Here is a 107,895-nt window from a genome sequence, read left to right on the forward strand (position 1 = left end):
AGGTCATTTTTGTTGCAGCATGTACGCCATAGAAAAAAGACCCCACCAAAGAATTTGCGCGGAATTGCGTTTTTTTTTCATTTTACTCCACTCAGAATTTTTAAAAAGTTTTTCAGTACATTATATGGCACATTAAAAAACACAATTAAAAAATACAACTCGTCCCATAAAAAACAAGCGGCGGCGATTGAAAAATAAAAGTTACGATTTTTTGAAAGTGGGGAGGAAAAACCGAAAAAAAAAAAATATTATATATATATACTACCACGTCATTAAGGGGTTAATGAGGCATGTGTGTCTTCGGGGGTCTCCAGGAGATTAGGGTCTCTGGCTTCGCTGATACGATATTTCCATAATAATAGGGTAGATAAACCGTAGCGCTGCTTAGTAGAGGAGGCCCGGGCGGACTGCACACAGGGGACCTACAGAAGCTGCGCTGGCTGCACTTTCTTCCTCCCGCGTCTCATGTGGTTTCGCTTCCAGCGAATGGATTGAAGTGTTCTCCGGTAAGTAGGGCAGCGAGACGGTAATCATCCCGATACACAACTTACTAAGGATCCATCTGATTAGGATGCAGAACATTGTGATCCCTCTCCATGGTGTGAACCTCCGAACAAAGCTCCCCCGCCAGACAGAATCAAAGCCCCTCGTCGCGGGGGAGACGCTCGTCGCCGCACATCTCACGAGACGCACGCTTCAGCTACAGAAAGCGTACAGTAGACAGTCCTAACATGCCGCACGCGGTACGGGCCTTAAACAAAACGGCAGACATTTTATACCGCGGTCCGGTCGGCTCCAGAGCGCGTTCGTTATATATTCGGATACCTCATTAAAACGCGCATTTCTCTCAAAAAAGGGTTAATCCATGTATATACATTGGCGTATTCGGCGCGGAAATTGAAGTTTTAAGCCAGCGTCACAGGGACGTATTTGCGTGCACAAGATGCAGAGTATAGGATGTGTTCATTTCAATGGATTCGTTTACATGTGCGGATTTCTCCTGCGCAATTTGGCCACGCAAAAAAAATTTAAATATGCAGTACGCTCTATTTTCTTGCACATTTGCGCACCAAAAGTCATTGTAGGATACGCAAACGCGTGCAAAATACACTGGGAGATGTGTGATACGCGGCATAATTGCGCAGGAAAAAACACGTCTGAAACCCATTAGACTAATTAACCATTTCAATCGGTGCCTATTTTTTCGCAGCGCACAAATACCATGAGCGGGGAAAACGAACAAGCGACATGCCACTGCGGTTTTTTCGCAATGCAGATTTTTAAATATGTGTCGGGGGAAAACACGTTGTCACGGGGACGCGGTTTCCCATTATAAATCAATGGGACACATATCGTAAGCGAATTTTGGCGTAGAATGCTATACTTGCATTACAACTGGCTGTGTAATGCAGGGATCCTCAGGGGAGGGGCAACACAATATTCCCTCTTCAGCTCCACCCACTTGGTGCCCAATTGGCCTACAGCCCTGATCACTGTCCCAACAAATATGGCCTCTCAACTTCTGCAGACCCACTTTTGAACACAGTCTTCTATCTGACCCACTCAGCTGCACCATTCGCTCGAGGGGAAGTTGCTGGTACCAAGGGCATATGCCCAACAATGGTGCGGACACCAGCGAACTCACCCTGGGTACAACTGCATGACTCTACTGTTGCTGCTTGCACGCCGTATTCGTGAACTGCACAACTCTTGGCAACAGAAACCTTAAAGGGGTATTCCCATCTTAGTAGGTTCGGGGAATAACCTGCTGATCGGTGGTGGTCCAACCAAACCAGAGAAATCAGCCCGAAATTTTGGCAGTAGTGGTCGTGCATGTGTACAACCGCACTATTGACTTCAAAGGGACCATGGGAGGAAGACGGGTTCAACAGCTCCAATATCTCCACCAGTTCCACCGAAGTAAATGAAGAGCCGGAAGTTGCCTAGCGCTTGAACTCTACTATCTTCGGCAGTTCCCCTTACAGGGGAAATTTCTCTGGATCAGTGGGGGTCCCAGCAGTTGGACCCCATTGATCAGCAAGTTATTCCCTATCACAAGCTCATAGGGCAGGGGGTGCTAGATTCGGGGTGTGACTTTCATATGCATTACCTCCCCGTTATCTCACTGTCCACCTGCAAATGCTTGGTCCAATGAGCAGACCCCTTCCCTTCGTTGCATTCATGTGTACATGCTGTCTTCTCATTATGGACCATGTGTGCACTCGGATGCAGTGAAGAGTCTGCTCAGTGGACCGAGCATTGGCTTTGCAGGTGGACAGTGACATAACGTGGAGCCCGCAACCTTTGGAGGTACTATTTCTCCTTATGGAGAATACCAGTTGGAGTAGGGAGTCCCATAGGCCATACAATGCAAATTGGAGATGGAAATATGTCTTCAGAGCGCCACCTATTGAAAGTCAGCCACTCCATGAGTCAATTTCCAACCTTTAACTGGCTTTGCAACACAACTAGTAATATAAGCCAAACCAGATTGATCTCCATAAGGAAAAGATTCATCTACAGACTCCCTGAAAGTTATCCCCATCAACTTCCAACTCAATGCCACCACCATATATACACAGGCTTAAAATGCACCTTAGTTTCCAACAGGTTGTCTAAAATACAAGTTCCCTTTACCTTCTCATTTTCTACTATTTGCATCCTGTTTCAAGTCTGTAGGTTTTGATTTCCAGTTGGCCCTCCCCATCTTTATGCTGTTCTGCTCTGTGCAATCTACTTTGATGCAGGGGGCATGTAGCAAGCCTAACATTCTGCCAGTAGTTCACTGTCCTGACTTCCTTGCCCTGACTTCCCATGCTGCATTGCACTGTCTCTGGTCCAATCAGCAGGAAGGCAGTATCTGAATGCCCACCCCTGTGCAGAGAAGGAGACCCTAGTGGCAGCAACTTGAAACCTGATTTACAGGGGCAAAGCAACATAATTTTTAATGCAAGTATATTACAAAAATAGTGAGACTAACATGAGCTAGTAGACGAGCAGAAGTTGTCTTAAAAGTTAGTGCCCCTTTAAAGTGCCCCACATAAGAACATATACGGAAATACAACCCTACAGCCAGCATCAGCCGTTACCCATTAACCGTCTCCATTTATTAATCTGCTTAGGCCCCAGCGAGCGAGATCTCTTCACTAGTATCTGCACAACACGGTGATGCAGAATGTGATGCATCCTCCCCCGTCATTTGTCATATGCCGAATCTGTCTGGGTTCACCCCCTCCCCCACATCTTCTTCTGTTCATTTATTAGAAAAAAAAAAAAAAAAAGCAAGTTACCCTGACCTAGCTGACTGCCAGACAAAAGATAAAACCCGTACGCTGCGAATGGAGAATACACGAAGGACGCGGCGAATTATTACTTAAAAGTGCTGCATTACAGGCAAGGACTCTACAAAACGCTCCGAGTCATTCTAGGATTCAACAAATCCGCAAAGCACCTCAGAAATCTGCAGTACACGGCTGAAAACCACCACCCTGCTCCAGCTCCTTCTACTCCGCACCGCAGCTCTCTCCTCTGCAGGATCCAATACCACGGGTTATTGCGGTGTCATATAAATAACTCTTAAAGGGGGTTTTCCAGGAGCCTTAAAAAAAATCTAACGGGCAGAGAATGGTGTCAAATTAATAATCAGCCCTACTTACCTCCTTCCGTGGCCCCCCAGTGCAGGAGCTCCTGTGCCCACTGCTCTGCTCCCGGAAGAAGCTGCAGCAGTCACATGACCTTCATGGCAGTATCAATGCTGAAGTCAGTGATTGGTTGAGTGAATGGCACATGACCGCTACAACTTCTTCCAGGATTGGAGCAGGGATAGTTCCTGCGCTAGAACGGGGGGCCATTTAAAGGGGTATTCCCAAGACTAACTGATCGGTGGGGGTCTAACTGTTGCGATCTCCACCGGTCACCAGAATGGGAGTTCCCTGTCCCCTGAAAGACTGACAGAATGAATGCATGCTCAACCACCGCTCTAATCATTTTCCTGGGGGTGCCGGAAATAGCCAAGTATAAGCACTCAACAATCTCCAGGTTCTCGGGGGACTTGGGACACCCGTTCTGGTGATTGGCGAGGGTCTCAGCAATTGGACAATTCAGTAACTTATTCCATGTACTGTAGATAGGGGATAACTTAATGTCACCAGATTATCCCTTTAAATGGCCCTTAAGTTCAGCGTAGGAGTTCCGATCCTGCGAGAAGTTATCCCCTATCCTGTGGGAAAAAGCGCTACACTTCCGGCCTTGACCTCTGATGTGGACATCTGGTCCTACTGTACTGACAGGAGGCTGGAGGATCAACTGGGATCCCAAGAGATCGACCCCGCCAATAAACTATTGAGGACCTGAGTATGGGTCATCAGTAGTAAATGCCCAGAAGACCCCTTTAATACTTCTCAGCTAAGGGTGTAATCTAGGTTGTCGCGAGTCGAATATTCTGGAGTCCAGGCTGATACAATGTATCAAGGAAGGTGAGGAGCAACAAACCTTCAGGACAGGAGAGAAACCTGTGGATACAACTGAGGACTGGGACAGCGCTACTATCTGCGTACCGCTCTACGGCATATGACAGCACCATACAGCCAGCAGGAAACATCTCCATCCTCTCTTGCTGCATTGTTACCATTCAGGAGTCTGGGAAGTCTGGATGTCAAGCAAAGTGGGAGCAGTAATGGCGAATATAGGCATTGTCATTCATCTTTCCTGTAGCCGGCCTTAGCTGTTTGCAACCCATGCGGTCACACAGGGTGCTGATGAAAAGCTTGTAGAGGAGTGCCAGGCAGATGTAGATGGGGGCGATCAACCCCCTCAGGTCTACACGGCCAGATGATCTTCTTCTTTCTGTGTGGTAATGTCTTGTGGAGCTACATGAATCATCCTTCTCCTGGCTCTGTTGTCTCCTCCGCTTCGATGTTCCATGACGCTGCTATCAGCCCAGTAGTGCCTCCGCAACAGAATTATTTAGTTCTGGTACTGTATTTATGTTACGAGCTTGGTTCTGGTATTCTATATAGGTACTGAGTTTGGTTTGTGCTTGATTTATGCTATTAGCTTGATTCTGGTGCTGTATGTATGTACTGAGGTTTGTGCTGTATTTATATTATGACCTTCGTTCTGGTGCTTTTTATGTTATGAGCTAGGTACTGGTACAGTATTTATGTTATAAACTTGATTCTGGTGCTGTATTTATGTACTGAGCTTGGTTCTGGTACTGTATTTATGTATTGAGCTTACTTTTGGTTCTGCATGTATGTACTGACCTTAGTTTTGCTACTGTATTTATGTACTGAGCTTGGTTCTGGTGCTGTGTTTATGAACTGAGCTTGGTTTTAGTGTGATATGTATGTACTGAGATTGGTTCTTATGCTGTATGTATGTGCTGAACTTGGTTCTGGTACTGTATATATGTCATGAGCTTGGTTCTGTTGTTGTATTTATGTTATCAACTTGGTTCTGCTGCTGTATCTATGTACTAAGCTTGGTTCTGCTGCTGTATTTATGTGTTGAGCTTGATTCTGGTGCTGTATTTATGTGTTGAGCTTGGTTCTGGTACTGTATCTATGTATTGAGATTTGTTTTAGTGCTGTATTTATGTTAGAAGCTTGGTTCTGGTACTGTATATATTCACTGAGCTATTCTCGTGTGTATGTTGCTGCAAAGCATTTGGGCAGACTGTCTATCAGTGCAATATATTTTTTTGAAGGAGACCATAAACATTCCACCCAGGATGCCATCTAACCCAAGGCTGGCACTGATCTTTCCTAGTGACAGGGGAATAGGGAATATGTGACTATATAATCAAGCAGATTTTCAACCACCGCTTTATTGGTTATCACCTAAATATCAAGTATCTGATACAATGTTACTTCCTGGTGATCGGGGGGCGCAGAGGTAGCAGCTGCCATATATGTGGCACTAGCATCATAAATGGCGCATGGTAAATGGGCGCTGTGTCAGATATTACATTGGGGCCCATGGTCTTCAAGTTGTGTTCATGCTGTGGATTTTTTTGGGGTAGGGGTGGGGCATTTTTTTAAAGACTAATCTCTGGGAGTTTTGAGACCATGAAGAAGGGTATTGCGGAATAGCATGGCGGTGTCTTTGTTAGCACACAACGCTGCCATTGTGACCACAGCTGTCATAGGAAATGCTTTTAGAATGGAAGCCTCTCTGATGACGGCGGGACCCTGGGGAAGGCAGTAGGAACCCTTGACACGGCCTCCGGGAGTTCAGACTTTTCAGAGTGTCTGCAGCAGCCAGACTCAGACAGTCCTGGGGGGCCAATCCAAGCTGTGCAGCCCTTAACCCTCCAAATGCTGGACCCCTTGACATCCTGCTCTTGGCTTTACTACTAGAGCAGTAGTTACCGATCTCCATAGTGTAAGGAGAAAATCATACAAGTTCTTTACGCACAGAACTCTGTATTAACCCCTTGTTCCCAATAGGTTAGGCTGGATTCACACAGGAGAGCTTTGCGTGTTGCGAGATGCACAAAACTTGCACAGAAATAGAACCCAATGGGTTAATTTACATGTACATCATTCTTCTAAATGCAATGCGATTTTACATTTTTCCCTATTGAAATAACATGTGAAAAACGCTCATGAAAATTGCATGTACCGTGATGGGAATTTCTCTCAAAAACTCATCGCACTCACATAGAAATCACAAATTCGATACTGCTTAGGGTTTCTCGGACTTATTCGCACTTGTCTGTTTAAATATGGCCTACATGTTATAGAAAACCTTCCTAGAAGCTGCAATGAAGAAGATGAGCAGACATGTAGAGCGTTCACAAGTCTTCCTGAATGAAGTGAATGGAGTGTAATACCAAGTCTGGCCACTGCAGAGGGAACAGAGCTGTCTGCTTCCTGCTGAAATCAACTCAGTGTACAAAAGCACCAGCCCAGCGAAGAGCTGACCAGTGGTGATCCTGGCAGAATGCTGCTATATACTATCTATTGCCTATCCAATGGATAGAGCCTGATTAGTTTACAAGTAGACATCCCCTTTAAGGTTGATGTCAAAATTTAGTGCAAGTCAGATAGCACTGCCTCTCCCTATGGCTTCTCAACTAGTTAGCTGCACTTCCAAAAACTTCTACAACGTGGAAAGTTCTTTAAAATGGTGCATAGGTGTCAGATGAGCCCACCCAACACCAGTTTGTCCTAGTGACTTTATATGGGTTGTCTAGCTTCATTTATGCATTAAGGAATTGATAATGGGGACAAAACCCTAATTCGCTATGGGGAGCCCCTACACCGCTTTAAGCCAAGAGCTATTTCTCACAGCTCCTCCAGACGTGGGAACACTCGCTTCGGCCAAGCGGTCATATGTGTTACATAAGGAAGGAGCAACCAAGACATCTCTGGCAGCGGCTTATCTCCAGGAGAGACAAAAGGATCGGGAGTTGAAATTCAATGCACCCGATCCCTCTTTTCCCCGAAAGTTTGGAGGCCTTTATACACCTGCAAGAGTTGTCCAGTCTCGCCAAAGCCAACGGCTTCGGATGACTTGTCGCAGGAGATTCACAGATAAGCTTATCTCTGAAGACTGGAATATGGAAACGGGGTGTCCAAAGAGAGCGCCATCTTCAAGTATGAACAGGCTTACAAACATCAGAATGGTTACTGGATATGAGTAGGTAGAATAGGTTTCCGAAACTGCAATTTTGGCCAAAATTGTGCGTCTGGAATTCAATAAATAGCAATTTAATCCTTTAATATACAGTGTGATTGTGCAGCCACCGACCTCGTCCAGTCAGATGTTTGAAGGCTCTCCCAAGTATTACCCATTACCAATCAATGAGGTGAATGTTAGGGTAACGGGCTAGGAATCGGTGGTGGCCATCAGTAATCCCCTAACCACCACTGTCTTTCCCAACTGTCTGATGAAGAGGCATAACACCTCGAAACGCGTTACTATGCTGATTGGCTTTGTTAACCACCATTGTCTCAACTGGCACCATTTCATCATGCAGGAAGGTGACACCAACTCTTCTACCCTTATGTCCATTTGACGCTAATGCAACTATTGGTTGATCACTCTACCTATGCTGGCCGCATCTATATCTTCCCATAAGAGGCGCTCTTTTCTCCTTGAACCATTCCCAGTTAGCCCCTTAAGACAACCATCACCTTTCCAAAAAAGAACATGCAAAAGAATGTAGCAAAAGTGTTGTAAATGTCTGAAAAATGACTGTATCCATTTGATAGGACACGGCGCGGCTTCTCTTGCCTCAGGGGGTAATGAGAAGTTTTTGGAAAAAAAAGACATCAAACAGTATCACCGCTGGAGATGGGCCAGCCCCGAGACACTTCCATCCCTCAGAAAGTAGCAGAAAATGTTATCTAACGAGTGCTTCTTCTATCTGAGCGCACGTCTGGTGCTCACGGCTGGCAAGAGCGTAAGTGACAGCGCTCCGTGTGTCTCGAATATACTCAGGAATCGGAGAATGGCAATCCTCGTTCCTTCGCGATGTGGGAAATGGCGCAGATATATTATATATGACAGGGATAGACATAACCCTGTAGACCAATAACGGAGCCCTTTTGAATATTTTAGTAGCCCATAATAGGAACTTTTTTAGACACACGCAAAAGGCAACCCAAAAAGTTAACCAGCTAGTTGTTTTCTGGGATTGGTCCAGCCGTGATTTACAAACACACCATAAACTGGCACAAGTCAAGGGAAAATCTGCCATAACGAAATCTCAGAAGATCACCGCTGTGGAGTCATCAAAACAAGAGATCACTAATAGTGCCCCTTACTGCTATTTTCAGTTCATGTAAGCCGCCTGTGAGGCCTGTTACATACCTTCCAATCTGTCAACAATTCTTGCAAATAGTGCACAGCTGTAATTTTTTTAGTGTTAAGCCATGACCCTTTTATACTAAGTCATGCCTTTTGCGTTCCCTTATAGTAATAGTGCCCATTAGTGCCCCCCTCACAGTAAAAGCAACCCAACTCAGTAGTACTGCCCCTGCATGCCACCACTCACTTCCAGGTGACACGATCACATGATCACTATGGCCAATCTCCAGCCTCAGTGTTGGTACGGCTTGAGCCAGTGATTGGCCACAGTGATCACATGCTAGATGATTGTGCTACCTGGAAATGAGTGGGAAAACCTGGGTAATCTGAGCGGCGGGGGAAAGGAAAGAGGTGAGTACAGCTTGTTTTTTATTTTAGTCCATTCCCACTGCAGAGGCAGTATGTATGCCACCCGCGGAACATATCTCCTGCTTCCAGGGATAGCTACCAAGGACTTTCAGCCATTCAGTGGAGGGAGAGGGAAAACCACTGGGGAACACTGACATGGAGAACGACTTGGGGATTTTAGTTAACTGTAAGCTTAACTGGAGCAACCAGTGTCAGGCAGCTGCTACCAAGGCAAATAGGATTATGGAGGCATCAGAAGAGGTCTAGGGGCGCATGACGGGAACATTGTTCTTCCTATTTACAAGGCACTGGTCAGACCACACATGGAATATTGGGGACAGTATGGGGCATCGGTTCTCAAGAAGGACATATCAGAGCTTGAGCAGGTACAAAGGTGGGCAACTAAATTAATAAACGGAATGGGCGGACTACAATACCCAGAGAGGTTATCAAAATTGGGGTTATGTCGTTTAGAAAAAAGTCAGCTGAGGGGCGACCTAATAAGTATATACAGATTTATCAGGGGACAATAGAGAGATCTCTCCCATCATTTATTTTAACTAGGACTTTAACAAGGGGGCACTCTAATAACTATGTATAGATATATCAGGGGTCAGTACAGAGATCTCTCCCATCATCTATTATACCAGGACTGTAAGAAGGGGGCGCTCTAATAGCTATGTATAATATATCAGGAGTCCGTACAGAGATCTCTCCTATCATTTATTATACCCAGAACTGTAACAAGGGGGTGCTCCTAACTATATATAATACAGATACTCCCCGACTTGCGAACGGGTTCCGTTCCGGGAGCCCGTTCGCAAGTCCGTTTTGTTCACAAGTCGAACAAGTAGTAGTATGGAGCGGGATCGCGGGTGGATCCCGCTCCATACAACGTCGGGTGCAGGCTGTTCTTACAGCGGGCACCCGGCGGCAGCAGTTCCGACGAGCCGCGCCGCTTGTCGGAACTGTTAACACTTTAAATACCGCTCTGACAGCGGTATTTAAAGTGTTAACAGTTCTGGCGAGCGGCGCGGCTCGTCAGAACTGCTGCCGCCGGGTGCCCGCTGTAAGAACAGCCTGCACCCGACGTTCAGGGGGCCCGTACAGCGTCCTATGATGAGATCGCGGGACGCTGTGTGGTTGCTAGGCAGCCGGGGACCTCCTGAAAGGCCCCAGGGCTGTCTATGCAGAGTGCCCATCAAGCGCACGGCTTGCTAGGCGCTCTGCATAGACAGCCCTAGGGCCTTTCAGAAGGCCCCCGGCTGCCCAGCAACCGCGATGTGACCGGACAGGCTGCTATCAGGCTTGATAGAAGCCTGTCCGGTCCCTGCACAGTATGATGTAATGCCATAGCATTAGGGGGCGGCAGCCATAGCGTGACATCATACTGTGCAGGACAGTTCGTATCTAGCGAAATTCGCAAGTCGAATGTTCGCAAGTCGGGGACTATCTGTATATCAGGGGTCAGTACAGAGATCCCTCCCATCATCTATTATACCCAGGACTGTAACAAGGGGGCGCTCTAATAACTATGTATAGATATATCAGGGGTCAGTACAGAGATCTCTCCCATCATCTATTATACCCAGGACTGTAAGAAGGGGGCGCTCTAATAACTATGTATAATATATCAGGGGTCAGTACAGAGATCTCTCCCATCATCTATTTATACCCAGGACTGTAACAAGGGGGCGCTCTAATAACTATGTATAATATATCAGAGGTCAGTACAGAGATCTCTCCCATCATCTATTTATACCCAGGACTGTAACAAGGGGGCGCTCTAATAACTATGTATAATATATCAGGGGTCAGTACAGAGATCTCTCCCATCATCTATTTATACCCAGGACTGTAACAAGGGGGCACTCTAATAACTATGTATAGATATTTCAGGGGTCAGTACAGAGATCTCTCCTATCATCTATTATACCCAGAACTGTAACAAGGGGGCACTCTAATAACTATGTATACATATACCATGGGCTGGTACAGAGATCTCTCCCATCATCTATTATACCAGGACTGTAACAAGGGGGCGCTCTAATAACTATGTATAGATATATCAGGGGTCAGTACAGAGATCTCTCCCATCATCTATTATACCCAGGACTATAAGAAGGGGGCACTCTAATAACTATGTATAGATATATCAGGGGCCAGTACAGAGATCTCTTCCATCATCTATTTATACCCAGGACTGTAACAAGGGAGCGCTCTAATAACTATGTATAATATATCAGGGGTCAGGACAGAGATCTCTCCCATCATCTATTATACCCAGGACTGTAACAAGGGGGGGCTCTAATAACTATGTATAGATATATCAGGGGTCAGTACAGAGATCTCTCCCATCATCTATTATACCCAGGACTGTAACAAGGGGGCGCTATAATAACTATGTATAATATATCAGGGTACAGTACAGAGATCTCCCCCATCATCTATTTATACCCAGGACTGTAACAAGGGGGGGCTCTAATAACTATGTATAGATATATCAGGGGTCAGTACAGAGATCCCTCCCATCATCTATTATACCCAAGGCTGTAACAAGGGGGCGCTCTAATAACTATGTATAATATATCAGGGGTCAGTACAGAGATCTTTCCCATCATCTATTATACCAAGGACTGTAACAAGGGGGTGCGCTCTAATAACTATGTATAGATATATCAGGGGTCAGTACAGAGATCTCTCCCATCATCTATTATACCCAGGACTGTAACAAGGGGGCGCTCTAATAACTATGTATAGATATATCAGGGGTCAGTGTAGAGATCTCTCCCATCATCTATTTATACCCAGGACTGTAACAAGGGGGCGCTCTAATAACTATGTATAGATATATCAGTGGGCAATACAGAGATCTCTCCCTTCATCTAGTTATACCCAGGACTGTGGCAACGGGGCGCCATCTACATCTAGAGGTAAGTAGGTTTCTACACTACATAGAAGGGGGTTCATAAGTGTAAGAGCAGTGAGACCATGGAACTCTCTGAGGACATGGTGATGGTAAACTCACTAAAAGAGTACAAGAGGGCCTTGACGTCTATCTTGAGTGATACGATATTATATGTTATAATCACTAATAACTTCAGAAGGGTCAGTGATCCGGGGATTATTTTGTTTGCTAGATTGGAGCCGAGGAGGGTTTTTGTCCTATAAAATGAGAGAAATTGGCTTCTACCTCATTGGGGGGGGGGGGGGGGGGGGGTGTCTTCCCTGGATCATCATTGGGGGGTAATAGGCTGAAATGGATGGACAGAGGTTGTTTTTCGACCTACCATACTATGTTAATATGTGTCACAAGACAGATTTACCCATAGCAGTGAATCTTGTTTCTAAGGATTTGTCAAAGGGGTGGGGCCTGAAATACATTCGCACCAGAAGGGCTCTAATGGCCCCTTGTAATATGCATGGTTGATGACTACATCATGCGTACACATAGCCTTGAAGTTTTGCGGCCTCCTTTGTATAAGAATGAGTGTAAGCCGTGCCTGGGTAAGAGCACTGAACCGCTCGTATTAGTCACCATCAGGGGGCTGGGAAGTTTATACAACAGTCAGTGTGAAGGGAGAATATATTTTCATCACGGAACCCACTCAACTGATCTCGCCATCCAGCGCGGCGGGGAGCAAAGCTGCAGAACGGGAAGGAGAGGAGACTTAAAAGCAAGGTTTCATTTCAAATTACTCCAGCAAATCTCAGGGTATTGTACACTGAGACTAGAAGATAGCCATCAACATGAAGAGTGGGGGCAATTATACGTGCGTGGAAGGGTGCGCACCAAAGGAGGCGCCCTCTATAGCAATATCACCATTGGTTCTCTCTCTCGACTGGACACTGGCCGGAGCCCTCGGACGACATCTACCCAATTAGTTGTTGGATCAGCATTACGGAATTCTGGCTCCCCATGGATCTCGAAAAAGAGGGAGGAGGAGGGATGGCGGCATTGGAACGGTTAGGGCTCTTTCATGCAGAATGATCATCCTTCAAAAAATGGTTGGATCGTACGAATTTGAAAGATAATTTGCGCATACAAATACGTCCATGTGAATCTATCCTTAAACTTACAGAATCGAAAAGCAGAGCATGCGCGAGTTGAGAAAGTTGGGTACAACTCTCTGTCACCTATGTGAATCCGCAGGTTCTGGGTCCCATTTTTGACTGTTGATGATGGCCGATGCAATCTTCAGACCACCTAATCCCAACAGTGAGTTGGTAGTGTTAGACTACCCAAGCACTATACCTACTCTCTGATTAGCCAGAGCTGCTCACATGATCAGTACTGGCCAATCAGAGAGCAGTGCACATTGCAGACATCTTGGATGGCCAAGAATCCAGACCCGGTACTGATGGATAAGAGTCAGGGCAGAGGAGAACAACTGCAGGTAGTACGCTCCCCTTCTGTCCTGGAAAAGAATTTTGTCCCAATATAGGAGGGTCACTTTGAGTTCCTTGAAAAAGGGAAGTTTCTTAAGTTCTTCATGTAAATGTAAAGCACTGATGTATATATTAAGGTCTAAGCTATACGTCATGGACAGAGCTGTATTAGAACCCATGAAAATCTATGTCCCCATATTGGAGCTCTGTGTATCACTGATTTTATACAAAAGCATGCAAATGTTCTCTTTCTAACCAATTCCTACAGAATCTGAAGTGCCAGGTATTGCTGTGTAGGAGGCTGAGTAGCAAAGTCACATGACTATTACACAGCTATTTATTGGAAGGAGGAGCAGTGAGAGGAGGATGACTAAAAGTACATTACTAAGTTACTCAGAATTACATCTGTTCATCTGTATCGGAAGATCCGCTCAGGACAAGATAGCGCGGCATGCTGAAGGGGCCAAACCCTTTGAAGGAGTTTTTCAAGTCCTAAAGAAAAGATATAAGAGCTTAAAATGAAGAAAAATTGAAAACCCATCTCTGCTGGTGGCTCCCTGTCCAGCGTTGCAGCCCTGGTGTCAGCCGCACGGAACCCAGAAGAAGCGTCAGGCGTCACGTGCCGCACATGGTGCATGTGACCACTCAGTCACGCAGACTTCACTGGTGATCCCTCCATGGAGGCTGAAGCCTGTGCGTGGCTGACGCTTGTTCCAGGCAGTACTGGGGATGCAGCGTTGGACAGGGAGCCGCGGGGATTTGAGAACTCTATTTTTCTTTGTTTTAAGTCTTTTTAACTTTTTTTTTTTTATGCCCCAGAAAACAACTTTAATATAACGGTATGTTTACACAAAGTTTTTTCCTGCATCATCTGAGGTGTTTTCTGTGCAGCCAGAAGAACATTCAGTGAGCTGAACAATATTTTATCTGTTTCCATTGCTTTCCGTTATAAATATTTACATATACATGCATACTGATACGGGCGGGCATGGATGCTCTAGTACCCTGTTGTACCACCTCTAGCTTGGATACAAGATGTGATACGGGCGGGCGTGGAGGATCTAGTACTCTGGTGGCCTGTAGGGGGCGTCCTGAGCCTGGTCACCTTGTGTCCCCTCACACATCCACTGGTCCCAACATCTCCTAACAGTCTGGTCAGACGCTCCTCTCTACTGCTGGTCTGTAGGGAGCATCCTGAGCCCGGTCCCCTTGTGTGCCCTCACACATCCACTTGTCCCAACACCTCCTAACAGTCTGATGAGACGCTCCTCTCTACTGGTGGTCTGTAGGGGGCGTCCAGAGCCCAGTCACCTTGTATGCCCTCACACATCCACTGGTCCCAACACCTCCTAACACTCTGGTCAGACGCTCCTCTCTACTGGTGGTCTGTAGGGGGCGTCCTGAGCCCGGTCACCTTGTGTGCCCTCACACATCCACTGGTCCCAACACCTCCTAACACTCTGGTCAGACGCTCCTCTCTACTGGTGGTCTGTAGGGGGCGTCCTGAGCCCGGTCACCTTGTGTGCCCTCACACATCCACTGGTCCCAACACCTCCTAACAGTCTGGTCAGACGCTCCTCTCTACTGGTGGTTTCTTGGGGGTCCTGAGCCCAATCACCTTGTGTGCTATCACATATCCACTGGTCCCCACACCCCCTAACAGTCTGGTCAGATGCTCCTCTCTACTGGTGGTCTGTAGGGGGGGGGTCCTGAGCCCAGTCACCTTGTGTGCCCTTACACATCCACTGGTCCCAACACCCCCTAACAGTCTGGTCAGAACGGCCGGTGGGGGACAATTCATCGATACGACCATCCAACCTCTCACATCTCAATAATGCGCCCCCCTCTGGTGAAATCTCTTCTCTGCGTCGTAGAGGCGTCTAGTGGCCAACAAGCTCTACAAGCGGAAGAAGAGGTCACTACACACAAGGGGCCTCCGAGAGCCTCTTATAGGCCAAGGGGGGAACCACTTTTAGGGCCTCAGGTGACAAGACCGTCCATCTAATCACCACAACTCCCATCATCTACAGATCTGCCTGAGATGGAACTGCAGGAGGCGTTTAGCAGAAAAACAACAACCTCATCTGGGGGCGCGATGGTTACAAATAGTGTACTTTTCCAATTACTGTAATTATGTTTTACAAGAAGAGATAAACACAGAAAATAATACAATAATGCAGTAAGAAATAAAATTACTCGGTCATTACATAGAGCTGAAGATTCGGACATGATTCCCGGAATGTGTTATTAGATTTCTCATTTTTATGGCCCTGTGGCTTTTGCGCTACGTGCGCACCCCTCATATCTGGTGTTTGCCGTCGCTCTCACATCAGACCAGACATCCATTAGTAACTAGGTCAGATGAAAGAGTCCCCGAGTGCAGTAACTATGTATAGCTGAGTGACAGATGATGTCACCGTGCTGCAAAGAAGCTTTCACATATGGATTAACTGAGATACACGTGGGAACATTCAAGCCCGAAGCCTTCTACTCGGAGATCAGCGGCCGCCGCTGGATTTGTAAACGTGCAGGAAGCCACATTCATAGGGCAGGATATTCCGGGCTCGGCCCCTCCATGTCAGCGCGTCCATACAGAAATAATGCGCCATATTTACTGAGACTGTAACTGCTGCGGAATTGAATGCCACTGAATGTTCTCAGCAATTCCGCCAGCGGAAATCCCGTAATGACCTGTGAAGGCGGCGTAATACATCCGTCGCCACTGGCCGCACCTCCCTGCGCCAGACTGAAACCCATGCCAGCTAGCGTAGGTTTCAGCTATTATTTGCACCAGTTTCTGGCGTAAATGACGAAAAACCACGAGCGGCCATGCTTTCTAATGACAGGTTTTTGACACTTTCACCAAAGCCGGCTAAGACTTGTTTTTTTTGCACAATGAAAAAGTTTTGGGAAAATTTTTTTATTTTTTTTTTGCATCACTGTGATCATTTTTCCATGGGCGGAGCTGTGCGAGGGCTTTTTTTTTTAGTAGTTTTTATTGGTACCATTTTAGGGTACTTATCACTTTTTTGATCACTTTTATTGCGTTTTTGGGAAGCAAAATGAATTTTTTTTAAAAAGTTTCCGGTAGTGTTTGCTATGAGGGGTAAAAAGTGTCTTCAATTTTTTTGTACGGTCGTTTTGTTTTGTTTTTTATACTTAAAAGTGTGCAAAAAAGTTTTTTTTTTTTACTTAGATATTTTTGGATTAATTTTATTTTACCTTTTTTTTGTTTCACTGTACAAGACACAAACATGTGATCCTATGATCACTCAGATAATATACTGCAGTACTTTTGTACTGCAGTGTATTATCGCTTTTCTTGGCTATCACAATCCATGGCAGACCTGGAAGCAATTGTCTGGCATCTGGTTGCCATAGCAACCCATCAGCCCTCTGCAACTACATGGCATTGAGAACTCTCTCCCTCTGTTAACCTCACTTTGACCAATATCAGTTCACCGTGTATGTAAGGTGTTAATGGCAGGGGCCTGAGATCTCTGTGATCAACGCCGTTACATTGGGACCACGGCCAGCTACAGCCGGATTCCGCTGAGGATTGCTTCTGAGCCCCCACCATCTGCATGCTGTACAACATTTCACATGAACCCCCTTCCTTCCCATTATGTACATGTATGTCATGGGAAGGAAGGAGCTGACACCTTTTATGGAAGAATTCTGGCAGCGAAATGTCCCGACCTAACTTTGCTCTATTTTTGACTATTTTTATTTTACTTTTTCGGTTTCCCTGTAGAGTAGCTGAACGTGTGATCCTATGATCACTCAGATAATATACTGCAGTACTGTACTGCAGTGTATAATCTCTGGCAGACCTAGCTTTGCACCTCTTAATACCATTATCTCTCTTCTGTCGCTATGTAATTTAGTTCAACTGGTGTATGAAATTTCGGTCTAAAAAAATATACCCTGGTGTCTTTACATGGAGCGCAAAGGGATTGTCCGGTTGCAAACTATTGATGGTCTATTCTTAGGACAGGCCATCATTAGTAGATTGATAGGGATCCATTGACCAGGAACCTCTACTGAAGAGCTATTTGCTGGTCTCTCTCTGCAGTGGCCAAACTTGGTATTACAAGCAAAATTCCCACTGAAGTGAATAGCCTGCAATACCAAGCCTGGCCACTGCTGTGAGAACGGAGCTGTCTGCTTCATGCAAAAATCAGCGCTGTGCATATGCACACTGGCCCAGCAAACAGTTAGTCTACTATTGATGGTCTATCCTAAGGAGAGGCCATCAATAGCTTGCAATTGGACAACCCCTTTAAGTCGAAAATAGATTATGGGTAACATCTTGAAATTCCATATCGGATCGTTCACATGCCTCGCCATCGATTTTAATACACGATATCAAAACAGAAGGAGATACCAGCGAAAATATTAATGTGATTCCTATGATTTACTAAAGACGAAAAAAAGGATCGTGTAAGCCGCTAATTTACACAAATCCCCAGATGAAAAGAAATCTCACATGTACGCTTGGGAATTCTTCTAGCTTTGAGTGAGGTTTCTGATTTCCCATAATTCTCTTTGATTTAGGCTGTAATTCCCCACCCAATATAGTCCTCAATTTGCATCCTGGAGCATTTTGAGAATTTATAGAAACACTGAGCCTTGCCGCCTGCGGACACTAAACCAGAGACTAAGATGTGAAGAGGAGCGCACAGCCGCGGTTTTACTGCGCATGTACTTATAGTTCATCCGGTTTTCACGCATACAGTAAAAAAAAAAAGACCCAACTGATGTCACATTGGTTTTTTTTATGCCCTTAAGGACGGCCCAGCTTTTTTTTCTCCTTTTTGTGTTTTCCTCCCTACTTTCAAAAAAATCATTAACTCCTATTTATCCACCCAACTATACCCCTCCTCTCGTGAGATCTCTGGACCATTCCTCCAAAACATCACCGACTGTCTGTCCGCTGTCTCTAACACTATGTCCTCCCTTTTTCTCAAACTAAACCTCTCTAAAACTGACCTCCTTGTCTTTCCACCTTCTAACTGACCTCCCCTCAACATCTCCATTCCAGTGTCTGGCACCATCATAACCCCCCGACGGCATGCCCGCTGCCTTGGGGTCACACTGGACTCTGACCTCTCCTTTGCCCCCCATATCCAATCTCTGGCCCAAACATGCCACATGCACCTCAGAAATATTGCTAAAATACGTCCGTTCCTCACCACGGACACGCTAAAGACGCTCGTGGTCGCCCTCATCCACTCCCGGCTTGACTACTGCAACTCGCTACTCATTGGCCTCCCCCGCACTAGACTCGCTCCACTCCAATCCATACTAAATGCAGCAGCTAGGCTCATTTTTCTATCCAGTCGTTACTCAGACGCCTCTGCATTATGCCAGTCACTGCATTGGCTGCCCATCCACTGCAGAACTAAATGTAAACTCCTCTACCTCACCCACAAAGCTCTGCATGGCGCTGCGCCACCATACATCACCTCCCTCCTGTCAGTACACCACCATACATCGCCTCCCTACTGTCAGTACACCACCATACATCGCCTCCCTACTGTCAGTACACCACCATACATCGCCTCCCTACTGTCAGTACACCACCATACATCGCCTCCCTACTGTCAGTACACCACCATACATCGCCTCCCTCCTGTCAGTACACCACCATACATCGCCTCCCTCCTGTCAGTACACCACCATACATCACCTCCCTCCTGTCAGTACACCACCATACATTGCCTCCCTACTGGCAGTATACCACCATACATCGCCTCCCTACTGTCAGTACACCACCATACATCGCCTCCCTCCTGTCAGTACACCACCATACATCGCCTCCCTCCTGTCAGTACACCACCATACATCGCCTCCCTACTGTCAGTACACCACCATACATTGCCTCCCTCCTGTCAGTACACCAGCATACATCACCTCCCTACTGTCAGTACACCACCATACATCGCCTCCCTCCTGTCAGTACACCACCATACATCGCCTCCCTCCTGTCAGTACACCACCATACATCGCCTCCCTTCTGTCAGTACACCACCATACATCGCCTCCCTACTGTCAGTACACCACCATACATCGCCTCCCTACTGTCAGTACACCACCATACATCGCCTCCCTACTGTCCGTACACCACCATACATCGCCTCCCTACTGTCAGTATACCACCATACATCGCCTCCCTACTGTCAGTACACCACCATACATCGCCTCCCTCCTGTCAGTACACCACCATACATCGCCTCCCTCCTGTCAGTACACCACCATACATCGCCTCCCTTCTGTCAGTACACCACCATACATCGCCTCCCTCCTGTCAGTACACCACCATACATCGCCTCCCTCCTGTCAGTACACCACCATACATCGCCTCCCTACTGTCAGTACACCACCATACATCGCCTCCCTACTGTCAGTATACCACCATACATCGCCTCCCTACTGTCAGTACACCACCATACATCGCCTCCCTCCTGTCAGTACACCACCATACATCGCCTCCCTACTGTCAGTACACCACCATACATCGCCTCCCTACTGTCAGTACACCACCGTACATCGCCTCCCTACTGTCAGTACACCACCATACATCGCCTCCCTACTGTCAGTACACCACCATACATCACCTCCCTACTGTCAGTACACCACCATACATCGCCTCCCTCCTGTCAGTACACCACCATACAGCGCCTCCCTCCTGTCAGTACACCACCATACATCGCCTCCCTCCTGTCAGTACACCACCATACATCACCTCCCTACTGTCAGTACACCACCATACATCGCCTCCCTCCTGTCAGTACACCACCATACAGCGCCTCCCTCCTGTCAGTACACCACCATACATCGCCTCCCTCCTGTCAGTATACCACCATACATCGCCTCCCTACTGTCAGTACACCACCATACATCACCTCCCTACTGTCAGTACACCACCATACATCGCCTCCCTACTGTCAGTACACCACCCAGCCCGCTCACTCCGATCGGCTAACACCCTCAGACTAAACACCCCTGTAATACGAACCTCTCATGCTCGCCTACAGGACTTCACCAGAGCTGCACCCATCCTCTGGAACGCTCTACCCCAAGGCATCCCGACAATTCCCGATGTACGAAAGTTCAGACGTGCCTTAAAAACGCACCTCTTCAGGGAAGCATACCAAATCTCCTGACCTAGTCCCTCGCCCCTCCCTATGGTGCCCCACCCTGTTTGCCTTCTGATAAATGATCTGTACATGATATCCCCTATTACTCGTGTCCCCCATGCCTCGCTCCTCCCCCCCCCACCCTTTGCACCTCCTGTACCACCCCCCAACCCATTTGTGTCTAACCCAACGTACCTCACATTGTAATTGTTGTATTGTTTTGCATTTATCCATGCCTGAAAGCGCTGCGGAATAAGTTGGCGCCATACAAATAAAGATGATTATTATCCCCCGACCTGGCTGTATGACGGGTGTTTTTTGCGGGCCGAGTTGTATTTTCCAGCGGTGTTATTTAATGTACTGGAAAACTTTTACAACTTTTGAAATGGAAAAAACGCAATTCCGCCATCTTTGGGGCGGTCTTGTTTCTACGGCGTACACACTACAGCAAAAACGACCGGATAACCTTATTCTGCACCCACTTATCCGTGCGGGATAAATAATGCGCTACTTTGATATGTTGGACTTTTAAAGACACCCGGATACCAAATATATATTTTTTATTACATTTTTTTTTAATTTAAAATATGGGAAACAAGTTATTTTAAACTTTTATTACACTTTATTTTTCTAATAATTAATAATAAACCCTTTTTGTTATTATTTTCAGATTTGTTTAGAACTCGTTGGGGACTTGAACTGGCAATCGTTTGATAGCTTATACAGTATAATGCAATAACCACAGTATCATATTACACCGCATTCTCACAAGCAATCTATCAAGCCCCACCACAGGCACGACTTAATAGGGAATCAGTCATGGAAGCCCTGGGGGCACTCAGTGGTTGCTAGGCAGGGTATCTCTGGCAACCAGGCTATAAGACATGGCAGAGCTGGCATGGTGCCGTACTGGCAGCAGGCACATGATGACCCCCCCCCATCTCAGACTGCAGTCCAGGACTGACTTTTATCACTACAGGATAAGGATTGATGGGGGTCTCCACTGCTTTCGACCCCCACTGCTCCCGATAATGGGGGTCCCGTGCCCCACCCTCCCCCACGCTTTGAGAAGTAGCTTGAATAAAATAGCGACTGAGCACGTGCAATACTGCTTCATTCATTTTTCAATGGGTCTAACGGTAAAGGTCAATCGTTTTCCTCTGGCAATCCCTGGCAGTCCCATTGAAATGAATGAAGCGGCACTGCACATGCTCAGCTACCATTCCATTCAAGCTCCTCCTCAATGCAGGGGGTGCAGTAAACAAAAAAGGTTGTTCAAATTCTAGCTGTTTTGCTACAGGAAGCAGACAGCTCCATATGTTGATCAGTGGCCTGGGTTGGTACTGCAGGCTGAGTCACATTCACTTCAAAAGGACAAAGCCTGCAGTACCAACCCAGGCCACTGAACAACATATGGAGCTGTCTGCTTCCTGTAGAAGTGGGACAACCATTTTAACCCCTTAATGCCACAGTACATAAGTTTATGTCCTGGCTGGGTGGTACTTAACATAATAGGATGTAAACTTACATGCTGTGGATGGCACAGCCTCAGAAGTGAGCCTGCGCCAACCCATATCAGAAGCCAGTTGTGACTGACAGCTAAACTCCTGCTGTTAACTACTTACATGCCATAATCAATGCACCTTGGAAAAGTGGAGATAAAAATCACCCAAAAATCATTGTGTCCTTATAGCCAAAATAGTCGGTGTCCTATTTAAGGAGGGGAGGTGAACACAGGACCCCCCTTCCCGTGGATCGATGATAAAGGTTAATTCCGATCTTGTCCATTGAGATGGATCCCGCCGGATCTGCCAGCTTAGTGCACAGAGCAGGGCAGAGCTCGTCATTACCAACCATAATGCACCGGGCCGGTACGTGGCATCTGCACACACAGGTATATACACACACCTGCACATACTCTGGACGGTCGCCAAGGACCTGCTATAAAGGACGGCTCACCGTGCCAGGCTCAATGCCAAGAGAAAGGGAACATTACATTCAACCTAAGAGAAAGAGAGCGCTTCAGGAGCCAATGATGTGGGCGTTCCTACAAATACCGGAATGGGTACAGGGACAGAATGTAGAAGGACCGAAAGCACAGGTGTGCCATTACCTGCAGTTAGTGATGAGCGAGCATACTCGCTAAGGGCAATTGCTGCCCGCGCGAGAGAAAAGGTTCGGCTGCCGGTGGCGGGCAGGGAGCGGCAGGGAGGAACGGAGGGGAGATCTCTCTCTGCCTATCCCCCCCTCCTGCTCACTGCCGCAACTCACCTGTCACCCGCCACCAGCCGAACCTTTTCTCTCGAGCGGGCAGGTACTCGCTAAGGGCAATGCTCGCTTATCTCTACCTGCAGTCCATCTGGGCAGGACAGTAATACAGTCTACTTCATTCCCAACCAGGGCAACCCCAGACAATGATGTCTATATTCAATGATGCATCACTCCTAGGGCACATGCTAACACCAACACTATACAAATAGTGCCAGGGTCACTTTTAGCCAGGTGTGAACCACGCTTAAAGGGGTTGTCCATTTGTAAATTATTGATGATCTATTCTGTGGATAGCCCATCAATAATCGATCAGCAGTGGTCTGCCACCCAGGATCCCTGTTGATTAGCTATTCGCTACCCCCAGTGTGCTGGTGCACTCAGCTGATTTCTGCAAGAAGCAGGTAGCTCCATTTTTACTACAGTGGCCAAGCTCAGTATTGTAGACCAAGTTTACCTTTCCATGCCTGTAATACCAAGTCTGGCCATGGTTATAAGAACAGAGCTGTCTGAAACCTGCAGTAATCAGCTCAGTGCATAACGGCATCAGCCCGGCGAACAGGGACTCCTGATGATCTACTATTGATGACCTGTCCTGAGGGTAGACCATCAATAGTTTACAACTGGACAACCCCTTTAACTGGTATTTTCAGGACTACACTATTGATGACCTATCCTCAGGAAAGGTTATCAATAGCTGATCATCAAGGGTTAACAAGAGTTGATTATCAGCTGATTGAAGAGGCCGTGGCGCTCATGTGAGCAATGCGGCCTTTTCTCGGGCATGTGACATGACGCTCATCGGTCACCAGCTCAATCCCTTTAAAGTGAATGTAACACCAGGCACAGCCACTAAACAATGTACGGCGCTGTGCCTGGTATGGATTGAAGTGACAGTGGTGCTCACCTAAGCCCGCCACTTCGATCAGCGGATCAGCAAGGATCCCGAGCAGTGGACCCCACTGATCACCTATTGATGACCGATTCTGGGGATTGACAATAGTGTAACTATCGGCTGAACACTCATTTGTCCGCCAGCTATTTCTCCAGGCAACCCCATATACATGAATGCTTGGTTCGGCCAAGCATCCATAGGTTTTACATGGGGACAGTGGAGAAAGCTGCAGCCACACACCTCTCGTGGTGGCATATCTCTGGGGGCTCAAAAGGATTCAGCCTTTATATTCAACATGCCCAATCCAATGTCAGAAAGCCCCCATACACAGTGAGAGTCATTTGGACCTGACAAAGTCAACAGGTTTGGGCAAAACTCTAATCTATATGGGGCCCTTTACTCATATGGCATGTCCTCCTACAGAAGATGAATGTATGGTGACCCCAATGCCATCCAATCAACTATTTTTAGCAAGATAACCATAATTGAAATTATTAGCCTTGGCACAATTATTAGGCATCCATCCATGGTCCTGGAGATTCTCGGGAACGAGAGCTATACTGTGTTGACTAGAGAAATCTTGCCCAAGAGTAGACATAATGTAGAAACCAAGTAGATCAAGTAGAATCTTCGACAACTAAACTACCAATGTACTTGACCATCATTAAAGTCTACCTAGGTGGACAATAACCAGCTCCATATAAGAGTACCACCGAATAGTGTTGGCCGACATCGACCTTGATCTCCCATCAACATGTCCTCATATTCATTTCCCACCTTCTCCTGTCCTTGTCTGGAAGGTCGGACAAGTGATTCCAGTCCCTGTGGGCAACGTTTTATACTATCTATGGCTGTGACATGTCTGAAAAAATTTTGACAATTTCTCGAACCTTGAACCAAGCCCTAGATAAGTCCATCAAGTCCAAATCTGTCATGTAATTGTAACAGCAGTCTTGAAGGCTCATCCATGGGATGGTCATCTATTCCCTGGCAAGGTACCGGAGATATCATTGAGGCTTCCAGTTCCTATTGTATTGACCACAAACGGGAAGAATCTCTTTCAATCCAGAAGTAAAGGTCCACCTGATATTCTGTCTTGGTGATGGACCTCGTTGGGTATCCTTTTAAAAGAAACCAGCTTCCAGATACAACTGGGGCCATAAGTAAAGCGCCTCTCCCCGAAGACTGGCCAAGAGGTAGGAGGTGCAGGACTGTATACACAAAGTGCAATAGGGTGGATGCTGAAGACTTTGCACTATGTTGGTTGCGCTCAATTCTGGATTCTTTTTGGCACGGCCATCAAACAGAATTGCTGTTTAACCCCTTAGTACCCAGCTTATTTTGTGCCTTAAGGACCAAGCAATTTTCAAGGTCGCTTTGCAAGAGCCATAACCCGTTGACCTAACGTAAGAGGCTTGTTTTTTGTAGGACAAGTCCTACTTTTGATGGCAACGATCAGGTATTTTGCCATCAATAAGGGGATAAAATCCTTCTTTCATGTCTGGTACAACGCGTTTCGGAGCAGACTGGGTCTTTCCTCAGTTAATAATACAGCGTTCTGAGTGCACGTAAAGGAAGCGCCACATAATCTGCTCACATAGAATGAACCGTATCTATTTTTACCGCGTGCGGTCAGCATACTTCCCCCCGTCTATCACCCGGTAACCTAATCTCATTGTACTTTCTAGAAGCAGCAGCAGAATGACAATTAGTATTGATCCCGTTAAGGATATATAAATCCAGGTCAGCGAGTTACATCACATCACAGACGACAAGCTCGTGGCGCCATTTTTTATTTCCAGCAGTTGGAAACAGATAACGCGTTCAAATCCATAAAATATATACTACAGAAGCATATATACAACCTAAATGCATACAGAGGAGCGGTACAGAACGCACTCGCCCGAAGAGCTTACAATCTATAGGACCCACGTCAGCACAACAAGTAAATGTACCGGTCACATAAAATAATCCAAACCCGGCATCTGCCCACCTGTGCTTGGGCAGGCACACCCTGGCATTCATTACCATGGCACACAGACAATGCTCTCATTCCTGCAGAGGATATAAAGTCTGTACCTCCTTCTCCGACATGTACAGCTGGTCTCCCCGGATCACCACATATCGGTTCTTCCAGATCTCCCTGAAGATGCCTTTTCCGCAGTATTTCCGAATCCAGCCCACTTTTTCCGGCTGGCTGGGGGCCTGATTCCCGTCCAGAGGGCCCTACACCCGGGAGAGAGAAATAGGTGACATAATGAGGATGGGGTATAGGAGGGGACGCTGTCTGCTCAGTCTAATGCAGACTGGGGGCAAATGAGGGAGGACCCGGCGACAACAGCATCACCTGATACAGAATAACACTACATAGTATATATGCTGATAGATAGATAGATAGATAGATAGATAGATAGATAGATAGATAGATAGATAGATAGATAGAAGATAGATAGATAGAGATATGAGATAGATAGATAGATAGATAGATAGATATGAGATAGATAGGAGATAGATATGAGATAGAAAGATAGGACATAGATAGATAGATAGATAGATAGATAGATAGATAGATAGATAGATAGATAGATAGATAGATAGGAGATAGATATGAGATAGAAAGATAGGACATAGATAGATAGATAGATAGATAGATAGATAGATAGATAGATAGGAGATAGATAGATAGATGATAGATAGATAGATAGATAGATAGATAGATAGGAGATAGATAGATAGATAGATAGATAGATAGATAGATAGATAGATAGGAGATAGATAGATATAGATAGATAGATAGATAGATGATAGATAGATAGATAGATAGATAGATATAGATAGATAGATAGATAGATAGATAGATAGGAGATAGATAGATAGATAGATAGATAGATAGATAGATAGATAGGAGATAGATAGATATAGATAGATAGATAGATAGATAGATAGATAGATAGATAGATAAATAGGAGATAGATGATAGATAGATAGATAGATAGATAGATAGATAGATAGATAGATAGATAGATAGATAGATATGAGATAGATAGGAGATGGATAGATAGATAGATATGAGATAGATAGATAGATAGATATGAGATATATAGATAGATATAAGATAGATAGATGGATAGATAGATATGAGATATATAGATAGATATAAGATAGATAGATGGATAGATAGATAGATAGATAGATAGATATGAGATAGATAGATAGATAGATAGATAGATAGATAGATAGATAGGAGATAGATAGATAGATAGATAGATAGATAGATAGATAGATAGATAGATAGATATGAGATAGATAGATAGATAGATAGATAGATAGATAGATAGATAGGAGATAGATAGATAGATAGATAGATAGATAGATAGATAGATAGATAGATAGATAGATATGATAGATAGATAGATAGATAGATAGATAGATAGATAGATATGAGATAGATAGATAGATAGATAGATATGATAGATAGATAGATAGATAGATAGATAGATAGATAGATGTGAGATAGATAGGAGATAGATAGATAGATAGATAGATAGATATGAGATAGATAGATAGATAGATAGGAGATAGATAGATAGATAGATAGATAGATAGATAGATAGATAGATAGATAGATAGATAGATAGGAGATAGATCTCTATTCTATATACATTTTCGCACACATAATACAGAACACGTTGCTAGGCCAGAACCCCATATATACTGTATTTGAAGATATATACATTGAGTTGCTCATCCCTATACAATCACAAAGCCCCCCAGTAATAGTAGCACTGGCCCCCTTAATATACACATATATACACACATATGCTTTCCTACAATACAAGATGCAAGGCCAGAGACACGGAGCCCCTATAAGTATATGTAACCTATAATCCCACATCCCCCCATAAAACCCCAGTATTTGTAACCTATAATCCCACAGCCCCACATAAAACCCATTATATGTAACCTATAATCCCACGGCCCCCCATAAAACCCCAATATATGTAACGTATAACCCCACAGCCCCCCCGTAAAACCCCAGTATATGTAACCTATAATCCCACAGCCCCCCATAAAACCCATTATATGTAACCTATAATCCCACAGCCCCCCATAAAACCCCAGTATATGTAACCTATAATCCCACAGCCCCCCATAAAACCTATTATATGTAACCTATAATCCCACAGCCCCCATAAAACCCCAGTATATGTAACCTATAATCCCACGGCCCCCCATAAAACCCATTATATGTAACCTATAATCCCACGGGCCCCCAGAAGACTCCAGTATATGTAACCTATAATCCCATGGCCCCCCAGAAGACCCCAGTATATGTAACCTATAATCCTACAGACCCCCATAAAACCCATTATATGTAACCTATAATCCCACGGCCCCCCAGAAGACCCCATTATATGTAACCTATAATCCCACAGCCCCCCATAAGACCCCAGTATATGTAATCTATAATCCCACGGCCCCCCAGAAGACTCCAGTATATGTAACCTATAATCCCACGGCCCCCCAGAAGACCCCAGTATATGTAACCTATAATCCTACAGACCCCCATAAAACCCATTATATGTAACCTATAATCCCCCAGGCTCCTCGGTGCAGCTGCTGGCATTGATGTGGAGCACACAGCTCACACTAATAGTTTCTCTCCATCTGCTGCTACATGGAATACAACATCCATCCGCACACAGGCTGCAGGCATTGAGCCCTTAGTGCCTATTCCTTGCCATGGAGCCCCCTCTGGAATATAAGGCACCCCCTCCTCAGTGGTGCCCATGCATATATATGTGCAGGCGGTCTATGTGCATGCATGCGCCCAGACCCAGAGCCCCCAGTGTGCCCACCATACCCTCTTTGTAGAGATGTTCTTCTTCATGCTGCTGCTCTCAGTGCCAGGCTGCGGGCAGGGTGTGAGGAGCGCCTGCAGAGTGGGTGTAATGCAGCCTGGCTCCTGGTATTGTGCAGACAGAGGATCTGGTTTCAGTGAGTGCAGCCAAGCCTCTCCAGCATCCAGAGCTGTCCCCAGCTCCGCTCACAGCCCCCTCTCTGCTCCATCTATGGAGAGCAGCTCTGATGTCACATCACATTACATGACAACACGTGAGAGCGAGGAGGCTTCCTCCTTTGTTTCTCCTCTTACACCCCCTATACACTGGAGGAGGAGATGGGGGGATTGTGTAATCCTGAGGCCCCCTCATGCCTGTAGACTCTCAGTCATCCCCACTAGAAGCCCCCTCCCCGTCCTACAGCGCCATGTAACCCTTCAGCATCCACAAATGCCACTGATCACCAGGGCACAAATGATGGAGAATTTGACGCTTTCCTGTACATGTAAAGATGGACATTGAGGGGGATTTAAACCCCCGGTCAGACAAATGACCTTCTGCCAATTTACAGCCGTACGCAAGCAAATAGCGGCATAGCCCATGTTACACTATGTTGACAGAAGTATTGGGACACACATGGAAGGTGATGAAATTCCATCTTCTTTCCATCCGGAGTTGGCCGCCTTCGGCCTCAGTGACTGCAGTAACCCTCCGCGGCTGCTTTCCACCAAATTCCCATAGATGTGTGAAAGGATTGGCCTCCATTCCTTGAGGAGCTTCAGATAATGATGAGAGGGATGATGGGCACAGATACGACGTTCCTAATTCATCACAAAGAGGCTTGATAGGATTGAGATCAGGACTTTGGACCAGCTAATGAAGTTTGTAGAAGTTCTTCTCAAACCAAGCCTCAACGTATGACATGGCCCTTGGTCATGTTGTAGAGACATGGAGCTGTACAGAGTATTGTTACAGGGTAGATGATGCCACATTGTCTGGAATGTCTCTCTACGCATCGGCGTTGAGAATTGGCTTCATTATAATTAACAGCCCTTGAAACCCACCCACAACATAACAGACCTCCTCCAAACCTCACTGTTGGGATGATGCAGTCATGTAAAAACTGCTCTCCAAGCATCCACCACACCAAAGTGTGACCATCCGATGGAAGATGGCGCCCTGTGATTCCTCTGTCCACAATACTTGCTGCCACTCATTTACAGTCCGACACTCCAAGCGCCATCGCAGGCACCACTGTGCATTTACTGCTGTGATGTTGTGTGCAGCCACTCGTCCATGGTAACCCTTCACATACAGTTCCCTATGGATGGTTCTGGTAATAGTGGATGTTCCAATGGCCTGTAAAACTCCATGAGTGAGAGCAGATGATTTGTGTGATGTCTTCACAGCTCCTATAAGGCTTCGTTGTCCACATTCTGTCAGTTTACAAGGTCACCCTGAACATGGTGGCACCACACACATCTGATAATCTTCATCTCCTATAACATGACCAACAGTGGACTCTGGAAGGTCCAGAAGCTGTGATGTCCCTTACTGATTGGTTGCTGACATCCCTCCTACCAGACCCCATTTTCAACTCTACACCTGGTGACATCCCACCACCAGACCCCATTGTCAGCTTGACATCTGGTGACATCCCACCACCAGACCTCGTTGTCAGCTCTACACCTGGTGACATCCCCTCTCCAGACCCCATTGTCAGCTCTACACCTGGTGACATTCTCCCTCCAGACTCTGTATTCAGCTATACAACTGGTGACATCACCCTACAAAGGCCCAGGGTGTCAGCTCTACACCTGGTGACATCGTACCACCGCCAGACTCCGTTGTCAGCTCTATACCTCGTGACATTCCCCTACCAGACCCCATTGTCAGCTCTACATCTGGTGACATCCCACCACCAGACCCCATTGTCAGCTCTACACCTAGTGACCTGCCCCCACCAGACCCTGATGTCAGCTCTACATCTGGTGACATCCCACCACCAGACCTCGTTGTCAGCTCTACACCTAGTGACATCCCCGCTCCAGACGCCATTGTCAGATCTACACCTGGTAAACATCCCCCCTCCAGACTCTGTGTTCAGCTCTACACCTGGTGACACCCCCTTACAAAGACCCTGGTGTCAGCTCTACACCTGGTGACATCATACCACCAGACCCCGTTGTCAGCTCTACACCTGGTGACATCTCCCTTACAGACCCCATTGTCAGCTCTACACCTGTGACATCCCCCCACCAGACCCCATTGTCAGCTCTACATCTGGTGACATCCCACCACCAGAACCCATTGTCAGCTCTACACCTGGTGATATCCCACCACCAGACCCCATTGTCAGCTCTACACCTGGTGACATCACCCCTCCTGACCCAGTTGTCAGCTCTACATCTGGTGACATCCCAGCTCCTGACCCCGTTGTCAGCTCTACACCTGGTGACATCCTACCACCAGACCCCATTGTCAGCTCTACACCTGGTGACATCCCCCCACCAGACCCCATTGTCAGCTCTACACCTTGTGACATCACCCCGCCTGACCCTGTTGTCAGCTCCACACCTGGTGACATCCCACTACCAGACCCCATTGTCAGCTCTATGCCTGGTGACATCCCCCACCACCAGACCCCATTGTCAGCTCTACACCTGGTGACATTCCCCCTCGAGACTCTGTGTTCAGCTCTACACCCGGTGACACCCCCCTACAAAGACTCTTGCTTCAGCTCTATACCTGGTGACATCGTACCACCAGACCCCGTTGTCAGCTCCAAACCTAGTGACATCCCCCCACCAAACCCCATTGTCAGCTCTACACCTGGTGACATCCCACTACCAGACCCCATTGTCAGCTCTACACCTGGTGACATCCCCCCTCCAGACACTGTGCTCAGCTCTACACCTGGTGACTTCCCTCTACAAAGACCCTGGTGTCAGCTCTAGACCTGGTGACATCCCCCCACCAGACCCCATTGTCAGCTCTGCATCTGGTAACATCCCCCCACCAGACCCCGTTGTCAGCTCTACACCTGGTGACATGCCCCCACCAGACCCCATTGTCAGCTCTACATCTGGTGACATCCCACCACCAGACCCCATTGTCAGCTCTACACCTGGTGACAACCCCCCACCAGACCCCATTGTCAGCTCTACACCTGGTGACATCCCACCACCAGACCCCATTGTCTGCTCTACACCTGGTGACATCCCCCCACCAGACCCCATTGTGAGTTCTACATCTGGTGACATCAAACCACCAGACCCCATTGTCAGCTCTACACCTGGTGACATCCTACCACCAGACCTCATTGTCAGCTCTACATCTGGTGACATCGAACCACCAGACCCTGTTGTCAGCTCTACACCTGGTGACATCCCACCACCAGACCCCATTGTCAGCTCTACACCTGGTGACATTCCCCCTCGAGACTCTGTGTTCAGCTCTACACCCGGTGACACCCCCCTACAAAGACCCTTGTTTCAGCTCTACATCTGGTGATATCCCACCTCCAGACCCCATTGTCAGCTCTACACCTGGTGACATCCCCCCTCCTGACCCAGTTGTCAGCTCCACATCTGGTGACATCCCACCTCCTGACCCCGTTGTCAGCTCTACACCTGGTGACATCCTACCACCAGACCCCATTGTCAGCTCTACACCTGGTGACATCCCCCCACCAGGCCCCATTGTCAGCTCTACACCTTGTGACATCACCCCGCCTGACCCCGTTGTCAGCTCCACACCTGGTGACATCCCACCACCAGACCCCATTGTCAGCTCTATGCCTGGTGACATCTTCCACCACCAGATCCCATTGTCAGCTCTACACCTGGTGACATTCCCCCTCGAGACTCTGTGTTCAGCTCTACACCCGGTGACAACCCCCTAACAAAGACTCTCGTTTCAGCTCTATACCTGGTGACATCGTACCACCAGACCCCGTTGTCAGCTCCAAACCTAGTGACATCCCCCCACCAAACCCCATTGTCAGCTCTACACCTGGTGACATTCCCCCGCTAGACCCCGTTGTCAGCTCTACACCTGGTGACATCTCCCCACCAGACCCCATTGTCAGCTCTACACCTGGTGACATCACCCCGCCAGACCCCGTTGTCAGCTCCACACCTGGTAACATCCCCCCACCAGGCCCTGTTGTCAGCTCTACACCTAGTGACATTCCCCCACCAGACCCCGTTGTCAGCTCTACACCTGGTGACATATCCCCTCCAGACCCCATTGTCAGCTCTACACCTAGTGACATTCCCCCCCCAGACCCCATTGTCAGCTCTACACCTGGTGACATCCCCCCACCAGACCCCATTGTCAGCTCTACATCTGGTGACATCCCACCACCAGACCCCATTGTCAGATCTACACCTGGTGACATCCCCCCACCAGACCCCATTGTCAGCTCTACACCTGGTGACATCCCACCACCAGACCACATTGTCTGCTCTACACCTGGTGACATCCCCCCACCAGACCCCATTGTCAGTTCTACATCTGGTGACATCGAACCACCAGACCCCATTGCCAGCTCTACACCTGGTGACATCCCCCCTCCTGACCCAGTTGTCAGCTCCACATCTGGTGACATCCCACCTCCTGACCCCGTTGTCAGCTCTACACCTGGTGACATCCTACCACCAGACCCCATTGTCAGCTCTACACCTGGTGACATCCCCCCACCAGGCCCCATTGTCAGCTCTACACCTTGTGACATCACCCCGCCTGACCCCGTTGTCAGCTCCACACCTGGTGACATCCCACCACCAGACCCCATTGTCAGCTCTATGCCTGGTGACATCTTCCACCACCAGATCCCATTGTCAGCTCTACACCTGGTGACATTCCCCCTCGAGACTCTGTGTTCAGCTCTACACCCGGTGACAACCCCCTAACAAAGACTCTCGTTTCAGCTCTATACCTGGTGACATCGTACCACCAGACCCCGTTGTCAGCTCCAAACCTAGTGACATCCCCCCACCAAACCCCATTGTCAGCTCTACACCTGGTGACATTCCCCCGCTAGACCCCGTTGTCAGCTCTACACCTGGTGACATCTCCCCACCAGACCCCATTGTCAGCTCTACACCTTGTGACATCACCCCGCCAGACCCCGTTGTCAGCTCCACACCTGGTAACATCCCCCCACCAGGCCCTGTTGTCAGCTCTACACCTAGTGACATTCCCCCCCCAGACCCCATTGTCAGCTCTACACCTGGTGACATCCCCCCACCAGACCCCATTGTCAGCTCTACATCTGGTGACATCCCACCACCAGACCCCATTGTCAGATCTACACCTGGTGACATCCCCCCACCAGACCCCATTGTCAGCTCTACACCTGGTGACATCCCACCACCAGACCCCATTGTCTGCTCTACACCTGGTGACATCCCCCCACCAGACCCCATTGTCAGTTCTACATCTGGTGACATCGAACCACCAGACCCCATTGTCAGCTCTACACCTGGTGACATCCCACCACCAGACCCCATTGTCAGCTCTACACCTGGTGACATTCCCCCTTGAGACTCTGTGTTCAGCTCTACACCCGGTAACACCCCCCTACAAAGACCCTTGTTTCAGCTCTACACCTGGTGACATCGTACTACCAGACCCTGTTGTCAGCTTTACACCTGGTGACATCTCCCTACCAGACCCCGTTGTCAGCTCTACACCTCGTGACTACCCCCCACCAGACCCTTTTGTCAGCTCTACATGTGGTGACATCCCACCACCAGACCCCGTTGTCAGTTCCACACCTGGTGACATCCCCCCACCAGACCCCGTTGTCAGCTCTACACCTGTTGACATCCCACCGCCAGACTCCATTGTCAGCTGTATACCTGGTGACAACCCCCCACCAGATTCCCTTGTCAGCTCTACATCTGGTGACATCCCCCCTCCAGACCTCGTTGTCATCTCTACACCTGGTGACATCCCACCACCAGACCCCATTGTCAGCTCTACATCTGGTGACATCCCACCAGCAGACGTCATTGTCAGCTCTACACCTGATGACATCCCACCGCCAGACCCCATTGTCAGCTCTTCACCTGGTGACATCCCCCCACCAGATCCCATTGTCAGCTCTACATCTGGTGACATCCCACCAGCAGACCTCATTGTCAGCTCTACACCTAGTGACATCCACCCTCCAGAGTCTGCGTTCAGCTCTACACCTGGTGACATCCCCCCACCAGACCCCACTGTCAGCTCTACATCTGGTGACATCCCACCACCAGACCTCGTTGTCAGCTCTTCACCTGGTGACATCCCCTCTCCAGACCCAATTGTCAGCTCTACACCTGGTGACATCCCACTACCAGACCCCATTGTCAGCTCTACACCTGGTGACATCCCCCCTCCAGACTCTGTGCTCAGCTCTACACCTGGTGACTTCCCTCTACAAAGACCCTGGTGTCAGCTCTACACCTGGTGACATCCCCCCACCAGACCCCGTTGTCAGCTCTACACCTGGTGACATCCCACCACCAGACCCCGTTGTCAGCTCTACACCTGGTGACATCCCACCACCAGACCCCGCTGTCAGCTCCACACCTGGTGACATCCCACCGCCAGACCCCGTTGTCAGCTCTACACCTGGTGACATCCCCCCTCCAGACTCTGTGCTCAGCTCTACACCTGGTGACTTCCCTCTACAAAGACCCTGGTGTCAGCTCTACACCTGGTGACATCCCCCCACCAGACCCCGTTGTCAGCTCTACACCTGGTGACATCCCCCCACCAGACCCCGTTGTCAGCTCTACACCTGGTGACATCCCACCACCAGACCCCGTTGTCAGCTCCACACCTGGTGACATCCCACCGCCAGACCCCGTTGTCAGCTCTACACCTAGTGACATCCCCCCTCAAGATCCTGTTGTCAGCTCTACACCTGGTGACATCCCCCCACCAGACCCCGTTGTCAGCTCTACACCTGGTGACATCCCCCCACCAGACCCCATTGTCAGCTCTACACCTGGTGACATCCCACCACCAGACCCCATTGTCAGCTCTAGACCTGGTGACATTCCCCCACCAGACCCCGTAGTTAGCTCTACACCTGCTAACATCCCACCACCAGACCCCATTGTCAGCTCTGCACCTGGTGACATCCCACCACCAGACTCCGTTGTCAGCTCTAGACCTGGTGACATTCCCCCACCAGACCCCGTTGTCAGCTTTTTGTACTGGGATATGATGTTTGATCCTCTCCTTTATACCTGATGCTCAACCATCACTGGACCGCATAGGATTGGTGGGGGGCCAATATCCACAGTATGTTGAAATGGAAGGAAACTTGACAAGATTTTAACAAATCTCATTTGCATGCTGCGTAAATTTAAAAATCTGTGCGGATTCTAAATTCTGTATCCCATGTTTTATTATGTTGTGGCTTTCACCATGAAAGCTTTCAGTCGCTGCCCATCTGCGGCAGGTCTGCATGTGGATTTTATTGCTTATTTGCAACAGAAAAATCCGCCCTGTGTGAATATACCTTAAAGGAGACCAAATACAACCAGTTATAAATTGGCCGAACCCATCAATTTTGTCTCAGCTGGCCAAATATCCACTTTCTATAGTGATGTACTGACCTTCCTCTAATGATAGATGGTGGCGAAAAGAAGGATTGGGCATGTCGGTGAGGGAGTGGATATTTACAATAACCCCAGTGAAAACACATTAGGTACCCTTGTCCAAGCCTGGTGTGCTTACTGGGAAGCAGGGAGGACTAGCTGTCCGGTGGCAGCTGTATACACTGTACTGCCATACACATTAAATAGAAGGGGCTTCATGGTTGACCAACTGCTGAAGGAACAATTGTCTGGTGAACAATCATCTCACAGGTGTAGACATATTATCTTTATCTATCTATCTATCTATCTCATATCTATAGTTACACGTGGGTGTAACAATTAAGGAGTGTACTTCTACGCTGGGATCCTGGCTCTGGACGGCCGTGTAGGAAAGCTTGAAGAAGTATTTAGTACCTCTGCACTGGCCTTGTCAGGGAAAGTGATTACTTACGATTGCTCTGTCTCTTATCCATTGACATCCAGAATTCAATCATCACGGGATATCTCTCCTCCGCTTCCATCTTCACCACAAGGAAGCTGAAGGTGCCTCCATGTTGCTCTGTGTTTGGTGGCACTCTTGCAACTTCAGAAGATGGAACTCTTCTCCTGCTCTCAATCACTCCTATTTATACCCTCTCACATACCACATGACATGACAGACTGATACATTTACAGGCAGGTAATGATTTTATTAAAGTTAACCTCTCAAGCGCCGCAGCTGTGCAACACACACTGGAAATGATAAGACAGGCTTTGCACAGTGCATCTACATAGGACAAACATGTATGAAATCAATGGGGGGACCAGGATGGTGTACTGGGACACTACAGATTTATCTATCTATCTCCTATCTATCTGTCTATCTAATATATTTCATATCTATCTATCTTTCTATCTATCTATCTATCTCCTATCTATCTATCTCCTATCTATCTATCTATCTATCTATCTATCTATCTATCTATCTATCTATCTATCTATCTATCTATCTATCTATCTCCTATCTATCTATCTATCTATCTATCTATCTATCTATCTCTATCTCCTATCTATCTATCTATCTATCTATCTATCTATCTATCTATCTATCTATCTATCTCACATCTATCTATCTATCTATCTATCTATCTATCTATCTATCTATCTATCTATCTATCTATCTATCTATCTATCTCCTATCTATCTATCTCCTATCTATCTATCTATCTATCTATCTATCTATCTATCTATCTATCTATCTATCTATCTATCTATCTATCTATCTCCTATCTATCTATCTCCTATCTATCTATCTATCTATCTATCTATCTATCTATCTATCTATCTATCTATCTATCTATCTATCTATCTATCTATCTATCTATCTATCTATCTATCTATCTATCTATCTATCTATCTACCTATCTCCTATCTATCTATCTATCTCTCATATCTATCTATCTATCTCATATCTATCTCATATCTATCTATCTATCTATCTATCTATCTATCTATCTATCTAGCTCCTATCTATCTGTCTATCTAATATATTTCATATCTATCTCATGTCTGCCTTTTATATAGGCACCTTCAGTAAGAACATTATCCTAAAGCGCATGTATCCGTCACCCGGTGTTTGTCTGTCTGTCTCTATAAACTATCTTTCTCTATTAATTCCACTTCCTGGAGAAGACATTTCCCCCGTCGGTTACAGGAATAAGATGCTCTTCCCATAATCCAGCGGTCACAATGGTGGGAGAGCCATAACCGGAAAGCTCTGTCCTATAGCGATTCCTGTGTGACCAATTATACCGGAGGGCTGAGAGGTCAGTATGAGCACTATATGTCCCTGCTGGTCTGTAGGGGCACGACCGCCCCCTATACATCCGCACGGAGCCTCTACTACATACAATGTCACCCGTCTACCTGTAGCTACATATATGTATTACAGGAGCAGCGGAGACGTTCTATACCTCACGGTGCCATCATCTGATCCATTACTACTATTATATTGGCACTGGTGGTAATTAGATGCTCACATCTGTTTTATAGCACATTGTAATCAACCTGAAATGAAATCCCATATTTTCACATAGAGGTACCAAGTATACCAAACACAGAGTGGCCCCTTTATTAGAGACCTGGCTATTTCACGATTGGCGCCCCCTGTATGGTAATTCTCCCCGTGACTCCGGCGTGCAGCATAAAATCACGTGACAAGTTTTCCGTGGATCAGTTTCAGTGTGAATCCACATTAGATGAGAAAGTCCAGTGATCTGAGCGACTTCCAACGAGGCCGGGTCATCGGTGCTGGACTAGCCGGGGTCTCACTGCCAACTACGGGGGGTTCTCATAGAACAGTGTGAAGAGTATACAAAGAATGGACCGATCAAGGAAAACATCCAGCGAAAGGGGATCCTGTGTATCGAAATGACTCGTCACTGAAAGGGGTCAGAGGAGGATGTCAGGAATCAGTCTGACCAACAGACACTGCACAGTCAGCCATATACAATGCAGGAGCTCCAACTAACGTGTCCGAATGCACAACTCCTGACCAGCGATTCCGCACCTGACCAGCAGTGCCGCACCTGACCTGGCCGCTGGGAACCGGAAGCCAGGGAGCGCTGGCAGTGGGAAGCCAACGGAGGAGGTGAGGCGGAGCGCCGCATGGTATGACAGCTGCGGGTACGTAACTGATTTCCAGTCAAAATCTGCACCAATGGTCCAGATTTTGACAGCTTTTTGGATGCCACGTGTAAACATACCCTAAGTCAGCCTGAGGTATGCTGCCATATACAGAGCAGCCCGGTAGTAATAGTGACCCCCACAGTAGCCCCAGTAGTAATAGTGGCCCTCGGTAGTAATGGTGACCCCCTCTCAGTGACCCCAGTAGTAATAATGAGCTCTACAGTGGCCCCAGTAGTAATAGTGACCTCCACAGTGGCCCCAGTAGTAATAGTGACCTCCACAGTGGCCCCAGTAGTAATAGTGACCTCCACAGTGGCCACAGTAGTAATAGTGACCCCCACAGTGGCCCCAGTAGTAATAGTGACCCCCACAGTGGCCACAGTAGTAATAGTGGCCCTCGGTAGTAATGGTGACCCCCTCTCAGTGACCCCAGTAGTAATTGTGACCCCTACAGTGGCCCTCAGTAGTAATAGTGACCCTCATAGTAGCCTCAGTAGTAATAGTATCCCCCATCGTGGCCTCAGTACTAATACGAGACGTCCCGAAAGCAGGCCGAAAGGCTGTCCCGCTGGGGTCCCGGGGGAAAGAGAGACACAGGGTCCCAATCAGGACTGTCCCGCGTCTGGTCACCTTAGGTTATAGCGCAAAACACATTCACCTTGTTGGAGTCGTACATACGCTCCAAGTAGACTGGCCTCCCCCCCATATCCTAGAATCTGACATTACTCTTCTTGCCCGAAAGGTGGAAGGCGGCTTCATCATTAAAGACTCCATCGCTTTCCAATACAGCCTGCAGACCATCGCAGCAAGAACGTCGCTGCGCTTTGTCGTCTGGTTTCAGGGTCGGTAACAATTGCGATCAGTAGGGAGGTGTGGTGGACGGCGTATAACAGCGTGCGCCAGATACGTCATCATGCGCAGTACAATTTCGCAACTATACGCGGCTCACCGCTGGCTGCACCGTGGGTCACGCAGGGTTTTCCGCTTGCGGCCGCGTGAGTCCGGCATAAAGGTGAGTTATGAGTGTCTCACATCGGGGAGATCATCTGCGATAGCCCTATACTTTATATATATACTACCGTGTTTCCCTGAAAATAAGACAGTGTCTTATATTAATTTTTGTTCAAAAAGGTTTACCTTTTTTACATGTATAGCTGCCTGGACACTATTTAAATTGACTTACTTAATTAACTGTGAGCAGGGCTTAATTTTGGAGTAGGGCTTATATTTCAAGCATCCTCAAAAAGCCTGAAAAATCATTTTACATCCTCAAAAATTCTGGAAAATCCTGCTATGTCTTATTTTCAGGGTATGTCTTATTTTCAGGGAAACAGGGTAGCACAGGCCGCAGGTAGATCAGTCATCTGTACCTGCAGCCCTCTGGGACTGAATAATGCGGTCTCTGTCCCTTTAACTCATTATAGGGTAGGAGGGGAACGGCGCGGTCGCCGCCCCCCTCCACCGATCTCCGACACAATAGACCCTGGGAACCTGGAGTAAGTTTTCTTAGGACACAATGAGTAGAACGGGTTGTGTTGCTTCGCTGTCTGCGGACACGTCATCCAGAAGCCGCTCACTCACATGGCAAACTGGAAAGTGGCCACCGATGCCACACCAATAACCGTTAACCCCGTAGTGACGGATCCTATTTAGGTCATAAGGAGGCAACGATTTTTGGGAGGTTTTCATCTCCACTTTTTTAAAAGCCAGGACATTTTTTTTTACTTTTCTCTCATTAGAACCGTACGAGGGCTTGTTTTTTGCGTGGCAAATGGGTTTTCTATTAGTACTATTTTTGGGTGCATATAATGTAATTGTATAACTTTTCTTAATTTTTTTTTTACGTTTTTTTTTTCACAAGTAGCATAAATGACAAGATCCTTTTTTTACGTGGGTTGGCGCAATTACGAAAATACTGAAACTCTATATATATAGATTGTTTTTTTAAATATTTTTGGGGGCATCGCTGCATTTAGAGTCCCATAATTTTTTTTTTCCCACCAACAAAGCTCTGTAAGGGCTTTTTTGTTTTTGTGACGAGCTATAGTTTTTATGGGTACCATTTTGGTGTACATTTGGCTTTTTTGATCACTTAATTGCATTTATTGGGGAGGCAAAAAAAAAAAAGCATTTTGGCTCCACTCTTTTTTGCCTTTTTTCTAATAGCATTCGCCATCCAGGATAGAAAGCGTGTTCTCTAGTTATTCTTCGGCTTGTTACAGATGCGACGATACCAAACACGTGGGTTTTTAAATATTTTTAAACAAACAGGGAAAAGTGTGCGAAAAAAACCCCATAAGGTCAGGCTACACTGGTTACCTCTGCAGTGTAAATATGTGGTTATTACATGGTGCCCATTCAGATCCCTAACCAATTCTGGACAACTTGGGCTTGATAGCACGGTGCACCATCCTGCTGGAATATCCCATCGTTGTCCATGAAGGGCTGAAATGTATCGGGCACCGGTCAATGATGTGTTTAGGTAAACCAGTGCATCCAACCCATGACATCATGCCCCACTAGTGCACCATACCCATGACATCATGCCCCACCAGTGCACCCAACCCATGACATCATGCCCCACTAGTGCACCATACCCATGACATCACGTTACACACTAGTCTGCACAGTGTTGGCAACTGGAGTCCATGGTTTCATGGGGGGCCTGCGCCCCAAATGAACCCTACCATCAGCCCGAAACAATTCTTACCGCAACTCATCGGACCACGCCACATGTTGCCAGTCATTAACCTTACAAGCCCAGGTAAGGTGCTGTGTCCAGTGTTGACAAAGGCCTCTGGTGGCTCTTCAGCTCTCCTAATCCATGGAAGCTACATAGCGCTACACTGACCTGCAGGATAAGTGTGTGTGGTCTCCTGTACTGACCTGTGGGGTATGTGTGGGGTCTCCTGCACTGACCTGTGGGGTGTGTGTGGGGTCTCCTGCACTGACAGGGTGTGTCTGGGGTCTCCTGTACTGACCTGCAGAATATGTGTGTGGGGTCTCCTGCACTGACCTGCGGGATATGTGTGTGGGGTCTCCTGTACTGTCCTGTGGGGTATGTGTGTGGGGTATGTGTGTGGGGTCTCCTGCACTGACCTGTGGGGTGTGTGTGGGGTCTCCTGCACTGACCTGTGGGGTGTGTGTGGGGTCTCCTGCACTGACAGGGTGTGTCTGGGGTCTCCTGTACTGACCTGCAGAATATGTGTGTGGGGTCTCCTGCACTGACCTGCGGGATATTTGTGTGGGGTCTGCTGTACTGACCTGTGAGGTATGTGTGTGGGGTCTCCTGTACTGTCCTGTGGGGTATGTGTGTGGGGTATGTGTGTGGGGTCTCCTGCACTGACCTGTGGGGTGTGTGTGGGGTCTCCTGCACTGACCTGTGGGGTGTGTGTGGGGTCTCCTGCACTGACAGGGTGTGTCTGGGGTCTCCTGTACTGACCTGCAGAATATGTGTGTGGGGTCTCCTGCACTGACCTGCGGGATATTTGTGTGGGGTCTCCTGTGCTGACCTGCGGGATATGTGTGTGGGGTCTCCTGTGCTGACCTGCGGGATATGTGTGTGGGGTCTCCTGCGCTGACCTGAGGGATATGTGTGTGGGGTCTCCTGTGCTGACCTGCGGGACATGTGTGTGGGGTCTCCTGCGCTGACCTGCGGGACATGTGTGTGGGGTCTCCTGCGCTGACCTGCGGGATGTGTGTGTGGGGTCTCCTGCGCTGACCTGTGGGATATGTGTGTGGGGTCTCCTGCGCTGCCCTGCGGGATATGTGTGTGGGGTCTCCTGCGCTGCCCTGCGGGATATGTGTGTGGGATCTCCTGCGCTGCCCTGCGGGATATGTGTGTGGGGTCTCCTGCGCTGCCCTGCGGGATATGTGTGTGGGATCTCCTGCACTGACCTGCGGGATATGTATGTGGGGTTCCCTGTGCTGACCTGCGGGATATGTATGTGGCGTTCCCTGTGCTGACCTGCGGGATATGTGTGGGGTCTCCTGCACTGACCTGCGGGATGTATGTGTGGGGTCTCCTGCACTGACCTGCGAGATGTATGTGTGGGGTCTCCTGCACTGACCTGCGGGATGTATGTGTGGGGTCTCCTGCACTGACCTGCGGAATATGTGTGTGGGGTCTCCTGTACTGACCTGTGGGATATGTGTGGGGTCTCCTGTACTGACCTGCGAGACATGTGTGGGGTCTCCTGCACTGACCTCCAGGAAATGTGTGGGGTCTCCTGTACTGATCTCCAGGATATGTGTGGGGTCTCTTGCACTGACCTGCAGGATAAGTGTGTGGGGTCTACTGCACTTGCAGGAGATGTGTGTGGGGTTTCCTGTACTGACCTGTGGAATATGTGTGTGGGGTCTTCTGTACTGACCTGCGGGATATGTGTGTGGGGTCTCCTGCGCTGACCTGCGGTGTATGTGTGTGATCATAACTGAAAAATGGTGCCTGGGTATACAAAGGAAGGAAGAACCAGCAACCATTGTTTTTGGTTTCAATAACCTTTCAGAACGTCACATGGTGTTTTAATGTATTTTTATCAAGAACATGCAGAACACAAATGAGTAGCAGAGTTCAATGTGATCTCAAGCCCAACAGACAGGGCAAAAGCCTACAGGTTAGGCCAGACATCGGACGGGACAGGAGCATTTTGAATTTACTAGAGCCGGCTATTGACTTAACTGACCAATCACTTAGCCATCTTACTAGTGTAAATCTTACAAAAAGTACATTTGCCTATACAGCAGACGGGTATAAATAAGAAGCTCCTCCAGGAAACTTCGACATCGAACATTGGATTCCAGTCCGGTGGCCCCTCTCGCTGGTAGATGTTGGTGGATCATGTTGATATTAGCAGGATCTTCCACTTTGTCTATTGTCGTTGCCCAAACTCCTACCTCGCCAGAATCACCACTTACATCACCATCATCATCAGTGTCACAATAGAACCTTCAGAAGAGGTCAATTCACAAAGAAGGGGAAGTGAAGAAAGATCTTGGAGAAGTTGACCAAAATATTCTAAGTATAGACGTGTAGTCATCTGACAAAAATATGGGAACACAGTAAGAGAATTGGTCGCCCTATAGCCCTTGATCATACTACAGACTATTCATGTGATCCTTTGAGAGGTGAAGCATAATAGATGTCTATGGTAAGGCAAAGTCAACGAGACCCAAAGAAAAAGGTCATATTCCCGTCGGAGATCCAAGCCAGCCTTCAGATAAAGATGCACGTTTACAACATGAGGCTAACTTTCCTAGTTAGTTTAGGAATGTTTTTAAGCAAAATTGGAATGGCTTTCTTGCCCGTTACATGGCTGTACGAGGCAGGTGTGGTAGATACCAACTCATGGCCACCACCTTATTGTCTTGTCCATGAGAACCATCAGTCATCATTTGTCTCACCACTCACTTTAGAAGATTCGGTGTCACGTAATCTTGACTGGAACATCGATGGATCCACAACTCATCGGCTATTGTGAAAGTCGTCTTGTTTCATATGACGGTGAGGAACATCTGGTTTTTATTACGACATCTTTGTAACCTCTTAACCGACAACCGCAACTCTCATAGTCAGCTGACCCGAAGCAGATCATGCGCCAACACCAAGGGGAAGTTACCAGACAGAGGAGTACAAATATAGATTGGGTCTACTGTAGAATCACATAGATCTGCAATTTATAGTAGTGACAGCTGGAAGTGATGAAGCAGGAACCCAATATGGAAGGCAGAATGAATCTGATCAGGGAAGATAGACGAGTGAACAGCTACACCACATGTCAAGCTCAAGGCCTGCGGGCCAAATCCAGGCCACCATCAGATTTTACGTGGCCCTCAAAGAGGTCTGGACGCAAAAGGACCAGCTCTCCACTTTCCCAGAGGACCAAGGCAGCACGTGGCAGAGGGCACAGGCTCCGCCCAAGGAGCTGGTGCCATCTTGTATTCTGAGCTCCAGCGCCTGTGCCCTGCTCTGTTCAGCTCTGACACGCCTACCCGGCACCCAAACCACCCTACAATGTAGGAAGCTCGAGATGGAAGGGGAGATATGACACCATAGTTCTTAGAGCACCATAGCCATCGATATATTTAGGGCTCATTCAGACGGGTGGATGTAGTTTCAGGTCATACCATATGCAGCATTTTCACAGACCGAAACTACATATTTGGACCTTCTTGCGGTTTTTTTTTTTGCGCACATAGTCACTGCGTTTGCGCAATAACTATACAAGAAGGTCTCATGGATTTCTTCCACCTACATGCATAAAGATGCAGTGAATACATATGTATTCTGCATGTTCACTACCTATTTACGTGTTGCAATTGATTTTAATGGCAATTTCAGTCCATAATACGGACGAAAACAGGACATGCCCATGTGACTGCGCCCCTATTAATGGGCCATTTGCAGGCAGCCATAATGCTGATGTGGTCCTCTGTGAGAATGAGTCTGACACCCCTTCTCTATACCATTGGTTGGGACACTGGTCATGCTTTAAAGTGGTTTTCCAGTACTAAACTATTGATTACCTATCCTCAGGATAAGTCTTCAATAGTTGATAGGTGGAAGTCCACCACTTAGGAGGCCCACTGATCCCCTAATCGAAGAGGTCAGTGCTGTCACGTGGCCTGAGAGCAGCTTCGTTCCATTTAAGTGAATGGTTTGGAGCGGTAATACCAGACACAGCCACTATACAATGTACAGTGCTGTGCCTGGTTTGAACTGAAGTGACAGCGGCGCTCACCCAAGCACTGCAGTCACTTCAATCAGCTGATCGGCAGGGATTCCAATCAGCTGACCCCCAGTAATCAACCATCAATGACAGATCTTGAGTTTTGGGCCGGAAACACACTTTAATTTACTAGTGGTAACCACCATGATTAAAATGGGTTGTAGTGAAACAAGTTGGGTGAGGGTGTGTAGTGGGCCAGTCGTAGATTTGCCCCAGATAAGCAGGTCAGTCTTTTTGGAGTACGGCTATCGTATGTAATACAACAAGAGCTTATATCTGTCTACAAGACCGACTGACTTAAAAGGTATAGTCCAGTTGTAAACCACTGAGGACTTATAGTAAGGATAGGCCAATAGCTCATTAGCAGGGGTCTGCTACCTGCAGATTAGTCTACTGTACTTGTGCAGCTCCGTTCCCACTGCAGTGGCCTACAGTAGTATTACAGGCCAATTTTCCAGTGAAGTGAATGGCCTGTAATAACAAGCCTGGCCACTGCAGTGGGAACAGAGCTGTTTGCTAGGTCAGTCCGTTGCGCATGCAGGCGATTTCTGCAAGAAGCAAACCACTGATAAGCAGGGTGCCGGGTAACATATTCCCACCAATCTACTGGTGATGGCCTAAGCTGAGGATAGGTCAGGGAGTAAATATGAAAGTCTCAGAATAAAGTGGAATGGGCATGGTACGGCTATGGGTTCTGAACGAACAGATGCCATTCTATGCTTAAAGCCCAGCCCAGAAGAGCCAAGATAGCTGTACTGGATCACTGCGAGCCTGATCAACACTGTGCAATGGCACTGGCAATGCATTGGCCAGCGCTGCTCATGTGTCTTAGACTACTGCTGCACCTCCAACACAGAGTATACAACAGGCAGTCAGAAGCAACACCAGCCTCTTGGTATTTACGGGACCGGAGGAGGTCGCTGCAGGAAACAGACAGCTCCATACGTTGCACAGTGGCCCGGGTTGGTACTGCAGCCTGAGCCCAACTGAAGTGAATGGGACTTTGCCTGCAGTACCAACCCTGACCACTGCACAATATATGGAGCTGTCGGTTTCCTGCACTACTAAGAATATGTGCTTCTTTAATGAAGTTCTTAGGATTAGGCTTTTTGAATTATGGTATCCAGCTGACTGGTCAAAAATGATTACGCGGCGATATCGGCTAGAGGAAATGGGTCAAGGATGACAGTACAACTTATACTAAGAGGCTTCATTCCATTTATTGTGGTTTAGTCTAGTGGATGGCCCAACAGGTTTTTGACTATGACCTATGGAGTTTGTGGAGCAATAGGAGTTTTCCAGCACTACACTATTGCTAGCTGATTGGCGGAGATCCTAAGTGGCACCCGCCATGCTGAGGGATTGGCAGAGATCCTAAGTGGCACCCGCCATGCTGAGGATAGGCTGAGTGGAGCGCCAGCGGTGCTCAGGTGATCTCCACGGCGGCTTCAGTCCACACCAGGGACAATGGTGCTCATTGTATAACGGGTGTGCCTGGTACTGTATGGACGGAGCTGCTCTCCCACCACGTGACCTCATAGGCTTGAGAAGAGGCCGCACCGCTTACTTGAGTACTGCGGTCTCTTCGGTGGGATCTGCAGCTCCGTTCTCTGCCAATCAGCTACTGAGGACTTATGCAGAGGATGGGTCATTAATAGGTGCAGTTCTGGAAAACCCCTTTAAGAAAATTTAGGTCAAAACACACAACACTTCCCGGATCCCAACAACACGGAATCCACCCATGCCAGTACAGATGAGACCCAAGGAAAACCGTGAAGCTCCTCAGCCCTTATGTGACCATTGGGCAATGCCCCCTGCACACCTAATCCACCAGGTTATCGCCCACATCCCATCCCCATATTAAATAAGTCACCCTTTTTTTAATAACCAGGTTGCCCCCTGAATCGTCCTTCCGGCCGGGCACAATGATTACGTCTCGTCCTTGAGATCCAGGCCTACAAAGTCCATCTATTCCCAGATGTCTGTTCACAAAGATGGACGCAATGCCCTAAACAGACCCATGGGGACAGAGGTTTAATGGGGTACCCCTTATTAAGCAAATGTGCTCCAACCGGCATCTTCTAAAGTGGTTGTCCAAAGGTCCGTAAGAAGGGCCGGAGTCTGTAGCTGTTCACAAAGAGCTCTGAGAAGCTTCACAGAATGTAGCATGCTGAGACGAGACAGCCAATGTATGATAGAGGAGTCTTCAGGAGACAGAACAGCACAGCATGACACAAGGACCCCCGGCGAGGGCAGGACTGGACCAGACTAGATAGGCGTGCCATCTTCTTGGCCTCATCGCCGGACTGATGACCGCGTTGGCCCCTGGTATGTTTCTGTAGGGCGGCCGTGGAAACCAGCGGCTTGGACTTCTTCCAGGAAGCTGAAAGTAGAGACAAGTCATTAAAACATACAGAGAAGATACAAGCAGGGTGAAGACTATTCTAACTAATGCATTAAAGGGGTTTCCCAGGGAAATACTATGGATGACCTCTCAATAGTTGATCAGCTGGGGTGCACCACTTGGGACCTTGGCCGATCAGGTGTCCGCCATCAGGGCAACACAACAAATAAGGGTTTGAAGCAGAACATGCTGCTCCGGTCTCTGTGTAGTGGCCAGAGCTTGTAACTGCGGCTCCCAATGATTTTAATGAGACCCCACAGCCGGTCTTCTACACAAGGGTCACAGGGGCAGTTTCCGCTCCATACCGCAGCCGATCAACTAGTGATGACCAATCCTGCAGACAAGAAAACCTCTTCAGTAACATACACTAAATGACCCCTTTATTAGAGACCCCCGGTCCTTGCGCAATTGACGCTTCTTGTATGGAAATTCTCCCCGTGACCCCGGAGTGCGGCATAAAATCACGTGACACGTTTTCTGTGGATCAGTTTCAGTGTGAATCCACATTAGATGGGAAAATCCAGCGATCCGAATGTTTCTTCCAACGAGGTCTGGTCATTGGTGGTAGACTAGCCAGGCCAGGATGTCACTGCCAACCACGGGGGGGGGGGTGTTCTCATGTAACGGTGTGGAGAGTATACCAAGAATGGCGTGATTGAGGAAAACATCAGCGAAAGGGGATCCTGTGGATGGAAATAGGTCATCGATGAAAGGGGTCAGAGGAGGATGTCAGGAATTGTTCTGACCAACAGGCGCTGCACAGTCTAGAGCAGCCGTACACAAGACTGGTGCTCCAACCAACGTGTCCAAATGCTATAACAGCAGATGACCCATTCCAGCGCCATTATGTCTAAGAAACAGAAAGACGAGACTCCAACGGGCAAAAGAGCGCAAAACTTGTATCACGGAGCAGTGAAAAAACATCTCCTGGTCTGATGGGTCCTGATGGGAGGTCAGAATTTGGTACAAGCCCCATGAATCGCTGACCCCTTCCTGTCAGCCGGTGCAGGGAAGGTATTCTTGGCACATCCTGGCTCCTCCGATACCCGTGGATGGGCGCCATGACGAAATGCTGCAGTTTTCATGGCTAAAGGAGGTCCACAAGTGCTACCAGATGGGGGGCTCTCATAAAGTAGCCGTCCAGGGTCATGGGAGGTTATTCGTGATTCATTCCCAATCATCAGTCTGCATCGAAATAAACACTAATATGCATATAAAGCATCCCAACATGGCACCGCGGATCTGACGCCGCAGCACAGAGTATGTCAGGAGGACGGGCGCTGCTCTGGATATAGTTATGTGATGATAGGACAGCAGGTGAGGAGGGAGGGGGGTTACAAATAGTGAAAGGACAGAGGGTCTCAGCAGATTAGTGGGCTTATCCTGTGGGAGACAGTCACCTGCCCACTGCTGGGCATATGGGGGGCAGCGGCACCAGCAGAGTAGTGAGGAACCATCCTGTATGCAAACCGCCCGGTCATGCTCTATATCTACAACACGGGATGCCGCAAGAGGCGGAGACTCACCTTACTAGACGTGGCCCCATATTGATATGCACAGTGCCCGCCATATATACATATACAGATATAGATATATAGCACAGGAGCAAAAAAAAGTGCATCGGCGTGGACCTGCCCCCACAGGTCATCACAGGTACCGCGCCGCCCCTGGCAGATGAATGGCAGGGGATACGTGTGCATCAGAGATGGATGGTGTAAGCCGGTCTGGAAATAACAATTAGGCCAACGGATTAGATGACTCTTACGAGAGCAGCTCGAGGCATTAAGAGCCGAAATCCCCTTGTTTTTCATGGAATCCCGTCATTAATCCCAAAGCAAGAAAAACCCGCTGCACTGAGGCTATACAGCAGGCAGAAGGGAGGGGAAGGGGTACAGGGAATTCCTTCGCCATCGCCAAAATAAACATTGCACTCATTTTACTGTACAGCCCGTCCTGGGGCTCCATCCGTAAATGATGGGGGTTGTGGTGATTAGATGGACGGTCACCGGAGGCCCTAGAAGTGGTTCCCCCCTTGGCCTATAAGAGGCTCTCGGAGGCCCCTTGTGTGTACTGACCTCTTCTTCCGCTTGTAGAGCTTGTTGACCACTAGGCGCCTCTACGACGCAGAGAAGAGATTTCACCCCGTTACCAGAGGGGGGCGCATTATTGGGATGTGAGAAGCTGGATGTTGTATCGATGAATTGTCCCCCACCGGCCGTTCTGACCAGACTGTTAAGAGGTGTTGGGACCAGTGGATGTGTGAGGGCACACAAGGTGACCGGGCTCAGGACGCCCCCTACAGACCACCAGTAGAGAGGAGCATCTGACCAGACTGTTAGGAGGTGCTGGGACCAGTGGATGTGTGAGGGCACACAAGGTGACCGGGCTCAGGACGCCCCCTACAGACCTCTAGTAGAGCGGAGCGTCTGATTGTCTGACAAGCATGAGCAGCTGTAATAGTTTTATTGTCCACCATACAGAGATGAGGGGGCCATCGTTACACCCTTGTGTCTGTTGGACCACTTCCAGCTGCTTGGCCGAAGGCTATTTAGTCCCACGGCATACATTACAGGTTCTGCCTGTGACCCCCTGCCGTCGCCCCCCCCCATTACATGTTCTGCCTCTGATCCCCGCCGTCAGCCCCCTCCCGCCCACCCCCATTACATCTACAGCTTCTGACCCCCGCCGTCGCCCCCATTACATGTTCTGCCTCTGACCCCCGCCGTCGCCCCCATTACATGTTCTGCCTCTGACCCCCGCCGTCGCCCCCATTACATGTTCTGCCTCTGACCCCCGCCGTCGCCCCCATTACATGGTCTGCCTCTGACCCCCGCCGTCGCCCCCATTACAGGTACGGCCTCTGACCCCCGCCGTCGCCCCCATTACAGGTACGGCCTCTGACCCCCGCCGTCGCCCCCATTACAGATACGGCCTCTGACCCCCGCCGTCAGCCCCCTCCCGCCCACCCCTATTACATCTACAGCTTCTGACCCCCGCCGTCGCCCCCATTACATGTTCTGCCTCTGACCCCCGCCATCGCCCCCATTACAGGTACGGCCTCTGACCCCCACCGTCGCCCCCATTACATGTACGGCCTCTGACCCTCACCGTCGCCCCCATTACATGTATGGCCTCTGACCCCCACCGTCGCCCCCATTACATGTACGGCCTCTGACCCCCACCGTCGCCCCCATTACATGTACGGCCTCTGACCCCCGCCGTCGCCCCCATTACAGGTACGGCCTCTGATCCCCGCCGTCGCCCCCATTACAGGTACGGCCTCTGACCCCCGCCGTCGCCCCCATTACAGGTACGGCCTCCGACCCCCGCCGTCAGCCCCCTCCCGCCCACCCCCATTACATCTACAGCTTCTGACCCCCGCCGTCGCCCCCATTACATGTTCTGCCTCTGACCCCCGCCATCGCCCCCATTACAGGTACGGCCTCTGACCCCCACCGTCGCCCCCATTACATGTACGGCCTCTGACCCCCACCGTCGCCCCCATTACATGTACGGCCTCTGACCCCCACCGTCGCCCCCATTACATGTACGGCCTCTGACCCCCACCGTCGCCCCCATTACATGTACGGCCTCTGACCCCCACCGTCGCCCCCATTACATGTACGGCCTCTGACCCCCACCGTCGCCCCCATTACATGTACGGCCTCTGACCCCCACCGTCGCCCCCATTACATGTACGGCCTCTGACCCCCACCGTCGCCGCCATTACATGTACGGCCTCTGACCCCCGCCGTCGCCTCCGTTACATGTACGGCCTCTGACCCCCACCGTCGCCCCCAATACATGTACGGCCTCTGACCCCCACCGTCGCCCCCATTACATGTACGGCCTCTGACCCCCACCGTCGCCCCCATTACATGTACGGCCTCTGACCCCCACCGTCGCCCCCATTACATGTACGGCCTCTGACCCCCACCGTCGCCCCCATTACATGTACGGCCTCTGACCCCCACCGTCGCCCCCATTACATGTACGGCCTCTGACCCCCACCGTCGCCCCCATTACATGTACGGCCTCTGACCCCCGCCGTCGCCCCCATTACATGTACGGCCTCTGACCCCCGCCGTCGCCCCCATTACATGTACGGCCTCTGACCCCCGCCGTCGCCCCCATTACATGTACGGCCTCTGACCCCCGCCGTCGCCCCCATTACAGGTACGGCCTCTGACCCCCGCCGTCGCCCCCATTACAGGTACGGCCTCTGACCCCCGCCGTCGCCCCCATTACAGGTACGGCCTCTGACCCCCGCCGTCAGCCCCCTCCCGCCCACCCCCATTACATCTACAGCTTCTGACCCCCGCCGTCGCCCCCATTACATGTTCTGCCTCTGACCCCCGCCATCGCCCCCATTACAGGTACGGCCTCTGACCCCCACCGTCGCCCCCATTACATGTACGGCCTCTGACCCCCACCGTCGCCCCCATTACATGTACGGCCTCTGACCCCCGCCGTCGCCCCCATTACATGTACGGCCTCTGACCCCCACCGTCGCCCCCATTACATGTACGGCCTCTGACCCCCACCGTCGCCCCCATTACATGCACGGCCTCTGACCCCCACCGTCGCCCCCATTACATGTACGGCCTCTGACCCCCACCGTCGCCCCCATTACATGTACGGACTCTGACCCCCACCGTCGCCCCCATTACATGTACGGCCTCTGACCCCCACCGTCGCCCCCATTACATGTACGGCCTCTGACCCCCACCGTCGCCCCCATTACATGTACGGCCTCTGACCCCCACCGTCGCCCCCATTACATGTACGGCCTCTGACCCCCACCGTCGCCCCCATTACATGTACGGCCTCTGACCCCCACCGTCGCCCCCATTACATGTACGGCCTCTGACCCCCGCCGTCGCCCCCATTACATGTACGGCCTCTGACCCCCACCGTCGCCCCCATTACATGTACGGCCTCTGACCCCCACCGTCGCCCCCATTACATGTACGGCCTCTGACCCCCGCCGTCGCCTCCGTTACATGTACGGCCTCTGACCCCCACCGTCGCCCCCAATACATGTACGGACTCTGACCCCCACCGTCGCCCCCATTACATGTACGGCCTCTGACCCCCACTGTCGCCCCCATTACATGTACGGCCTCTGACCCCCACTGTCGCCCCCATTACATGTACGGCCTCTGACCCCCACCGTCGCCCCCATTACATGTACGGCCTCTGACCCCCACCGTCGCCCCCATTACATGTACGGCCTCTGACCCCCACCGTCGCCCCCATTACATGTACGGCCTCTGACCCCCACCGTCGCCCCCATTACATGTACGGCCTCTGACCCCCGCCGTCGCCTCCGTTACATGTACGGCCTCTGACCCCCACCGTCGCCCCCATTACATGTACGGCCTCTGACCCCCACCGTCGCCCCCATTACATGTATGGCCTCTGACCCCCACCGTCGCCCCCATTACATGTACGGCCTCTGACCCCCGCCGTCGCCCCCATTACATGTTCTGCCTCTGACCCCCACCGTCGCCCCCATTACATGTACGGCCTCTGACCCCCACCGTCGCCCCCATTACATGTACGGCCTCTGACCCCCACCGTCGCCCCCATTACATGTATGGCCTCTGACCCCCACCGTCGCCCCCATTACATGTACGGCCTCTGACCCCCGCCGTCGCCTCCGTTTGCAGTGATGTCGTAAATGATGTAACTGGACACTACGAAGTGGAACCGGGTTGTCTTCACTGATGAATCCAGGTTTAGTTTGGGCACTAATGATGGCCGTGTGCATGTCTGGAGACATCGGGGTGACGCCTCAATCCAGCCTTAGCTGTGGAGCGGCACACTGCCCCCTGCTGGTGGGATGGTCTGGGGGGTCATCACATAGGACAGTCGGTCACCCCTAGTGGTGGTACGAGGGACAATGATAGCTCAGCGATATGTTCAGGACATCCTGCAGCCACATGTGTTCTCTCATGGCGGCTTCCAGCAGGATAATGCTCGGCCGCACACAAGGGGGTCACAGGAAGCCCCCACAACATTGTCACACTTCCCCAATAGAACATGTAGGGGACCATCTGGGACAACAAGTTCCAAAGCCTACGAGTTTACACGATCTAGAGGCTCGGTTACAGCAAATGAGGATTGACATACCGCAGGATACCATACAGAAACTGTATACCCCCATGCCAGCCCTTATCACATCTTGTATCCAAGCTAGAGGCGGTACAACAGGGTACTAGAGCCTCTATGCCCCCGTATCACATCTTGTAGCCAAGCTAGAGCCGGTACAACAGGGTACTAGAGCCTCCATGCCTGCCCGTATCACACCTTGTATTAGAGCCTCCCTTCTGACTTGGTTTAAGTTTCCTGACTTGGATGACCCGTTCCCCTGCTTCCTCTTTCACGAATCGCTGCCCCTGCAGACCCTCCCAGCTTCTCCCACAGTCACCTGACCTCGGATATATTGGGATTAACGATCCTCGAGGCGCAGTACGTTGCTGGAGTCAGAGCGGAGATGTTACGGCGCCTGCGCAGGATGACAGCGAAGAAGACAAATCAGTATGCCAACCTAGAACCGGGCGCGCTGGCGCGGCACTCAGGGAAATGCTGGACTTTGTCAGCTGATTAGCACACAGCACGAAAAACTTCAATATTAGATTCGGAGTTCAGAAGTAAATAGCCATAAGGAGCCTCGTTAGCGGAATGTTAAGGGTTATGGAGGATTGCATTGTAGAAACCTTCCCTTTAAGTGCGGGGAAGACGGTGGGTGATGGTGGGTGACGGGGTAGCCGGGGTCCACAGTGGTTAATGGCGTCTTGGTAAGGGCGTCTTCTGTTTCTACTCTCCATGCAAATCCCGTCATCCGAGCCGGCTGTGCATGTAAATAATTGAGCGGAGCTGGGAGAGGAGGGCGCTGCGGGGCGGTGGAGGCGGCGCACGTTCCTCCCGCTGACCCCGCACATCACCGGATATTTTCCACTCCTGCACGTATCCGTATCTCGTCTTCCGGGCGTCGTGTGGCGGCACAGCTTGGTTTTTCCAGCACAAGACGGGCCTCATCTATTAAAGGGGCGGTCAAAAAATGTGTGAAGATCTGATCTATAGAGATCCAGCAGCTCCCAAGGACAAGTGGATGGCAACCATCGATGGAGAAGTGGCTACACATACAGGGTCCCCCACTAAAGTGAATGGGGGGATACAAAACCTCTCGTTAATGGTCAACATCCGATAGGCTGTTCGTAGTGATTAGCTGGGAGTCCAGAAACATGTCTGCCGCCGCCGCCCCCCACGCAGCGCAGTTTACATTGTATTCAGTAATGCAGAATCCGATTCCATCCGGAATTAGTGAACGTTCCAGAATATAATCAAGAGCTGAGCTCCATGTGGCCCCAGTATATCTTTGTTTTTTTTTTTTCTTGCGATCTCTTATGCCTCTGTAGGGCACTTGAACCTGCGATCCTATGATTTTCTTAATACACTGCTGTACTACTGAAGTACTGCAATGCATTATGGCTATTGATAGCAGTCACAAGCCATGACAGACCTGGACACACCATTGTGCGGCATCAGGTTGCCATGGCAACCCATTAAGCCTCCACAGTTAAATGGCGGAGGGTGATGACTCCACAGAGGGAGCACCCCCTCCCTCTGTAAAACCTTTAGGCCAGCCTCACACAGGTATTTTAAAAATATGGCCTTTTACAGCATTTGAGCGGCGTTTTCGAACACGTTCAACAGCGTTTTAATCGCAACACAGCGAAATAAATAAAAATCGCTGAAAACGCACTAAAATAGAACAGACGGTGTTCGAAAAGCTGTAAACCGCTCGTCTGAGAAGCCCCAATGAAATACCGTCCAGCGTTTTAAGCGGGCATTCCAAAGGCCGCGCTAAACAATGGAAACGAACGCCTGTGTGGGAGTGGCCTTCCATGCCAAGATCAACACTGATGGTGGCCTGCTGCAGTGGGCGGTCGGCTGTCAGTCACTGGCAGCTCCCTCTGCGGATGGTGTGAGCCCGTGCCATCCACGGAGCGGAAATGCATGCCCAGTCGCGGGAACTTTTTATAGGTTTTTTTTTTATATATTAAATGGAAAAATACAAGTCATCCGGGAAAAAACGAGCCTTCCTGCAGCGGGGGCTCCAAAAAAAAAAAAAAAAAAGTTACGATTTTTTTTTGAAAGTGGGGAGAAAAAAAGAAAATGGGAAATAAAAAAATGGGGCTGCAGCAGGAAGGGGTTAAATCTCCTGACCTCAGGATGACTTGTCCGAACGTCTTTAATCTGGATTACCCCTTTAAGGTGATATTTGCAGCACTGCTGAAGTGCAGCCAGGGTTAGTGATCACGTACGCGGTCACGGCGGCGGTCTGTGCCCCCAGGCTTAACCTTTCCTACAGAGTCACCTGCGAACGTTCAGTGCCGGCTGACCCCGTTACACCGATCCCGTAACCCAATCCCTCCCGCTTTGCTCCGGCACCTGATGACAGGACTGGAAAATACACGGCTGTGCGCGGCTCCGATGTCAGCTGAGCGGCGGCGTTCATTACATGGGTGGGATTGTCCAGCGAGACGGATGGTACATTGTGTAGAGGACCGCAGGAAAGAGCCTGGCTCAGGTGTCGGCTGCCACGTACCAGTAAGGGGAGAGCCAGGACCCCGAGGATGGTTAGTAGTCAGACAGGTGGTTGTGGGGGGATGCCACGTACCAGTAAGGGGATAGCCAGGACCCCAATGATGGTTTGTAGTCACACAGGTGTGTGTGTGTGTGTGTGGGGGGGGTGATGCTGGGTACCAGTAGAGGGATAGCCGGGACCCCAATGATAGCTTGTAGTCTGACAGATGGTTGTGTGGGGGGACCCGGGGGGGGGGGGGGGGCAGGGGGGTGATGCTGGGTACCAGTAGAGGGATAGCTGGGACCCCAGTGATGGCTTGTAGTCTGACAGGTGGTTGTGTGGGAGGACCCGGGGCGGGGGCGATGCCACGGGGGGGGGGGGGGGGGGGCAGGGGGGTGATGCTGGGTACCAGTAGAGGGATAGCCGGGACCCCAATGATAGCTTGTAGTCTGACAGATGGTTGTGTGGGGGACCCGGGGGGGGGGGGGGGGGGGGGGGGCAGGGGGGTGATGCTGGGTACCAGTAGAGGGATAGCTGGGACCCCAGTGATGGCTTGTAGTCTGACAGGTGGTTGTGTGGGAGGACCCGGGGCGGGGGCGATGCCACGGGGGGGGGGGGGGGGGGGGGGCAGGGGGGTGATGCTGGGTACCAGTAGAGGGATAGCCGGGACCCCAATGATAGCTTGTAGTCTGACAGATGGTTGTGTGGGGGGACCCGGGGGGGGGGGGGGCAGGGGGGTGATGCTGGGTACCAGTAGAGGGATAGCTGGGACCCCAGTGATGGCTTGTAGTCTGACAGGTGGTTCTGTGTGGGGGGACCCGGGACGGGGGTGATGCCACGTACCAGTAGAGGGATAGCCGGGACCCCGATGATAGCTTGTAGTCTGACAGGTGGTTCTGTGTGGGGTGGCGACAGAGGAGGAAATAGCGTGCACTCCTGTACGCGGTATCCGGACTACAGTAGCCCGTTATACATGAGGTTACACTACAGAGTACAGCGGACCCCCTGATCACACGCAATGACTGTACTTGGTGAGGAACATCTCTGCAGATGGCATGTGTGAGGCACAAGGAAGCCCGTCTCAGGGGAGTCAGTAAACGACCGTCCACCCCGCTTGTCTTGGGGACCAGGCAGCAACCCCACCTCCATGCCACGGGGATGTGAACCTTGCCCCTCCGATGCATCATAAGTGCCACCTCCCCCTACAATATACAGTTATCCCGGAGCCTGCCCAGCCAGCGGCTCCATGACATCATACCAACGGCTCCATGACATCACGCGACTCCTGCATCAAGACATCAGACGGTCTTACCTCTTAGTATTATGAATGGTGGTTCCACCAAGGACAATGCGGACCCCCGGCGTCGTCCGGTTCAGGTTATACACCGTTTGAGCTTCTTCATACGTTGCTCCTCCAACCATGAAGACGATGATATCCTGTGGCCTGCAGCGTACAAAGATGGTCGGGACTCAATCAGTGAGGCGCAACTCAATGTTACATCCATGACACAGATTAAAGGGCCAATCTGGCAAAAACACGTTATATTCTCTGCCCCTCCCACTCACCTGATTGCCAGTCACATTCTGGAGGTCTCCTCTGTCTATTCCAGTCACTTCCCTGCAGTGCAGCCCCTTGTCTGATACTTATCAGCCACCTTTTTGATGGTAAACTTTTATACTTAAACTTTCAAATCTGTCCAATGATGCATTATATACAGGTTGCACCATTTCCGCCTGCTGGGGGGACATTTTAATTACCATTACCTTTTATAAATCACCTAAATAAGCTACAGACCATAGGTACACAGTGAGGTAGAAGATCTGTGATCTCCTCTATTATACCTGTGTGACAGGAGCTGTGTGATTATCATGGGTAACTATAAAAGGGGGTTGTCCGAAATTTAAAGTGAACCTCCAGACCTGAACAAACAGGCGGCCACACAACTTCTGACTACCTGATGAACACTGTGCATTGGTATGCATTGCGGTCTAAGACACGACATGCTGCTCTAAGCGGCCAGTGCTGCCCACAGCGTGCATCGGGTAGTCAGAGATTCGGTTCGGCCATCTTTGTTTACCCAGGAGCAGACAGGGAGCCACTTCTATTACAGTGGCTCCCTGTCCAGTACTGTAGCCTTGGTGCCCGCCACATGGAACCCGAAAGCAGCAGTGGGTGGTCATGTGCCATTCATAGGCTTCAGTGACCATAGAAGAATCACCGCTGAAGCCTAGGCGTGGCTGAGGGATCACTCGCACGATGAACAGCACATGGCTTCCCACCGCTTCCTCCAGGTTCCATGCGTGCGGATACGGTGGCTGCAGCGCTGGATGGGGAGCGGCTGGGATAGAGAGTCCTTCAGTTTCTCTCCATTTTAAGCTCTTGATTTTTTTTTTCCTTTATGTCCCGGAAAACCCATTTTAACTACTGATGGCCTATCTTGAAGATAGGCCATCAATTGTAGAACAGAGGTTTGTGACCCATTACCCCAACCAATCAGCTGTTCTCTGTGCTGGTGTGTTAGTGCACCAAGCCGATTTGTGCAGGAAGCAGACAGCTCCGTTTCCACTGCAGTGGCCAAGCTTGGTATTACAGGCAAAGTTCCCACTGAATTAAATGGAAACTTTGTAATACCAACCCTGACCACTACAGTGGGAATGGAGCTGTCTGCTTCCTGCTCAGAAGCACACCGGCCCTGCAAACAGCTGATCAATAATGGTCCCAGGCGGCATACTACTGTACTATCGATGGCCTACCTTGAGGATAGGTCATCAACTGTATAAAGCTGGACAACAACTTTAAAAGGGGTTTTCAGGTGTGACATGATTTTTTTTTTAACTCGATCGAAATCCAAGTCGGTGCTGTCCTCATGGCATCATGGCTCCCAGCACCTCAGTGTGGATGCCAGGAGAGTGGCTTCAGTGGTCAGGTGCCGTTCTCCTGGCATCCCCATTGAGATGCTCTATCTGGTCCCCAACAAGGACCTAGAGGACCGCCGGGCTGCAGCGCTGGACGCCGGGGAAGAGGCGGGTAAGTACTGCTGGTTTTATTGCTTTGATAGATTGGGACGGAGTTTTAGGAAAAAAATCCTATCACCCCCGGACAGCCCCTTTAAGATCAGAGCCGATAGCGGTCAACGAGGCGTCTTACCTGTCCCGCAGGGTGCTGGGTCCCACATAGGGGTACAAGTTGTCCTTCAGTTTGCCCTTTATAAGCTGGTCCAGGGTATCAAGGAGGAAGGGCTGGTGCTGCGTGTACACGTTCTCCACCCCCTGCATAAAGACAAGGTCAGCACATGAGCGTTCCGCTGGCGTCGGCCTCTGATCATCAGATGAGCCACGTTTATAGATTCTGGCACCCGTTTGATGCCAACAACATAATTCATGGGCACCTATGAAAGCCCACGCCCATGGCATCTCCTTACCTGGCCGGCTCCTCAGCTCTTTACATGTTAACGTGCCATGGGCGGTCATTGGTCACGAGGGGTTCTGAATTATAGGGGCTGTACCAAGGCCACAGGACAGGTGATCACTTGCTGATTGTGGGGGTCTCACTGATGAGACCCCTACTGGTCTGGAGACTGGGGGTCCTGGGTCTCCTGCCTGGTCACACAAGCGCCCTGCCGCTCCATTCACTTACAATGGAAGTGAGGAGATAGAAGGACCTGAGCGCTGGCTGCTCGGCTATGGGCCCCATTAAAACGAATGGAGTGCCGACCGTGCTCAGCCAGCGCGCCATTCATTCTGGGGTCACTGTAGGTGGGACAAGCAACCCTGCAGTGAGTAGTAGAGGAGGGCATGGTACTTACCTGTCCTCTGCCACGGCAATCCAGCGCTGCAGCCAATCATGGATCGCAGCGGTACCATTCTCCTGGCATCATGATTGGGGCGACGATATGACTGTAGGACGCGATTACCGCCAGAGAGGAGGGGGGGTAGGTACGGCTGCTTCTGTTATTTTAAGTATCACTTCAAGTGTGTTAAAGGGATGGATAAGTAACAGTTACCAGCAGCCTGCCACCGCAGAGAGCCGAGCGCTTGGCGCTGCGCCGTGCCGTTGTGCTCATTGGCATGACAGCGCTATAGACACAGCCTAGCAGAGGGCACTATGTTGTCTCCGTTACTCGGGGAGTTCTGGAAGCAGTGTAGTGTGCGGTGCGTCACCATTCTGTAGCTCAATGAGAACTATGGGAACAGCGCTGCACCGGGCACTTGGCTCCTCCCAACATCATAGCCGCGAATGGGAATATCGCTTTAAGAAAAATTATCCGGCAACCAGAAAAGCCCTTTAATGGCGAGTATATGCATTTCATACAGGTTGGCGCTATTGAGACACTCTTCTGAATCACAGAAGACAGACGGTTCCCAACGGCAGTCACTTTTAAAGGGGTACACAGCTCAGCACTTCCTGGCCGAGATGAGAAACCTGGGGCTGGATTTATAACACCTCGTTAAAATGGCCGAATGTGGCTTCAGCTGTTTTTGCAAGGTGGTCGGGAAACCAGCCAGGAAATGGTGAGATGGGAATACCTTTTTAAAAAGGGGAGCCATCAGGCAATTAAAGGAGTTGTCCAATTGTATAGTATTGATGGTCCATCCTCACGATAGGTCAGCAATGGGGGTTCATCACCACGGACCTTTTTTCCCCGGATCAGCTGTCGTCTATGCATTGAGTGGAACTCAGCAGGAAGCAGGCAGCTCTGTTCCCATTACAGTGGCAAAGTTTGGTATTGCAGGCCACGTTTCCATCTAAATGAATAAGAACTTTGCCTGCAATCCCAAGCCTGGCCACTGCAGTGGGAATGGAGACACCTGCTTCCTGCACAAACCAGCTCAATGCACTGGCACAGTGAACAGCTGATCAGTGGTGATCTCCGGTGATGGACCTGCACCGATCTACTATTGATGACCTATCCTTAGGATATGCCATAAATAGTATAAAACTGGACAACCCCTTTAAAGAGTCCCTCTGGAACTGGGACAAAATTTGTCCTGGAGCCATAGAGGAGTAATATCAGCTGCCATCCTTTCATGCCATTGTGCTGCATATCCTCCGATTCCCTGGCCCTTCTTCAGTCTAGTAATATGGCATCAGCGCTTCTCTGACTACCCCATGCCTGCTGTGCATTGGTAGAGTATTGGTAGTCCAAGATACTACATGCTGCTCTCATGTGAGCAGCACTAGCCAATCAGAAAGCAGCATGAAGTCTTAGACTACCGATGCACAGTGTGGCCATCTTGGAATAGACAGGAAGTCTAAATCTAAACGGCTCATAGCCAAACTACCGGTCACACCATGGATGGCATGTCAAAATCACCGCCCCCCCCCCCCCCCCCCGGTCACGTGATCACTGACCTTGAGCCCCTTAAAGAACTGCTTGGTGATGGCCACGGCGTCCTTTGGACTGAAGAGGTCGCTGCCTCGCACTCTCTTCCCACCGAAGTCCACCACAGAAGACACCAGCTGCCCGACAACAGAAGGGGTTACTGTTCGTTACCAATGCTACCAAGTTACAGGAGTGAAGGGGAAGTACTTACCCTGCGGTACTTTTCGGACACCCCTCGATTGCGGAGGTCAGTGAGGAGACTCTGCAGAGCGTTGCTGCTGTGCCGCTCGTAGTGCAGAGCGTAGAGCATGACCAGGCGGGTGGCATCCAACTCCGACACCCGCTGGATCTGCAGGAGCCGCTTCACATTCTGAAGGTAAACCACAAACACACCATTAAAAAAAACCATCCATCTATAGTAAACCGCGTGGCCAGGATTGGCGCCCCCTGTCTAGATATTCTCCCCGGAGTGCAGAATAAAGTCACGTGACAAGTTTTCCGCTGATCAGTTTCAGTGTGAATCCACATTAGATGGGAAGATCCAGCAATCAGAGTTCCTACCAATGAGGCCGGTCATCAGTGCTGGACTAGCCGGGGGCTCACTGCCAACCGTGTAACGGAGTAGAGAGTATACAGAGAATGGCGCGATTAAGAAAAAAACATCTCCAGTGAAAGGGGATCCTGTGAATGGAATCAACTCGATGAAGAAAGGGGTCAGAGGAGGATGTCAAGAATCATCCTGACCAATGGGCGCTGCGCTGTCTAGAGCAGCCGACTGGTGCTCCATTTAATGCGTCCAAATGCAAAATTAATATTGTATCCAACAACTTATTACTGAAAGGGGTCAGAGGGGGATGTCAGGAATTGTGCTGACCAACAGGTGCACCACAATCAGGGGGACTGATTACAACGCTGGAGCTCCAACTAAGGTCTCCGAACACACAGCTTGGCATTGCTTGGCACGGATGGGCTATAACAGCAGATGACCCGTGTATGTAAGAGAAACGGAAAGACTATGATGAACTCCTGCAGTCCTGAAGGCCCATGCGCTACTAGATGGGGGGCTCTTACAAAGGGGCCAATCAGTGTATATAAACCCCCCCCCCCCCCCGGGGACAGGGTCACAGATCTGCCCTTCCAGCGGTCACCGACCAGAACACCCATGTGACATCTCTGGCTTTGCAGCAACAATATTTGCCATTCCAAGGTCTTGGAGAACTCGGTGACGGCCGACGGTCTGGTTGTTCGTCCGACTCGGATGAGCAGGACAAGCGTTGTGATTGATGTGCCGGGAGGAGGGGGCTCTTTCCATAGGAACGCTGCGGCCCCCCATCACCCTGCTGGTATGTAACCTTCAGGGGGTCAGGCCGCAGACACAGCACATACGCTGGATGGAAAGGACGCCGTGTGCCGATGACGTCTGCTAGTGCGCTGCACAGCCAGCCCATTGTCTGCATGGCCCATTATTCATACGCCGGGCCCCCGCATACAAAGACTGTGTCATCGGTCCCCGAGTGTGTACGGTGGCTTGGCATGACCCTACAGTGAGCGGGCACATCTCCTAAATCGTGACTTTGTGTGGAGGATGACGCGACTGAATGACTGGTACAATGGCCAGAATTAATAAGTCTTTGAAGCCTTCACTATGTAACCGCCATGGGGGTGGGGCAGGGGGTCATTATACTAAAGTATTGTATCGGCACAGATCCCGGCGTGGGGGGCTACGTGCCAACAATCCAATGTACACGGGGGGCCACAACCGTTATGGAGAGGAATCCTCCTTGCTTTAGTCAGCACTGTGCACCGATGGCGGTGCAGGAAGTGCTCTGCGCCTCATGTAGCCACCGACAGCACTGCGCTAACGTTATAGGCAGCCGTGGGAGAAATGTTCCAGAACTAGAAGGGATTAGCAAAATGCAAAGTGACTGAAGGAGAGAAATGTAAGTCCCATCAGTATTTGGTGCGACGGACGTCACCTTCACACCACCACCAGTTTATGAAGGATCCCAGCAGGGAGGCTCCAGACATCTAGAAGAACCAATCCCAGATCTTCTGTGGATGTCGGCTCGCTCCAGTCCTTCTGTCTCTTCATGTGGTCCCAGACACACTGGATGATAGTATCAGGGGCTCTGTGGGACCGAACCATCACTATTGTTCTTCTTCACACTGCAGATAGTTCTTAATAACATTGGCTGGATGTTTGGGGTTATTGTCCAGGGGGGGTAAGTAACTGGCTGCATTTCTCAGCATTGATCCTAACCAAATCCACAACTCCATTTGCTGAAATGCAGCCCCAAACTTGTAAGAAACCTGCACCGTGCTTCACTGCTGCCTGCAGACACTCATTATTGTACTGCTCTCCACCTTGCTTCCCTGCTGCCTGCAGACACTCATTGTACTGCTCTCCACGATGCTTCCCTGCTGCCTGCAGACACTCATTGTACTGCTCTCCACGATGCTTCCCTGCTGCCTGCAGACACATTATTGTACCGCTCTCCACCATGCTTCACTGCTGCCTGCAGACACATTATTGTACCGCTCTCCACCATGCTTCCCTGCTGCCTGCAGACACATTATTGTACCGCTCTCCACCATGCTTCCCTGCTGCCTGCAGACACTCATTATTGTACTGCTCTCCACCATGCTTCACTGCTGCCTGCAGACATTCATCATTGTACCGCTCTCCACCATGCTTCCCTGCTGCCTGCAGACACTCGTTATTGTACTGCTCTCCACCATGCTTCACTGCTGCCTGCAGACACTCATTGTACCGCTCTCCACCATGCTTCCCTGCTGCCTGCAGACACTCATTATTGTACTGCTCTCCACCATGCTTCACTGCTGCCTGCAGACACTCATCATTGTACTGCTCTCCACTATGCTTCACTGCTGCCTGCAGACACTCATTGTACCGCTCTCCACCATGCTTCACTGCTGCCTGCAGACACTCATTATTGTACCGCTCTCCACCATGCTTCCCTGCTGCCTGCAGACACTCATTATTGTACCTCTCTACACCATGCTTCACTGCTGCCTGCAGACACATTATTGTACCGCTCTCACCATGCTTCACTGCTGCCTGCAGACACATTATTGTACCGCTCTCACCATGCTTCACTGCTGCCTGCAGACACATTACTGTACCGCTCTCAACCATGTTTCACTGCTGCCTGCAGACACTCATTATTGTACCGCTCTCAACCATGTTTCACTGCTGCCTGCAGACACTCATTATTGTACTGCTCTCCACCAGGCGTCACTGCTGCCTGCAGACACTCATTACTGTACCGCTCTCTACCATGCTTCACTGCTGCCTGCAGACACTCATTACTGTACCGCTCTCTACCATGCTTCACTGCTGCCTGCAGACACTCATTGAACCGCTCTCCAGCCCTTCGGAGAACAGATTGCTTTCTGTTACAGCCACATATTGCACATTTTGACTCCTCTGTTTCTACCTGGAAGGTCTGGCTTTTGGGCTATAATTCTTCCATGAAAACAACTTCTGGCCAGTAGATGGGTGTATCTGGGTCCCACTGGTTCCTGGTTGTCCTGAGAGGATGGCACGGCTGGAGATATCCTGATTTCAAAGGCAAGTAAACATGATGTGTTTATCTGCTGCACTGTTTCCTTGGCCGACCACCACGTCTGCGGGCCTCAACATTAAACGTTTCTTTGTGCCTCTTCAAATGAGCTTGAGCACCACATCCTGAAATCTTTGCTGGCATAGACCTTGCTGATGCAGTATAACTACCTTGTGTCTTGTTGCTGTGCACAGTATTGCCATGGTGTAAGACCTGTGACATGAAACTGTCTTCCACAACCTCACCTTAGTAGCAGAGTTTGTCTGTCCTCGCCCAGTTTTAAGCCTCCTACACAGCTGTTTCTGTTTGAGTTACTGAATGTTCCAACCCACATATGATCATTATCACCTGTTTGGTATAACTGGTGAATCCAACCTAGAACTGTTGCTGTTGTGAAGGTGAAGGGCGTTACACCAAATACTGATGGGATTTAGATTTCTCTTTTGTTCAGCCACTTTATTTTTGATCAAACACTTCTATTTCTGACTTTGTAGCATTTTTTCTACATTTGCCTAAAACTTTTGCACAGTACTGTATATACGCATTGGGTTTTGGGAAGGTGTTTTCGAGGATGTAATACTGATGGTCTACCACTAGGATAGGCCCTCAAGATGTGATCTGTCTAGCACGGACCCCTACTGATCAGAAGCATGAGGGTCCACGGTGCTCAGACACTTCAGCAGGCAGAGGATATTGCCGTACTGCTGCACAAGTATTGGATGGGAATCTATAATGGACCTTTCACAAGTCTGACGTTCACCTCAAAAGGACTAATTGGCTTCTGCTCTTGGTTCTTTTTTGCCTTCCTCTGGATCAACACAGGAGGATAGACAGGCTGGACTAGATGGACATTGTCTTCATTCGGCCTAATTTTACAGGCGCGGCATCAGATTTTCGGAGGCTTCCACTCACTTACGTCAAGAAATGGAAGTTGACGTGGCTCAGCTACTAACCCTACATGCCAGCCAAGGACACAACTGGTCGAATATTAAAGAAAACCTATCATCAGGTTCATGCTGCCCGAGCCACAGGCCAAATGTACCCGGGACAGGTATGAATAGTGCCCACGTGGAGGTGCCGCTCTGCTATCAACAGCAGTCCCATCAAGAAATTAATGGAGGGGCACCGCACTGCCACTAGGTCAATCTCCACATCACTGCGGAGGGTGCAAAGAGCCCATAGCGGGCTTGGAACCCCTGTTCTCAGGAGCTGTGAGACCCCCCACTGAGCAGACCTTCACCACCTATCCTAAGGAGAGGTGATAAGTGTATTCTGGAACAGCCCCTTTAAATTAAAGGTAACCTGTCTTCAGGTTCATGCTGCCCACACAGCATCTCGAGAACAGGGCTTTCTTTTTACTGTGTGCTCCCTGCATGCCCCCGCATGCATGTGTTCGACAGTCACTCCATGCAACCTCCATGTCACTGCAGGGGATGCAGAGAACCCACAGTGAGGAGGGAAGGGGTATATGGGAGCCCCATTCTTGGGATTGGTGGGTGGTAAGACTTCCACCAAACTTTTATCACCTACCCCGCGGATAGATGATAGAAGTGTATTCTGGTACAACCCCTTTAAGACTCAACTCTGCTAAGAGCCAAGTTACAGGAGCCACCATGAGCGGCTCTGGAGCCATCACCCAGGCTCCACAGAAAGGCATCCCCCCTCCTCGGTTCCCCCTCTTATACTGCTAACAAGGTTATTGTGGCAGCATCTCCACCGACTTACCCCTATGAAAAAGTGGGCTTCAGCAATAGGAGTTGCACGGAGGGTGTACGCTCACCTGTAGGGCGTTGGAATGGTCATTCTGGCAGGCCAACTCCTGCTCCACTTCAGACACCTCCATTAGATGGCGCTCGCTCACCAGCCGCGACAGCTCCCCCACCACAGTCACATGTTTGGACACGGTGCCGGACATTTTCTTGAACTGAGGATAGTTTTCTACAAAAGCCTGCAAGAGAAACACAATTTTATCCATAGGCGGTCATGGCAGCCAGTGACTAGTTAGCAGCGGGTTTTTGCTTGCCCCCTTGTTTGACTTATGAAGAAGTGGTGCCCCCTATCTGCTGCTGGTTAGAAAGCACCTATACTTGTATATAGGATTGAACCACTACTGTTCTCCCCAGTGGAACAAGATGGCGGCAGACCTCCCGGCAACCGCTGCACACGGGGATCGAATCATCTCCATATAAAGCCTTCTGTCTGCACTGGCTCGCTAAGGCCCATCTGTATCGCCATGTGCCATCAGTGTCTGCATGTAGGCCATCGCATTGGTCTTCAGCGTCCCAGCCATCATCCATAGCAGTGAAGCGCCATCTTTAAAGCTGACTAAAGCAGTGTTCCCCAAGTCCAGTCCTCACATGTACGCCCTCCGATGGCGGGGTTTGTATGGAGTGGACCTGGGGGCTGAGCCCACTCCATACATGGTGGGTGCCGCCTGTCTGACAGCTGACACCAGCCCAGGAGACAACGCTGATCACAGCCAACCATATAGATGATGATGTCAAATCTGACCGCGGCATTTAAATGGCCCGATAGAGGGAGCCAGCTCCCTGTCTCTAGGATGCCCCCCCACAATGAGAGCACGGGGTGCCATTTGGGTGTCAATGGCAGCCTGCGGCGTTTTAAAGGCCCCGAGGCATGCCACGTATTTCTACCTAAAAGATGTGCCTTGTCTTAAAGGGGGGTTCCTAATCCTATAAAGGACCTCTCACCGGGTCCCCCATGCTGTAAAACAACAAAGCCGCTTATAACCTCCTCTCTGCTCCTCCCCGTGGGTTCTAGTCTCCGCTGTTTGTTTATAGACTGCCCGTGATGTCCCGTAAACCTGCTGCTGCAGCCAATGGAAACACTCAACGGTTATTGGCTGCAGCAACTTGCTTGTAGACGGCTCAGGCCAACTGCAGCCTGTAAAGATGACGTCAGCAGGGAGACTGGAGCCGGTGGCAGGAACGAGCCGGAAGACGAGAGTATCTACTGCTTTCTTATTTTACAGCTTGGGGTACCTGATGAGGGGAACTTTATGTAACTCAGACAACCCCTTAAATAGAATGTTTGCAGAAATACAATATACTGCAATACTAAAGTATTGCAGTATATTGTATAAGCAATCAGATGATCGTTTGTTGAAGTCCCCGATGGTGACTAAAAAAAAAATAGTAAAGAGTTAAAGGAAGCAAATCAATAAGTCGTATGTACCCCAAAATGGTGCCAAAAGAAACTACAGGTTGTCCCGCAAAAAATGAGCCTTCATCCTACCCCACAGAAAAAAATGTAAAAAAAGAAAAAAAAAGTTAGTGGTCAGAAGATGGTGACAGAGAAAGAAAAAAAACATAGAAAAAAATGATATAATTTGGTATCGCCGTAATGGCAATGACCCACAGAATAAAGATAGGTCACTTTTGCTGCATGGTGGATGCTGTAGAAACAGGACCCTGCATTTCATATCCCACTTAGAAATGGTTTCCCAGTACATTATATGGTAGGTTAAATGGTACCAGCGGGTCAGAGGACCCCTGTTCTCCAAACAGGTCCCAAAGTTGAGACCCGCATCTATCAGACATATCTAGCACATTGTGTGGGGACTTTAGTTGATTCCCAGCTGCCATCTAGTGGTAGAACATCAGAATGCACAGCAAGTACTAAACATACAAAACTTTCAAAGTTTGGGTTAATACTTCCAGATGAAGATAAAGCAATCTATCACAGGAAGTCCCATCCCATGACAGGAGGGTATGAGCTCCTGCTGCCAGACCGAATATCATTGGTGTTAGACTTTGGTCTCTTGCTATAAACTCTGAAACCTGAGTGTTACACTAGAAGGTCTCCTACCTTCATATCGGAGATAGACTCCAGCTTCTGCTGTTCTTTGGGTTTCTTTCTTTGGAAATCTTCCATCAGGTTCTTAATATTGGTCCCAATTTCTCCAAAATTCATGTACATGTTCTGCAAAAAGGCCCAAAGTGAGATCTTAGGATTGGTTCTTGCAGACTTAATGAGAAATACTGGAGGCCATTGATGGTCATCTGACCTCTGTATGTATTTAGGGGATACTGGTTATCAGTCACCAGATCCTTTAATGCATGGGATACAGAGATGCCTCCAAACAATGATGTACAGCTGTATGTTTGGGCCGAGTATTCCACAGATGGTCTACGAGACTCTACACATGGATCTTTGGCCTGCGTGAAATAAATGGCTACTTGTCCTATTCTCATCAGTTTTCATGAAGAAGAATAGCAGAAGCAATGTGCAGAGTGGGTGTAGATCAGATCACCATCAGTGTGCTGTATGAGGAGAGCTGCACCCGTCTCCCTCAAGCACAACTCACATACAGCTGCCTGAAGACGGACTAAGGCTGTGTAGTAGTTCATTTCGTTCAATTTTTGCAGGGAAACGCGAGCCCGAGCCCCTGCGGACGCCAAAGCCCGAGCCCCTGCGCACGCCAAAGCCCGAGCCCCTGCGCACGCCAAAGCCCGAGCCCCTGCGCACGCCAAAGCCCGAGCCCCTGCGCACGCCAAAGCCCGAGCCCCTGCGCACGCCAAAGCCCGAGCCCCTGCGCACGCCAAAGCCCGAGCCCCTGCGCACGCCAAAGCCCGAGCCCCTGCGCACGCCAAAGCCCGAGCCCCTGCGCACGCCAAAGCCCGAGCCCCTGCGCACGCCAAAGCCCGAGCCCCTGCGCACGCCAAAGCCCGAGCCCCTGCGCACGCCAAAGCCCGAGCCCCTGCGCACGCCAAAGCCCGAGCCCCTGCGCACGCCAAAGCCCGAGCCCCTGCGCACGCCAAAGCCCGAGCCCCTGCGCACGCCAAAGCCCGAGCCCCTGCGCACGCCAAAGCCCGAGCCCCTGCGCACGCCAAAGCCGAGCCCCTGCGCACGCCAAAGCCGAGCCCCTGCGCACGCCAAAGCCGAGCCCCTGCGCACGCCAAAGCCGAGCCCCTGCGCACGCCAAAGCCGAGCCCCTGCGCACGCCAAAGCCGAGCCCCTGCGCACGCCAAAGCCGAGCCCCTGCGAACGCCAAAGCCGAGCCCCTGCGAACGCCAAAGCCGAGCCCCTGCGAACGCCAAACCCGAGCTTTTGATTCCAATTATGAACCATACCTTTTTCTCCTTTGGTCGCTATCAGAAAATGTAATTACACATCAGGAGTTGGACTAATATTAGCTCCATGTATGGTGGAGATCATCATTATATCCACCATCCCTGAGACGTAAGAGCTAAGTGATTTAGTTTTACGATTTAGGTCTATTCTGTGAAGGGCCTTTAGTACAATACAGACTTTTCTGCCTCTGTGACGAGCCAAAACAAGAAGGCAGCGAAGAAGCACCAAAAACCTATAGGGAATGATGGGAGACAAAGACTTTTTGCCAAAGAGGAAAACTAACCCTAAACGGTTCTTCAACAACATAAATAATAAAAAGATTAATACTGAAAGTCTTGGCCCTTTAATATATAATGTAGGAGAAATTGTAGAGGGCGATGAAAAACAAATCTATTAAGTCGTTTTTTCTCTAGTGTATTTAGAGGAAAATGAAATGTTAGATGAGATGCAGAGTGATAGAGTAAACTCTCCACTAAATGTCACCAGTCTGACCCAGGAAAAAGTGCAGAGCTGTCTTAAAAAGATTGAAATAGACAAATTACCGGGTCCCGATGACATACAACCTCTAAGGGTTATAAGGGAATTAACTAATGTGATACACGGACACTTGTTTCTTATATTTAAGGACTCTATAGTGACAGGGATTGTTCCCCCTGGATTGGCGCATAGCCAATGTGGTGACGATACTCAAAAAGGGGTCAAAAAGTGACCCAGGAAACTACAGGCCGGTAAGTCTGACTTCTATTGTGGGTCAAATATTTGAAGGGATTCTAAGAGATGCTATCTGGAGGACCTCAAGGAAAATAGCTGTATAACTCCATATCAGCATGGGTTTGTGAGAGATCGTTACTGTCAAACCAACCTGATCAGCTTCTACGAGGAGGTAAGTTGTAGACTGGACCGGGGAGAGTCCCTGGACCGGGGAGAGTCCCTGGACCGGGGAGAGTCCCTGGACCGGGGAGAGTCCCTGGACCGGGGAGAGTCCCTGGACCGGGGAGAGTCCCTGGACCGGGGAGAGTCCCTGGACCGGGGAGAGTCCCTGGACCGGGGAGAGTCCCTGGACCGGGGAGAGTCCCTGGACCGGGGAGAGTCCCTGGACCGGGGAGAGTCCCTGGACCGGGGAGAGTCCCTGGACCGGGGAGAGTCCCTGGACCGGGGAGAGTCCCTGGACCGGGGAGAGTCCCTGGACCGGGGAGAGTCCCTGGACCGGGGAGAGTCCCTGGACCGGGGAGAGTCCCTGGACCGGGGAGAGTCCCTGGACCGGGGAGAGTCCCTGGACCGGGGAGAGTCCCTGGACCTTGTGTATCTGGACTTTTCTAAAGCATTTGATACTGTGCCGCATAACAAGTTGGTATATAAGATGAGAATGCCATATCTGAGTGAGTGTGTGTGTGTAAGTGGGTAAGTAACTGGCTCAGTGATAGAAAGCAGAGGGTGGTTATAAATGGTACATTCTGATTGAGTCACCGTTGCTAGTGGGGTACCACAGGGGGCAGTATTGGAGGGGGTCGCAGTTACTAGTGGGGTACCGTAGGGAACAGTATTGGAAGGGTTACAGTTGCTAGTGGGGTGCCACAGGGGGCAGTATTGGAGGGGTCACAGTTACTAGTGGGGTACCGTAGGGAACAGTATTGGAAGGGTTACAGTTGCTAGTGGGGTGCCACAGGGGGCAGTATTGGAGGGGTCACAGTTACTAGTGGGGTACCGTAGGGAACAGTATTGGAAGGGTTACAGTTGCTAGTGGGGTGCCACAGGGGGCAGTATTGGAGGGGGTCACAGTTACTAGTGGGGTACCATAGGGAACAGTATTGGAGGGGGTCACAGTTAATAGTGGGGTACCGTAGGGAACAGTATTGGAGGGGTCACAGTTACTAGTGGGGTACCGTAGGGAACAGTATTGGAAGGGTTACAGTTGCTAGTGTGGTACCACAGGGGGCAGTATTGGAGGGGGTCACAGTTACTAGTGGGGTACCATAGGGGACAGTATTGGAGGGGGTCACAGTTACTAGTGGGGTACCATAGGGGACAGTATTGGAGGGGTCACAGTTACTAGTGGGGTACCATAGGGGACAGTATTGGAGGGGGTCACAGTTAATAGTGGGGTACCGTAGGGAACAGTATTGGAGGGGTCACAGTTACTAGTGGGGTACCGTAGGGAACAGTATTGGAAGGGTTACAGTTGCTAGTGGGGTGCCATAGGGGGCAGTATTGGAGGGGGTCACAGTTACTAGTGGGGTACCATAGGGGACAGTATTGGAGGGGTCACAGTTACTAGTGGGGTACCATAGGGGACAGTATTGGAGGGGTCACAGTTACTAGTGGGGTACCATAGGGGACAGTATTGGAGGGGGTCACAGTTAATAGTGGGGTACCGTAGGGAACAGTATTGGAGGGGTCACAGTTACTAGTGGGGTACCGTAGGGAACAGTATTGGAAGGGTTACAGTTGCTAGTGGGGTGCCACAGGGGGCAGTATTGGAGGGGTCACAGTTACTAGTGGGGTACCATAGGGGACAGTATTGGAGGGGTCACAGTTACTAGTGGGGTACCATAGGGGACAGTATTGGAGGGGTCACAGTTACTAGCGGGGTACCATAGGGGACAGTATTGGAGGGGGTCACAGTTAATAGTGGGGTACCGTAGGGAACAGTATTGGAGGGGGTCACAGTTAATAGTGGGGTACCGTAGGGAACAGTATTGGAGGGGGTCACAGTTAATAGTGGGGTACTGTAGGGAACAGTATTGGAAGGGTTACAGTTGCTAGTGGGGTGCCACAGGGGGCAGTATTGGAGGGGGTCACAGTTACTAGTGGGGTACCATAGGGGACAGTATTGGAGAGGTTACAGTTACTAGTGGGGTACCACAGGGGGCAGTATTGGAGGGGTTAGTGTTACTAGTGGGGTACCATAGGGGACAATATTGGAAGGGGTCACAGTTACTAGTGGGGTACCATAGTGGGCAGTATTGGAGGGGTCACAGTTCTTAGTGGGGTACCACAGGGGGCAGTACTGGAGGGGTTACAGTTACTAGCGGGGTACCATAGTGGGCAGTATTGGAGGGGTTACAGTTACTAGCGGGGTACCATAGTGGGCAGTATTGGAGGGGTCACAGTTACTAGTGGGGTACCATAGTGGGCAGTATTGGAGGGGTCACAGTTACTAGTGGGGTACCATAGTGGGCAGTATTGGAGGGGGTCACAGTTACTAGTGGGGTACCATAGTGGGCAGTATTGGAGGGGGTCACAGTTACTAGTGGGGTACCATAGTGGGCAGTATTGGAGGGGTCACAGTTACTAGTGGGGTACCATAGTGGGCAGTATTGGAGGGGGTCACAGTTACTAGTGGGGTACCATAGTGGGCAGTATTGGAGGGGGTCATTGTTACTAGTGGGGTACCATAGTGGGCAGTATTGGAGGGGGTCACTGTTACTAGTGGGGTACCATAGTGGGCAGCATTGGAGGGGGTCACAGTTACTAGTGGGGTACCACAGGCGTCAGCACTGGAGGGATTACTCTTGGGGTACCACAGGGGGCAGTACTGGAGGGGTTACAGTTACTAGTGGGGTACCATGGAGGACAGTATAGGAGGGGGGTCACAGTTACTAGTGGGGTACCATAGTGGGCAGTATTGGAGGGGTCACAGTTACTAGTGGGGTACCATAGCGGGCAGTATTGGAGGGGTCACAGTTACTAGTGGGGTACCATAGTGGGCAGTATTGGAGGGGTCACAGTTACTAGTGGGGTACCATAGCGGGCAGTATTGGAGGGGTCACAGTTACTAGTGGGGTACCACAGGGGGCAGTATTGGAGGGGTCACAGTTACTAGTGGGGTACCATAGTGGGCAGTATTGGAGGGGTCACAGTTACTAGTGGGGTACCACAGGGGGCAGTATTGGAGGGGTCACAGTTACTAGTGGGGTACCATAGTGGGCAGTACTGGAGGGGTCACAGTTACTAGTGGGGTACCATAGTGGGCAGTATTGGAGGGGTCACAGTTACTACTGGGGTACCATAGTGGGCAGTATTGGAGGGGTCACAGTTACTAGTGGGGTACCATAGCGGGCAGTATTGGAGGGGTCACAGTTACTAGTGGGGTACCATAGCGGGCAGTATTGGAGGGGTCACAGTTACTAGTGGGGTACCACAGGGGGCAGTATTGGAGGGGTCACAGTTACTAGTGGGGTACCATAGTGGGCAGTATTGGAGGGGTCACAGTTACTAGTGGGGTACCACAGGGGGCAGTATTGGAGGGGTCACAGTTACTAGTGGGGTACCATAGTGGGCAGTACTGGAGGGGTCACAGTTACTAGTGGGGTACCATAGTGGGCAGTATTGGAGGGGTCACAGTTACTACTGGGGTACCATAGTGGGCAGTATTGGAGGGGTCACAGTTACTAGTGGGGTACCATAGCGGGCAGTATTGGAGGGGTCACAGTTACTAGTGGGGTACCATAGCGGGCAGTATTGGAGGGGTCACAGTTACTAGTGGGGTACCACAGGGGGCAGTATTGGAGGGGTCACAGTTACTAGTGGGGTACCATAGTGGGCAGTATTGGAGGGGTCACAGTTACTAGTGGGGTACCACAGGGGGCAGTATTGGAGGGGTCACAGTTACTAGTGGGGTACCATAGTGGGCAGTACTGGAGGGGTCACAGTTACTAGTGGGGTACCATAGTGGGCAGTATTGGAGGGGTCACAGTTACTAGTGGGGTACCATAGTGGGCAGTATTGGAGGGGTCACAGTTACTAGTGGGGTACCATAGCGGGCAGTATTGGAGGGGTCACAGTTACTAGTGGGGTACCACAGGGGGCAGTATTGGAGGGGTCACAGTTACTAGTGGGGTACCATAGTGGGCAGTATTGGAGGGGTCACAGTTACTAGTGGGGTACCACAGGGGGCAGTATTGGAGGGGTCACAGTTACTAGTGGGGTACCATAGTGGGCAGTACTGGAGGGGTCACAGTTACTAGTGGGGTACCATAGTGGGCAGTATTGGAGGGGTCACAGTTACTAGTGGGGTACCATAGTGGGCAGTATTGGAGGGGTCACAGTTACTAGTGGGGTACCACAGGGGGCAGTACTGGACCCTATTCTTTATAATATATTTATTAATGACCTGGTAGAGAGATTTACAGAAAAATATCAATATTTGCAGGTGATCCAAAACTATATAAAGATATTAACACAGAAGGAGATTCTAAACGGATCTGGATAAGTTGGGGGCAGAAAAGTGACAAATGAGGTCTAATAATGTGCGGTTCTGCACACGGGCAGGAAATACATGTCACCATTACACACTAAATGGGAAACCACTGGGGACCACCGACATGGAGAAGGACTTGGGGGTTTTAGTTAACTGTAAGCATAACTGGAGCAACCAGTGTCAAGCAGCTGCTGCCAAGGCAAGTAGGATCATGGGGGGCATCAGAAGAGGTCTAGGGGCACATGACGAGAACAATGATCTTCCTATTTACAAGGCACTGGTCAGACCACATATGGAATATTGGGGACAGTATGGGGCATCGGTTCTCAAGAAGGACATATCAAAGCCTGAGCAGGTACAAAGGTGGGCAACTAAAGTAATAAATGGAATGGGCGGACTACAATACCCAGAGAGGATATCAAAATTAGGATTATTAAATTTAGAAAAAAAAGACGGCTGAGGGGCGCTCTAATAACTATGTATTAATATAACAGGGGACAATGCAGAGTTCTCTCCCATCATCTATTATACCCAGGACTGTAACAAGGGGGCGCTCTAATAACTATGTATAGATATATCAGGGGTCAGTACAGAGATCTCTCCCATCATCTATTATACCCAGGACTGTAACAAGGGGGCGCTCTAATAACTATGTATAGATATATCAGTGGTCAGTACAGAGATCTCTCCCATCATCCATTATACCCAGGACTGTAACAAGGGGGCGCTCTAATAACTATTTATAATATATCAGGGGTCAATACAGAGATCTCTCCCATCATCTATTATACCCAGGACTGTAGCAAGGGGGCGCTCTAATAACTATGTATAATATATAAGGGGTCAGTACAGAGATCTCTCCCATCATCTATTATACACAGGACTGTAACAAGGGGGCGCTCTAATAACTATGTATAGATATATCAGGGTCAGTACAAAGATCTCTTCTATCATCTATTATACCAAGGACTGTAACAAGAGGGCGCTCTAATAACTATGTATAGATATATTAGGGGTCAGTACAGAGATCTCTCCCATCATCTATTATACCCAGGACTGTAACAAGGGGGCGCTCTAATAACTATGTATAATATATCAGGGGTCAGTACAGAGATCTCTCCCATCATCTATTATACCCAGGACTGTAACAAGAGGGCGCTCTAATAACTATGTATAATATATCAGGGGTCAGTACAGAGATCTCTCCCATCATCTATTATACCCAGGACTGTAACAAGGGGGCGCTCTAATAACTATGTATAGATATATCAGGGGTCAATACAGAGATCTCTCCCCTCATCTATTATACACAGGACTGTAACAAGGGGGCTCTCCAATAACTATGTATAGATATATCAGGGGTCAGTACAGAGATCTCTCCCATCATCTATTATACCCAGGACTGTAACAAGGGGGCGCCCTAATAACTATGTATAGATACATCAGGGGTCAGTACAGAGATCTCTCCCATCCTCTATTATACCCAGGACTGTAACAAGGGGGCGCCTTCTACGTCTAGAGGAAGGAAGGTTTCTACACCAACATAGAAGGGGGTTCTTTACTGTAAGAGCAGTGAGACTATAGAACTCTCTGCCGGAGGACGTGGTGATGGAGAACGCGATAAAAGAGTACAAGAGGGGCCTGGACACCTTCCTTGAGCGATACAATATTATATTATATGTTATATCGCTGATTACTTCAGAAGGGTCGGTGATCCGGGGATTATTCCGATTGCCAGATTGGAGTCAGGAAGCAGAAAACTGGCTTCTACCTCATTGTTTATTTTCTGCCTTCCTCTGGCTAACATTGGGAGTAAGAGGCTGAACTGGATGGACAGGGGCCTTTCTTCAGCTTGACGATCCTGTCCAAACTGCAGGCAGAATGTAGCAGAGCAAACTGATACTTGACAGGTATATTAACTCTTACATTGCCGGATTGCTCCCAGAGTGAATCATGTGACCCGCTGGAGTGCGGAGCGTTCACGCTCCAGGCGATGCAATCATGAACAGCTATTCTAAGTAATAGTTTTCCCATGTAAACGCGGGATCCCACAGGCGGTACACGGTCGCTAGTTGCTTCGTTTGGGCTCAAGGAAACAAAACGACTAGTGAGCGCCTTCACACTCAGTATAAACAGGCAGTCTCATCCTTGAACAACTGCCTGTTCACAGTGAAAGAAGGCCGGAAGAGATCTCCAGCCCCTCCCCCTCCATTTACTGAATGACTGTTCCTCCTATGTGAAAGCAGAGCAGCGATAGTCGCCCCACGCAGAAGTACCCTAACTTGCAGTTCATTCATTCACATCCCTGCTCATTCGGCAGACCCATTGGCGGTCCTACCAGTAATTGCCAGCTACCCCTGTATGTGCAGCTATTCACATATAACGGTCAATCAGGACCCCCAATGGACCTCTAGGCCCAGAAACAGAAGGGATACAAATGCATAAATACAAGTTATTTCCCGCAAACCCCTATATAATCCGCCCCGCCTCTATAACACGCCGCTGGCAGTGCCGGCTGATACATTTCTTTATAAAACTTTCCCCCAACTTACATTGGCATAGAACTCGTCATTCTCCGCAGAGAGCACGACTTCCTTCAGATCCTTGCTGATTCCTGGCACCCGCGACAGGTCGATGCGGTTGTTGTTGATGCCCAGTAACTCATGGACCATCGCCTGGTACGTCCACTGTGCAATGTACAAAAACACAGCTATTTCAAAGGGCCTGGTCAACTCTTTTTTAATTCCCCACCCCCCCCAACTCCCGCCACCACCGCACCCATTAACCACGGCCTTTTCAGGTATACTTGCCCCTCTGATGAGCCAGTTCTTCGTCCCAGGGGTGCATCATGACCCACGACGTCACCTCCCGCTCCCGGTCCAGTGACGTCTATAAATGATCTGTGGGGCCACCGCTCGGACGGACCCCCGCTGATCAGATCATTTCCATTACCGCTGTCGCTATGGTCAATGGAGGGAGCAGAAAGCACTGACCATGGCACAGCAGCCCAGGTTATATTCAAAAGGGAGCCGTGCTACAATACCAACCCGGGCTGCTGCGCTGCAATACCAACCCGGGCTGCTGCGCTAGGATCATCCGCTTGCACAGTGACCGCGGTAATCAGCTGATCGGTGGGGATCCAAGCAATAGGACCTCACTGATCATCTACTGATGACCCATCAGTCAGCAATAGAAAGAGTTAAAGTCCTGCAACACCGTTTAAACGCCACAGGGCGCAAGTTTACGTCCTGTGGTACTTACTGCAACAGGACGAAAACTTACGTCCTGTGGATGGTGCGGGCTCAGAAGTGATCCCACGCATCTTGCAGCAGTAGCCGAATGTGACCGATAGCCGGCCTCCTGCTACAACAGCGGGGATGGAGGAGAACAGCGATCCAAACTATTAACCCCCTACATGCCACAATCAATGTACATCACAGTAAGGGTTCACAGAGGGAGCCTCCAAATGTCCTCTGTGACGTCATAGGCCCTCCGCGATGTAATGGCAAAGGGCCAATGGGCTGTCATGGTAGCTGGATGCCAGACATAGGTCCATTTGGAATTTAGCTTGGGGAGATGTTGCTCTGCGTATTCTGCAGCACTGGATTATATTTCACCCATTAAGTAGTGCTGTTGGGGTCTATCACCAAGACAAATAATATACACGATGTACGGCTATGTCATACAAGCAATATATCCTGCCAAACCCCCCACCCCCTCATCAGTGAACGACCGTGAGGAATTGATGAATGTTGCGCTGCTGCCCCCTATAGACAAGCTTGCATGCACACTTCTGGACTATAAGGGCTCTAGCTCGCCTTTAGGCAGACTATTCGCAGGTCCACTTCTTGTGGTCATATAATGGGCTGACCGCTCCTCTGCGTGGTAGTCCTACGTAAATGTGGTGGTTGGTGTTACTGTTTCTGAAACAGTCGCACTTGTTGGCTGTTCTTGTATCGCAGTGTCAGGAGCGTACCAAGACTGGCTGAACATGGACAGTCCTCCGACAGAAGATCTCACAGCGGCAGGCCACGTGTGGTTGGTCCTACAGGTAAGCGTCGGGTGGCACGTCTTGTATCTAAGGAACGACATGCCACAATGGACCAACTGAGCCAGCAGTACAACAGCGGGGAGGTTAGACAAATTTCCACAATGACCATGTGGCGTACCTTACGTCGACTGGGGTTCAACAGCCAAAGACAGATAAAGGGGCCCGATGACCTCCTGTCATCACCAACAAACTTGTTGTTGGCCAAATGGACCTTGGACACATGACAGAAGGTAGTCTGGAGTGACAAGTCCCGTTTCTTGCTGAACATTATGGATGGCCGGGTCCACATCTGGTGAAACAGCATGAAGCCGTATTCCATGGGTGCACCATTGGGGTACAACAGGCCGGTGGTGGCGGTGTCATGGTCTGGGGAGTGTTTTCCTGGCATGGTCTAGGACCGTTGGTCATCACACCAATATCCTTGAATGGTGAACACTACAGGGACCTGTTAGCTGGCCATCTGTACCCTATAGGAAGTCTTCCCCAACCATAGCGCCATCTTACTACAGGACAACACTCTGCGTCATCGAGCTCGGATCACTAGGGAACGGCTGGAGGAACACAACAATGACTCCTCCACAAGCCTCGGCCCCCAAACTCCCTGGACTGTAACCCCACTGATCATGTTTGGGATATGCTGGAAAGCTCTGAGTTCTGCTCCCTCTTATCCACAAAACAGGACCAACCAACAGAGCTGCGGCAGTGAGCCGAGCACGGAGGATTGTCACTACCTTGTGGAATCTGTTCCCTGATGTCCAAATTTGGCGATTACCCCAAAAAGTGGACCAACCCGTTACTAACTAGGTGTTCATAATGCAGTGATCAATCACCGTAGAGCAACGTTTCCTCCGGCACAGTATACAGCCATCCCAGGTCATTGAGTCAAGCCCGTGCTGTACATGGATTACAGGGTTAGAGATTATACAAATGCAAGAAAGCCCACCTGATTGAGTAGAGGCGTGATGGCATCATCCGAGCGGTCCAGGATGAGCAGCAGCGGTGGCACCTCGGTGCGCCGGAAGTCAAACAGCTCATACTCCTTAGTAATGACTTGCTGGAGAGAGGAAGCGAGAAATAAAAGTTGGAATACGAAACCGTTTTTCTGGCGAGATCATCAGGCAGCAGCGACTGGCACCCACCTTCACTCCCTCGGCCAGCCTCTTGGCCATCTCAGAAGACAGCTGGTATCGGATCATTGGGCATTTCTTGAGGGAGAGGAGCAGAGCGGTCAGTCCTTGGGTGGTTCGGGACAGCTGGACGGGGTCCCAGTTCCTGCCCTACAATGGAGGAAGCAGAGGTAACAGGCGGTCTACAACCACGTAGTAAGTGAGCGCCCGTCCGTGGAGAGTCAAGCCCAAACCTGAAGACAGATGGAATGATGCAACACCAAGGGGTCATGAACACAACCGCTTGGACCCCAACTATACCAGCTTCTCTAGGGTAAGGTTAGGCGCACAATAGCCGCGAACTTCAGCTGCACCCAAGAGGCTTGTGAGCAACTCACATCTGACAAGACACGGACGCCGACTTACACGGACGCCGCACATACACATATGCATTAGCGTGTCCCATTTGTCGCCCGCAATATGGACAGGAATGAGACATGTGAGGAGTTTCATGTGGACCATTAGTCCATGCGAAAAACCGTCAATGTGCAATAGCCCAATAACAGGGTCGTGCGCGGTCCGTAAATTAACACCGACCGCAAATATGATTGTGTAGGGGAACCAAATCATACAGGCCATTAAAAGCATGTAAAACAGAAGAGGACATCCCCTTCCATAGGACCCACTAAGGCATCTTCCATGGGAGGACCACTCAGTACATCCCACCCCTCAGCATATAGCATGTGCCATATACTGTATATTTACACTCATTAACCCCTCCGTGACCGCAATACGCCTTCTTACTGACCTCACTAACGCGCTTTAAACCTCCACATACATCTTTATGGCTCGGTTGACCGTCATTTATTGTACATGGTGAATGCCGAAAAACTTTAAAAAAAAACGTGTTTAAATTATGCAAAACCAGCAAAAAATAAAAGTAAATAAGTAAATCTATACATACGTGATATCGCAGTAATCATGATAATCCAGGTTAGTTTTACCGAGTGGTGGACTCAAAAACAATGACAGAATTTACGGAGGTCTTTCTCCAGTTACGAGAGGTGAGTGGTGCAGCCAGCCCACCAATAAACCCCCTGCAGCCCCCCACAGACCACCCACAGGACTCCCACCATCAGCGATGTCTCACCTGAGAGCAGCCGATGAGGTTTAAAGAAAAGACGTGCGGATTCACAGCAATGTAATCTCCGTAGAACTCCTGGAAGACCGGAAATAAGGAGGAAGAATCATTATACACAGCGCTGTGCAAAAGATTTAGGCAGGACTGAAAGAAACGCTGCAGAGTAAGAAAGATTTCAGAAATAGAAGGGTTAATAGGTGATTTTTGACAATTAACAAAATGCAAAGTGACAGAACAAAAGAGTAATGTAAATCCCATCAGTATTTGGTGCGCCGGCCGTCACCTTTACAACAGTATCAGCTCTTCTAGGAACACTTGTAGGATTATAGGCTGGTGTGTAATTAACCAATTACACCAAACAGAAGAGAATGATCATCATTTTCATATGTAGGGTGAAACACAGTCATTAACTGAAACGGAAACAGCTGTGTAGGAGGCTTGGGGCAGAAACAGCTGTGTAGGAGGCTTGGGGCAGAAACAGCTGTGTAGGAGGCTTGGGGCAGAAACAGCTGTGTAGGAGGCTTGGGGCAGAAACAGCTGTGTAGGAGGCTTGGGGCAGAAACAGCTGTGTAGGAGGCTTGGGGCAGAAACAGCTGTGTAGGAGGCTTGGGGCAGAAACAGCTGTGTAGGAGGCTTGGGGCAGAAACAGCTGTGTAGGAGGCTTGGGGCAGAAACAGCTGTGTAGGAGGCTTGGGGCAGAAACAGCTGTGTAGGAGGCTTGGGGCAGAAACAGCTGTGTAGGAGGCTTGGGGCAGAAACAGCTGTGTAGGAGGCTTGGGGCAGAAACAGCTGTGTAGGAGGCTTGGGGCAGAAACAGCTGTGTAGGAGGCTTGGGGCAGAAACAGCTGTGTAGGAGGCTTGGGGCAGAAACAGCTGTGTAGGAGGCTTGGGGCAGAAACAGCTGTGTAGGAGGCTTGGGGCAGAAACAGCTGTGTAGGAGGCTTGGGGCAGAAACAGCTGTGTAGGAGGCTTGGGGCAGAAACAGCTGTGTAGGAGGCTTGGGGCAGAAACAGCTGTGTAGGAGGCTTGGGGCAGAAACAGCTGTGTAGGAGGCTTGGGGCAGAAACAGCTGTGTAGGAGGCTTGGGGCAGAAACAGCTGTGTAGGAGGCTTGGGGCAGAAACAGCTGTGTAGGAGGCTTGGGGCAGAAACAGCTGTGTAGGAGGCTTGGGGCAGAAACAGCTGTGTAGGAGGCTTGGGGCAGAAACAGCTGTGTAGGAGGCTTGGGGCAGAAACAGCTGTGTAGGAGGCTTGGGGCAGAAACAGCTGTGTAGGAGGCTTGGGGCAGAAACAGCTGTGTAGGAGGCTTGGGGCAGAAACAGCTGTGTAGGAGGCTTGGGGCAGAAACAGCTGTGTAGGAGGCTTGGGGCAGAAACAGCTGTGTAGGAGGCTTGGGGCAGAAACAGCTGTGTAGGAGGCTTGGGGCAGAAACAGCTGTGTAGGAGGCTTGGGGCAGAAACAGCTGTGTAGGAGGCTTGGGGCAGAAACAGCTGTGTAGGAGGCTTGGGGCAGAAACAGCTGTGTAGGAGGCTTGGGGCAGAAACAGCTGTGTAGGAGGCTTGGGGCAGAAACAGCTGTGTAGGAGGCTTGGGGCAGAAACAGCTGTGTAGGAGGCTTGGGGCAGAAACAGCTGTGTAGGAGGCTTGGGGCAGAAACAGCTGTGTAGGAGGCTTGGGGCAGAAACAGCTGTGTAGGAGGCTTGGGGCAGAAACAGCTGTGTAGGAGGCTTGGGGCAGAAACAGCTGTGTAGGAGGCTTGGGGCAGAAACAGCTGTGTAGGAGGCTTGGGGCAGAAACAGCTGTGTAGGAGGCTTGGGGCAGAAACAGCTGTGTAGGAGGCTTGGGGCAGAAACAGCTGTGTAGGAGGCTTGGGGCAGAAACAGCTGTGTAGGAGGCTTGGGGCAGAAACAGCTGTGTAGGAGGCTTGGGGCAGAAACAGCTGTGTAGGAGGCTTGGGGCAGAAACAGCTGTGTAGGAGGCTTGGGGCAGAAACAGCTGTGTAGGAGGCTTGGGGCAGAAACAGCTGTGTAGGAGGCTTGGGGCAGAAACAGCTGTGTAGGAGGCTTGGGGCAGAAACAGCTGTGTAGGAGGCTTGGGGCAGAAACAGCTGTGTAGGAGGCTTGGGGCAGAAACAGCTGTGTAGGAGGCTTGGGGCAGAAACAGCTGTGTAGGAGGCTTGGGGCAGAAACAGCTGTGTAGGAGGCTTGGGGCAGAAACAGCTGTGTAGGAGGCTTGGGGCAGAAACAGCTGTGTAGGAGGCTTGGGGCAGAAACAGCTGTGTAGGAGGCTTGGGGCAGAAACAGCTGTGTAGGAGGCTTGGGGCAGAAACAGCTGTGTAGGAGGCTTGGGGCAGAAACAGCTGTGTAGGAGGCTTGGGGCAGAAACAGCTGTGTAGGAGGCTTGGGGCAGAAACAGCTGTGTAGGAGGCTTGGGGCAGAAACAGCTGTGTAGGAGGCTTGGGGCAGAAACAGCTGTGTAGGAGGCTTGGGGCAGAAACAGCTGTGTAGGAGGCTTGGGGCAGAAACAGCTGTGTAGGAGGCTTGGGGCAGAAACAGCTGTGTAGGAGGCTTGGGGCAGAAACAGCTGTGTAGGAGGCTTGGGGCAGAAACAGCTGTGTAGGAGGCTTGGGGCAGAAACAGCTGTGTAGGAGGCTTGGGGCAGAAACAGCTGTGTAGGAGGCTTGGGGCAGAAACAGCTGTGTAGGAGGCTTGGGGCAGAAACAGCTGTGTAGGAGGCTTGGGGCAGAAACAGCTGTGTAGGAGGCTTGGGACAGAAACAGCTGTGTAGGAGGCTTGGGACAGAAACAGCTGTGTAGGAGGCTTGGGACAGAAACAGCTGTGTAGGAGGCTTGAAAATAGATAAAGAATTGCCAAACTCTGCTATGAAGGTGAGGTTGTGGAAGACCGTGTCATGTCACAGGTCTTACACCATGGCAATACTGAGCACAGCAACAAGATACAATGTAGTTATACTGCATCAGTAAGGTCTCTCCCAGGAAAAGGTTTCAGAGCAGACTGGGGTTACAAGATGTGGTGTTCAAGCTCTTTTGAAGAGGCACAAAGAAATGGACAAAAATGTAGGACCGTAGATGCAGCGGTCAGCCAAGGCAACTTAGTGCAGCAGATGAAACACATCATGCTTATTTCCCTTTAAAATCAGATGTCCAGCAGCGCCATCAGCTCAGACCTGGCAGCAACCAGTGGGACCCAGGTATGCCCATCTACTGTTCAGAGGTCTGGCCAGAGGTGATGATTTGGTCCCACAGAACCCTGATCTCATCATCAGTCTGTCTGAGATTACATAAGAAGACAGAAAGATCAGTGCGAGCAGATATTCACAGAAGATCTGTGCTTGGTTCTCCAGGATGTCTGAAACAACCTCCCTGCCGAGATCCTTCATAAACTGTGTGCAAGAGTCGCTAGAAGAGCTGATGCTGTTGTGAAGGTAACGAGCGTCGCACCAAACACTGCTGGGATTTACATTTCTCTTTTGTTCAGTCACTTTGCATTTTGTTAATTGGCAAAAGTGAACACCTCAGAGCAGTACCCTGACAGATAACGGTGTACACTTACCTGCACTTCTGCTACCACCTCCTGCTCATCCGCTTCCGCCAGAGACTTCACATCACTCTTACTTATCACATTACTAAAGTCTGAAATTAAAGAATAAATACATAATATATTTACTGGTATGGTTCTCCTACTGCTCAAGCCAATTACTGGTTGAGGATGATCCTGAGTTACATCCTGTATTATACCCCAGAGCTGCGCTCACTATTCTGCTGGTGGAGTCACTGTGTACATACATTACTTATCCTGTACTGCTCCTGAGTTACATCCTGTACTATACTCCAGAGCTGCGCTCACTATTCTGCTGGTGGAGTCACTGTGTACATACATTACTTATCCTGTACTGCTCCCGAGTTACATCCTGTATTATACTCCAGAGCTGCGCTCACTATTCTGCTGGTGGAGTCACTGTGCACATACATTACTTATCCTGTACTGATCCTGAGTTACATCCTGTATTATACTCCAGAGCTGCACTCACTATTCTGCTGGTGGAGTCACTGTGTACATACATTACTTATCCTGTACTGATCCTGTGTTACATCCTGTATTATACTCCAGAGCTGCACTCACTATTCTGCTGGTGGGGTCACTGTGTACATACATTACTTATACTGTACTGATCCTGTGTTACATCCTGTATTATACTCCAGAGCTGCACTCACTATTCTGCTGGTGGAGTCACTATGTACATATATTCCTATCCTGTACGGCTCCTGAGTTACATCCTGTATTATACCCCAGAGCTGCACTCACTATTCTGCTGATGGAGTCACTGTGTACATACATTACGTATACTGCACTGATCCTGAGTTACATCCTGTATTATACTCCAGAGCTGCACTCACTATTCTGCTGGTGGAGTCACTGTGGACATACATTACTTATCCTGTACTGCTCCTGAGTTACATCCTGTATTATATTGCAGAGCTGCACTCACTATTCTGCTGATGGAGTCACTGTGTACATACATTACGTATACTGCACTGATCCTGAGTTACATCCTGTATTATACTCCAGAGCTGCACTCACTATTCTGCTGGTGGAGTCACTGTGTACATACATTACGTATACTGTACTGATGCTGAGTTACATCCTGTATTATACCCCAGAGCTGCACTCACTATTCTGCTGGTGGAGTCACTGTGGACATACATTACTTATCCTGTACTGCTCCTGAGTTACATCCTGTATTATATTGCAGAGCTGCACTCACTATTCTGCTGGTGGAGTCACTGTGTACATACATTACTTATCCTGTACTGATCCTGAGTTACATCCTGTATTATACTCCAGAGCTGCACTCACTATTCTGCTGATGACTACACGAGAAGTCCTTGTTCTCAGCTACATAATGAATGACAACTTAGCAGGCAAAAACAATGACTGTTACCCATAGCAACCAAGGTGACAGGTTGCTATGGGTAACACTGACACACTTTGTCTGCCCCGCACTCATTATCTTACATTTTCGGCCTCCCCCTGCGTTCCGCGTCCTGCGTTGGGTTGGGGGACGTATACTCACACAGGAAGTAGACGCTGTACTTGGGTCTCCGCAGCTCCTTGATCAGGTACTCCACGTTTTCCTTTTGTTAAAGCGACAGAACAGAGAATTAGAGGACGCTTTACCGTAAGCAGCGCGAGGGGACGTGGCGAGTCACGCGGCGGCGCCATTACCTTGGTGGGCCGGAGGAAGCAGATGGCCTTCAGGTGCTTCATGTTCTCCCGGTTGCCCGAGTCGATGCGCTCAAACAGGTAGACCTCCTTCTGCAGGATCTCGGACTGCATGTAGACCATGCTGACCACGCTGGTCTGCGGGGAGCGAGACACCAATCACACCGGACCGCGAATACGCGGATATCAGACGGGCGATATACCGCCTGAGCGCTGCGGAAACCTTCCTAATTCGCAGCATATTGGCATCTATAACATTCAGGTTTTGCGTCGGATTTGTTTAGGGTGCTTTTACGCCAGGCGTGACGGGAAATCCGACTGCGGAACCGCGCCAAAATAGTGTCAGAAAGAGGCGGATTTTAGGCAGAAAATTCTACAGCGAATTCCGCCTCAGGGTATTAACATTTCAAAAAAACGTATCTTTCTGCCGCCATGTTTTTCGGATACGCATGCAGATTCAGCCACGTCAACGGGCAGAATCCATCTGCGGAAGTGTGGCGCAGGAAATCGCGATTGCGCATCAGTTGCACGCGTCACTTCATGTAATGGAAACGCGTCGGATCCGCGCCAAAACCAGCAGCAGAAAGCCATGGTTTTAGAGATGGAATTCCACCGCGGCTCGGCTTTAGATTACGCGGCGGACGCTCGGCTCACGAGGCCTGAAAACCGTAGCGGAGCCGTTAGTGGGGCTCATGAGGCGACATACAGGGATTTCATCTATAAGGCAGGACCCGCCTCCTCTGTGGCAAATACCGGCGCAATGGCGATCGATCCCACCCCAGCACTTATAAGGGGTATAGTATAAAGTGGCGCTTGCGCCTCCTCGTTGTGTAACCTAATTAATTAGCCCCTCCCCCACAGGACATACATACACATCCGGGGTGATGATGGACAAGTGGGTTCAACATTGACTGCGGCATCTATGAGGTTAACAGACGGAGGGCGCCCCCCGCTACAAGGTCATCGCCCCTCTGCCATGAGACCGCAGAGGGATGATCCATCGGTTGCCATGGTGACTGGACTCCAGTCAGTCGTGTCCGAGGCTGCCACGGCTTGTCATTGCAGGAGGAGTAATAATAAACTGCAGAAGTACTGCGGTGTATTATGTGAGCGATCCCAACATCGCAGGTTCAGGTCCGCAGCAGAGACTGAAAAGAACGCAAAAAAGTAAGAATACACATAAATCTTTGGCGCACTTATTTTTTTCTTCGTTCTTATGTTTGGCATCCTTGTACAATATACTGAGCACTGAGCTTATAACCCCGGATGGCAAGGGGGGGGGGGGGGGGGGGGAGGCAAAATGCATTTTTTTGGTCCTTTCCTCTCCCAAAAAACACAATAAAAGTTATTTTAAAAAAAGAAGCCATTTGTACCCCAAAAGGGGGCCACTAAAAACGACAGTTCATCCCATAAAGAGGAGCCCTAAGAGATCCGTCAGCGGAGAAAGAAAGCGCAAGAAGAGGGTTTTTGGTTTTTTTTTAGAAAACAAATGTTTTTCTTCCTATATTGGGCAAAAGTGGAAAAATATAAAAATTATATATAAGAGCTCGTTCACATCGGCGACGGGAGAAATCCTGACCGGAGCGGCGCCGTGTGGCCAAACGGTTCTGTCTTATGATGGGACTGAACGGCCCCGGACGGGCCCCCCAATTGAGTTAATGAACGGGGTCCGCGGGGTTTCCCTCCACCAGCACTTAAGATGAGGAACCCCCTCGCCATCCCGCTTCCTATACAGGCACATAAGTGGATGGTCACCTGACTGGCGCCAAAGTGTTCTGTTTACGGCGGTTCTCTATACAACAACCCATAAAAAAAGGACTATAATTGGTTGGGGGTAATTAGTAGGATGGGCAGCACAATATGCAAATTGTATAGGAATGCTAAGTGACAGTTGGCGGGTCCAAGCCCTCTTAAAGGGACGCATCACGTGACGTCCCCGCCCCTTACCGTCTCCTTGTCCATGAGCAGCACCTTCATGCCCGGCCCGCTGTCCTCGATCATCTTGGACACGTACTGCTTCACCGCCAGCACCACGTTCATGGTTGCTCCGCACTCAGCGCCCCGATACCAGCTGGAATCTGCCAACAGCACCTTCTTTTCCGGGGACCGCCGCAAAGCACGCTGGGAGTTGTAGGAATCCGACTTCTGGAGAGTACCGGAAGAGGGCGTGTCACTGACGTCATCGGGTGCCGTGAAGCTCGCCGGGAATTGTAGTCCACCGTGTGTCTAAGCGTTTAAAGCAGCGAACATGTACAATTCCTGTAACCGGGCTGCACCGCTACTGAGCTGGGGCTGAAATACAATGTATGCAACCCGGCTACCTGCAGTGTGGCCACACAGTCAGTAGTGGGTATAGCGGGGAAAACCATCCCAGCGCTGTGCCAGGCGGCATGGTACCCCCATAATATTCACAGCTGCAGTACCCTCATAGTAGTGGCATCCCTCGGACCCTAATAATAGTCACAGCGGTTGTTCTTCCATACTGGTGGCAGCCATACGCTCTTAACCCCTTCATGACGCGGCCCTTTTCTTTTTCCATTTTCGTTTTCCTCCCCCCCCTCCCTTCAAAAAAATCGTAACTCCTTTACTCATCCATCGCCGTCGCTGTATGAGGCTCGTTGTTTTTTGCGGGACGCGTTGTAGTTTTCACTGGTGCTATTTAATGTACTGAAAAACGTTTAAAAAATTCTAAGTGGAGTAAAATGAAAAAAGTTTTAAAGTTTTTTTTTTACTATACTACTTTTTTTTCAAGCACATTTCATTTTTTTCTGCGGTCATTTTGTGCGCGCGATAACATTTTTATTTTTCCGTTGATGTAGTTCAGCGATGGCTCATTTTTTGCGGGATGTCCTGTAGTATCCATTAGTACCAATTTGGAATACATACGACTTTTTGATCGCTTTTTATTGCGTTTTTTCTGGGAGACAGGATGACTGAAAAAGTGCATTTCTGGCGTTCTTTACTTTATTTTTCGGACGACATTCACCGTGCAGGAAAAATAATGCGCTACTTTGATAGATCGGACATTTGCATATTTTTATTCTATGATTTAGATTTTTTAATAATAGATATGGCGAAAGGGGGGTGATTTAAACTTTTACACCTTTTTTTTTTTTTTACAATTAAAAAAAAACTTTATTGATTTTTTTTTTTTACATTACTTTGAAGTCCCCCTGGGGGACTTTAACATGCGATGCTTTGATCGCTCCTGCAGTATGACATAATGCTATACCATTATGTCATACTGCTTTTTGACAGGCAGTCTATCAAGCCACCCCACGGGGATGGCTTTTGATAGGCAGTCTGGTAAGGCAGCCATGGGGCCTTTCATTAGGCTCCCGGCTGCCATGACACCTCTACGGATCCCCCGATCTCACCGCGGGAGATTTAAATGCCGCTGTCAGAATTGACAGCGGCATGCTATTGCCTGCGGGTGTCAGCTGTTATAAACAGCTGACGCCCGCACTGTATGAAGAGAGGTTGCCACTCAACCTCTCTTCATGCATACCCCGCCGCTCCATGACGTACTGGTACGTCATGGAGCAGGAAGGGTTTAATAGACATAGCAGCATTATTTCCATTGTGGTGCCAGTCATAGTACCCCCACAATAGTCTCACCATTGTACCCCCACAATAGTCTCACCATAGTACCCCCACAATAGTCTCACCATTGTACCCCCACAATAGTCTCACCATTGTACCCCCACAATAGTCTCACCATTGTACCCCCACAATAGTCTCACCATTGTACCCCCACAATAGTCTCACCATAGTACCCTCATAATAGTCTCACCATTGTACCCCCATAATAGTCTCACCATAGTACCCCCACAATAGTCTCACCATTGTACCCCCACAATAGTCTCACCATTGTACCCCCACAATAGTCTCACCATTGTACCCCCACAATAGTCTCACCATTGTACCCCCACAATAGTCTCACCATTGTACCCCCACAATAGTCTCACCATTGTACCCCCACAATAGTCTCACCATTGTACCCCCATAATAGTCTCACCATAGTACCCCCACAATAGTCTCACCATTGTACCCCCACAATAGTCTCACCATTGTACCCCCACAATAGTCTCACCATTGTACCCCCCACAATAGTCTCACCATAGTACCCCCACAATAGTCTCACCATTGTACCCCCACAATAGTCTCACCATAGTACCCCCACAATAGTCTCACCATTGTACCCCCACAATAGTCACAGCTGCAGAGAACTACAAGGTATATTCACACACTGCAGATTTGCTGCGACTATGAGATCCGTTCAGTGCGGGGGTGCGGGGGTTAGTCCGAGTAGCTGCACTCACATCATAAGAGACAAGCAGTTCTGTTCCATCAGTTCCAGTTTGCTGTTGGCTTTGCTACTATCCATCTAGCGTGTATCCATCTTTGGCGCCGCGTCTCCTTTGGCCGCGGACCGTTCTAAGCATTATGGATGCTTCTAATGAATTAGCTCACATTATGCGGCTGAAGTCTGAGAGTCTGTTCCGTAAATTTGCCCTCCGATGAAAACTTTGGCTTGATGCGGTCTAGGACTGCGTTGCTCATCATCTTGGCGGTCCGAGGAATTCCTAGGAGCTTCCTCTAATGTAGTGGCGCAGTACATGCTTTCCTGGCCCCCTCCATAATGTCATACATGTATGTCGTATGTAGATGCTCTGTGCAAAACTGTCTTGCCATTCTGTTATGTGTATTGCACAGCTGCAGCAAGTGATGGGTTAATGTCTGCTAAGTGTGAGCTGACTGTCTGTAAATGTATCAGTTCTGTCCTGTCATGTGGTATGAGTGAGGCTATAAATGTGAGTGCTTGAGAGCGGGAAGGGACTTCCATGTCTTCTGGAGTCGTAGTCAGGAGGTCCAGCTGCATGGGGGCACCTTCAGCCCTTATGAAGTGAAGATGGAGGAGGAGGAGGGATTTCCTGAGCGCAAGGATCACCATGAGCAATAAGTGAGCCCCAGGTAGAGACAGAGCGTGAGCCAGCCTTAGGTCTTTACTACACAAGGCCCCGTGCAGAGGTACTCTTCTTCTTTTCAATTGTTCACAGTCCAGCGCCCTGAAGTCTGGACCCTGCGGAGTGGAGGTACTCATCTACAACTGTCACACACACAGGCGATCTGATTTCTTGGATCGCTGTGTGAAGGTACTCCTCTTCAAGTCTTTCTGCATGCATACCTATTTCTACCTGCACGTGGAATACTATCTGTTTTGCCTCGGAGTAGTTATCAAGTAAAGTTATTTCCAGGTCCTGACTGTTCCCAGGGACCTGAGGTACTATATTACGGTCTGTGGGTCAGTTATTTCCCCGCCGATGTTCATGCTGGTGGATGCCGGAACGGTTGCATCACCCGTGACAACTCCTTCACCTGTCCTTGTATTTATTGGGCATCCCCATGCCGGGGGTGTCCGAGAAAGGCTCAGCCCTGCATGCGCACCTCCAGGAGGGAGCGTGGTGAGTGCCACCGTGACAAGCCAGCATCTTGCCCTCCCAGCTCCTCAGCATATGCCATCTGTCCAGGGTCACCATACGGGACGCTGCATTACCACCAAAGTTCGAAGGGATCAGCCTCCCTCCGGTCCGTTTCCTTCACTCATCGATGAACGACTGCCTGTTTACACGGCCGATCCGTCGTTCATTTTTCCTGTACGCGAAGCCAATGGGTTAACAAGGCAGTGAAGGCTCTCAGGGCTGCCACACATGAATGCCTATTAGGCCCTGCCTGCGCACATCTCAGTTTTTACAGCCTCCTAAATGCTGCAAGAGATACACCCCCCAAAAATGGCACAATTACAAAAAATTTTTAAAAAATTTTCAGTACATTATATGGTATATTAAATGGAACCATTGAAAAAATACAACTTGTTGCGTGTAAAACACCCCTCATACGGGTATAGCAGCGGAAAAAGGAAAAACCTGTGGCTCTTGGAAGGTGGCAACAAAAAAAAAGAAAAGAAACAAAACTTTGTGGGTCCTAATGGGTCCAACTGTCGCCAATGCAGCCACTGGTTGGGTAGATTAAAGGTAGCCCAGATTAGACTGGGGTACTAACTCTCCCAGGTCCTTAAAGGGGTTTTCTAAGCAAACACTATTGATCCTGTATCCTTAGGATAGATCATCAGTAGATGATCAATTGGGGCCCCCCGCCTCGGATCCTGAGCGATCAGCTGTTCCAGCGCCTATTGTCACCGGCAGAACACACAGGGTCCGGAGTGGAAGCGGATGGCTCCATGTAGTGGACGGCACTGGTAATTGCAGGCGCAGCTGGCATTACCTTTCATGGGAGCAGTTAGCTGCATCGGCCACTAGACAGGTGGCGGAGCTAACTGCATCCGCTCTGTATCCTGTGTGTTTTGCCGCTGACAGGTGATCAGTCGGGGTCCTGAGTGACAGACCCCAGCTGATCAACTATGGATGACCTGTCCTGAGGATACGTGATCAATAGTATACACCCCTTTAACAGCAGTAATAGCTGTATTGTCTGATGGCGGTCCTGACGACCTCGGTGCTCCCATAACAGTGACGGCCCCAACTCGCTAAGTGCATAGGTAAGAACAGAGCGGCACTCTGGGAATGGGGCACCTGGCATCGGTTTATGGGCCGCAGGTAACGCCAGGTAGTCTTCTACAGATCATCCTGAACTATGTACTACATTAACCCTTCGCTGCTATCCTGCTGCTTTCTGCAAAAACTGTCTATCAGTGCCGTTTTATATATCGTTTTTATGACTGGGGGGAGGGGAACTCTGTGCAGGAGGCCATGTAACCGAAGGCCGGCACTGATAGACAGCTATCTGCCCTAGTGATGGCGTTATCACTGGTTAGGGTCATACGTGTACTGGGAGAGGTAAAGGTACGCAGTGTGTTTTATATGCCCTCTATAGTCATAAATCAGGATTTTATTGGATGTTGCAAGTCCCATCCCGACCAGCAGATGGTGCCATAATGCCACATACACTCATTGTCAAAACCGAAGAAGTTGTCAGAATGGAATAAACTTTCTCTGTGTGATCGTAACATTGTTATAACTTGGTGATTACAACATCTTGTATCCAAGCTAGAGGGGGTACACAGGGTACTAGAGCCTCCATATCCGCCTGCCTCCACAGCAAAGGTAGGATTGAGGAGCTCATCCCAAGGTCTCTAGACATGTCAGCGGTCAAACTAAACCTGGATTCATTGCTGAAGATAACCTGGATCCCCTATAGCATTACGTCATACTGCAGGAGCGATCAAAGCATCGCATGTTGTGGTCCCCCAGGGGTGCTTAAAGGAAAAGCGAAAATAAGATAAAATAAAGTTGTATTAATTGCAAAAAAAAAGTAATAAACGTTTAAATCACCCTCCTTTTGCCATGTCTATAATTAAAAAATCTAAATCCTAAAAAAAAAATACACATTTAGTATCGCCGTGTCCGTAAATGTCCGATCTATGAAAGTAATGCATTGTTTACCCCGCACGGTAAACGTCGTCCGAAAAAAAAAAAAGAACGCCAGAGATGCATCTTTTCAGTCACCCTGTCTCCCAGCGATAAAAAAGTCGTACATATTCCAAATTTGTACTAACAGAAACTACAGGACATTACGCAAAAAATGAGCCCTCGCTCAACTACGTCAACGAAAAAATTAAAAAAGTTATTGTGCGCAGAAGATGGCAGCAGAAAATTGAAAAAAATTAAATGCCTTTTGGAAAAAAAAGAGTAGCATAGTAAAAAAAAGTATACAAGTTTGGTATCGCGGTAATCGCACTGACCCATAAAATAAAGTGATCAGGTCGCTTTTGTTGCAGTTTGTGCGCCGTAGAAACAAGACGCAATGAAAGATGGTGGAATGTTTTTTTTAAATTTTTTTTATTTTACTCCACTTTTTTAAAAGTTTTTCAGTACATTATACGGTACTTTAAATGGCACCATTGAAAAATACAACTCGTCCCGCAAAAAAACAAGCCCTCATACAGCGACGGCGATGGATGAATAAAGGAGTTATGATTTTTTTGAGGGGGGGAGGAAAAAACAAAAATGGGGAAAAAAAGGGGCTGCGTCATTAAGGGGTTAAAGGAGATGTCCCGAGGCAGCAAGTGGGTCTATACACTTCTGTATGGCCATAATAATGCACTTTGTAATATACATTGTGCATTAATTATGAGCCATACAGAAGTTATAAAAAGTTTTATACTTACCTGCTCCGTTGCTGGCGTCCTGGTCTCCATGGTGCCGACTAATTTTTGGCCTCCGATGGCCAAATTAGCCGCGCTTGCGCAGTCCGGGTCTTCTGCTGTTCTCTATGGGGCTCCGTGTAGCTCCGTGTAGCTCCGCCCCGTCACGTGCCGATTCCAGCCAATCAGGAGGCTGGAATCGGCAGTGGACCGCACAGAAGAGCTGCGGTCCACGAAGATAGAGGATCCCGGCGGCCATCTTCAGCGGTAAGTATTGAAGTCACCGGACCGCCGGGATTCAGGTAAGCGCTGTGCGGGTGGTTTTTTTAACCCCTGCATCGGGGTTGTCTCGCGCCGAACGGGGGGGGGGTTTAAAAAAAAAAAAACCCGTTTCGGCGCGGGACATCTCCTTTAAATGGGGTTTCCAGGGAAATACTATTGATGACCGATCATAAGGATAAGTCATCTATAGTTGATCGGCTGGGGTCCGTCACTTGGTGTAGTGGCTGGCGCTTGTAACTGCAGGCTCCTATTGATTTCAATGAGAGGGATCCTGCAGTTACAAGCGCCGGCCACTACACAGAGGTTGGTGAGGAGACTTCCACTCCGACCTCTGTGTATTTGTGGCACTGACAGCATGCACCCGCTCAGCTGATCAGTCATGGTCCCCAGCGACGGACCCCAGCCGATCAACTATTGATGACCCATCTTGATGATCGGGTATCAATAGTATTTTCCTGGAAACCCCTTTAAGGTATCTTTACGCAGTATGACTGTTGAACTCACAAGCGCCCAACAGCCGTCCCAGCGACTATCACTCCTCGCTTTTAGTCGCTCAGTGAATGCAGTCGGAGCAGCCAGAGACCTTTTCCGGACGGCCGCCTCCATTCACTGCAGTCAGCCGCTCAAAGATTGAACAACTCCTGTTTACATTCTGTAAAAATATCTTTATACAGTATAATGCAATACTTTAGTATTGCATTATACTCTATTCTGACGGGCATTCTATTAATACGTCTTAATTGGCAATCATTCATGGCAGGCTTGGCCCCAGGCTGCCATGACACCCAGACAGCACCCTACAAGAGGCGGGAGAGGCCGATCAGGTTGATCAGGACATTTAAATACCTGTCAGAATAGTTATCTCTGCGTGCAGCTGCTGTCTGCCAGAGATTGCCTCCTCCCACCATGTATGGAGCAGATTTGTCTCCAGGGCCCTATCCATATAATGACATGCAATACATACCCATACATGTACGGCACACATTGGGAAGGGGTTGAAGGGTTATGCCATTTTATAAGGGCATTTCTTCAACTTTTTATTTTACCATTTTCAATAGCTCTGTTTGCTGTCAGTGAATGGAAACTACTGCTTAGTTTCAGGTTTAAAAATGCACACTGAAATTCCGCTTCATTCACATGAGCGTATATCGGCCGCGTTTTCATGCCTGGCTGATTTACGCTGCCCATCTGATGCATTGGTTTACATTGAATCAGTTCAGATGGGCGTATTCCCAAGGCGTAAAAGTGCCCGGCCGGCCAAGATAGTGCATAGGAGCGCATTTCGGCTGGGCGTTTTTACACCGGTCAGGAAAGTTAGTTCAGGAACTATCTTCTGGCCTCAATACTGCGGCAGCTCCCATAGACTCCTATGAGAGCCTAGGGTAGCCGCCGGAAAAGGGAGTTGGGAGGGAGTTTAGCAGTGTGTCTGCTAAACTCCCACCCCTTTCCTTCCCTCTCTCCGCCCCTTGCTGGCTGTTTGCAATAGGAGGAGGCAGGATGGGGTGGGGGCTAGTTGCTTAGCTCCGCCCCTGTCCCGACCATCCCATTGCAAATAGTGCCTCTAAAGATTCGGGGACGGCGCAAACTCGCTCATCTCTATTAAAAATCCTTTGGCTCTTGGAGGGCAGCAACACAAAAGCAAATCTTTAAAAAGGAAAAGTTTTTTTGTGTACAAAAATAGCAAAACATAAAAAAACTTTCTAAACTTGGTGTTTCCGGAATCGTGTGTCTTCTGGCCGGAATAACAGGAGCGCGGCTCGGCCCCTCCAGCACGGTTGTACGGACCCCGCTGAGCAGGAATTCTCTAATGATCGTCTGCTTTGGTCAACACGGCCAAGTTTCTGCATAATTAGTGCTCATTTATGAGACGAGCACCTTGTGTTATTGCAGGCTGCTGTGTGCTAATACAATGTGGCCTCTGTGCTCACTGTGCAGTGATTGTGCCCAGCCCCGGTGCATGCTGGGGAAGTGGTAATGACTTGGCCCACGTGTTCTCCAAGCAGGTTACTCATACATATAGCGTGTTCAGGAGATACCTGAGTCACCGACTACTCAGCCGCACCTGATGGTGGTGCCTATACTGTATACAGCGGCCTCCGCCACTCTTACCTCACCACAGGACTGCCGCATCAGCGCAATTCTGCACCGCCGGACCCTGAACTTTATCTGACGAGGCCTTGAGCGTGACCGCAGCCGGGCACCATTGAGCTGCACATTACAGCATTACATGCTAGTGCAGGGAAGCTGCTGTATCCGTGCCAGGACTGCGGGTGACTGAACTCCGCCACACCCTGAGAGAGCATATAATATATACACTGGCTGGCCCCTTTATTAGAGACCCCCATATAGTGGGCCGTTGGACCTCGCTGGTCATCAGAACCCCAGGAGTTTATCGTGGTATAGATTCCACTAGATGATGAAACCGTTCTGCAGGAATATCGGCCCCTGCGGACAGGAAGCTGCTTGTAGTTGCTGCAGATTAGATGGCGGTGCTGACATGTTCTGACCGGCTGACAGGAAGGGGTCAGCGATTCATGCTGCTTGAGCCAAATTCTGACTCCCATCAGCAACAGTAATCTGGATCCATCTGACCAGGAGATGTTTCTCCGCTGCTCAGTGATACAAGTTTTGCGCTCTTTTGCCCGCTGGAGTCTCTTCTTTCTGTTTCTCTTAGACACAATGGCGCTGGGACTGGTCGTCTGCTGTTATACCATCCGTGCGGAGGAACGGCAAGTTGTGCGTTCGGACCAGGTAGTTAGAGCTCCAGCGTTGTTTTTGGCTGCAGACTTCTTGACTGTGTGGTGCCTATTCATCAGAACGATTCCTGACATCCTCCTCCGACCCCTTTCGGTGAGGAGTTGTTTCCCTCCACAGGATCCCCTCTCACTTTGCATGAGGAAAACCCTCCGCGATGGACAATGAGCCCCCGGCTAGTCCAGCAACGATGACCGGCCTCGCTGGAAGTCCCTCAGATCGCTGGATTTTCCCATCTAATGTGGATTAGAAACTGATCCACGGAAAACTTGTCACGTGATTTCATGCTGCACTCCGGGGTCACGAGGATCATTTACATACAGGGAAGCGCCAATCATGAGAGCGGCTGAAGATATTGGAGCCGCTAAGGTGCAACCAATCAGGATCGATCATCAATACTTGGTCAGGGGGGTCTGCCACTTAGTATACCTGTTGACCAGCTGATCCTCGGGCCCACTGTCTGTGCAACCAAGCCGGCCGCCCTTGTTGGGTCAGAGCCAGAAGTGTAATAGAAGGTTTCGCTAACATTGATGAAGCCGTCTATTACACATCCAGCTCCGCCCCCAATGTGGCTGCACTGACAGCGGGCCCGAGGATCAGATGACTGGCGGGGATCCTGAGCAGCAGATCCCCGCTGATCAACACAGGTCATTAATCGTAAATACCGTAAATATATATATATTTCTAAGGCTGGATTCACACGACCGTATATCGGCTCGGTTTTCACGCCGAGCCAATATACAGTGTCCTCATCTGCAGGAGCAGGAACTGTGCTCCCGCCCCCTCTCTGCCTCCTCTCCGCCCCTCTGCCTATTTGCAATGAAAGGAGGCGGGATGGGACTGGGCTAAGTTACGAGAATTAGCCCCGCCCCCGTCCCGCCTCTCCCCACACTGCATTCTGACAGGCAGCCTATCAAGCCACCCCACCACAATGATGGCTTGATAGGCAGTCTCTCAAGGCAGCCAAATAACATTTTATAATCTAATGTACGTCATCACAACAGGTCATCTTATAATGGATTCCCTGTCCCTGATCTAGCTAATTTCTTCCCATTCTATGTCACATGACCCTCCGCCTGAAAAATATCTTCACTTCCTCTGACATCTTGTCCGCATTTGCTACTTCCTCCCCTGTCCATAGCCTCCAACATCCTGTGAGCAGTGCATGATGGGAGGACAGGAGAGGAAGCACTGAGCTGTACAGGCAGTGAGAGGGAGGTTGGTGCTGGTAAGTTGTAGGACCTGTAAGTTGGGGGCGGAGCTAAAGCACTGTCCGTTAAACAAGCTCTATGCATGCTGGGAGATGTAGGTAACAGTCTGTTTTGTTTACAGCAGCAGATCGCCAGTTGCACCAGAAGTAGAAGAGGGTCCAGGGCAGTAGATAGAAGGTACAGGTTGCCGTTACTTAGCTGCACCTCCTGGATTTCAGCATTTCTATTTTGTCACCAAAAAGCCCCTTTAAGGCTCCTATAACCTAGCAGCAGCTGATCGGGTGGCAAGCGGTCAAAGACAGCCTAGGACCCCAAGGAGAAGACCGTGGCAGTTTATAGTGGCTTCTGCCTTTTTCACTCTACAGCAGCTGTGTCGTTCCATTTTGGGTGGGGTCCACATCTATTAGACATCCTGCGGCCATGCCATAAATGTCTAGGATGGGAATACCCTTTTAGAAAGAGGATGAAAATTCATACAGCTCTAATTCGTCAAACAGATGAGGGGTTGTTACAATGTACCGTGTCCTATTAGCATGTGCCGTTACGTTCATGTGGGCAACAGAGCACCGGGCGTACACGGACGTTACCCGGATAGGGAAGACCAGGTGAAACCACCACCGATTAACACCTCTCCCTATCTCCTACAAAGGAAGATGACCAAGGACCCACCTGAGCGGGGACATCGCCCCGATAAAGAGCGGTCCTGTGGTCTTTGGATCCAGGACCTTGCTGCCCCTAGGAACCAACGCACCCAGGCTAAGACGCATACACATGCCACCATCAACAGGGACAAGTGGACAAGATAAGAAGACACACAGAGCCATAATCACACCATAGAGCAGCCAATACACAGCTAATGTTAATGCTATAAATGCCAGGTATTAGTTGTGCCAACAGGTAAGTGTGGCGGAGGTTCTGTTACAGTCTGGGGGTGTTTTGCGTGGCACAGTCCCAGCCTGTTGGTAGTGGTGATGTGGTTGAACCATGAACATGGAGGTGTACCTTGACATTCTAGATAATAATGTGCTGACGATAATGTGGCAATACTCTGGGAAGGCAGGTAGCAGGAGGATGTAGCAGAGTTGTGCAGGTAACAGGATGATGTAGCAGAGCTGGGCAGGTAACAGGGCGATGAACCAGAACGTGGAAGTACAAGGATAATGTAGCAGAATCAGGCAGGTAGTGGATGATGTATTAGAGTTAGGCAGGTAGCAGATGATGTAGCACTGCTAGGCAAGTAACAGGACAATGTAGTGGAGCTGTGCCACTAGTGTAGTGGTGGAGAGTAACAGGGACCCTCCATAACGTATACATGCATTTGTCTTGTGCCTATGTGTTGTCAGTGTCTTTCATGTTGCATGAATATGATGTGTATTGCATAGCTGCAGCACTGAATGGGTTAACTGGTATGTGAGATGTCTGGAAAATGTATCTTGTTGTTTGTCACATGATCGTGCTTTGTATATATGTGATTGCAAGGTGTTTTGCAAGAGAGTCCCGTTCTGGGCTTGCAAGAGCAGAGGTTGGAGTTCTGCAAGTGAGCCACACAGACACCATCTGTTCTGTGTGGGCTGGAATGGAGGAGGCTGAGAGATATTCACCAGCCTTCTCTGGGCCTGCTGTACCCAGGAGATGCCAGTGTTACCCCTAAAACACTGAGTGAAGAGAGAGGAACTGCCAAGCAGCGTTGAGTGCTTTCTTCTTCCAAGTGTGAGTGTTGACCGGTTGAGAGCTGAAGAGAGTAGAGAAGAGTGACCGGGAACAGAACCCCGCAGATAACTTGGACTGTGGATTCCTCTGCTACTCTGTGATTTCCTCCTTGTTGCACCACTTTGTCAAAAACGCTATCTTTTCTCCCTAGGGAGAGCACCTAAACGGTGAGTGAGTGAGGAGACTCAAAAGGCCATTCATGCTCCTCTTTGCAATATGCAAATAAGGGAGATGGAATAATACCTCCACAGTGCCACCTATTGGAAGGCAGCATTCCTTCAAGTCAAAGTTAGACTCTTTACACAAGCCTTGTAACAATGACTGGGAATTAAAAGCACAGCCAGACTCCATGCACAGACAGCTGTTTCAGGGTATTTGCTCTTCATCAGTGTACGGAGGAGCATGAATGGCTTTTTGAGTCTCCTCACTTACCATCTAGGTGCTCTCTCTAAGGAGAAAAGATAGCATTTCTGACCCCCATCCCAGGCCTCTCAAGCAAAACCAGACTCCTACTGCAGACTGATGAAGGGCAAATACCCTGAAACAGCTGTCTGTGCATGGAGTCTGGCTGTGCTTTTAATTCCCACTCATTGTTACAATAATATAAAGAGTCTAACTTTGGCTTGAAGGAATGCTGCCTTCCAATAGGTGGCACTGTGGAGGTATTATTCCATCTCCCTTATTTACACCACTTTGTGTTATGCACCATTTCCCTGCTGGCATGTGGAGCTACAGTTTTGGACTGTATATAATTGCTCAAGTAAACGAGCATTGCTGACCGCTCCCGATTTTGCTCCTTAAACTTTTCCCTGTGTGTGTGGACCACTTATTTCACCATCTGGAATCACCGCGGAGGAAGGAACAGTGGCGTCACGAGTGACAGGACTTTCAAGGTAATTTGTGCATCTTGTTCCCCCCCCCCCTCGTGAAACTTTCCTCAGCAGTAACTTGGACAGGTCCCGTGCTACCCCCAGGAGAGAAGATGGTAGAGCTGCATGACAAGGTCTTATCTACCCTGGTATCTCCTTGGCTGTAGGCCCGCTCCTCGGATGCTGCACTAGCAGACTGATGTAGCTACCTGGTTTAGCAGTTTACAGGGCCAGACCTAGGAACAACTGCACTGGTACTCAGGCAAGGCATGAGCGAAGTCCCAAGATACAAATAAGTTAATGAGTTCATTAGAAGCCACTGTGGCAACAAAGACCAGTGAGAGTTACCCACTGCGTGTCACAGTGGACCATAATGTCACGACATGCTTGTCCTGGCCAAGAACCCAGCGGGGTGTATGGAGGACCTAGCGACGTGATGCCTATCTCCGCAGAGATGCAGGCGGACCGCGCCAAAAAGGTGAGCAGCCAACAGCCATATGATTGGTGGAGTACCTGATAGCCACATCATAAGAATTACGGATTCCAGCGCACCATGATATAGTTCCTTATATGCACCACCACATCATGTGTGCTGAGGAGCGGGATATAAGACACTTCTCCATGGCTGCTCAGAGGAACGTTGGCCGTCTGACAGCCAAAAGCCTGTAATTGTATCCTGTACTGAAGCCGGCAGTAAATGTGATACTGGGAAGTGTCCGCGTTTACATCCAAGGACGCCATCAGCGCTGTGTGCAACAACCACAGGTAGCATATAGAGTCACCATATAGAAGTAACCGCTCCGTATGATCAGGACTGGAGCATCTGATGAGGGATTATTGCATCTCGGTGGGTGGAAGGCGGCAGAGTTCAGGATACGAAGCGGACACCGGACATACAATAATATACATTATTACAACTAATGACGGCAGGGAAATATACCCAAGAAAGGATAGCAAACTGTTGGCAAATGTTGCGTAACTTTAACGTTCCGTCCTGCGGTCCTATCACTATCCAACTATCAGAAGACTTAATATACACATTACGCAATTTTTGATTAATGAACACAATTTCAATAACATTCTCCGTACACCCAGCTCAATCATGTTTCTGCAGAAAGTACTAACTGAGAGGTGGCACTTTGCGGCACACAGAGTCATTATCTGACAAAGGGATCGTCTGAGGACTTTGTGCTCAGAAGGCAGACATAAGTTTTTGGTACAAAGTTCCAGCAAAGCTCTGACTTACCTCTGGCAACGTACAATAGCCAACAAGTGTGCTCTTGTCTGACTGTACAGCACGATATGACTCTGGCCCTTTCTGGTAGGACTGCTTACTGTCTGTCACTATTTACCCGTGTGATTGTTCTCAGTAAGAGAAACCAAGTAATCTTGTAGATATGATATCTTTTAATGGCTAACAAAAATACATGAAGTTATAGTGAGCTTTCAGACCTCACAGGGTCCTTCCTGAGCACAAGCCTGTTTCTTATTGGAGACCATCCTCACTTACGACCTCCAGGGTTCTCAGTACCATGTAGAGAACCTAGACTCTCAAAGCCCGTTGGTGGTTTTGTAGCGGCCCGAAGTCTATATATCTGGCCCCTCCATAATTGTCATACATGTCGTGTCTTTTATGTGGATGCACTGTGCAAAGTGTCTTGTCTGCTATGTGTATTGCACAGCTTCAGCATGTGAGAGGTTAATGTCTGCAGGTGGCTGGGATATGTTTGGAAAATGTAACAAGTCTATGTCTAGTCACGTGATGTGGTATGAATATAAATATGAGTGATTGAGAGTTAGGTGTGGTCTTCTGTCTGTGGTCGTCTGCCATCTTCAACGGTTAAAAGTTGAGTAGGACTGCCGGCCACATGGGGGTACCTTCAACCCTCATGTGGTGAAGTGATTAAAGCCAAAGAAAGGTATCCTGATGTTCCAAATCCCAGGAACCACCTGTGAGGAGAGTCAGAGAGAAAGGAGCAATTTACCTGCTAAGCTTCAAGTGAGTGCCTTCGGAGTGTTTTATCCCCCTCCTGTGTTACTCTGCATCCCGGAGTGTGTATCCAGGAGTGGAGCTTTACAGATAACGAGACTGTAGGCCCGATATCATCCTATCTCCTCCTCCCTGACTGTCAGCTAAACTGTCTTTTACCTGCACAAGCGAGTAAGCTGTATTCTGCAAAAGTGTAAAGTAAAGTTTGCCAGTCACTGCCCGCTCCCAATGATTGAGATTCTCAAGTTTAACCATGTGTGGACTTGCTTTATTTCTACTGCCGAAGAGTCAGTGAGAAGGAACGATGGCGTCACGAGTGACAACTTCTACAGTCCACTACACACTTATACAGGTAACCGCTACCCAGCATTGCTTGGAAGAGGCCTAGAGGTGCCTTGGCCGAGGTTGCATGCGTCCCTCCAGGGAGGAGTTTGGTAGAGCCACCATGACAAGTGCCACCTCTACCCCGCCCGCTCCTCAGCGTGGGCCTTGTGTCTCGGTCACTGCAGTTTCCAATCCGAAAAGCGGTAGGATGATGTGTCGCTGTCTGTAGCGGTTCCAGCACTGGTGACCCTAGCTGTAGTCTTTGGGATTCAGCTGTCCACCTCTAGAAATCCTTCCTGAGCACAGCGTTTGCCAGCACTCAGCAACACTTCTCTGGCTGTTGCTTCTCTCTACCACTGCGTTCCGATCTTCAGTGACACAGCTCTCTTCATGTCTCTTCACTTCCTCTTCTCCAGACCCAGGGAGCCATGTGACCTCTGCTGCCAATGAGAAAATATGTAATAACGGCCACCGCTGAGCCTGCATCTCTCAATAACAGCCAGATGGCACCACGGGATTACATATATGAACCATACATACATACACTTTCCATTTTAATAGGACCGCCAGAGATAACTGAGAACGTTTAATGAGCGTTTTGTGAGCATGCATGACCACCACTCCATCCGGGGACCTTCAGGACCCCCGTTCTTGTGATCAGTAGAAGTCCCAGCAGTCAGACCCCCAACCAAGCAAATAGTTATCTTCTGTGCTGTGGATAACTTCTTTTCATAGGACAACCCCCTTCCTTCCCCAGGACTTATATGTACGTCACGGGTAGGAAGGGGTCCAAACGGAATGACGTACATTTACATCATACGGATGGCGCGAGCTCAGGAGTTGAGCCTGTACCGTCTGCAGCAGGAGCCAGATAGCTGACTTCACATTGCAACCATTGAGTGCCAGGCCAACCAGATGTTTAACAGTTGCCTCCGGATCTGCCATAGCAAGTACTGGCAAGGAAATCACATAATACACTGCAGTACAGAAATACTGCAGTGTATAATATGAGCAGTCATAAGATCACAGGTTCAAGTCCCCCAACAGCACCTAAAAAAAGCTTTTAAAAAATGAATGTAAAAAAAAATATTCAAAAAGCCCGTTTTGCGCACTTTCCAGCTTTTTTCTTTAATGCTTATGTTTGATATCACTACATCTGTAACAACCCATACAATCAATTGAAATTACTTTTTGTCCTGCACAGCAAACTGTATGAAAAAGCCAAGAAAGGGTTTTTATTGTAAAAAAAAAGGGGTAAAAAAACTCAAAAGTACAATTTTGGAATCATTATAATCATATTCAACCATAGAAAAAAGTTATAACATTTATACCACATAGTAAATGCTGTAAAAAATGGCAGAATGGATGTGTCCCCTCAAAAAAAAAAGTATATAATTAGAGATGAGCGAGCGTACTCCTTAAGGCAAACTACTGGAGCGAGTAGTGCCTTATGCAAGTACCTGCCCGCTCGTCTCCAAAGATTCCGGTGCCGACGGGGGAGGAATGGGGGGGGGAGATCTCTCTCTCACTCGCTCCCCCCCACTCTCCCCTGCTCACTCCTGCAACTCACCACTCTCCCCGCCGGCACCCGAATCTTTAGAGACGAGCGGGCAGGTACTCGCATAAGGCACTACTCGCTCGCATAAGGCACTACACCTTAGAGAGTACGCTCGCTCACCTCTATATATAATACATTATATGCATCCCAAGATGGTGACAATAAAACCTACACCTCAACACACGAAAAAACGACCCTCATATGGCCAAGTCGATGGCTTTTGAAAATTAGAGTTGAAAATCCCCAAAAATGATGACATCCTTAGGTCCAAACTAGTCCACGTTTGTCAGGCAGGCGGATATGGATCCACCAGGCCACTCACCGGTTTGGCTTTGGGCTAATTGTGGAGGCAGCATCTGAGGAACCGCTTGACCCTTCCAAATAGGTTACCATCATCCAGTTGTGTGTCTGCTGACGCTGCACTGGGCCGAAGTGTGGTACCTGATGGTCTAAACAGGAGTGTAGTCCAGAAGGGCTGGTGGCTCAGGTATAGTACTGAGGTCCAGGCAGGAGGGCAGGCAGCAGGCAATAGCGAAGTCCAGAATACAGAGCCGAGGTCAGGGAACCCAGGAGTCAGAATGGGTAGAGTCTGGCAACGGTCAAAAACAGAATATGCTCTAACTGGGTCTTTGCCACAACTGGCGGTTCGAGACCAAATTGCTTCGGCATTTGACATGAGGGCAGAATGCCTAATACAGCAGGCAATGGCTGGTGGTTGGTGGGGGCTGGCCCTTTAACCCCTTAATGAAACCCCTTAAAGATGCAACGATTTTTGGAGGATTTTCATCCCCACATTTCAAAAGCCATAACTATTTATTTTCCCATTGATGTTACCATATGAGGACTTGTTTTTTACGTGGCGAGCGGTAGATGTTATCGGTACCATTTTCCGTGTACATATAATGTATTGTATAACTTTTAATACATTTCTGTACCTTTTAAAGGGGGTTTGATTTTGGTGAGCGCTGAGAACCACGAGCCGAGGGCCCGGTCAAGAGCTTCAGGAAGTGGAAGTGGAGCGGTGTGTGTGTGGGGGGGGGGGGGGGGGGCATCCGGCATGAGGCTGAGAGATGGCGGTGGGACTAAGAAATGAAGAGTGTCCCCATTGACTTCGGGAGCCGTAGCTGGAGCCTTGGGTGCTTCCTGGTTAACGGAGCTCACCCATAGCGATACCTCATCAAGCTGAGGAAGCCCACCGACTGGAAGCTACCAAGGACGAAGGCTGACCAATGATATCACACGGCCTGTACAGGTGTTTAGCTTCTGCAAAACAAACTTACCTGAGACGTGAAAATGGCTGTGATTGGTTAACCCAGCGCCGGCTTTTAATTGGCTGACGCCGGCGCTGGCTAGCCAATCAGAGCATTATCTTTGCTGGAGGCAGGGAATTTAAGCCCTGCTTCCAGAAAGAAATGCTCTGCCGGCATGGAGGACAACGCGGCAGCCTGCAGGAGCGACGGGGACCTGCAAGCCCACCGGAACGCCGGCGGTAGGTGAGTATTGGTGTTTGTTTTTTTAGGTGTAGTGTAGTTAGGGGTTATTTTTGTGTAAATTTTTTTTCCAGAATTTTGGGTGGGAAGTAGGAGGTGCGTCTTA

General features: G+C 49.4%; 2 protein-coding genes across 3 annotated transcripts in view; both read right to left on the bottom strand.

The window, feature by feature from the left end:
• Positions 1-28,945, bottom strand: part of PLEKHO1 (pleckstrin homology domain containing O1) — a 46,801-nt gene extending 17,856 nt beyond the window's left edge. Inside the window, exons 1-2 of one of the 2 annotated variants that reach the window (XM_066609176.1) lie at positions 28,449-28,482; positions 25,939-26,085 (exon numbers count right to left, since the gene is read on the bottom strand). In XM_066609176.1, coding sequence (XP_066465273.1) covers positions 25,939-25,953 — 15 coding nt within the window. In that variant the 5' untranslated portion in view covers positions 25,954-26,085; positions 28,449-28,482. Of the gene's footprint in view, positions 1-25,938; positions 26,086-28,448; positions 28,483-28,723 lie in introns of those variants that run through there. The other variant, XM_066609175.1, reaches the window with a different exon arrangement.
• A 17,952-nt stretch (positions 28,946-46,897) lies between these two features.
• On the bottom strand, positions 46,898-89,565 carry VPS45 (vacuolar protein sorting 45 homolog). Its single transcript, XM_066609177.1, has 15 exons — positions 89,385-89,565; positions 87,441-87,575; positions 87,289-87,349; positions 85,767-85,846; positions 82,206-82,274; positions 81,089-81,226; positions 80,893-81,003; positions 78,451-78,585; positions 69,433-69,546; positions 67,385-67,552; positions 62,232-62,390; positions 62,050-62,157; positions 59,845-59,966; positions 58,009-58,140; positions 46,898-48,079 (listed from the first exon to the last, which is right to left on the bottom strand). The coding sequence occupies exons 1-15, from the start codon at positions 89,475-89,477 to the stop codon at positions 47,992-47,994; spliced, it is 1,713 nt and encodes a 570-aa protein (XP_066465274.1). The 5' UTR covers positions 89,478-89,565; the 3' UTR covers positions 46,898-47,991.
• Positions 89,566-107,895: the final 18,330 nt, after the last annotated feature.

This window comes from Eleutherodactylus coqui, chromosome 6 (genome assembly GCF_035609145.1).
Source record: "Eleutherodactylus coqui strain aEleCoq1 chromosome 6, aEleCoq1.hap1, whole genome shotgun sequence".
Classification (NCBI taxonomy): domain Eukaryota; kingdom Metazoa; phylum Chordata; class Amphibia; order Anura; family Eleutherodactylidae; genus Eleutherodactylus; species Eleutherodactylus coqui.

Bases quoted from the DNA above. Each gene is read 5' to 3' on its own strand.
- VPS45 (XM_066609177.1), bottom strand. From the start codon at position 89,477: ATGAACGTGGTGCTGGCGGTGAAGCAGTACGTGTCCAAGATGATCGAG. The intron at 87,576-89,384 runs GTAAGGGGCGGG...CGCTCCCCGCAG, and splicing joins TGCTCATGGACAAGGAGACG to ACCAGCGTGGTCAGCATGGT. The intron at 48,080-58,008 runs GTAAGACCGTCT...CTCTACTTTCAG, and splicing joins ACCATTCATAATACTAAGAG to CTTCCTGGAAGAAGTCCAAG.